At 56.6% G+C, this 125,745-nt stretch overlaps 1 protein-coding gene across 1 annotated transcript; it reads right to left on the bottom strand.

Annotated features, from left to right (window-relative positions):
- Window positions 1-36,588: 36,588 nt before the first annotated feature.
- Window positions 36,589-93,432, bottom strand: RUNX3 (RUNX family transcription factor 3; the record flags this gene model as incomplete). The annotated part of the gene is made up of 6 exons (XM_082494114.1): window positions 36,589-37,720; window positions 49,996-50,160; window positions 68,231-68,335; window positions 73,365-73,521; window positions 74,578-74,822; window positions 93,375-93,432. 6 exons carry the CDS (start codon window positions 93,430-93,432, stop codon window positions 37,197-37,199), a joined length of 1,254 nt encoding a protein of 417 aa, XP_082350240.1. The 3' UTR covers window positions 36,589-37,196.
- Between the last annotated feature and the right edge of the window lie 32,313 nt (window positions 93,433-125,745).

Raw genomic sequence — 125,745 nt, 5'->3', positions numbered from 1 at the left:
CTTGATTTTCTGTGGAATACTAGGTTTTCAGAGTTACACTGTGAAAATTGGTTAAAAAGACATTAAAAAAAAATCTCGTTTGGTTCAACTTGTTTTCTGCTCAGATTATCCGCTAAATAGCCATTTCAAGAGTGGACACTGAATTGATCCCATCTACAGAATTCATGGATTTCAGACTCAGTGCTCTTATTCTGAGTTTCAGCCATGTTTCCTTACTGTCTTTTGCTTTCAAATATGTCTCAACTAGCCACGGTAAACACCGTATGCCCTTTCTTTTAATACAAGTGTGTTAACTAGGTACTAGGTCTTCAGAGCAAAGACCACCAGCCACTAGTGGAAGTTGTCTTCAAAACTTCCTGTGCGTTATCATGTCAATCTCTTTTCTGTCTTGTGAGTGTTTGAGGTGCATCTGGGGTCTGATTTTTTTTGTTTTTGAAAGGAAATTTGTGGAATCCAGAAGACATTCCTGGAGCCTGTAATCTGGGTTGCCATCATTTGAGTTTGAGCATGTGCAGGAAAGTAACAGACGTGCTTGTAGCAGTAGCAAATCCAGCAATTAAACCCTTGGTGTAGGGTTACATATTTGTATCGCTGTATTATTTTCCTGACTGAGGTTTGTGATCAGTTTTGCAATAGGATTTGCTGTCACCTTGTTTGAGTTTGGTCCCGTATTTCCATGAAATGCTGCAGGGTGGAGCAGAAGGTAACGTAACACCCTTTTCATGTGAAGAGCACGCTGAAAGGGTGTAGTGTTGAGCTGTGAAGGTGATGCTCGTCCTGCATGGCAAAGGCAATAGTCTTAGGATATTTCGTATAATTATGATTTGCTTCAAGAGCTGTTTTTAACTAGCTTTAACTTTTATATTTTTTGCTAGGTTTTGTTTTTAAGATAGCTCAGGTGACTACCCAGTCTGGTGTGGACGGTTCCTCCTCAATGTCCTCTCAAGAAAGAGCTGGACTTTGGCTTCAGTGAAAGCTATGGAGCCCACTCCCAACCAGGTCTGTGTAGTTGCTGACAGTTGAGCACTGGAAAGAATTTAAGAGCTTGAGGGGAGCTAGGTGAGGCTGAATGTTTCATGCTTGTTTCTGACCACTGTGTTCTCCCTGTTCTCAGGGACAGCTCTGGTCCGAATAATTTTGAACTTGGTTTGAATCCAGGTTTCATAGCTCTGGTTTACCTCTCCAAAAATGCTGCTATCTTCCCAGGGAAAACTAGTCTCTAGATTGGTAATGAACTCCAGTGGTTTAAAATCTGGACTACCAAAACTGTGATAAGTAGCAATTGTGAAAGCAGTCGGTATCTGTTCACCTCAGTTGCAAGGACAGAGCAGCGCGGTCTGAGAATTGCAAGGATGGCTGTGAAGTGTGTCACCCTTCTCCTGTGTCCTGTCCGCCCCCTACATCGACACACTTTAGCTAGACCCCAGTTATATTTAAATGATTGTTTTCTTTCCGTTTGTATGCTGCCCTGTCCTAAGTGAGCCTAACGACACGCTGGAAATTGCTATCGGTCTCTGGTACCAAGCCAGGGGGAGATCTAGTGATCTTGAGCACTGGCTCACCTTGAGATGTGTTTTTAGTGACACCATCCTTGAAGTTTGGCACCTTGTTTGGAAATACTGTTTTAGATACTCATCAACTTATTTTTGTGACATTTCACTAAGTTGTTCTTAGAAATAAGCTAGCGTTTTGTTAGCCCTGTGTAAAAAATGGAACACTGCTATTGCACACATTTCAGCAGATTGATCTGATTTGTCTTGGTTCATTCCTTTAGCAATTTGCACACTTTACAAGAGCTCCAGTTTACTTATTGCAAAGAGGGTGAAACACACCATTTGCCAACAGCTTCAGTAATATTAATTATGCCTTGGAAATTCCAGAAACAATTTTCTAATTACTTCATCAACTCAGTTTTCCTATAAGCAGCAAAATACAGCAGCTAAAAGGCTGAGGAGACCCTGCAAGTATGTTTCTCGAGTACTCGCTGGTGTAGGAACAAACCAATTTGTCAGAGGGGTAGTCGAGATTTTTATGGAAGGAAAAAGAAACCTGGACAAACCTTTGTATTCAGTGGGATGGAAAAGGAACTCATTTGACGTGGTTGCCTGAGGGCTTTTGGACAGTCATTACAATGAAAGCTAAGTATGAGCTGAATTTTGCTGTCTCTGAAAGTCTCCAGGAGAAAGGGTGGATGTAGTGACTCATTAATCAAGAATACATTTAACTGTAGTGGTTCCCAAACTCCTCTTAGTGGATCACAGGTGGTCCAGGAGGCCAAGGAGAACCTTTGATGGGCTCACATGAAGCAAGGGATAATGTTAGCAGAGGGGGAATGGTCCAGGAGAAGCTGACTGACCTTTTAATCACAAACGTTTTGGAACTGCTGCTCGAGGGCTTTTCTTTCTTCATTGAATTCATTCTGCAAAAGCAAGATTCACCTTGAACTGGCGAACAGTTCACACCCAAATGCTTGGTTTTGTGGTGGTCTCCTGAAGTCAGTAGGCATAGTGGTGAGACTTAAAGCAGTTTAATGAAAAAAATGCAGCAACATTGGGAATAACAAAGCACTTTAGTCTGGGTTAGAATTTTTCCATGACTGCCAAAACCGTGTGGTGGCTGAGCAACTTGGGGTCGTGATCAGTGTTCAAAAGTAACCAGAGATTGGGGGAGGTAAATTAGTCAAGTGTCGTGGGATAATTTCTGAAAAGTGTTGACTTAAGGCGACTTAAAGAGCCTAGCTTTTAACTGTGTCTGAGAAATGCAAAGTCTGGAGGTAAGCAACCCTTCTCCCTGCAGATCCTACTGCACTTGGTCTTGCTAAATTGCTGATGAGCTCTCAAAGTTGATGCTGGATGGTTTCCAGAGCTGGAAAAAGAGAACTCATGATTCTTTGAGTCAAGAGAAGAACTGCTGTGTTCTTACCACTGGACAGAGAGATGAAAACAGTTGCTAAACAAAGATCAAACATGTGAACTTTATAAATAAACAAACAAAATTGATGCTAAGGGACTTCTCAACTCCTTTGCCTACGGCAAAGGGCTTGGCAGGACCTAGGAGAATGACTTTGTCAGTTTGCACATGGAATTCTTATTTTAAAGAGTCTGATTAAAGTGATACTGCTCCTCTTAATGAGTTTGAAGGTTGTGCTTGTTAAAATGGCCTTCTAGGTCCATGTGTTGGTTGAATGCAGGGTAGAGGAGAAATCATTTACGGTGCTGAGCTCTAGGTGTAGAACATGGCAAAATTTTAAATTATGTGTGATTAAAAAAGCTGGTTGTGAGAAGCTCCTGTTAATAGTAAAACACTCAAAGGCAGCAGGTTTGATAGCGTGCGGAAGAGGGAGCTTGGTCAGCTGCGAGAGGTGCCTGCAAGGCAGAGCTCGGCAGCGGGGGGGCTCCTCTGATCTGATGTGAATTTCAAGCCTCCGGTTCCAGTCCTTCCCTCGAGGAAGATGGGACTGTGGGTCACAGAAACGGGTTGGCTCAGTATCTTATAAAAAGTTGGTGGCTGGAGTGGGAGCAGAACCCGGAAGCAGATAGCCATTATTTTAACCTTTTTTTCCTTCTCCTATCCAGTTTGAAGAGTGGCGTGAACTGGGAACAGGAAGCTTGTCGGTCAGACTCTTGCTTGGCATACAGACCTAACAGTCTTGCCTCCCCCTTCCCGTTCCCAGCATTAAGCATCTTCCATCCTCGACAGCTCTTGTTTCTCCTTTGGTTTGATACCTGCTGCAGCCTTTGCTGTGCGATGCTCTGGGTGCGGAGTGCAGCTGCAGCTGGCTCCTGTTTGGAATCCAGAGCAGCCCACTCCAGGCTCCTGGCAAGGCAGCCAGCTTGGTGCCCCGTAGCTACGAACGCAGCCTTCTCCCGGAGGCCCAGCTGCTCTGTATGTGTCGTGCTGGGTGTGCACAGCTTTCTGAGGAGAGCTTAAACTCCTGGGTTCCTGCAGTCATCATAGGATGCCAGGCAAAAGATGAAGACCCCGGTCGTCTTCCTGAACCATTTACTGCCTGAGGCTTGAGTCTTGCTGGACACTTTACTGCCTTTAAGCCTAAAGCGGTAGAGCTGGGCCCTGTGAACAGCCGACAAGTCGAGCTATTACTCTGTAGCTGTGCATGGTCTTTGGATGTTGTTTCTGGGGTGATGTTCTTGTTGGGAAGGGAAGAGTCTAATGAGGAAGAAGAGTGGTCTAGACAATAGCTCCCTGGACTTGATTCTAGGGGCCATGAGTTCATTTCTTCTCTCTGTTGGGCAAGCTGTTTCCGTTTGTAATGTCTCCGTTTTGCTGCCTTAAAAGGGGAATAATTTCCTTTAAAAGATTTTGGTAGTGTTATCCATCTGTAACTACCAAAGAGGAAAAGTAAAGAAGAAAGTATCACGGAAAATCGTCTCCCCTTGAGATCTAAATGAAGACCCTTTGGAGGACGGGGCTCGGGTGATGTCCTCGCTCTCTGGCAGCAGAGCTGGCCTGAGCACACACAGCGCTCCAGACAAGTCACAGCGCTGCTGCACCTCGCCTTGTGTCAGGAGCCTCCTGGGGTGAAGAGAGGAGCTGAGGTTGCTGCAGCGGAGAGGGGTTCTTGAGGACAAGGGCATGTGCCCTAAGGAAATTGGCTTTTATTAGCTCTGCTGGTCACAGTGACTTGTGTTTATCTGCTTTGCTGACTCACTGGGAATGAAGTTACATCGGTGTAACAAAGCTGCGTTAGTGTTCGTACCGACTATGTGGCTTGTAGCTGAATTTTTGCATTTGATCTGGGTGGGTTGATCTGTATCCATGGGCTCCTGTGGATACGTTTGAAACAAACGTGATGAAGCTTGTGTTTTTCTTCTTGTCATTCAGGGCACTCGGACAACTTAAACTGCTGTTTGTGTGCTGGGTGGCATTCCCTGTGACAAACAGGCGCGTGAGGCCGGGATGCACCGTGCAAGGACACGGGGTAGGAAAACACCGAGAGTTTTTACAGCTTCTGCTTGTGTCTGTGGGTTTAAGGTGTAGGCAGGCATATGCTGCTTCAGCTACTTCTGAGTTTTAATTTCCTCAGGCAATATTTCTTATAGGGACTGGGAGTTCCTGTAGTTTGTGATTTTTATTCTTTTTTTTTTTTTTTTTTTAAGGCAGTGGTTGGCTTTTTGTCTTGCTGCACCCACTCGCCTAAGAATCAGGTACACAACAGCACATGCGCATTTACTGCAGGCGTCATGCAAGGGGTTGGTGGGTTTGAAGTGTTCGGTGTGAGATTTCTTCAAGGGGGTCTAACTAATTTCAGAGCGTTTTGTGGACTTTGAGCCAGAATCAGCCAGGCAGTAAAACTCGCCGTGGGAAGGAGCATGAAATAATGCCACTCTTACCGTTGGGTGAATTCTCCTTTGCTAGATTCCTTGAGGAGAGAAATTTAGTGCACTTGCAGGCGACTCCCAGGATGGGAATTGTCCCTGGGGCCCGGCTACCTGCCCTCTGGCCATCATGTGTGACAGACCAGTTCTGTTGGTCTGAGATCCTTTTGTACTAGTGGGCAGCGAAGGATGCACATGAGCAAACTTTCTCACAGTGTGACTAGCCCACGGGGCAGTGCGATCCATAGATATTAGTGTGCAAAATCCCTTCTCAGGCTCATTCTGTCCTTCCCCTCCAGACGAGACTTTCCTTATGGGTAGTTACTCCTTACCGGCAGAACTTGCTCAGCTTTCCCATGAAACTTCCTGCTGCAGACCGGGTTTCGTAGTGGCTATTGCATCGGTCTGAGCCAGTTGGCATTTCGTGGCGTGTTTGGGAGTGAAGGATTTGGGGAAGTGTGGGGTAAGGAGAAAGGGACTGCTGTGTTATGTGCTGTAGGCGATGAGAAACTCGCTGGGAGCAAATGAACAGTGGCTCCTCGGGGCAGAATCCTGCCTGCGAGCCTCGGGAGCTGAGATGCAGGTGCTTGACTGTGGGTCCAAATGGTTAAGCCTCTGCTTAAGGAGGGAGAGGCTCCTGAAAGCGTTGGATGGTTGTAAGAGAAGGATCCTGAGTATCATAACGCGACTCAATGTATTGGAAGTCTTTGAAGTCTTCTCCTGACATCCATCCCGTACCAGCATCTTTCATCCTTCGCCAGCGCTTTCCCAGCTGAAGCTATTAAAGGGAAACTACAGAAGCCATAAATCCTGGCTGTTAACATCTCCAGTGGTGAGATTTCACAATGAGCCCGAGTTGCTGCAAAAGATAAGAGAAGGCCTTGAAACCAAGGCAAGTTGCAACTGGTTCCCAAGAATAGCTGAGCTTCACAGCTTCGTTGGGGGTCCCTCCAGGTTACTCGCTTTTGGGCGCAGTAGCCGGCTCTGCTGCTGACTCTCCGGGTGCCCTTGTGTGAGTCACCCAGTGCGTGTCTACGCCAGGCAGCGCAGCCGGGGGGAGACATCCCCAATGCTGACCTGACCCAAAGGGATGAAGCTCTAGCTGGGGTGCTGCCTGTAGGTTAAACAGCCCGGCTGCGCTGCTGTCCTGCTGTGGTTACGCTGCTTCCAAGGATTGATCTTATCACGTCCGCGGGGAGCTGAGTTTATAAATGCGCCCGTTTCAGTGGGGTGCGGGCACATGTTGGGGCCCCCGCTTGGCATGCAGAGGATGGAGTGCCTCTCACAGGGTTTGCGGAAGGGCCAGGAAGGAATCCAGGAGTCCCGACTCCCCGGGATCCCTGCTTTGGCCGCGCCGTCTGGTTGGAACAGGCAATGAAAGGCGAGGCCTCTTTGTATCTTTACGTTGAGCTAGTAGCCGGAAGGCTCCCGGCTTTATCGGGAGTGTTGGTTCAACAGAGGAGAAAAACGCAGCCTGAATTGCCAGACAGCAAATAGGAGTGATTCCTGGGAATGTTTCCTTGAGTGAATGGGAACGTTGTTAGTGGGCAAACTGGAATCGATGTTACGCTCATAATTTTATTTACACCCTTGCTGTGATCCTGATCTCTGCCCAGCCTGGAGTGCGTATCTGTACAGAGTTCACTTCAGTATAAACACTTGGCTCCACGGAATGTGTCGGTACATCAAATTGTCTGCCAGGCGCCTTCCTGAATGATTCTTTTCATGGGAGACTTTTTTTCTCATGTCTTCTTCACAGCACTAGTCTAGCGAGTCTCCTTTTTCTAGCAGCAGGCCTGGAAGGAGCGATGGGTCTGCGGGGCAAAAAGTCCAGTTACCCACATGAGGGGGCCGGTGGCATTGTGGCCGAATGGTCAGAAGGTCTTTGCCCTCTCCACGTCGGGGGCTGTTTTCCCATCGGTATTGCTTGTTCCCGCAGTGCCCACCCGTAGTGGCAGCGGGAGGGAGAAAACCTGCCTCAGTACGCTGAATGTTGTGCTGTGGATGCTCCTAAGCCCTCCAAAGGAAAGTTGGTACCATCTTGACACAACTTCGGGTAGTTGTGAGGGAACCTGTCACAGCATCAGCGCTGGGACACAGGGTGCAGCAGGACCCCAAGGGCTTGGTCAGGGCATGGGATGGGCCCCGAGGGGAAGCAGTGGGGTGGGGTGGAGGGACACGGAGCAGCTCATGTCACATCTGGCCAACGTCCTCCTATAAACGTGTCTCAGACCTGTGAACCACTCGCTCAGTCCTGCCAGTTTCGTTGGCTTTGCTCTGCTCGCTCTCCTCCTCCGGGCATTAAAATGAGTCTCTGAATAATCCTCCTTTTGATTTTCCTGCTCTGAACTCCTTCCCAGCATCGCCAGCGTACAACTGCCCTTCTGTGGGGAAATTGCCCGCTGCTCCGGCCACGCAGCGCTCCTCGGGGCCACGCTTCTTCCGTTCCCGTCACATGCTGTGCCGTGGGGAAGCTGGTGGGTGCTGGTGTGTGCGGAGGGCAGAGCAGATCCGCTCGGATGCCGGAGAGCTGTTGGATTTGGCGCGAACGCCCAGACAAACCCAAGGCTTTGAGGAGGCAAATGCTGCGTCTAGGAATTCAGATCAGCAGCTGTTAGTGAAAACCTCAGTAAGGCAGGAGGCTTCGGAGCTGCTGTTGCCCTCCGGGAATGACTTTGCTCTTTGTCAGGGCATACGCGTTGCTTGCTCAGACCATCTCGGAAAAGGAAGCCTCGATATCGGCTACACCGATGAAATCTATTTTTTTCTTTTTTAGCTGAAACCCAAATCCTCAGTGTTTGCTGCCCTGCTGATTAACTGGAGATAGGATAAGCCCTTCTGGGCACTGCGATAGTGCAGAGGTGCGCAGTCCCTGCCTATCGCTGCCTCTTCTGAGCAGATGATGCAGATCTCAGGGAACCGGGACTCCTGGGTCTGCTCCCGGCCCTGAAGTACTGCTTTATTCTTCTGTGTGCAAAAGGGGTCCTCAGGGCCCTGGAAAAGGCCCCGTTAGACCAACAGCTTAAAGAATTGCTGTGAACCTTCTATTTCTGCAGCATCCACGTCTCATAACATCTTAATTTCTGGAACCCCATGGCAGGGGGGTGGAACTCGCTGATCTTCAAGATCCCGTCCAACCTAAACCATTCTATGATTCTATGAACAAGGGAAGGCAGCAGGAGGGGACATGCACATGGAGAAGCCTGGGATGAATCTGGAAAGATGGAGAGGAGAAACCAGCCCAGGAGCTGCTGTGTCCTGGGCTGGCAGCTCTCCTGCGGAGCCGTCCATGCTGGGATGCGAACCAGTGGTCCTACATCCCAGAGGTGCCCACTGCTTTGGTACCGCTGGGCTGGTTTTGGTGGGGAAAAGGCCCCGTTTGCATGATTTGGAAATATTTTTCCTGGTGGGGTGGAGCAGCGCAGGGCTGTTATGATCCAGCTGGCCTGTGGAGGTCAGCCTCGGCTCAGGGAACCTCCCCGGGAACAGCGGGGTGGCTCCTGCCCCTCTGCCTCCTGCCCGAGCCGGGGCCATCTCTGAGGATGCACCTTTTTCCCCCCACCCAGGGTTTGGTGGCTCTCACCACCCTCCTGTGACATTCCGCTGCTCCTTCGGAGTGGCCCAGAGTGGGGATACAGTGACACTGGGTGAAGTTCGATTTCTGGAGAGGTAGAGGATGAAGGAAAGGAGACTGCCGTAACACTCTGTTCTGACCCTATTTTAACAGTGCGGGTGCGTTTGGGCTTAATGTAGAGAAACACTCGTCCCCGCGGCTGAGGACCTGTGCCACGTCTCCGGTGTGCTGACCTTCATCTCGCAGCTCTGAGCACGCAGGTCAGAGACGACCACAGATGGACATCAGGACTCTTCTTGGTGTTCTTCTGTGCTTTTTGGTGTTTTTTTTTTTTTTGGATCCCACCTCCTCCAACAAGTGAAGAACACTGGGAATCAATGGGAATTTGTTTGCTGTTGTAGGAGTCCCCGTTCTCAGAATGCCACAAAGCACTAAGCTCCGCAGCCTGGGCAAAGCTCAGCTTTAGGCGTGGGGTAGTTTTTGAAGGACCTTGGGGAGCTGCAGGCCGTGTGATGCGTCTCTCCAAAGCCTGCCAAGCCAGCCAGCGGGACAAGCGCCTCTTATTCCAGCATTTTAAGACCATCTCTTTCCCACAAGGCATTTCCTTGGCCCATCCCTAATGGATCCCCACCGAGGATCCTGAGGCATGGTTGGATACTTGGGTGGTTCCTCTTGCCGTGTGCTGTCTGCCCAGCGCCCAGTGCTAATTAGCAGAGCTAAGTTTAGGATCCTGAAATGACCTCTGCTGCTGCACTCCCGTCCTGCCCACAGGATGTGGATTTTATGCCACTTTAGCCGCTAATGACAGTGATTGCGGGTCATTATGGGAAATTGGGTCGCTGGAGCTCTGAAGCCAAGAAGGTCCCCGTTGCAGGTGTGCAGTGAGGAGAAGAAAAGTACCTCTCACTTCTTGATCTCTCACTTGTTGACCCCTTCTAGGAGGACTGTGCCAGTGAGATCTGAAGGTTTCGTGTCCCTGTTTTTCCAGCAGTAGATGGGATAGGCAGTAAACTCATCTTTCTGGGGTTGGTTCCTGGTGCTGTACTACAAGCCCTTGCTGCCTCCTCCACCTGACAAGGGCCATGTGGGAGCCTCTTTGATGCAGAAATACATTTATTTATTATTTTTTAATGCAGAATTAGCCCTGTCTATGGCAATACAGAATTATCTGACACGGTGAGTTTGGAAAAAACCCCAAGGCAGAGGAGCCTGTGAGGCCTCTCTTAAAATCTGCAGAGCTGCTCAACGCTGGACATTGATGACCTCTAGTGCCATATCACGGGGAATAAGAGCTCGGTTTAGGACACTGATGAAGGTCCTCGCCTTGCTAGCCCGTGCGGCAGTGGTTGCTGCCGATGCCCTTTGCTCCGGCCCCGGTGATGATTTGGGATACCAGGTTTTCCTCCTGGGGTGTGTAGGAAATGCCCATGGTGAAGGTCCAGGAGTTTCCCTGGAGCCGGGCACTTTGGGTGTTACCAAAGCAATAATTCTTCCCATTTCCCACCCAAACAAGTGAGGAGAGCTTAAACGACGTGGACGCCGTTGGTAATCACAGGAGATGCTCGAAGACTCGTTGCTGCTCTCCGACTGGGTAACTGTCTTCACGTCGTGCTCCCCGGGCTCCATCCCAGCCATTAACATGCGGAGAAGTTGGATTCACGTTTTAGACGAGCTCATATTCTTTGCTATTAGCAGGTTTCTATAGATGCCACAGAAAGCATGTTATTAAGGCAGATGAAAGGCCAAGGAGCGAGTTTGCTGTGCTCGTGCGTGCCCATGGGGTAAGCTTTCGGCCCCTCCCCCAGTTTGTGTTTTTTTTTTTTAATTATATCCATCCTGCATCAAAGGTGCTTCCAGAAGCGAGCGAGCTCCCCGGCAAGGCGCTGCCGTGGCGGTAATGCAGCAAAACCACAGAGGGTTTCACTGCCTGTGAAGCGCCAGACCCACGGCCGGGCTGAGCCAAAGCCAACAGGTTGATCTTTTGCTTCCTGCAGCCTGTTGTTCTACCCCCCCCAAAAAAAAACAACAGCCCCCACCACCCCCCCTCCCTTCCCTCCCGGTGACTCCTCCACCTGCCCCGCTCGCTTGCTGACTTGCGCATTCCTCCTTCCACACGTTATAAAGATTAATCGCTCCGGTTGGAGCTCGGTGCGACTGGGCAAGGCGAGACATTCCTCTGTCCACGTTGCTGCTTTCGACGGAGGGAGGCCAGAGGTTTTTGGGTTCGCCCCGGCCGGTTGAGGTGTGGGCAAGCTCCTGGTGGAGTTTGGTGGCCCCTTGTCTGGGGCATGGAGGGAAATGAGCGCCCCCGGCACGCGCGCGGGCCCTGGCTGGGGGCATCGCTCTTCGCAAGGCACATGGCTGCCCGCTGCTGTCCCACGGCTTCGTTCCGGAGGCCGGAGTGATAGGACGAGAGGGAACGGGCACAAACGTGACCATGGGCAGTTCCATCTCAACCTGAGGAGGGACTTCTCTCCTGTGCGGGCGGCAGAGCACTGGCACAGCTGCCCAGAGAGGGGGGGGAGTCTCCCCCTCTGGAGCCATTCCAAACCCGCCTGGAGGTGTCCTGTGCCACTGCTGGAGGTGCCCCTGCTCTGGCGGGGGGTGGCACTGGGGGAGCTCCAGAGCGCCCTTCCAGCTCTCACCAGTCTGAGATGCTGTGTGAAAGGGGCAGCCAGCTCCTGAGCCGGGGGGCAGTGATCTGGGCCGGTTTGGAGATCATACAATAGTTTGGGTTGGAAGGGACCTTTAAAGGTCACCTAGTCCACCCCCGATGTACGTGACTGTGCTCCCAGCCTCAGGAATGGGAAAGCGTTGCCGTGCTATGGCACAGGAGTAGCTGCATTTGGGTGGTGGATAAAGCAACGTCCCTGTAGGACAGCGGGGAGCCTTGGTGGAACCATGGTCGAGGGTCCTGGGGCTGCTGCTGCCATGGTGGCCTCTCCTCCGCGCTGGGTTCTGGTGGCTTTGCGAGTGCGGGAGGCGCTCTGCCCTTGTGCGTCCTTGGTTGGCATCACCGCTGGAGCTCTCAAAGCACCTTCGGTCTTGGAGAGCTTTGGGCTGAATGCACGTTCCCTCTCTCCAGACCCAAACCAATCACACAACCGTACCGCATCTTCCTCCAGACCCATCCGTTAGGATCTCCAGCCCTACAGGGAGGAAGGTGGCTCCTGCCTTGCCCAGCTCAGCTCCAACCGAGGACGGGAAGAGATGGGAGAGGCTGTGCTGGAGCTCGGGGCGAGAGGAGGCTTTCCCCAGGGTCCCCTCCGGCTGCTTCCGCACCACCTCATGCCGTCCTCTCCCGTGCGCGTCTGCCCCGAGCCGGGAAGTCGGGGCTGGAGGCTGTGAGGTCAACCCTCAGAGGTAAGTGGCTATTTCTGGAATTTCACAGAAGAGAGGAGAGATGGGGAGCCCGGAGCAGGGGGCGGGAAGGGAAAGGGCACGTTGTGTGGAGAAACGGGGACCGGGCAGAGGCACGGATCTCCCCGTGCAGGTGGGAGCTGCGGAGGGGAACTGCTGTTGGGCGGGGGGGAGAAACAAAATGTGCGGATTTAGGTTAGATTTTAGGAAAAATCTCCCGTGGTCGGCTGGGCAGGCTGGGGAACCGCCACCACTGGGGGTGAAGGACGTGTTAAAGCGCTCCAGACAGATGTTTGTCTGCGTAAACACCAGCGTGCCTCGGGCCAGGGAACAGGTTCGGCGGCTCCGTGGGCTCCAGTCCTCTTTCCCGGTGGTTTGGATGCACACACTCGCCTGCGAGCGCCTCCGCTCGCCTGTGCGCTCGTCCCACCGTAAACACGCGCTTTGGATCTGGAACAAAAGTTCAAATACATATTGCTTTTGTTGCACTTTGTCATCTATTTCTAGTCTCGTTGGGCGCTGCAAAACAGCTTCGGGGTATGAGAAGGATTATACAAATGAAGCTGTTGTAGGACTGTAATTTCAGAGTTGGGTTTTTTTTTTTCCCCCCCTTACCATTAGGGTTTTTTTTTTCTTTTCTTTCCTTTTTCCTTTACTAAAAAAAATCCTTCTTTTGTGCACTTTGGACCAAGCTTGCCATATTTCTTAGAGTCTCCAGTGACTCCTTCATCCTACAGACTTTCTGGAGTCCTCCTTGTTAGACCAAGAACTGCATGATTCATTGTGTGCTGGAGATTTAATACCGCACGTAAAACATTCCCGGTTCAAATTTGTTTTCTTTCTTCCCCCCCTCACCTCCCCCCCCCCCTTTTTTTTTTCTTTCCTGGCTTCTCACTTACATCCTGGAATTTTTTCATGAGATATAAAATAAATACTTTCCCAAACATGTCCAGTAGGAAACGATCCACTTGGATTTTTCAGCTGCTGTTTTAAGGCCTTAAAACAATTTGGTGCTGTTCAGCTTTCTCCAGGGATGGCGGTGTGTTGGGAAGACCATCTCCCGTCTCTCGTGGCCCTCTGACGACGCACATCACTGCGTGACCAGCTCAGCCTCTGGGTGCAGTGCTTGAAGGCACGCAGTGGTCGAAGACCCACGGGGTTGTTTTTGCCATGGTGAGACATAGATTTTTAGTGCCAAAAGGGACCTTTTTGGTTATTGAACCTGACTGAATCCCATCCTTTAAGGTCAGCATGGCTTTTAGGTGGCATGGCCCATCCTGGCGTTAATCAGCAGGTGCTTCATGTCCGATGTCAGCTGTGACTGAACAACCAGGTTGCCCCGAGAAGCTGTGGCTGCCCCATCCCTGGAGGTGTTCAAGGCCAGGTTGGATGGGGCTGGGAGCACCCTGGGCTGGGGGGAGGTGGCCCTGCCCAGGGCAGGGGGGTGGAAGGGGGTGGTCTTTCAGGTCCCTTCCAACCCAAAGCATTCTATGGCTCTAAGTGATGTCCTGAACCTGGGAAGAATAAGTTGAACCTTTTAATTACAGGTTGCCATATGCTTGCCTGTAGCAAGGTCTGCCTGTCCTGCCCAGGCTCTCCTTCATCTGCATTTTTAAATATATGGTAACGAAATCAAGTCCCTCGTAGCCATGACCTGAGAATCAATTTTTCAGAGGAGCCCAAGGCTGGGTTTCCCGGGACTTGGTCCTGGCAACGGGCTCTTATAGGGGCAATGGGCTCTTTTAGGTGCTCTGGGCCCTTCCCAAAGCACTTGAGGAGTTTGATTTCCGAAGGGACCCCGGCACCCCAGCAGCTTCCATCAGCCTTGCTGTCCAAGGAGCCCGTCCCCGGGGTGCAGCGTGCTTGAAGCAGGGGGGTCCTGCTCACCTCGCTGCCCGGGAACGTGCTGCCCGAAGCACTGCTCGCAGCAGCGATGGAGTCACATCACCTCCAGCCCGGGTGGGTTAGCTTGGGTGTAGCAGCACGTGAAGACATCTCGCCTCCTTGCAGGGCAGGAGCACCTCCTGGTTCCGCACCGTGCCCTGGGGATGCGTTAGCCTGCTGGGTGCTAACGATCTTCTGCTGTTTCCTGGTAGGCGCTTGCCTCTATCCCGTTCGCTTCTTCATGGAGCGCTAGTTTGCATGGCAGCTTCACCTCAGGGTGCAAATCCCATGACTTTTCTCGTTAACGTGGCGATTTGGGCCCATGGTGGAGCTGTTATCTCTGTGCTTGAGCGACTTGAGCAGCTCCTCTGTGTGTGTGAAGATATTTATACAAGCAGGCAGCATTCCTGCTTCCGTGCCTTGTGTAAACACCTCGGAGGGTCTAACGCAATTCCTGGCTGCCATCACTCCTCTGCTCTGCTCGAGGAACTGCCTGGAAAGGCGGCGATAATCGTACGGGTTTTGCTTGACTGATGTGCGCTGGGACAGGCTCGGCTTGGAAACGAGGACCGTTGGTGGCATCTCCTGCTGCGGGCTGGCTCCATCGGCCCCCGCACCAGGCGCCGTCCTGGGACACTCAGCCAGCTGGTGCCCAAAACCGCCTCCACAGAGCTGGATGTAATTTGGGAGCTCTGCTCCTGGCTCTCCTTCTCCAGCTGACCCCAAAGGAGGCCTTCGCAGCACCTCAATCCTGGAGAAGCCCATTCGCAGTCCCTCTCTGAAGGACTTGTAGAGCAGGGTAGGTGGTTGGACTTGATGATCCCAAGGGTCCCGTCCAACCTAGACAATTCTATGATTCTATGACTTCCAGCCGCGCAGTGTAACCCCCCGATACCCCCGTGCTGGGAGGACCCATCTCCTGGTCCCACACCAGGCTACAGACACCCAGGGGAGGGGGGTCCTGCCCGGCGGTGCCATCCCAACCTGCAAAAACTGGGGGAAGGAAGGGAAGGTGGTGAGTGGGGATGTGGTTTGTCCCAGCTCAGTGATGGACCGGAGGCTGTAGGTTCAGTCTCACGACTTTTTCCTTTAGCTCTATATCGGGTCTCAGCTTCTTGTTGGCCAAAGAAAAAGTGATCTCGGGGCTGTGACCCCCCTTTGTACAGTCAAGAGGTCTTTTTTTTTTTTTTTTTTTTAACAAGAGCGGCGGTTCTGCAGGTGCATCAGCTGCATCCCCGCCGGCCTCGTGCTGCCCGGGGGCTGCAAACCCCGCCGGCCGCCGCCGCAATCGGCCAGCCATCGCGCCGTGGAGCCTGTGGGTCCGGCGGTTCCTGGGCTGGCTCGGCGGAGGATCCCAGCGCCGCTTTCATTCACCAGCCTGTAAACACGCGCGGTTCAGGCGTTGCTTCAAGTGCGGTTCAGCCACGGCCGCTGCGGGGGCTGCAGCCTCCCGGCCGGGGTGGGGCGGGCAGCTGGGGGCTGCGATTGCTTCAGCCACCCCACTTTCATCCACCTCTCTTGCTGAGTCAGTGCCCCCAGGGGCTTAACTTAAGAGCTGGGGCTCGCTATATATAGTCAGCGGGGCTGCTAGGAGGCAATTCGGGAACCCGCCCCTCCCCGTTGGCTCCCCGGGTACCGGAGGTTGGGAGAAATACCCCGAGATGGGGAGTTAAGCAAACCTGTTTTCCTTAGCGCTGGGCCCCAGACAAGGAGCCCGTCTGTGGTCAGTCGTTGCAGTTTATCCGTGGCTGAGGCAACTTCTCAAACCACTTGAATTTGCTCTTCAGGCGGCGTCTGACGGCGCTGTCTCGTGGCGCGGAGCTCGCGGGCGGCTCGCCCGCCGGAGCCGGGATTTGTCCTCCCACCCCGGAGGTTCACACTCTGCTTCTGATTCGGGGGGGGTGGAGGGGGATTTGGGCTGCCTGCGCCTCCCCTGTGCCTGCCCCCACGCGGGCTCTTCCCGTGGCCCCGCAGCAGTGCCGGAGTGGGGGACCAGCTGTCCCCATCACCCCATGGCATCTCCCTGGCTCTTCATCCTCTCCTGTTTCCGCTTGCAGAGGGCAAATATTGAGCTCATCTGCCAGCCGTGTCTCCTGCTGAGCCATCGCTGCCCCAGATGCAGCTGCCCTTTAGCGCCGGAGCTCCTGAGCCCCGGCCGAGAGGACCCAAACCTCCACCCCACCGCGGTGACGGAGAAGGTGGCTTTCCAGCGGGGCTTCCTTTGCGCCCAGCTTCGCCCCGCTGGCTCGCACATTTGGCTGATGGCAGCGATGGAGCAACTCCCCAGCACACATGTTAGTGGTTTTGAGGGCTAAATGGGACCTTGAGAATTAGCAGCCTTGTAAGTCAATAACAACATGTCCTAATGAATGCAAGATGTCCCCGGGAAATGAAGGCTCCTTCGCGCGACTGGGATCCTGTGACTGGGAGAGGACCAGTAAACAAGAAGGAATGCTTCAACTGGAGATGAGCAGGAGATACAAAGTCGACATCTAGATATTTCAAACACACCCCGAATGTGGGTGGTGGCGGGGGGGAGTGAGAGCCATTTGCAGTTGTGAAACGCGGCCGTGTCTGCCGCCTGGCCGTCCCCACCGTCTCCCTCGGGCCGCGGGGGGGTCTGGAACCCGGCTGTGAAATGTCCCACTGTCCCTCCGGCCCCTCGCCATCACCGCGTGGCGTGGGACAAGTCCCGCAGCCGTCCCGCTGTGCCCCGGCAGCCCCGCGCAGGGGCTGTGCGTCCCCCTGCCCCTCTCCGGAACCACCCCCCGGTGCCCCGGGCGCATCCCGTGTGTTGCGTGGCCGGGCCGTGCGTGGCAAAGGGGAGAATTTGGGTTTGGGGATGGATGGAGCGGCCGGGTGTGCTGGCGGGAGGTGGAAGGGTGGATCACAGCTGCTGCCGTCTCCCCTCGGCTGCCCCGGTGGCGGAGGAAGGAGCTGTGGGTGAGCTGTGCCGGGGGGGGGGGACAGCCTACAGGTAAGTTTTGGGGGGGGAGCCCAGTGCCATCTCCCCGCTGTGCTGCGGCGTGGGGTCGAGCTCAGCCCTCCCCTCACCGCTCCGCCATCGGGGACAAGAAGCCGCCAGCCGCTGCCTGCAGCCTGCTCGCTGCCAGCGTCCCCGGGAGCGCCTCCGGCCGCGCTCTCAACCTTCCCCCCCTTCAGCCCCGACTCTGCTTTCACCGTTCAGCGGCTCCGCGGGGAAAAAACTCCCCTTCCGCGGGTTTGCAGGCTCACTGCCGGAGCCTCTCGAGCCTCCGCGCTGCTCTCGATTAGGAGATTTTCATCCTCCCGCCGCCTCGACATAAGGTTTGAGCCTTCCCCTCATTGCACGCGACGCGTACACGGGGCTCTGCTGTGCCGAGAAGCGGCAGGAATGTCTGTCCACGGCTCTGGGCCTCGAAGCGTTGGTCGCCGGGCTGCCTGCCGCCGGCACCCCCGCTATAGCGCATCCCAAAGGTGTCCTGCGCGAGGGCCGGCGTGCGGCGATGGCCTTGGGGCAGGATGCTTGCTCGCAGGCACGCCGGGGCTAGCTCGGATTAAAGCCTTGCTTGCAAGCGCAGGTGATGCTCAGGGGTGACCCCATGGCTCGAAGAAATGGGAGTCTGCATTCCTCCCCCGGGCAGTGGGATTTTCGGTGGCCCCAAGGCTGCTCAGCATCGCTGGGGTTCACGCTCTGCACGCGTGGCCTGGGGCAAGCAGGACGCGACGTCCCGGACTGCGCTGCCTCTCCCCGTGTCCTCCCGGGTCGACTGCACCATCCTGCCCATCCCGGCGGCGAAACGGCCACGTGGGGCTCTGCCGGTAAAACCGCTCCAGGAGGAGATCTAGGAAAAGGCCAGCCTGGTTTCACCACCATCTCCTCCTCCTCCTCCCTCTGAAGTCACCGTAGTTTCAGGTGAGTTTAACAGATGATTTGTATTCACCACCCATTAAAGGCAGCGCTGGCCGCTCTCTCCTGCAGGCCGGCCGCCTCACGACGGCAGCACGCCGTGGGGAATTGCTCGCTGACCCCAAGCTTTCCTCTGCCAAATTGTCCCGGTTAGCTGCAGGCAGCCTCCCGAGCGGAGCACGGAGCAGGTGCCGTGGAGGCGCTCGTCCTCCTCCGCTGCCGACCGCCCTCCTGCCGGGAGCGGGGTGCCGGGAGCAGGTCGGCTCTTGGCCGGTACCACCTCATGGTAGCCCCAAAGCCAGTCGGGAAGAAAAAGTCTCAGGTCTCCTAAAGCCCCTCCAGCACTTGTTTTGGTGTATGGCAAACACCGACTGGGTCAGGTGCTGACCCACAGCACCCGGTGCAGAGCGATCCCTGGTCTGGCTCCTGGAGCATCACCGGTGACGTGTCCTCACACCAGCAGATGACTTTCTCCTATGGCTGTTGGCACAAGTGCCTTGTGGTACCTGTGCTGACCGACTGGATGGAGAAAGCAGCTGGACCTCAGTGTTCCCTCCGGGACGTGGGACCTCTTGGGTCTTCTCCCTCAAACCAGGTGTTCTCCCAAAACCCACCAGAGCCTCACACCTTCAAGACCTCACCCAGCTCCACTAAACCTGGAAACGGGCTGAAATTGTCCCGTCATGCCGTGTTTCCCACCCAGATGCCCCGAGATGGACGTGGGGATGAAACCTGGGAGACCCAAGAGCCGGTGGGGGGGTCGGGGTGCTGCCACCGGGCAGCCCGAGAGCACGCGTGCCCGTGGCGGGAGCGGGGAAGGGCACATGGGAACGGCAGCGTTGCCCAATCCACGCGCATGGAAATGAACTGCTTTGTGTGCAAAAAAAGAAAAAAAAAAAAAAAAAAAAAGAAGAAAAAAAAAGAAGTAGTAATGGTTTTGCAGAGGTGCAGGGTGTGTGCGCGTGTGGGTGTTCAGACTCTGCAGAAGCAACCTTGGATGCCTGGAAAAATCTTCTTTGTGCATTTAATTAGCGGTAAATCCGATTTACATGCGAGATGCCTCTTGGTCTGAATCTGCTCGTTGATTAGCAATTGCAGCCAATTTATATTGTGTACTTTGTTTGCCTTAGACCACAACAGCACTACCTGAACGTAACAGATCTTTCTGCCTTTGCATTTCAAAGCTGGGCTGGTACCGGGGTGTTATTGCACAACCCGCTCCCGCTGCCCCGGGGGGGGCCGTGTGCCCGGGGGGGGGGGTTTGGCCCGCACTCCCCCGGCTCTCGTCTCCCACTTTCCCCGCGAGTTGGGGACGGTGCAGCCGCTCGGTGACCCGGCTCAGCTCCCTGATCCAACGGGCGACGGGTCCGGCCAAGGAAAACCAGATCACAGGGCTGCAGAGCGGACAGCACTGATGGGGGACGGTTGGGGACGGTTGGGGACCCCACTGCTGCCCGGCCGCTGGCAGATGTCTCTGCCTGAGCCGGACGGGATGCTGCACCCCGGCGCTCAAACCGGGGAGTGAGTCGGGGCTGCGCCACGTAGGAAAAGCCTGGCTGAATTTCGGTGGGTGCAGAGGGGCCGGCAAAGCACCGTGGCAGCTCTGGCGTTGTGTTTTCCGAGAGGGGAACGGGGACGCCCCATGGCCGGGGACGCGTGGGCACCGCCGAAGCGGTGGGACTGCGCCCGGCGCATCCCTCCTGCCTTCCCCCTGCGCCTTTCCTCACCGGTGCCGCCGGTGCTGCGTCCTCGGCCGCCGGCGGGGCTGTGACCCCCACGGCTTCTGCCCGTCTCCCTGCCCGGTGTGGTGGCCCCGCGGAGGCCGGCAGGGGAGCGCTGCCTGGACGTGTGTGTTATTTCCTGTGGTCAACGCAAACCATTCCCATAAACCAGCAGCGCGTGGGTTTGGTTCCAGTTCCTTTTTTCCTCCTCCAGCGCCTGCGCTAAGAGGCCGGGTCCCCTGCCCAGGCTGCGGCGGGGGGGCACGGGGCGAGACGGGCTGCGCTTTCCTCTTGTCCTGGCAAAGCCCGGCGGGGCGGTGGGGACAGCCGTGTCCGGCCCGGCCGCTCTCCACGCGCCCTGTCCACGTCTGGGTGGTGGGATGGGTTCCTGCGCCGGGAGACAGGGATGGGCAAAGCACGGCTGGTGCGGAGCGGGGTGCGAGCGTGACCCCCCCCAGGTGGCAGCCCCGGGGGTTTGGGGCCCAAAGGGAACCGCTCCAGCCCGCAGCTCCTTGTCCTGCTCCCTGGGAAAGCCGGAGAGGCTCTGCAACAGCTTCTCCATCCCCTTGGAGATGGAGCGAGGAGGGGGCCCACGGTTAGCAAAGGAGAAAAGGAGCTCTGCTTTGATGCCCCAATTTCCCTCCAATGCTGAAAAAAACAGGGGCAGAATCAATTCTGTATTTCTACCCTCTTTTAGAGGGAAGGGTTTTTTTTTTTGGGGGGGGGGGGATGTTCCCGGAGCTGCGCAGTGAGTGGATGTGGTGTGTTGGGATGGCCAAGCCTGGTGGCTGCCGGGTCAAACGGGACCTGGAACAGCTCAGCTTTGGCACCGGCCCTCCGAGGAGCTGAGCACCAGCCCGCGCTCCAGCCCGCTGCCGTCTAAACAAACAAGGAGGAAAGAGGGGAGCGTTTAACCCAGTTTTGCAGAGACGGAGCGAGATGAAAGCAGTCGCCCGAGGTCATTCCATAAATCTGGGGCAGAGCTCGGATCCGAGCGCGCACCTTCCCCATCCTCACCCCAGCACGACCGATCCGGGGCAGGTTTGTGTCTGCTCATCCTCTGCCTTTTGTCTTCTTCATCGCCCCGAAACGCTCTCGGGTGCTTTCATCTGCACCGTGCCGGCTCTCGACGCTCGGGGCCAGCATCTCCTCCGCTCCCGGCAGCCGGGCCGGCAGGCGTGAGCCCTGAGCATCCCGGGAAGGTCCCACCGGGAATGTCCCACCAGCATTTTCCAGCCACGGGAGGGTTCAGCCCCCGCCTGACCCAAATCCTGTGATGCTCTTTTGGAGTGGGTGGCAAAGCCACATCCTTGTCACCTCAATTAAAGAGGTGCCCGAGGTGGGTGGGATGCAGCCGCGGTCCTTTCACTGAGCTGTGGAGCAACGGGGCTTTCTCTAGCGCCTGTGCCCGAGTGCTTTGGGGCAAAGAGGGGGTGAGTCAGGCGCCTCGTTTGGCTCCTGTTAATTACCCCTGCTAGGCTGGAGCGGGGCACGGTGTGTCCCCTCTCTGCCCCGTGTCCTTGTCCCTTGCAGGATGGGGCTGGGTGGGCACCGACGGGGAGATGACGGGCTCCCCCCGAGGGTGGTGATGCTCAGGGTGAGCTCCGTGTCCCCAGTTTCAGCCCAGCGCCAGCAACTGAGCGGCTTCTCCCGTCGCCGGCACAAATCTCACTGGACGTGGGTGCTCCCGTCAGGGGGGGCTCGTGCACGTGGCGAACCCTCGCCCACCTCACCACCGCTCTGCTCGACAGCGACGCTCCGCCGGCCCTCTCCGTGCCAAATCCGTGGGAACGGGCCGCATCCCGCCTGCCTGCCACAGCCAGGTCCCAGCTGGCCCCGCCAGGCAAAACTCTGGCCCCGGTGGGAGAGGAGGCTGGAGCAGGGAGGGAAACCAGCCTTCCTCCCCCGGGAGCTGCAAACCCTGCGGAGATGAGTAATCCCCTCCCTCGCCAGCTGTCCCGGGTCTCCGCAAGCCGGGAAATGGCTTCTCCGCGAGGTTGGTGGCCCTGGAGCCAAGGGGACCAGCAAAGCCGCCGTGGTCCCTGCTGCCCACTCGGCATCCCTGCTGCCTTCGCTTGCGCTCCCATGGGAGGTTTGGATGCGCCTTCTCCTCCTGGAAAGTTGTTTGGACCTCCGTGAGATGCATCCATCCCTCAGCTCCATCCCAGCTGACAGACGCAGATGTCCGGGTCCCGTCAGAGTTTCTGCCCACGTGTTCGAGCGAAGCCAACGCTGCCGTCGGGGCTGGCAGGGGAGAAGCAAAGGCGAAAAGGTCGGACGCAGCCCCGCCGTCCCGGCGCGGATGTGTCCTCCCTGCGCAGCCGAGCTTCTGCACAGCGCAGTTCTCTCCATCTTTCTGGGCACCTTCAGCGTCAGAGCGGAGGCGATGGGGTGTTCCCTCTCCTGCTCGGTCCAGGCGCGAGGTCAGTTCCTGGTACAGGGATGACACTGGTTTGGATTTGGCCCCCACCAAAGGAACAGCGCTGTGACTTTTTTTTTTGGTGTGTGTGTCCCCCCCCTTTTTTCTTTTTTTAAACAGATGTTTGTTTCCCTTGTGGTTTGGCAACTCAAGCGTTATTGTAGCGAGCTCGCCGGAGCCCGGCCGACGCGGGAGGGAGAGGCAAAGCCAAGCGAGCCGCTATCTCCTGGGCATCAGACGGTGGGTTTTTTGGGGCAGGGGCTGAGCCGGTGGCTTGATCCGTCCCCCGCGTGCCGTGGTCCCAAATGCATCCCGACGTGTAACGTGGAAATCAAACACAACTCCCAAGGAGAGACCTCGAATTGAGTGAAAAGACACTGATTTGGGGCTGATGGCAGCGGGGGGGGAACGGGAGCGAGCCTTGACCCTTGCAGAGCTCTTTGTGCTCATGTGAGGTTAGAAAGGCCCTGCCCGGAGCCGAGCTGTGGCACAGCAAAAACCTCATCCTAAAAACCTGCAGCCTAAGCAGAGGGGAAGGAGAGTGCCGCGCGTGGCCGCCTTCGCAGGCCCGGGGAGGGAGAGCTCGGCCAGACCCTGCGGGAGCCGCCTGCGGAGCCGCAGCCTTCGCTGAGGAGCGCACCCAACCCCTGCCCCGTCCTGCCTGCGCTGCGGGAACCGGGCGGCCCCGCGCCTCCGTCGCCCGGTTGCGGTGCAGGAGAAAACCAGAGACCCCCTCAGATTTGCAGCTCCCGCAGTCCCCTTGACGTGAAAGGCTCGGCCGGCATTTTTAATATTTTTTTTTTTTCTTTTAGTTATTATGGTATTTGTGTTTATTTTACTTTGCAGACAAGCTCCGCCGTCGGGGTCGCTGGCGTTGGTAGGCTGCTCTGGTGGCAATTCAACTGGACTCTCAGTGCCCGGCTTTTCCTCGCCGAAGCGCCGGCTCCGGGCAGCAACACGGATTTCCCCCCCCCCCCCCCGACGCCTCCCCTGGGGCTTCGGGCTGCCTTTCCTTCCAGCCGCTCATTTTTCATCTCCAGAGCTGAACCTCTTAGTACTTTTGTTGGCAAATGCAAATGCAAATTAAAAAAAAAAAAAAAAAAAATTAATCCTCTCCTGTAAAAACAGCTGATTCAGATCCGTAGTATCTTGATGGGGCAGAAAGAAATTAGTGCTTGCATGTGGGCTGAGAAAGGCTGTTTGTCCAGGAGAACGGGGGCGGGAACAGCTTCCTTGATTCCTTTCTTTTTTTTTTTTTTTTTTTTTTTAATTTTATTTAAATGATTGAAATCTCCCCGCTCGCCGCATGGGCAGAGGTTGTTTCCTTTAGCAGCGAGTCGGCGCTGGGGAATCGTGCCGGGACAACCACGGCGGCAGCGCCTCCTTCCCCAAAGCATCCTCCCCCCGCTCCCCCCCCCGGCACCCTTGGGTGGGCTGGGGACCCCCCAGCCCCTTCGGTCCGAGAGCTGTTGTTGGTGTCCAACACCAACAGCCCCGGTGGTTTTGGAAGAGCCCCAGCAGCATCCGAGCGGTGGATGGAGAGGAAATAACTAGGAAATAATGGGATTATTTAAAATATATAGAATAATATCATGTAATTGGTCCAAGCCTCGCTCTCCCGCAAGGATGCTGATGGTGGCAGAAGGGAAGGAGGTTCCGGCCAGGCTGGCACCTCGCCGGGCACAACCCGGCTGGGCACAACCCCCCCGGGCCACGTGTCCCAGCCAAAGGTGGGGGACAAGCGCCTGGGACGTGAGCATCTCGCCGAGAGCGCGGCTCTGTCCCGCAGAGAAAGGGCTCAGATGGTTCCGGGGGGAGTTCATCCTGGTCCAAAAGTTGGACCCGGTCTGGTGCAGCTCCGTGGGCGGGTTGGTCCCGTGGCCACCCCGTGCCGTGGGGACGGGACAGGACGGAGCACTGCCCACAGAGGACCACCGGCACTGGCGGGTGCCTCCCCGTCCCTGGGCTTGGGAGAGGTTCAAGTCCGGCATCCCATAAATTATTATTATTACCCTTTTTTTTGTTGGGATTTTTTTTTTTTTTTTTAAAAACCAAGAATAAAAATTCCTTTGCAATTGTGAAGCGAGAGCCTCGCAGGGTGTCTGCAAATGGGCTTTAAACTGACTCCGGCTGCTGGCAGCGGCGAGCGGCCGTTTCACGGATGGGCAAACCAAGTCACCCGGTGAAGCACGGAGCCTCCGTCCCCTCCGTCCCGCTCGTCCTCAGGGTTTCAGCAGCGCCGGCAGCGGGCAGCTGGAGTTGAGCCTGATTTCCAGCCCTTTGCTTTGGGCCCAATTCCTATTTTTCTCTCAGCCCGTCCTGAGCATCTCCCCGTGCTGCCGGAGCGGAGATTTGGTCCCCAGCGGGGAACGTCGGTGCCTTCTGGAGCAGCCCTGAGCTCTGCGTTAGACCGGCGGCTCTCCGACTGGGAGGGTGAGGTTGGGAAGCAAAGAGTTAAAATTTATTCCATCCACCTGTATATTTTCACAAGCCTTCAGATAGCAATCAAGAATGCAGGAAACGGTGTATTTAAGGGGTCTGAATTTGCCAAAACCGTGCCACGAGTCAAACTTTTAAAGCAAAGTTTATTTGTAAAGTTACAGAAGGCCGAAGTATCTCCTGTGAAGGGGTAAGTGTCTTTAAAGCCATCTTTTTTTTTTCTTCCACCTCTGCCTTTTAAAATGATTTGGCTCAGGAAGAGGGAGAGGATTCATGGAGAGGGGCTGAGGTTTAATCTAATAAGCGTTTTTTTTCCCCATAGGCAAAGGCTGGAGCTCATCACGGCACAGATCAGCCCTGCGCCCGGTTTGACATTTACATTGAATAATTTCAGCTTGTTTGGAGCCACGCGAGGGACCCGATGGGGCTCAGCGATGCCCCAGCCGTGCCCCCCCCCCCAGCTCTGGGGGGGCTCAGCACCCCCCAAATCGGCACCCGCCAGCGGCCGGTGGGACGCTGCGACGGTGCGAGGTCTTGGGCGATCAACCCTGCCCACCCCTGCGTGCTAATTAACGGGGATCCCCGGATCCGTAAAGGCTCCGCGGGGGTGTTTTACAACCTCTTGACACGCGGTGTTGAAGTGACAGCCGCAGAGGCGGTAACTGGACTCCTAGCGCGAGGGTAGCACATTAAAAGTTCATTATATATATATATATATATATATATATATATATAATTAATCATGTTTTTATTTCTTGTGGTAGGTAGGAGCTGGCTTTGAGTCGGCTGTTGCTGCTCCTGGGCTCGGGGGGGGGGGGCAGGGAGGGGGCCGTAAGCCGAGGAGCAGCCACATCTCCTTCCGCCGATGCCTTTGGCTGCCGGCCGCTGCCCGGGGAATGGGCTGGAGAAGAGGCAGCCGAGGTCGGCGGCACCTCCTGCCTACGTGAGCTGCGGCAGGCAGGCAGGCAGGCAGGCAGGCAGGCAGGCAGGCAGGCAGGCACGCCGGAGCCCGGCTCTCCCCCACCGCCGGCAGCCTCGGCACCCGCGGCACGGCGCTGGCACGGCCACCAGCCCCCCCCGGGGACACCCCCCGGCAGGGTGAAGGTGAAGCCTTAACTCCACGATGCTTCCCAGCCCTGTGGTACACCGCAGCTGCCGCAGACGGGCGGGCAGGCGAAGCCCCCCTTGGCCGGCCGTGTCACCAGCCAACCCCCCCCCTCGGGCCACTGCCGCTCGGCCGGACCCCACCGTCCTGCAGGGACCTCCACTCGGGGAGCAGCTACACAACCCCCCGGCGGTGGCTTTCCCGAGGGCGTGGGGTCAGCGCGGCAGCGCCGGAGCTACGGCATCCTCGGGGTTTGGCACCCATCGGCACCGCGGCGGCGTGCGCCCGGCTCCCTTGGGTTTATTCAAATCCCTCGGCTGCCTCTAATCCCCCGGGAAGGAATGGCTGATGAGCCCGAACTGGGAGCGCCGCAGGTCATCCCTCCTGGGCGCGGGGCAGCGGCGGCACCCGGGCACCCGCGGTGGCACCTTGCCACCCGCAGACTGGGTGGCCCTTTCTCGGGCGGTGACTAATGACTCTTGTAATTGAGATGAGGCTTTAATATCCACCAGCAGGTGAGCTGACGGAAGGGAGGGGGTGGGGGTGGGGAGGAAAGAAGCAGAGATAGGGGTGAACACGGCGTGTCTGGGTGAAACGGGCGCTGCTCCGCCAGCCTGACCGGTTGAACCGGCCGGTGCCGGGGCGCTGCATTTTGGCACAAGCCACCCGGGGCTGGGCTCGCACCTCCTCCCCGCCGCCGCGTGCCCTAACGCCGCACCGAGATGCCAAAGTGCATGAAAGGGGTTTTTTTTTTGTTGTTGCTGTTGTCGTATTTTTCTTTTTTTCCTTGCAAGAGAAAACACCAAGTCGCCCGACACGCCAGCTCGGTCGGGGTTTGCGTGGGGAAGGTGAGCGCCGGCGGCCGGCGAGGTCCAGAGGGCGATGCTGGGGGTGTGATCATGCCACATCAGGGCCGGAAAAAAAGCTCTTTGCCGAGAACAATGTGGGCAGTCGGGCCCCAGGGACGCCCGGCACAATGGGGCCGTGCTCGGCGGGGACGAGCCCTGGCTCCGGAGGGGACACGTGCAGGGACGAGCCCTGGCTCCAGAGGGGGGACACGGCCGTCCCAGCACCGGAGCAGAAGCGCGGCACCACGGGGCTCCTCGGGCATCGCCGGTATCCGCCGGAGCGGAGGGGGGTGCGATGGGAAAGGGCGTTTTCCCCCACATCTCTCCGAGCCCTTTAAACCTCACCTTCAAAAACGCGAAGGCCAGAAACCTATTTACAGCCACTAAACAAATGAAAATAAAATAGAAGGCTGATGCCATGTAAAGGGGTGTTTGGAAAAGCCCCCGGCTGCTGCATCCAGGAGCAGTGATGTAACACGGCAATTAACCTCTTGAGACGAAGACGACGATCGCCACGAAGGCAGCGATGACTGAGAGGACTGGAAATGCCTCTCTGCTCCGTGACGACGGTGCTCAGGGAGGTGCGCGGGTGCTGCAAGTGCTGCGTGACCCCGCTCTCACTCAATGAAAAAAAAAAAAAATCCAAGAAATAAAATAAAATAAAAAAAAATCCCCCTTTAAGAAAATTCCTGCAGCTTTTTCCACACATTTCTTTTCCTCCCCACGTGGATTATCTCCTCTGGTTCCAAAGCCACAAGAAAATATCGTCGTATTTTTAAAACGAAACCTCAAGGTAAATAAAGGCAAAGGTTTGGCATCTGCATTCAGCGTTCGCCACTTCTATCGCCCGGGCGGGGGAACGCCAGTGCAGTTCGGGGCCGATATAAGATAGAAAGGTGGAGAACATTTTTTAAATGTTCTGAAAACATTCCATCATCTATAGGAATCAAAGCCCCATTGAAAGCTACAGAACCCCTCACATTCGAGGTTTTTAATGAAAACCAAATTTTTTTTCATGCCGCGTGTTTTTCTTTGCGAGGATTTCCAGGGGAATACAACCGGAGCGGGGGGCGGACACGGGGAACTTGGCTGGAGTTTCTCCTGGCCCAATAGGGCTTTCACTGTGGGGTTTGATTTTTTTTTTCTTTTTTTTTTAAATGGTTTAAAGATAATATGGCCCTCGTATTTTTGGACTTGTCAAAGTGCTCTCTCTTTGCCCTGGATCAGTGTGGGGTTATTTTTCACTGGAAAATAACTGATGGAGGCGGGGAGGTGGGGTGATGGGGGTCTGGGTCGCTCGCCGGGAGAGGAGAGTCCCCGGGGTCGGGCTGGGAGGAGGAAAGCAAAGACCAAAATTTGGGCTTAATATTTACGGGCGCTGAGCTGGGCGAGTCCTGCCAGGGCGAGAGGGGCCGGGCGCCAGCGCCGGCCTTCCGTACCTGCGGAAAACATCCCACGTGCCGCAAACCGCCCGGCCCTGGGAGCGGAGACCTCTGCGCGCCCTCCCCGGGAAGCAGCCGGGTTTTATGTCCCCCCCCTGAAAAAATCTGGGTAGAAAACCGGTTGGTTCGGGTCAGCTGAAAGGCTATTGTTAACAAACACCTTCTTTTTGCTTTGGTGGTTTTTTTCCTCCCCCCATTTGCTTTTAGTCTGACTCCACGCGGAAGCCACCCAGCGTCGTGACGAGGATGCTGGCTCCTGCGGGGGCATCGCGACGGCCCCGTCCCGTCCCAGCGCCTTCTCCCGGCTCTCTCCCTTCGGCCGCCAGTGCCCCGACAGCCCCCCGGTGCCGCTCTGTGCCCGGCGGGGTCCCCGGTGGGACGCAGGGAAGGTGAGCGGGCGAACCACGGCCACCCACCCAGGCGGGGACAGCGGTGGCTCGGCCGGGGGCCGCGGGTGCGGGACCACACAGCTCCGAGACGGCGCGAGGGAGGGGTGCGGGGAGCCCTAAAAGCACCCGGCGGGCTGGGGCGGGGGGGGGACGGGACCCCCAGGTTTTGCAGGAACATTTAATCCCCTCGTTAACGTCCCCCATTAGAACAATTCATTCTTTCACTCTGGCTTAAACACCCGACTTTACTTTACAGCTCATTTCATTTATGACTGAGAAATGAAATTACTGTATCGATTTCATGGCAGACAGCGAAAAAACCTGGGTGTTCCCGGCCGCAATAAACCCGCCGGCTGCAAAGACAAACAGCAAAACCTGCCGGGGGTTGGGGGGGGGGACCCCGGGTGGCTGCGGCCACCCCTGGGGACAGCACCGGGGACGGCACCTCCGGGTCCCCTCTCTGCAGCCACACTCAGCTCTGCTACGGGTTTTGGGTTGTTTTTTCCTCCCCATCTTAAAAAATTCGCTGTATGTGTTTGCAGGGACGTGGGGGGGGGGCTTTGCAAGGTGCTGGAATGGAAAGGCAATACGCTGCCTGGTAGCGCTGGTGTGAAATATCCCTCCTGGAGCTGAGGCAGAGCCCCGCCGGTGGCTGGAGAAGGGGTTGACCGGAGCACCGGAGGGGCATCACCACGGCTCTGCGCTGGCGGAGAGCCCGACATCGTCCTCGGCCCGGTTGGCCAGAGCGCCCATCACAGCGCGGGCAGAGCCAGGATTTGGGTAATCCGGCCCAAAAAGGTGGTTTCTTGTCCCTCCCGCTTTGCTGCGTGGTGGGGCTGTGGGCACCCCGCTGCTTTCACCGCTCCCCGCCTCTCCCAGTGCCCCCCCAGTATCGGTTTGGTTGCCCACCCGAGAGACCGGTGGGATTTCCATCCCTGTGCGCCGCCCGGCAGCATCCCCGCGGCAGCGGCACATCCCGGCGGGGACCCGACCGGCTGGTGGTACCCGAGCGGGGCTGGCGGGAGGTGGCGGGTGCCGCCGGCGGGCGCGCGTCCCCCCGCCACGCGGACATGCCCCGTCACGCGTGTGCGCTCTGCCCACGCGGGCAGGTGCACGCCCCGGGGGTGCTCACCTGGGGGGTGCGCCGAAACGGCACCGCGTGCACACACACACATACACACACACGGCCCCGCCGGGATGCAGCCTCGTCTCCCCGGCCCGCCTCGGCTGGCCTAATTAAAGCCCGCTATCGCCCCATCTAACGCGATGCCAAGGTTAATGAGCCCTCGCTCTCCATCCTCCCCTGCCCTTTGAAGTCGAGCCGCTTTCATTGCCCGGTGTCTGATGGCGGCGGGAGGCGCTCGGCGGAGCGAGCCGGGATGCCAGCGCCGCGTCGCTAACATCGTTTTTAGCCTCTGCGGGTTAAGCCAAGAAATAAAGACGCACAGGGCACGAGCCTGTTTTAATTGAGACTCGTCCGATCTCCCGGCCCAGCCCAAGCCCTGCGCAAGAAAACCCCTTCCCCGCATCTCGGCCTGCTGCCGGCGGGGAAGCGACAGTTATTCGGGGCACTCGGTTTGCATGGCATAAATAAAAAATAGCGTGTGTTATTAAATTACAGCCCTGGCGCAGAACGGCACGTTAAGGTGCTTCGGGGGAAGTTCGAGATGTGGCTGCTGCTCTTGGCGGGCGCTGGTGCCACCCGAGTGGCGCAGCCGGTGGCGGGCGTGCGGGTCCAGGGGCCATCGGTGACACGGCCCCGCTTGGTGACGTCCCTGCGGGGCAGGAGGGATGCGAGGAGGCTGATGGGGATCCAGGGAACTGGGTTTAATCTGGCACCGGGAAAGACGCCTGAGCTGTGCAAAATGTATTTGGGTGCTTAATTCCCACCGGCTTGGGATCAAGTGCAGCCGTCATCCCAAACTGACTTTAGGGAGAGATTTCCAAGGCGGGTACCTGGGATGGCATTGTAGAAGTGCTCCAGACCCACTAGAAATGAACCCAAAACGTTCCAACAGGACCACTGCCCACCCGGGAGAGCCACGGTGCACCCCGGGGGGATATTAGCCCTTGGAGCCCCGGGGCAGCCCTGGCCTCGGCTGCCCCCTCCTCCCCGCGATCCGGTGTCGGAGGTGCCGCAGGGACAGCTGTGACATAGAGCCGTGGCTGCAGGTGGGCTGTGCTGTCCCAGCCCGGTCCGAGCAGGCGCCGGGGAAAAGGGGCGTCCTGGCACGAGCCGAGCGGTGAGGATTTGGGATTTGTTGTTGGAGCCCTATTTATGGGAAAACACAGCCTGCTTTTTTTTTTTTTTTTTTTTTTTTTTTTTTAAATCAGGGACTCTCCTCTGCAATACCTGGAAAGATTTGGGGTTGATTTTAGCTGAACAAGCCGTGGTTCGGAGCTGGATGGTGGCGTCGGGACTGGCCGAAGCCGGGGAGAAAGAGCTCGGCAGAGGACTGGGAAACCAAACATCCCTCTGCCTCCGCACAAAGCGGCTCTCGTGAGCCTGGAACGACGTTTTTATCGGGTTGTTTTTGTATTGCACCAAACTTGAGAAATTCTGAGTGATCAGGAATGAAGGTTTGGGGGGGGGGGGAGGGGGCGTTTGGGGGTTTTTTATAGTTTGGGCATTGAACCAGCCCTCCAACCCCCTGCTCTCCTCCCGGCTCCCCTCCTCGCCAGGGCAGTCGCCAGCCAGCGCCGGAGGAGCAGCCAGCCGGGGCCGGTTGCCAGCAGGTCCTGGCACGGCTACCTGCTCGCCCTTTACGGCCCTTGGGTTAACAGCTCCTGCCTTTTTCCAAGCGGGTGGGAACGGCCCCGGTCACCCGGCAGAGACGCTGAGCATCGGGGCTGGCCCCGGCGAGGTGGGACGGGGACAGAGCCCAGCGAAGGGGGCAGCGCCGCTTCGGGGGGGGTGAGTTTTGAAGAGCCTGTGAGAAGCGAAAGGGCTCGTTTTTTGTGCCTGTCTGGGAATCGGATGGAGAGGAAAAAAAAAAACAAACCAAAAAACAACCCAACCCATATATATAAAATATATATATATATATAAAAATATATATCTCCCCCAAGGCGCGAGGTCCCGCTGAGTAAGTAGATGTGAATGACGTGTAACCTAACACTTTCCCAGACACCCTAATGAATTTTCCATGTTTTCCACCATTTAGCTTCTAAATAGGCAGTATTCAAAGAAAAAAAAAAACAACCCAACCCCAACCCAACCCAACCCCAACAAAGCCCCCATCCTTCCCAGCCGGACGGCCCTGCAGCAGGATTAACCCCCCGTGGATGCCCACGGAGACGATGCCAAAGTGGGAGCCGGTGGCTCCGGTTCACACCGGTCCAGGGGATGAGCATCCACGGGGGTGTGGGGGGGGCGATGGTTATGGGTTCAGGGGGTCCCCGGGGGGGCGGGAAGGGTGCCGGGCACCTCGAAGGGCCATTTGGCCCCATTATTTCAGAGGAATGGGATAATGCCTTAATTGCTCGTTGGTGCGAGGGTCGTTAAGGGCTTGTGGGGGGGAAAGGGGATGGCGTGGGAAGGCGAGACCCCGCGGCACAAGGCCGGCTCCTTCCCCTCGGTCCTGCAGAGCCCAGAAACTTTTTGCAAGTTAAAAGTTTATTTACCGAGGCCGGCAGTTTGGAGACAGCACAGTCATTAAAATAGAGGCTGGGGTTTAGAGTTTGGTCTGGAAAGAGAATATAATAAGATTTTTTTTTTTTTTTTTTTTTTTTTGCTGAGACTTTTGTTAGCTTTGTCCTCAAAGGAAATATTCTTCATTTTTCCTGGGAGATTTTCTAGCCCAAACTGCACTCAATTTACTCTCTGAATGTTCAAAAAAAAAAGTCATCCAAGCTTCAGTGATTTTTTTTTTTTTTTTTTTTTTTTTGGTCCCCTTTCAGTTTTCATTTGCAAAAGAAAAACCACACATTTCAGCTCTGGCTGCCCCACACTATTGCTTTCTACCCTGTTTTTTTCAGCGTCCCCCTGGAACAGCAGGAGCCCGCGGGTGCTCTGGCAGCCCGGAGCCCCATCCGCGGCCGCTCTTGGCTCTCAAAGGGCCTTTGGGAGAGACTGGTGCACCCCACGTCCCGCGTTGCCACGCTGGGGTCCGTCTTCCCATTTAAATTCATTAAATTCGTGCAAGACCTGCCTAGAAGCAAAATGCAGCGGCCGCAGCACGCTGGGTCCCGTGCTTGGTAGGTGGCCCGTATCAAAATAACACCCGTATGAAAATAACGCCCATATAAAACTAACGCCCGTATAAAAATAACGCCCATCTGGCCCTCAGGTGTTGGGGTACATTTAACACCGTCGGCCGGCGGAGCTGCCCGGGCCTCCCAGCCCTATTTCAGCTGCTGCCGTGTCCTCCCCGCGCTGGCAGGGTCCAGCAGCGTCCCCGAGGGCAGCGCCTGATGCGGCCGCAGCCTCACACCCCCCCCCAGACCGGCATCACCCCATGGGCACCACCACCAAAACCACTTCGCAGAGGGGCTGCACCCCTCGAAAGCCCCTTTTCCACGGGTGGCCCAGTGCACGTCGGTACGACAAAGCCCTTTTTATTCGTCCTCTTTTTCTTTCCCCCTTTCCTCCTCCTTCTCTCTTTTCATCGCAGCTTTAAACGAGGCCGCGAGTGAAGCGCGGATCAATTTGGAATGGAAAGTTCCTGTAAATAATAGCTGCACCTCGGGGTGTTGCTCTCCCAGTAGCTGTGAAGAAAAGGCGGGTACGTCGAGGGTTTGACTTGAAACACATTTCCGCTGGCCAGGGCTGCGGGGCCAGTTCTCGCCCATATTAGCATTTATTGTGGTTTTGTACCAACTTTTCCTATTTTTTTTCTTGCCTTTCTGGTTTCTTTTTTTATTCTTTCTGTGCAAACACCGCTAAGGGCTACGCTTACGGAGCTGCTGCAAAGGAGAGGCAGCGTATCGGCTCCGGCACGGCCGCCCCGAGCGCTGCTCGATGGGCAAAGCGTTGGCATCGCCCCGGCACGCCGCGGCCGCCGCCTTCGCCGGGCTCATGAATAACGCTTGCGTTGAGTGCCTTGGCTCCTCGGGAGCCCCCAGCCTACAGCGCCTTGGCACCGGACGCTATTGTAGGCTGGGATTTTTTTTAATTTTATTTTTATTTTTGCTTTTCAGCTGTCATTTGGGTTCTGGAGGCGAGTGGTGAGTGCTAAGGGGTTTGGGCTTGGACCGCCTGGGAATGTGGGTCCTGTTTAGGATTTGTGCCGGAGCTTTTGTGTCTCAGGAAGCGATGACAGGCGGCGGTCGGGGCGCGGGATGCTTGGCTGGGGATGCAGAGATCACCTGCCAGGTCTAGTTTAGTGCAGCGCGAGTGGTCCAGACCCACCTTGGAGAAGCCTAAAGGGGTTTGCTCAGAGCTCGGAGCCCAGTGGGTCCCCCCCCACTGCACCCCTAGGAAGGCACCCGCCTGCCCTCCTCCCCGGACACCCTTGCAACGCCTGCTCGTGCCAAACTGTGGAGCAGTGGGGGACTGTGAGCAGCCGCGAGTCCCCCCCGACACCGGATCCGGGCACTGGGATGCTCAGAGAGGTGCCAAAATGAGACCCTGGAGGAAGAGCAGCGTGACGAACCTTCCTCTGCACCGGGGCACAGAACTGCTCCCCCCGGAGAGAAGTGAGCAGGTGGAAGGCACCGGGGAGACTTGTAACCATACGTTTATTATTCCACATGGAAAGTCATTAAAATGATTACACGGAGGCCTGACAATATAATCACGTACATTGGATAAGAACATCGACACCGATAACAGAAAAGCAGAACTGACCACTTTTGCTATGGCTTCGTACCAAGGCGGTTTCCACCCGCTCGCGAAGGAGCCCGGCTCTGTTCTCACCGAAGCCAGCGCCGCAGAGAGGTCTCCAGCGACAGCTTCTTCCAATGACTTCAACCGGAGCAGACCCTCCTCTTCCTCTTCCTCTCCCTCCCTCCCCGCCTCCCCCCTCCCCAGTGACAAGTGCTACAGGTTAAAAAGACGGGCTACATATTAAATATAGGGCATTACCTTCAAGTAGGGCTGGTATATTACACAAATAACCACATTATTTGGTATCACTAGCATTTTTTTTAATGTCCATTGTAAGACACCATTAAAAAACCCAACAACTTTAGCCTTCTTTATCTACAAAGCTCTTTTTGTTCTCATCTCCTTAGTCGTTTGTTGCTATTTTACCCTGCACATACAAGTATTAGAAGCATTATTAAGAATTGAATCCTTCAACACATTTAAGAATTATATTATTATAACAAATAAGACCAAAAATTAGATTTTATAGTTAAATATTCTGTGAGCCAGACAAAGGGGTTTTACTGTACAAGCAATTGTGCATTTTTTAAAAAAAGCAAATTATAGTGCAAAGCAAAAATCGTTGGCCTGTCTTGTGACCATTTGCATACAATAGAGGTGCATATATTTACACCTTCACATGACAATATGTCATAAAAACATCGTTGCCATTCTTTTTTATTATTTTATTCTTTAAATTCGCTACGAACAGTCTTAAATTAACCTAGTACTACGAATGCCTTGTTTTCTTTGTGCTTTCAATCAGTGGCGCGATCGGATGATAAACGTAAATGCATCAAAACACAGGCTGCCGTGGTCCAGTTTCTACAGCTGGCAAGCACCGGAGAGGTGCTCGCTGTCGCTAAGGCAAGTGAAGGTTGCAGTTTTGCTGGGGTAGGGCTTTTTTTTTTATATTATTATTATTATTATTATTATTATTTAAAAGAGTTGTTCTTCTTGTTGCTTATTTAACTTGTGAGTGGTCATCGCAGCTTTCCAACGAAGCCAGGATGTCTTGCTCCAGTCTTGACGTGGTAGTGCAATTACAACGCTCTGTACCTCAACCGAGGGCTGACAAGCTGCCAACTGAGATTTGGTGACAGGCGGCGTGGCTGTAATGCTGTAACTTAGACAGAGGGGCCGGGAGAGCAATGTGGGGTTTCGATTTTCCTATGCTTATGCAAAAAAAAAAAAAAAAAGTGTTGGTTACTGGTGGCACTGGGATCTGGGACTGTCCCTGTCCCCTTGCTGCAGGGAAAGCTGCGGAGGGCAGTGGGTACCACGGTTACGTGCTCCCTGGGAACCTGCCCACACACCCTCAGCCCTGCCGGCATGAGGAATCCCAAATCCAGCCCGAATTCCCATGCCAGCAGCAAGCACAGCTGGCTCACGGGAGGCGATGTAACCCTGCGGCATGCGTCAGAGCCAGGCCACTGACCTGGCCGTGGGGGAGCCCCTGCTGCCCCTCTGGCTGCCTCCCATCACCGTCCCGTACGGGCGGCAACCTCTTTGGTTGGGCACCACAAGGGTGTGCGGTGCCCAGGAGACCCGGTTACTCCAAATGCCACGTGAGGCAACCAGCTACCGACAGCCAGAGGTACCTTTCCTGCCCCTTCTTCAGCTTATTCATCTGCAGCAAGATCCCCGTGCTCTGGGTCACTTGGGGGAAAGGAAAGGAGGATGAGGGGACGGAAAATGCCAGATAACATTGCTTCGCAATATTCCCACCACCAAGGGACTGAGTAGAAATTGCTCCTTTCTCCAAATCTCAGTTAGAGCTTTCAGTATGAACTAAGTCGTTTCTTAATAAAAAAAAATAGTCATCGTGTGTCAATCCGCTCTGGGTGAAAACATGGGAAAGAATCATAAGAGACATATGATGCTTTGCCACCAGCTGCATGTGTCGCCACTCAGAGAGGATGAAAGGAAGACCCAGAGACCGGTGGCAGGGTCATGCCAAAGGCTCCTGAGTCCCTTTTGCAGCTAACGCGCTTAGAAGTGCATGTCATACATCTGGGATTGTCCTGAACGCCGCCTTCGCTTCAGCCACCATCACTGAGATTTGCTAAGAGGAGCAAAGAATTGAATGGTGAGGTCAGGACAAAAGAGCAAACAAAACAAAACAAAACACGTCTCATAAAAAGTACATCTCATATGTAAACATACAGGAAAGGGGGGGGTCTGTCAGGCACGGGATCAGCCACGTTACTGTTTTAAAAATGACGACAATGACAAAAATGAACAATACAACCTCTGTCGTCAACAACAAATAATAATAATCACATCACAGCTCTTGTTCACATGGCTGACGCCGGCCGACCCGCGAGGAGTGCGCAGTCCCCCCGCGTGCCCAAGTCCCCGCGGTTGTGCTGTAAACCAGACTCTCACGTGCCATGCGCGGTGCTGGCGTCGTCCTGGAGCTCTTTGGTGGTCAAGGGCCCTACACTGGTGGGGAGGGAAGGAAAGGAGACAACGGGGGTTTTTTCTTTTTTTTTTTTTTTCTTTTTTATTTTCAGTTCAGTCTTCCAGCATTGGCAGAGAGATGGCTTGGATGACTCCCTGGTCTTTTCTCTTCTCTGAAACATTTCGCAGAAGAAGGGTGAGCTTTTCGTAACTTTTGAATGCTTTGTGTGGGGAAGAGGTGCGCGTGAGATGACTGAGAAGTATTCTGCAAGAAACAAACATCTGATTCCACGTGTCCTTTTTTTTCCCCCTATGTACAATCCACATACATACAAAAGGAACCACATCAAGCAACAAATTCAAGCCTTGTGGATGTTCATCTTGAAATGTAACGTAGGTCTTGGTCCGTCTTTGCTTGATGTTTGCCCATGCTTGCACGCAGAAGATCCCAGTTTGCTTTTGGTTTGGGAGACTTTGGTTTACCCTTTCCCTAGGCATCATTTTGCTCTATTCACTACCAAAAGGAGTAACGTAACGGTGGCTGTTTAAGTTAAAGCTATCGGTGCCCAGTTGAGTTCCTCTTAGTAGGGTCTCCAGACGGACTCATCCATCCTCCCAGTAGTCGTCATGGTCGTCGGCGAGTTACTGTGGCTCCCATCTGCATCCACCCCGTCGTTCTGACTACCCAGGTTGGGATTCATTAAGTTGTTCCCCGCTGAGGCACTTGTACAAGAAGAGAGCATCCGGGTGGGGGAGCGCTCACCGCCCGCCACCATGGAGAACTGGTAGGAGCCCGAAGACGTGCCGTAGTACAAATGGTAGGGAGAGGGGTTGGCCTGGAAGGGTCCACTTTGGTTTTGTGTGGAGCCGGGGTAGGGGGGTGGCAGGTAAGTGTGGTGGAAACGCGTTGTGGTGGGCATGCTGGTCATGCTGATGCCCCCGATGCCGGTGGCGGAGGGCGTTGCGGTGTAAGGGAAGGCAGCGGACATGGCGCCGGGGTAATGCATCCGCGGGTCGGAGAACCTGGTCTCGGTGAGAGCCGGCAGCGTTGGGAAGGAGCGATCGAACTGCCGGGGGTCAGAGAAGGGGCTCAGATCTGATGTGCCTGTTGAGGTGGAGGAAGAAAGCGGGTGGTTAGAGCATTATCCTTGAGGCTTGTAGAGTTTGTCCCACCTCCTGCCCAAGGAATTAAAGTCAGAGGAAGAAGCATCTCCTGGATCTGTCAGGGCAGACAGAGCTGAGGAACTTAAAGTATAAAAACCCTAAACCCGTTTGTTTAAGTTGTTCCCATTTCCTGTCCTAAAATTTGTTGTTTCCTATCCAAGAAGGGACACAACTAAGCTGACTTCTCTAAGGGTCGATTCATCTCTGGCAGATTAAAAAAACACACCCCATAAACACAGAAAAAAACTGTTTAGCCATTACATCAGCTGTGTAGTAAATAAATGGATGCAGGCCCCAGACGGCCGGTCCCTGAGATGGTCGGTGGTGTATATACACACACACGGAGATGGAGAGGAAAAGCTGGAGTCCAGACCAGCCTGCTAAGCCTTCTTGTGGGTGGCCTGTTCGTGCTGATACCATCAGGGGATGGAGCTGATAAACACACAGCTGAAAACTCCCAAGCTAGGAGCCACAATATCCCTCTGCTTGATTTCTCTGTGTATTTTGCTCCTTCCAAGAGGATAAAGAGAGTGAGAAATTCAGGCTTTCTTCTTGCTGGGGGAAGGGAGACTTGGGGCAGCATGGTGGGGACGTTACCCAGCTCTCGGATGCTGAAGCCCCCAGCGCCTTTTCTTGGGGGAGCTGAACCCAAATAGGGTCGCAGCCAGCTTGTAACTGGAGAGAGACCTCTGCCCAGTGCCACTGGGTCCCATCCTCCTGTGGGAAGCCAAGGTTACAGATTGGAACCCAGAATAGCAGATCCTTTGAGGACCTCAAGGCTTTTCTGTGGCTCTCAGCTGTCCCAAGGCTGGTGCCATTTCCTTACAGAGCCCAGCACACCCCCGGCCATGGCACACCTGAGACAGAGAGAAACTAGTTTTGCTCTCCGAGGAGAGACACGAAACCCCTGTCCTTGAGTGCCAAGCTCTGGCACTGGTTATGCAGGAAGACATGGCTAGAAATGTTGTGACTGCGCCTTTCTCACCCTTTTAACACCCCTCATGAGACGACAATCTCTAGAAAGAGCAGTTCTAGCCCAAAGCGCTTGGCTGGGACTCTGAGCTCAAAGCCTTGGCCAGCTGGAGGTGGCTCTTCATCCTTTCTGTTTGCCCCCAAGTCCCCCGTTTTTCCCTTGTTAAAAGCAGAGGCATCACACCTTTCTTTGGTAGTGGAATGTCATCTGGCTGCAGTGATTTTTTTTGGTCACATCGGCTGGATTTTGAATCAACTCTGAGCAAGAAAATGTCTGAAGCAAGTACAATAAACGTGCTTGTTGGTTTTAGATATGCATATGTATAATAGACACACATTCATATGATTGTGTGTTTGCTATGCACGCATAGGTATGTGTGTTTTATATGTATTTATTATGATGAAGCATTTTTAACTTCTCAGGGCTGGTGTTCCAGGCCCTGCAGCATTCCCCCAGGAAAAAATACTCGAGCTACTCCCTTCCAGCTAACTAGTGGCACGGGCTTGCTCTGGAGGGGCAGAAGATAGGGAGGGGATTTGATCTGAACCTTCTTTCTCATCCCAGGTGAGTCCTTCAGCCATCGGCCGCGGGAAGGAGAAGTAGAGGAGAGGTTCCTCCCTCCCCTCTGGCCGTTTTGCGGGCGATCGGCAGCGCCTGCCTTCCCACGCAGGCTCCACCGAGGAGAAAGGCGGGGGAGCACCTGGTTTGTGAACGTGGCTGCGGCTTTGGTGCCAGATAAGAGAGGAGCAGCTCAAAGCTGTCATGAACCGCACCGCTCTGCACACACCCGGGGCTGAATGCAGCCGAGCCCTGCGTGGAAGCGGCTGCCTGGCCGCAAGGGCTGTCCCTCTTGCATGCCACGCGGAGGGGTAGTGTGCTTGGGCTGGCTGGAAAAGCACTACGCTGCGAAAAAACGCTCACAACTGACCAAACCAACCTGATTTCACCTCCCAGCCTGCCAGCAGGACGCTCTGCCCCATCCCAAAGCCACGTTGCTGCCAAAGCAGCACCAAAACTGCTGTCAGGCGGTGCGAGCTGAGGTTTGGAGACCAGCTCTGCAAGAAGCAGCTTGACCAGAGCCTGTAGCTTTAGCAATCCAGCAGTATCACAGGATAAGGGGACAAAAATCCTGGCTGAACTTGGACTGGAGAGAAAAAGTGTTATTTTCTCAATGTTTCCGCCTCACACACACACGCAGCCTGGCCACTGCGGTCCAGGTAGCTGGACTGTTTTGCCATACACTGAGAGAAAGCAGCCTCGAAATCGTCCCCCAGCCCCCCAAAAACCCAGACTGCCGCACACTGCCTTCCCCAGAGCAGATGACAATCTCTAGCGACCAGACCGCGCTCCTTCATTAAGCTTTCACATGACCATAAATAATATTCCATAAAATGCAAATCGAAATAAAACCTAAGTGCTCAGGGCACATTTCCCTTTTCCTCTATAACACACTCAAAAGGTGGTGGGTTTTTTTTTAAAAAAGCTATGTTTTATTGGCCTGAACTTGCAACGTTTGGCAATGGGTCCTTGCTACTAATTTAAAGGCAAGCGTGTAAGAGTGTTAATTGCAGGCACTGCGTGTGACGAGCAAAGCACAGCAAGACCGCCAGGTCTCGACACACTCCAGCCATTGCCTGCAGAGCACCGGCGGGCAGCGGGTGAGCTCTCCGGGCGCCGGGCTTTGAATCCCCCCGGTTTTGGACAGGCGGCACTTTGGGCCTCTGTAAATCTGAGGGTGTGAGGGTGTGAATCCCTCAGAAACCAAATCATTTGGGTCTGCCGAGGAAAACCCACGGCGCCACGGAGTGAGTGGGGCATACAAGCGGCCATGACCAACTTGCTTTCATCTTCGCCGGGCTTTGGGCATTAAGTCTGGGCCAGAATAAAGCTCCATCTTTCCCCGACCAGTCTGAGGCTTAAAAAAACCCCACCCAAATAACCCAAAAAACCAAAAACCACTTGTGTATTTTGTCTCTGTGTTATCGGGTGGGTGGGTTCGGCCTTCTCAGGCTGTGGCAACCAGACACCAGGCTGCTCCGCTGTGTAATGTCGGTCTCTCTTTTGCTGTGGCTCCCCCGGGGAGGTGAAGCCCGTCCATCCCCACCGGGACACCCGGGACATCCCCACCATCAACAGGCAGGAGAGCCGCCCGGGACGCACAGGGCTGAAGCGGCCATCGCCGGGCCGAGGCACGGAGCTGCCTGGTGGAGAGCGGCCTCCCCGTTAACCACCGCCACGGCGGCCTCGGCCCGGCCCGCCGCGGGGCTCGGCGGCGGCGACCCCAGCTCCCCGCAGGGCCCGGGGCGGAGGGAGGCGGCCGCCGGCTGAGGGGAAGCCCGTTCCGCCGCCAGCAGGGGGCAATGGCCGCCGGGCCCGCGGCGGGAGGCGGCCGCCAGAGGGAGCCGCGGCCGCGCCGGCCTCGCCGCCGCCCGGGCTCGGCGGGGGGAGCCGCCAGGCGGGGACCGGCACCCGGCGGGGCGGGAGCGGGCCCGGGCCGCCAGCGCGGCGGGGAGCACTGCGCCGTGCCAGCGCTCTCTCGGCGGGGTCCCTCCTCCGCCTCAGCCCCCTCACCTCAGGGCTGCCCCTCCATCTCACTCTTTGCCTCAGGGCTGCCCCTCCATCCTGTCTCCTTCACCTCAGGGGCTGCCCCTCCATCATCTCTCCTTCACCTCAGGGCTGCCCTTCCATCATCTCTCCTTCACCTCAGGGCTGCCCCTCCATCATCTCTCCTTCACCTCAGGGCTGCCCCTCCATTCTGTGTCTTTCACTTCAGGGCTGCCCCTCCATCTCGGTCTTCACCTCAGGGCTGCCCCTCCATCCCAGCTCTATCGTCTCAGGGCTGCCCCTCCATTCTGTCTCCTTCACCTCACGGCTGCCCCTCCATATCAGTCTTCACCTTAAGGCTGCCCCTCCATCTCAGCTCCTTCGCCTCAGAGCTGCCCTTCCACCTCACGATTGAACAAGTCAGAGCCACACAGCCCCATGCCGCCATCCTGGCCGGGGGCATTGGCCCTCCTGCTCTGCACCTGAGAAGATCCTCGCTGAAACCGCCCCAGCAAGGTCCAAATAAAACATCACCATTAATACCCTCCATAACCACCTAACTCAACAGCAAAGCAACCCTCCGTCACGCTCAGCCAGCCATCAACCGGCAACCCCAGAGCAAGCACCGTGCTCAGCAAACGCCAGGGAAAGAGGAGGGGGGCGAAGTTGTACCCTCGGGCTCCGGTTTCCCTGGGAAATCACAGCCGCCGCGGGGCTTTAAACACCCGCATCCCACCATCCCCTTCCCAGCACAAGCAGAGCCCAGCGCGTCGCACGCGCGCGTGTGCTGCGACGGTCTGCGTGGAAGCCCTGCCTGGCGGGATTTACTACGGCTCGCCTCACTCGCCGGCCAGCCCCCGTTTCGCTTTTTTGGACCCTGGCAATCCGAGCTTGAGTATTTCAGTTGTCCAGTTGCCAATCAAAATATTTGAAGGAAATGTTTATTTTCTTCTCGAAATCACACCAGCTGCTGCACTAACTGAATAAGCCCATTTAGCTGTAAGAATTTAACCATTGTAAGAGTGAACCGAGTCCCCCAACTACTCCAAAATCTGACCCAATCTATCAGCGGAAATGTCAATGTTTTGGATGGGAGTTTGGGGAAGTGTGGAATGTGTATTAAATAAAAGCCATGTAAAGGTCAAAGCCCTGATTAGTAATGCCACTGTCTCCTCGTTAGGGCTGTGCTGCCCAGGGGACCGCCGAGGCCGGGACACACCCCGTTATTTAATTGTGCAGCTGCAATTTGCACCTTTTGAGGACCCCCCCGAGTCTCCCCCCGCACGCGGAGCCGGATAGAAACAGGCTTTCAAAGCTGCTCACCCCCTTTCCAGATAAAACAACCGCCCTCGAGTGACACAGCAGCTTTCTTTTCGCCGTGGAGACAATATGGGTCTTTTCTTGGGTGCATGGCAAGGAGATAAACGCAAAGAGCTGCCCCTGATGGGAGCCGAACTTCGTCCGGCTCGCGGCAGGGTGGCGAGGGCTGGCGGTGAGCGCGGAGGTGGGGAGGCAGGTTCGGGAGGCTGCCGACCACAGAGGTTTCTCTGGGTGTGTTCAGCCGGGTTTGGGAGCTGCCTTGGATGGACTGAAACTGGTCCCCGCGCCCGGGTCGGGACCGGTGGATCTGCTCGAGAGTTCCCCGAAAGCCTTTGCGGAGCTGAGGCGATGGACCCTGCGAGAGGTTTTAGGGACTGACGGCACTGATGTGCATCTGTCCCAGCGAAGCGGTGGGGGCTTCCACCGCCTCCTGACCCAGGAAAAGATGTGTTCTGCCCAGGGAGAGGAAAGGGCAGCAAAAGCAATGTCAGGACCTCTTCAGTGCTGCAGGGCTCAATGTACAGCAGTTGGAAGAGATCATCTAGGGCTGTGCAGTGACGTACAGAACCTGAGCAATTCCACAGCACCCCAAGATACCACCCTCTGGTCCCCATATTTTAGAGATGTGGGGAACATGCAATGGCTCATTGAATAAAGTCAGCAATAAACCTAAGCATGCGTGTACATTACACAACGCACACAAATACTCATAGTGCGGGGTACACACAGAGAGAATATAGGGAATTTAAGGGGAACTTGATAGCGTGGCACTCTCCAAGTGTATAGAATATATAAATATCTTCAGTCTGGCCGTATATCACCGTTTTATTTATATGCATCTACATGCCTTGCAAAATTGTCATGAAAAATATAGCCCGGGGAGAAAAAAACCTCCTTTCCTGTCTTATGCCACGATGATTGACGACAATATAAACACTAATGATACTTTATGCTTCTGTATATAATACACATGCATGTGTGAGACGGAGCCTGGACAGAAAATCTCTCTCTCTGTATATACCTTTGGCTATTTTTTCTCTACTAGTTTCTGTGATGCTTGGACCTCCATGTTGTCTTTCGGCATTTTTCTGACCTCTCTTCCTCTCTGCTTCCTTCCCCTGATCATAACGGCTCCATCTGGGAGCACGGAGAAGGCAGGTTGCCAAAGATGGAGAGAATCTCCTCTGTACAGGAAGGTGCAGGAGATGCATTTGATCTCTGAAGACCCAGCTCATCTCTAGAGAAGGCGCCGCTCTCCTCCCCACCCACGCACGCAGGCACGCTCTCACGCCTCTGTCACATATGTGAACAAGTTCATTCGTTTCCAAGTCAGAGCCAACTAAAAAAGAAAATGGCCCCCTTCCTCCCACCCCACGAAAAATAGAGCAGAATTTATTTTGGGGGAGGAGGGGAGGTGTTGAAAAAAAATGAGGGTGTGAACAGCATCCGTTGTTACACGCCCATGGAGCAATTGTTCTGTATCTGATATAACCAGCTCACGAACTGGGTGCAAGTACTTCCTCTGCAGAGTTTGAAAAAAAAAAAAAAAACCCAACAAAAAAAACACCCAACCAACCCCAAACCAAAACACAACAACACACATGTCGCTTATCACTGCATCGCCAGGCACCACCTCAAGACTGCCGAGCACGTTTGCTGCTCACTTTTCTAATTCTCTCCCCGTACCATGTGCTGCCGTGCAGACGCACGCTCAGCTCCCAAACCTACCCCGCTGAGCATCACAAGCCTTAATGCCACTCTCCCGGGTCCTCTCCCGGTACTTTCAATCGGACTCCAAACATGCTGGGCAATAGCCTCCCGGTCTATACAGGCGGGCAGGACAGCGAGGCAGGGAAATTCCCAAGTATTCCCGGCTCAGTGAATCACACACCGCATCTCAACCTCCTCTGCAAAGTCTTCAAGCTCCACTGGGATGCTCCCAGTTGGACCCTTCTGGGGAGGACCTTGCTTCTAACATCCAGTCCGGATTTATTCAGGGCCAGTTCAGCCCCATCTCCTGTGCCAGCACTGTCCTTCATAGCTTACATTAGCTCCTCTCTCTCCCTGATGTTTACCCCCTGGATATATTTATACAGAGCAATCAGCTCCGCTCCCAGCCTGCCTTTTGCTAGACTAAACAAGCCAGGCTCTCCCAGCTCCCTCTCCCACCACAGCCGCTCTCCTTCCCTCGCCGTCCCTCTGCCCGCATCCCCCTGCCCGGCACGCACCGCGTCCGGCTCGATCCCCGCCGCTCCATCCCGCAAAGCTAATGAATAAACTAACGGTGCTAATTGGAGCGGGTGGGTGGGCTGAACGGGAAGCGCTCCCGTGATTGCAGGCACTCCCTCTGGCCTGCCCGCGCTTTGCTCTTTACCTGTATTCAAAGGGTATTAAAAAAAATTAACAAGCCCTGACTACATAAAAGGAAGTTGCTGAATTTACAACCCAGCCTGCAGCTAGACCACCTTGCCTGCCGAGCAGGTTTGGGCCAGGCCAAGTCTGCCATGGGAAACCCACTGCGGAGCGGCGGGCTGATAGGGGAGGCCGACGGGGCGAGAGGAGACGGGGCTCCAGCCCCGCTCTGCCGCTCCTGGGCTGCACCGCAGCCACGCACAGCCCGGCAGTGCCCTCCCCGCAGCGGGACCCCCGGGCTGGAGGCGCTCCCCACGGGCAGGCTGAATCCGGCAGCATGGAGCCCAGCGCATTCGAAAATCCCATGTCAAAGGCAGGATGGCATCCCTGGAGCCCGAGGCGAATCCAGCCGGGCTCGCTGCAAGTTCATCTGTTATTTCGCTCGCCTGCTGTTTCGTTGGACGGGCAGCACTTCGGCACCCTGAGCTGTGGCTGGGGGGCGGAGGCGGCTGCACGGCAGTGGCAAAAGCCGCGGTCGCGGGTGCTTGGACTGTCTCTCGGGGGATGCTCCCGTCCGGCACTGGCCCGTGGTTCATCTTTGACCGTTACATGCCAAATTCATTTAAGGGACATCCACTGGGCAGCGGGCAAACGCAACTGAGAGGAGCGGAGAAGCAGTTTAAAGATAGGCACAGAAGCCCGCGGAGCTGAAAGCAGGCAGGAAACCCATCTTCAGCGTGTTCCTTCCTCTGAGGCTGAAGCCGAATCCCACAATATGTTTTCTTCCCACTAATGCTCGCCTAGCTTCCTTTGGAAACAATTTAGTCTCTGCCCGTGGTAGAATGTTTTTATCCATTAAGAAACGGATATTTTAAAGAAACCATAAGTCAATCTGGACAGGGATTAGGAAGCAGCAATTCAGTGCATTTGCTGGGCCCATAATTCAGGACTTAACCTCAGAGCAGCCACGTTGCATTTCGGAAACAATAGGGCACTCGCTGCTTATGCCAAGAGGCTTCTTAAAAGTAATGTAATACTTTAAAAATGTATATTTAAAAAGAAAAAGAGAGAGATATTTTACTTTAAATGCATATGGTGAGGCACTCTGCTGATGACTGGCCCACGTTAAACACATCGCACTGGCTTTAAGTAACGGATTGGAAATCAAGCTGGTTAAAGCTGAGCAGTTTCCAGATCAGGAGATCTGAAAGCTCTTCACCAGCAAAGACGACGTCTCCCAAACCATTCAGCAGACATTAAGGCAGGGAGAGGCAGGACGGAGTTTGCGAAAGGATCCAGCGCTTACTGCTCTCCCCGAGAAGTCAAGGGCATTCGGTTTCGCTGGAGCAATACGAAGAGTGTGCAAGGGGATTTTAAGTGCATTAATCAAAACAGCTTGCTCCGTTACTGAGTAGATCAAATTTAAAATCACTTTGCAATTGTCCCCGTGTACGCAAGGCCCCTACATGCTGCCGGACAATGCACACAATTGCTTTTGAGTGGTTGAAGATGTTTCCACCACAAAGCTAGAACACAGGAGCCGGCTGCGTGGGCGGTCCTCCTCTGTTGCAATGGGAATAAAACGGTTCAGCATGAACCACTGCTGAAACACGGGCAAGGGCAAAGCTTCGCGCGGAGAATGGGGGGCTGCTGGGACCATCCCGGTTCTCCCCAGGAGGACATACGTCTGTCACCATCCCACTTCCCCAGAGCAAGGGGGCCCCAAGAAGTAGCCGAAGGCGGGCAGAAGCAAGTTCCTTTAACATCTTGCTTCACTTTTGAGAGCTACTTGATTTTTTTTTTTTTTTTTTTTTTTTTTTAAGAAGACAAAACTCGAAATGAAGCAAGCACGCAAGGCTCTGGCTTCGCGTGCCCCGTAATAAGGAACCATTTCAAGCCATCCTAATGACAGCTTGCTGTCTCGCTGCGGAGACGGGAGAGCCGGGATTTCAAAACCTCAGATTTTCCAGACCTCACTGGAGAAGTATTGGGCCAAATCCTCAACGGGGGCAAATGGTTCTGTGCTACTGAAGCCAGGGAAGCAGCACCAGGGATGCTGAGGGTCTGCCCTGCCTGGCTACTGGGCCTGGCTCTCATGACAGATAAGCTGGGTGAACTCAGAATTACCCTATTTTCCCCCCAAAGCAGTGGAAACGGGAATGAAATCTGGTCTGTGGAGGGATGCAAACGCCTGTCCCGTTCGCAGACAGGCGTGGGAAGGGATTGATTCGCTGCCCCTCTGCTCGGGGTAAAGTAAGACTGAAGCCACTGAAATACACTGACACGGGGCAGTGGGAAACCGGCGCGAGAGCAGGATCTGACCCGCTCGGCCGCGGTGCTGAGCACGCTCTCCTCCCATGTTTCCTGGCATGCCCTTCAGAAACGATCGGTTTTCTCTTACCGGGAGGTTTTTGGTTTGAGACCATTTAACCTCAGGATGATCATTTTACATGGGGGCTATTTATAACCTCCGGGGGCTGCTTTACTGAAAGTCTCCTGCAAAATGGCCGAGGGCCAGATTCGTCTCCCATTTACACCAGCATCCTTGCCGTGATCTCCACTGCGGCCACAGCCTTCGCTCCCGGGAAGGAAAGACAGTACTGGGCCAGAGCAAACACATCTCCAAAGGACCCCGATTCCTCCCGAAGATCAACACTGTCTCCCACACGTCTGTCTGCTTCAAAGCCCGAACCCCACGTGCTGCGTTCGGGGATTTGAGGTGCCCGAATCCCCCCCCCCCTCGGTGACCGAGGCTGTTTCTGAGCATCTCGCCTCCCCAGCCTGGTTTTGCCAGAAGCGGATTAGGAAGCGTTTGTGCAAACTGCTCGGTCAGCAGAAGCGGGAGGCCAACCACCTCCGGCGCGCGAGCGAGCGGAGGGCTGCTGGGCGTAGGTGCTCGCGGAGGGAAAACCTTCCTCGCCCCCCTCCCCGGCCCCCTTCTCGCCCGGGAACGGGGATGCAAAGATGCTCAAAACATTAAGGTTGGGAAACACCCAGGTAAAGGATCGCAGGGGCCGCGTGAACTCCTGCCTGCCCTTTTCGTCCCTCCTAACCGGTATCTCGTTATGCTTTTTGCTAATCGGCTTCTTGTGTGTGTTACCTAAGAACGTGCCAAGTCGTGAGAATTACAGGCCTGTTAACTCCTGTGTTGTTCTTGGCACGGGCCGGGCTCCACTTGCTTGGGTAAAAATTACGATCTTTGTGAATAAGCTGTGTGTGTGTGAGAGAGAGGGTTTTTTATTATTATTATTATTTTTATTATGATTGGTTGCAGTCAGCGTCGTGTCAAAAGGACGGGGCTGAGATTAAAATTACTGAGCTGATTCTGCTCCCAGTTACGCTGGTAAGAACCCGCAGTCATTTTAAGACGGTTCCTCCAACTTGGGAAGAAGGGAGCCAAGAGCAGAGCGTGCACGAACTGCCTATTGCAGCATTCCTGGTACTCTGGATTCACGCCACGGGAACGATTTGAGATGGCTAATTTTGTGTGTCTCCACTCCTGCTGTCACTTGACATTTGGGAATTTGGCACGGACAGTAGCTTGTGGCCAGTTTCATTTTTTGCTTGTTGAATTTGTGTCATCACCTGATTCTTTGCTCCAAACGACGCTCTTTGGGTTTCTGGCACTACGGGGGATTGGGCTAATTTAAAATACGCATCTTTTTTTTTCTCTTCCCCCAAGAATCTCTTTCTTTATTATGCGGCCGCTGGGATGAGCCTATAAAGCTCTTTCTCTCTCTCCCTCTCGCTTTTTTTAACAAAAATCAAATGATAATCCTACACAAAATGCCCGGGTTCTTCTCATATACTCTGCTAATATCAATGAAAATTCCAAGCATAAAGATTTGCATTTCAATGAGAAATAAATTAAATTTTCACTGTAATTTGGGGCTGGGAGGAGCGGGGCAGCTTTTACAGTTTAGGTAACGTTTTCAAACATGTTTTTGCGCCAGAGACACCCTCTTTGCCAATGACACCGAGGTTTTCAAACATCTACATCACTTCTGAAAACGCAGCGTAAAGGCTTTTGAAACTTTTCAGTCTGAAACCTTCCGATTGCCAAAACTCAAAGTGAAACCAGCTTAAATACTATCCCTTAGATCCCGTTGGGATTGCTGCTGATTCCCAAAGGCAAACACCACCAAGATGAAAAATGCATGGAAAAAGAGCGCGTTTCAGGTGCGGACAGGAGGACGGTCTCTCTTAATACGGGGGGGGGGGGGTTGTGTGTGTCCGGCCGTGCCGAGACGTGCGGCGAGCCGGGAGCGGGAGGGCAGCCGGGCATTTTCAACTGCAACGCGTAGTCGCGGGGCTGAAATTCAGGCGCACGGGAATTAGCAGCCCGACCTCTCTCGGGTAACTCCGGTGGCAATTCCTACCTCTTTCCTGGCAACAGGCTACCCTGCAGATTGGCGGGGAACGCCCGAGGGCGCCGCTACGCTGACGGCAAATACGGGAAGAGCAAAGCCTCTGTACGTGTGTGTGTGCGCGCGCGCACGCGTGCGCCCATGCAGGTGTGCATACGTGTGGGGAATTATGCTGGAGCCGGGTGATGGATCACCAGACTTGGCATAAACGCAACGCAACAAGATAAGAAACCATTCGGATTAGCATGTAAAGTATAATACACCCTTTCTAGTTGATGCTTAACTGTCTGCGCGGGCGCCTTCATGTCAAAGAAGCTGCTGGATTCAAAGCACGTTGCTCTGATCTCCCCTGCGTTCCTGCTGAAACTGCTTGGTTTTTCCTATACCTAATGGCACAGGGAGAGAAATCGCCCGGGTTTACGATTCAGCGAGGCACCTGCTGATTTAATGGGTGCAAAAAGGCTTCCAGGGTCAAGGAATCCACCCAACCCCCTCCCTGGGCCGTCCCTGCAGCGGGACTCCTTACTCAGGGCAGAGCTGGACTCCAGCCCTAAAGCGCCATCCGCCGGGAGGTGGGGACGGCTCCGCTCCCTGCCCGGCCGTGTCGGGAGCACGAAGGTTTCGGGGTGCGACGCCGGGCTGGGGCACCCAGCCAGTTACCTTGTATTGGAGTTTGAGCCTGGGACCCAAAGTGGCTCGGGGTGCTGAGGGATCCGCGGGGGTTGGGTGTTGTTGGGGTGACTCTCATGGACTGGCGCAGCCGTTCCAGCTCCCCGTAGCGGTCGGTGAAGGGTTTGGCTTGGTCTTCTAGCTTTTGTCTGTGCCCTGGAACATGATAAGAGAGTCTGATATCTAATCGGTTACCCTTTGGCTCCAGCACCCCGGTTAAACACAAACTCAGCGCAGTCTCCATCTTTGTGGTTCGCTGTTCTTCACATGGGGGTGATGCGTGGCGGCCCCGGCGGAGACCGGCTCTCCGGGGGCTTTGCACGGCACACGCACACGGGAAGACCTCGCAGTTCAGACAGATGAAACCTGCTGGAGAAGGGACACAGACCGACCCACGCAGGAGGCCCCACATCACCCGGCAAGTCAGCGTCGGACCGAGGAGCAGGATGTGGGCGCCAGGGTCAGGATGCCCCGTGCCATGCCTACACCAGCCCTCGCTGGCTCTGAACCAGGAGAGGAGACACCTGCAAGGCAGGAGGAACCCCATCTCCTGGCAGGGCGGCAACCGGGGAAGCAGCAAAGGAAATATTGAATTTAAAGCATTTTCGGCAGCGTTTGCTCAGTCCACAAAGAATAAACTCTCATCTTACTCCGGCTCAGCCCCCAGCTCTGCCCACCCAACGGGGCCGGAGCCGAGCAGGGCAGGAGGAGGCGCGGGAGGAGGGATGGGAGCAGCCCGTCCCGTCCCACACCTTGGCCATCTCACTTTGCTTCTCTCTGTTCCTCTTCTCCTACCCGTAAAACGGGGAGACTATTCACCCGCCTGCCCCGGGCAGGGCAGCAACTAATGAGCATTTGTAAAGCACTCCCAGCTCCTTAGGTAGCAGCTGCTGGAACAGGGCAATAATTATTAAATTTATGCTAATTGTCCCGAGGCAAGAGGCGCATGAAATACACTTGATACATAACTTTCGCATTTTACTATATTAATCATCGCCGAACGGCTTCACTCTCTCTGGGCCGGATTCCAGTCTCAGTTACACCCGCACAAAGCTGGAGGGACTCCAGAGAAGCCGGAGCTGCTTCAGTTTTACATCGGTGCCGGGTTCAGACTTTGGATTCTCCTTGTTCTTTACCTGCCGCAGCCAGACGGCCCTGCAACACCCCCAGCTCGTTGCACCTGCCATGAAAGGACCTTTCCCAAGGTGGCAAACGCCTTATCCCGGCGTCATCGAGAGCAGAGCTCGGGGGCACTGGAGGTGTGCGGGCACGCCGGGGCGGTGGGAGAGGAGCTGGGAAGAAACCCTTCCGCAGCTCTTCTGAGAGCTGAGCCTTATCAGATCCAGCCCTCCGGCCCAACATCCACCAAGACAAGCTCAGTTCTCGGTGGCTTTTAAGAAGAAAAGCGACGCATCTGAAAAGCGCAAAATGCAGCCACCTCTTGCTCGCACCCCCCCTTCCCTCCCCCCCTCACATCTGCGCAGCCTGAGCTCGGTGTCCATTTATAGCAAACTCACAGAAAGTCCCCAGACTTCCCCCTCTTTAAATCTGATGTCTGATATCTTCTGATCTCGCGCTTGCTTGGCTCCTCGAGCTCCGGCTGCCCTTGCCAGGCTGTCTGCGGAGACGCCGGACGGCCCGGGTGGGAGAGGAGAGCATCGACTCCGGAGGGGATCCCGCGCTCCCAGCTGAGCTCCCAGTCACACCGTCGTGCCACGGGTATCCCAACAGCAAACCGCCCCCGCCACGGTTTTTGAGGGGTTCTGACCCCCCCCGGGAGCTCTGCATCCAGGTGAGCCCCACCGTCCCCTCCAAACTCTACAAGCCCCAGGCTCCCGGGCGTGTAAAAGTCCAAGCGGAATGAAAACACGGTGACACCAGAGAACAAAACTTGGTCAGGACAACTGCCCAGCAGAAAGCAAAAGCCAGCGGCACTTTGAAAACGTATTTTCCCTGCTCTGTGAAGTAAACCAAGGAAACCTCAAATCAACACCCTAAACTATCTCTTCTAATCTCTGCGCGCCCCTGGACCTCGGGCATCTCTGCGTTATCTGAGGGCCTTCGGAGACGTGAGCAGCATCTGCCACACGGCGTTTGTGCCTTCCCCAAGGGGGAACGCGTGTGCAGCGAGGTGTCTTGTTTTGGTCCGCATTTTATTATTTCAGTATGCATTTGGGCACAGAAGAAGAAAAGTAGGTTTGCGTTTTTACCTTTAACGCATTTCCTCAGACAGAGCTTAGCAGAGAAGCCAAAAGGACTTCAAAGACCGAGTTCCACAGAAATTTAATGGAAACGAAATTCTCTGCCTCTGTCTCAGCTGAAACCCTATCCTGCAGTAGTATCTGGCATGCGACGGAGAAAATCCTGAAAAATAAATCAAGTGATCTCTACGCTGATAATGTTTTTAAAGATTATTCAGCCGTACGACTTAACCGAGGGCTTCATGTGGCTGCATCACGGTGCGCTGTGGTTGCTCCGGTCCCCGTGCTGCCTGAACGCAAACGCAGCCCCGTGGGGATTTTAAGCCTCAAGTAAATAGCGGTGCTGTACTTACACCTTCTAAAAGGGGCTGGTTTGCGGGGAGACCCAGCAATTACCAGGAAAAAAACCCCAAACCTAAAACTATCCTGATAAAAAGAAAGTAGAAAACTTGACGCCAATAGAAGTCAAGGCAAACACTCGTTTAGGAGTGAAAACCCAGAGGAGAGCTGTGGTGGGATCAGGACCCTCCCCGGCTCTCCGAGACCCTCTCTGGTTCGTATCTCACCCCGTCTCCACGGGCAGCGCTAAACCATACAAAACCAGGCAGCGAATGAGTTAAAACCCACCAGTTTGGACTGCCAACCCCCTTTGGTACAGGCTGTCTCCCCAGGACTTCCTGCCGCTTGTCACTTCGAGTGAGGGACGTCAGACTTTGTCACGCAAGAGAGAATCGCTATTAATGGGTTTCTTTCATCAGAACAACCTGAGCTTTTTAATTTCTGCAGCGGTTGGCTTCATTAAAAGCCCTTCCCCATCTACCCACAGCTGTCACGGAGAGGAAACCAATGCCGTCAAGCGAACAATAGCTCATACCTTAGAGAAGAGGAAGGTGGTTTCTAGCTTAACCCAAGGACTGAGTCAAAGCCTCCCGAAGTCCGTGGGCGGATTTTCAATCGACTTCGAACCGCTCCAGACCTCATCCCAAGAACTCTGTCTGAGAAGTCTTACTCACCCCGACCTGTGAATTTTTGGGGCGTGAAACCTGCTGTTGGGTTGGAGCTTTTGCCCTTTTGCGTTTCCAGCCGGGCCAGCACCGGCTTGCAGGTCAATATTTATGGAAACAACAGTCCTCAGCGCTATAAAATGATGGCAGCTACTGACCTTAGGCACTTCTTGTCAACAGCGCGAGGGTTTTAACGCTGGATTGGGTTTCCGAATCAGTTAACTCCGATATTGAATATGACATGATGTAAACATTGACAGATCACCTACGATCCTGATGTAATAACAAGATCTGTATCAGCATATCAAACAAACGATCCCATTGAACACTTCCACAGCTGGAAGAGCCGATGTGAATTTGACACTTTAGGCCAGTAATAAGAAGCATACTGGAAGTTTTGGGTGTTTCCTTGGAATGCAGACAGCGAAACAGTGTGCGCCGTGCTGCAGCTCAGACCCTCAAAGCGATGATTGAAAGACATGCTTTCTGCATTAAAACATCTCAAAGACCAAACAGATCCTGCTCTTCCTTCTAGGAGCGCGCAACCTGACGCGGCTTCCGACGCTGGGACCCGGATGGGGTTTCCAGGCGATGGGGGGGCTGTCCACGGTGTTTGCCATGAGCAGCTTACTTCCCCAGGTGATGGAGATGCGGAATACAAAGCTGATCAAAGGCAGAAAGGGGCTCCAGGAACTTCATGGCTTGAGTGATACCAAAAGCTCAGAGCTGGCAGGTTTGATTTGAACCCCCCCGTCTGGGGTGCCTGGGGGTCCCGGTCCCCAGTTCATCTGTGTTTAGATGGGGTTACAGTTGGGAGAGAAGAGGAGCAGCACAGCCCGCTCTCTGCCCTCGGCGGGTTCGGATGCGGGTGTCACGTTTGTCCCCGTCCCCCGCCGTAGCTCTGTGCTACCAAAGGACGGGAGAGCAGATGGTGGGAAGTGGCTTGGCCCTCCCCAGACGTCTTGCTGCGAAACGCTGGCGGCAAGCTGGAGCGAAGGAAACGCGGAGCGTTTCAGCTCGGGGGGGGGATGTTCATTAACACACACACATTTGCAGATCATTTCCTTAGATCCGCTGAGGAGGAGACAAGAACCAGGAGATGGTGGCGTAGGCTGGGGCAGCAGCTCGAGCTGAGCCATCAGCGGCCACAGAGGCCCCCGCTCGTCCACCGTCAAAGCAAGGCTGCAAGGATGCCACCGGCAAGCTCCCACCATCCTCCACCCAAGGCTCTACTCAGATACGAACAGCCCAACTCCGCGGCTCAGCCAAAAAGGAGCTCACCAGCAGCGGCTCGCGCAGCCGCGCCGCGCACAACCCGGTGGCTTCGTCTCTACACGTCCGTGAGAACGCACCACAAGAAAGCAATCAGCAGCGGATACAACTCTGTCTCGATGTGCAAAACACCTTTCAAATCCCTCCTGTAGCCCTCAAAACAGGCACTTCAGAGAGACACGGCAATGCTCTACAGAGGGTTGAATTTTTTCCCAGTCTGAGTCTCGGCTAGACTATCAAGTCCCAGCATGTGCTCCAGAAACAAGCCACATGTGAAACGCCTGTGTTATGGGAACAGCAGGCCTGTCCCTTACAGCAGATGTTGGGGTGGTTTCATCTTTGCACACCTATAACACAAGACGTGAACAGCCCTCAGGTTTTCCCTGGAAACCCACCTCCGGCTCGAGACTCACCATGGGAAATTCCCGGCCGAGAAGAATTTGGTGGAGCCAGCGGAAAGAGGGAAGGGAGGACAGCACGGAGACGAGAACCGGGCTGCCGGGCAGCTGGAAGGGACTCAAACGGGACATCTCCATGGAGGATGATGAAGATCTCCACTGAGCTCCGGTGAGCGGCAGCGGCCGGCAAGTGCCGACGCTACTTCAGCCCGCTTCTAAAAGCCGAAGCCCAGAAGTTCACAGGAGGAAAACGTTAGAAGGAACTGTCCCTTCTGCTGCCGAACAAAGTCAAGCACAGATAACTCATTATTCACATGTTTGAAGTTGGCCTGCTTACGCCATTTGGAAAGAGAATCAGTCACGGCGAGGCTTTGCTTTGGTTTCCTCTGGCTTTCGTGAGACACTACCGCTACTGTCTTTCTCCGGCTCGGAGAGAAAGGGGAGTGTGTCGCAATGCGCCTCGGCTCGCATGTCCTGGCAGAGGATTTACACCGACTCGAACAACGAAAGGAAAATAATATTTAAGGGGGTGGGGGAGAGAATTAGAGAGGGGAAAAAGAAAAAAAAAAAAAAAAAAAAAAAGCTGCTAATTTATAAAGCTTTTTTAGCTGGTGGTGGTCCGAGATGAATTGGCTGCCTCTAAAAGGATGAAAATAAATATCCCTCTTTTTGAAGGAAATAGGCTGGCTCCCGGCCAGCTGGCAGGAAGCATAGAGATATGTTGCACTTACAGTAGGGGTTTTTTTTTGGTTTTTTTTTTTTTTTTTACTGTCTGAAGCTCCAGCAGCGGGAGAGATGTTCGTTCTAGGCGGGCTGGTATTGATTAGCCGGCTTTGCGAGCCCCCGGTCTCCTCTGGCTTACGGCTTAGTCCCTCGGCTTTGCCTCTGCCTCTCTCCCTGCCCGCCCTGCGCCGGGAGGCTTCTGCTAAACCCCCCGGTGGCCTTTTATCGCCCTGGGAGACCCCAAAACTAAGCCCTCTGGAAGGAAAACAAAGCAGGGCATTAATTCCGATTATTTAAACAGAAATCTCAGGTAGCATTTCCAAAACCTCCCGGGATGCGAGAGCCGTGGCCCGTGTTGAAATCAAAAGGAACATCACACCCAAACTTCCATGCAACTTCAGCACAGATCCCTGAAGGACGCGGGCTCCCCATTCCCGGGGTTTCAGCGGGGGGACTGAGTCCTTCTGGATTTGCAGAAGTATTTAAAGCACTTCAGAGCGCAGGTAAAGCTGGGGGCATTCTCAGCGGCAGACCGGGTAAATTCATCAGGTTTGAGCATTTAGCCCACTCACGCTTTGCTGCAGATCCCCGCAAGTGCTTTCCCGCATCTTTCCATCCTTAAAGACCTCCGAAAATCCAACTCTGAGACTGCAGAGTGAATTAGGTGGTTCTTAAAAGTTTTGATTTCTGGATCTGAAAATTGCACCCCGCGTATCACAAGGCAGCAGATGGGCACACGTCTGCGGGAAACGCAGCAGCTTTCGTAACAGGGTGCGAAACCCACCGGCCTCGCTGACTTCTTTGCCGTTGCTCCCATTCCCAGGAAGGCAAAATTCATTTATGGGCCGCGATCCAGTTCTCATGGAATTAGGTAAAACCCCCGATTCAAAGGTTGCAAAGCTGGGTGCTTGGAGGGAAGCAGACAGCCCTCGAGTACCTCCAGCTGGTGCTGCCTCAGTCACGTCTGAGATCAGATTTTCAACTGCGCAGAGGAGCTGTCGCTACGCACATCAGTGGAGCGATGCCAATTTACAGTGAGTTCATGCCTGCTATCTAACAACCCGAAATGGGACCTGCGTGGTACCAGTACAGCTGGTTTTTCCCAGTTAATAACCTGTTCCATTAGGGCAAGCGCATCAAATTCCTTTGGGTGACACTGGTTAAGCACACTCTGCCCAGCACGGGGAGGACCATCTGCTGGGTCCAGACCTGTGCAAGGAACGTGCCGTGGTACAGCTAATGGATACGGGATGTCTCTGACGCCGCGGGGACAGGCGGCAGCCCGCTGGCCATCGCAGCGTCTCGCCAGCCGGTCCTGCGCTCTCGGTAACACAGCGCAACCCGGATCGGCCCCAAAACTTTCCCAAGGTTTGAGGATGCTGAGCGCTGGGTTTCCCCTTTGCCCCAGGACAGAGCTGGAGCCGAGCCCCGACATTTGAATGTTAATATCCCCCGATCCCAGGATTGAGCTCCAAGCTCCATCTCCAGAGACTGGCTGGTATGTCGGATAATTACAGCTCCTGCCGAGCTTTGCCAGCACACAACAACGCAACGCTATAAGCAAGAGCCCCAGAGCAACGCTACCTGCACAGCACCCTTAATCCTCTCTGCAACGCTGCTCCTCCAAAGCCAAAAAAGCAGAGCCGTGCACGGGCGAACTGCAGGCGGAGGGGCTGCGCCCGGCTCCGTGGCCGCGGGCAGCATGGCGATGGGATGTGCTCGGCCGGGAACCTCCGTGCGGGGCAGCACAGTGGCACAGGGCTCGGCTGCTCGGCACCTTCCCGCTGCCCTGGTCCTCGCTGTGAGGGCTCGGAGGCGGGACGGGCCCCGCGGATGCTCTGCGCTTGCGGGGTCCCCTCTTTGTCCCTCCCCTCTCTCCCCCCTCTCCCACTACAGCGTGAAGATTCACTGGAAAGAGCAAGATAACATAATGCAAAATCATGTCTAAGCACCTTCCGCTGCAGGATATGATTTATCTCTGGCTGACTGCAGAACAGGTGACTGGTCTCCGGCAGCGGAAGAGAAGGGTCTTAGGAACTAAATTTCATCTCGCTCTGAGTCAAATCCTCTTCCTCCCTCCACCACATCATTAAAGTGATTGGTTGCGCCGATAAGCCCTTTCGAGGGGGGGAAACGAGATGTGTCCTGCCCTGACATCTGATGTGATCTTGTGGTTTTGTTTGACAGTTCTGGTCCTTCAGCTGTTGTCTTCCTTGAAATGAAACTTGCCTTTTAGCATCGACTCCCCCCTCCCCTTCTTTTCCAACCCGTGACCCTTCGCACCGTCCTCCTGAGCCCGCAAACCCCGCGGGGCTGCGCCGCGTTCGTAACCCCGCGACACGCAGCCCCAGCTACGGCGCGGTAACTCCTCGCCGCCGACAGCCTCCACGTACGTGCAACGCTCCCGCATCACCCGCAGCCCTGCAGGTTATTAGACCCACTTTACAAATGGGTAAACTGAGGCACTGAGGCAAAACACTGCCCCTTTGCAAAGCTCACCAACATCCTTCCCGCAATGCTCCCAACTGCTCCTTCTGAGTGCCGGCACGTCCCGTCACCTGCATCCCGCGCCAGCCCGCTTGGCCCTCTGCACATCTCCCTCCGGGCCGTGCCGCTGGACCCCGCGGGAATTTCTTTTGCTATTTATTCGTACAGCACCTGGCACAGCTCACCCCCGCGCCCGGCATCGAAACACCGCCGACATCCTTCTGGAAGAAGCCTTCGACAAAACTTAATTCTCCAAACATCCCCCATCCACCAGAGGATCCTTTTGCTCCGGTTTCATCTCTTCCAAAAGACACTATATCAATACCCACTTCTCTGATTCTGCTGTATTTTGAAAGCCAGAGCAGGAGCAGGTATGCTTCTTCCACCCCAGCTGAGAAGCGTGCACGGGGGTTTTCCCCGAAGCTTTCAAAAGCAGGAGGTGCTGCAACCAATTTCAACAAAGATCTCTTTGTACAATGCAACCAAAATAATTTCCCCGTTCTGACTCCCAATACTGCGTCGCTTCGAAAATACTGGTCATTTTTAAGTGAAATGGTTTTTGAAGTTATTATGCGCCAGGGGATTACAGAAGGAGAATCCACTATATGTGGCAAATTAAACAATTAGAAGAGTGAATTTACTGGAGCCCATATAATTTCGGTTGCTCTATTAATTAATAATTAATTAATAATACTTCTTTCGAGGCCGGGATTACAGCCCAGGCGATGCAAACCCCTGGCTTTGAGCACGGTCGGGCAACCTTTGTCCCCACTCTGCTCTCCCCCGGGGAAACGGTCCTCAAGCCCCCGACACCGGGCGTCCCCTGGGGCGTCCCCGTGGGTGTCCCCTGGGGCGTCCCCGTGCCCTGCCGAGGGGCGAGCGGGTCCCGCGTGGGGCTTTGGGGAGGGAGGGGAGGGGGGGTGTCTCGCACAGCCTGACCCACAGAAACCCAGTGCCGGGCTGCTTTTCTCCCCGTGGGATTTCTATCCACCCACCCCGCCCAGAGCTGAGCCCCGACCCCCCCTCGCCTCGTCTTTGCAGGATTGGACCCCGAAGGGGTTAACTGGATAGCAGTGCCTATAAGAAATGAGAGGAGGAGGTAGTTTAACATAATTGCTTGCGATGCATGTATCAACAGCGGTCCCGAACTGCCTCTGCAAGAAAACAATGCCCTGGACGGTCTCGGCAGATACCAAAGGGTGCAAATTTCCCCGCTGGGATCAAAACACATTAGCGATGGGAATACAAACAGAGAAACCCTCCTTCGCAGCAAGTACCGATTTGCAAGGGCTCCTGCGTGAACTCGGGAGCCCCGAGCCTCGCGCCGGCGTCTCCTCATCCCTCCCCACCGCCCGCGGGTCTCCTCCGTGCTCCCAGGGATGCGGGTTCAGCCTCCTCCTTTGCCTCCCGCCCCGCCGCTCGCTGCAAAGGCCCCGCTTAACGGGGCGTTCGGCAGGTTTTTAAGGGATCTGGTGGATGGAGGGGGAGAGCGGGGGGGTACGTCGTGCCCTGCTCGAGCTGCCTGCTGGGGCGTGCAGCGATGGCACCGACGGCTCCCAGCCCCTCACCCCCGGCTGGCCTTTGCTTGTCATTTGTCCCCATCCAAAAAGCAAACGGGACAGGGGAGGGTGGGATGGGGCTGGGCGGTCGGGGTGGCGGGGGCTCTCCAGCACCGTCCGTGCCACTGCCCCATCCCAGGCACCACCAAGCCCAACGGCAGCCGGAGGCACAGCGGAGAAAACGCCGATAAAACTAAAATACTACAATACCTCGCGTGCCCACTGAGGATTTCCCACGCCTGCCTTGTGCCAGGACACCCCAAAAAGCCTACACCCCATCCAAAGCCCTTTCACACCTCCAGGTAGGAGCCTCCGCAGGGCTGGATCAGCGCGGGGAGAAGCGGAGACCCACGAGCTCTACACAGGCTCCGACCAGCCGAACCGGAGGCTGGAGCGCAGCCGGGATGAGCCTGATGGCCCCGGGCAGCATCAGCCCAAGGGCCACCGCGAGGAAGCCCCACCGCAGGTCCCCCACCAGCGAGAGCGATGCCGAAGCTCCCGGGCGGTCCTACGGAGCCCGCGGGGGTTTCTTTAAACATCCGTCTCAAGCGGCTGCAGCGCGTCCAGAGCAGAGCGTTAATAAGGAAGCGAGAAAGCGTCCCTCCGGATTTCCTCCTCTTCCTCCCCGGGGAAGGGGAGAGGTCTCGAGAAGTGGGAAATTGACATTATTTTAAGCACCGCATTTTAAACTAGAACAAATTATAGCAATTTTACGTTGACAAATGATTGTCCGGGAAGCGGTGAGGTCATTTATTTATTTAAATGATCATGCTGGTTTGATTGATTTAGTTGTTTGGGGTTTTTTTTTTTTTCCTTATTTCCCCCCCTCCCCCTTTTTTTTTTTTTTTTTTCCCTCCCCTAATTCCCGGACAGACTGGGAAATGTCTGTGTATTTATATCTAGCTAAGGGCAAGCAGGGGAATAAAACAAAAGACCCTAATAATACCCCAAACTATCACCCCACGGGAGCACTTCAGCACCGAGCCTGCTTTTAATTACAGAAACATCTCGAGTTCAAGTTTTAGGCATCCCCACGAGGGCGCCTTTTTGCCAAGATAAAGATCTGAAGCCGTACAATGCTGGCACGGCGCAGCCCCCGGCCTGGGTCTCCATCCCGGCTTCCGAAAAGCGCCAAGACCCTCGAATAATTCATTATCTCTTCGCCCGGCGCTTGCCAAAGCCGTATCAAACCTCCGAGGGTAAACGGCGCAGCAAAGACGGGGTGGCACCGCCCCGGGCACACTGCACACTGGGGGGGTCCCAAAACTGCCCGTAGGAATATGGCAAGAGGGGGTCGTTCTGCCCTCGCTCCTCTTTGGCTCCCATTCCCCCAACCCCCTCCAACTGCCCCTCTTCCTCATCCTCCGCTGTTTTAGGCTGTCCCTCGCTGACCTGCGCCCACGGCCGCTATTCCGTAGGTCCCCATTTCCCCACGTGCCGGGAATGGGAGCGCTATACATTTTATTTCACCACCCAGCATCACGGAGCTGCCGCGCCGGAGGGCCACGACGCATCGCCCCGAGCCGCGTCCGAGTCCCGCAGAGCTCCTCCAGGTCCCCACGTTCTCTCAAAATTGCTTTGAATCATATCAAAACCGCGAGACCACCTTTTCTCCCCACGTGCGGAGGGAGCACACTGGGGATTTACACAACCCCCTCCCCCCCCCGCCGCCGCACGGGTCCACGGGACAAAGCATCCCGAGAGCGGACAGCCAAAATCCCCGCCGGGCTGGGGGGCAAATGGCAGCATTGCCGGGGGGTTCCCGGCATCGGCTCCACTCCCTGCCTTTCCCAAAGGTGCCGGCGGTTTCCCTTCCGTGAAGCGGAGTGTCCGGCAGGGCCGGGATGTGATGGGTGAATTCATGGATCAGCCACTTTTCCCAAAGGTAAGGGGGAACCTTCCTGCTTTGCCTTTCTCTCTTTTCCTCCCCCCCAAACCGGTGCAAACGAGGGAAGCCTTAACGAGATGCTCTTCGTTACAAGCAATCACCAAGGAGTCGGAAATCTCGCCAGAAACCAGAAATCAATGCTTTTAAAGAGGCGACAACCCAAAAGTTTAGCAAGGACATAACCAACTCCGCGATACGTTAAACACACCGTTTTGTACTTCTGATGCCATTTCAGCCGTTAAGGCACGAAAATACGACACTGCTGAAGGCACCGAGTTTGCTGTACGCCAGGAAAACCTGCAAGGTCGTGCCACGGGGAAGCCCCCAACGCCGAACCCCCCCCAAAACCGAGCGCGAGGGGCTGACTCAGCTCTTCGGCCTCGGCTCTGGGCGAGCTGCCTTCAAATAAACACTCGGGGGCACAGAGGCGGTTTGGGGTCTGAGCCCGGTGCTGAGCCGAGAGGGTGGCGGGGAGGGACATGGCTGCGGGGACACGCACGGACCGTCTCCGCGTGTGGCACCGTCCCAATTAAAGCACCGCAGCTTCCCACCGCAGTGCGTGGCAAACGCAATTCCCACGTGCTCGGCCTTCCACCCCCCCCACCCCCTGCCCAAAATCTGCAGGTCCAGTTGGGCAGGATGGGAGGCTCCAATTAGGGCAGCACCAGCTTATAGGGGAGGCCCGGCGATTCCCAGTTGTTAGCATCATATCGGGGTCCCTACGGAGCTTATTCTGATTAATGGGGCGGAATATTGCACCGCTTCCCTCTTCCCTGAAAAAAACGGGTTGTGAGTTTTGCTATTCCTGGTAGTAAATCTCAGGCTCATCGGCAGCCACGAGGGATGAGGAAAGGTGCGGGGGGATGGCTCGCCTTGCTAGCACAGTCCCGCGCATCCTTTTTCTCCCTGGCCTCAAGCTGGAGCATCCACTAGGAATAAAAGGAAAAAAAAAAAAACAAAACAAAACAAAAAACCAAACCCACAGCACAGACTTCTCTGAACTCAAGAAAAATGGATTCAGATGCACCTTAAATAAAAAAAAAAAAAAAAAAAACAAAAAAAACAACCAACCGAAAGTGAGAAAGGCTTTTTCCGGGTGGTTTGCGGAGGCGCCGGGGTCGGGGGAGCCGGGGCGGCGCTGGGCGTGGGATGGGAACGGAGATGGAGGTGAGATATGGGGTGTGGGCAGCGGGGCCGAGGTGTGTCCGGGCTGGACGGGGTGGTTCAGGGCGCTGCTTTTATCGGCAGGGCTTCGAGATGGATAGGGAAGCCGCAGCGAGGTATGTGTCATCCCCGGGAAGTGCTGATACAACCCCTTCTCCTCCCCGGCCGCCACCGGGGCGGCGCAAGCGCGGGGCTGGGGGCACCCTCCTCCGCGGCCGCCCCGATATTAACAGCAGCAAAGCTCTCTCCAGGCTGGATTTACAGACAGGATTTTCCCCTTTACAGCAAATCTTTCTCCCAGTTTGGTTTGTGTGGGGTTTTTTTTTTTTTTTTTTGTCTTTTTTACCCCCTATTTGAAGGCGTGAGCCCCCCTCCCCCCCAGCGCACGGGATGCTCGAGGGCAGCCAGCACCCAAACCGCAGCCTTGCGCCCACTGACCGCCGGCACCTCGGGGACACGGATGCCACTAACCCCTTGCGCAGGTGGGGACGAGGGGGTTTCCACCCTCCGCAGATCCCAAACCCATCGTTTCCCGGCCGGGCCGCGGCTCGGGCGCGGGGGGCAGGCGGGGAGGGAAACCCTCACCCAGCTGAAGCTCTCAAAAAACACGAAAGCAAAAAAGCGGCGGTTCTTGGAACCGACTCAGAGCCGTGGGAGGTGAGAAGCCGTTCCACCCGCCGGCTCTGTGCCGCGCGAGGCGGGAGACGGATCGGCGGACACTGGGCTGTCCCCTCTGGGGTGGCACCGCTCCCGGCGCGGCCCCATCGCTCCCTCCCCGGGGACACGGCCAGAAGGAGCCTTTTGGGGGGGGGAAGAGCAGCCACAGAGGGGGATTTGTGCCCGTGCAGGATGGGGCCCAGCCAAAAAAAAGCCCTGCAGGGACACGATGGAGAGCATGGGGACACGCTGCCGGCACGGACTGCGGTCACACCAAGGGGGGACACGACCGAAGGCACCGAATCTCTGACGCGCACACCCAAAACGAGCAGAGTGGGAGACACCGACCACCGTCACCGGCGCCTCCGCCAACGTTCCCACCTCCCCGGCACCATCGGCACAAACGGGGGCTCTGGGCACACTCACAGCCAGAGGGATGGTTTTAACCCCGCGTGAGCACAGCTGGGTACAGATGTGCTTCCCAACAAGGCTTACGGCGGGTGATCGCGTCCTCTTGGTCCCCCTCTCCTCCTCGCCACGGTGGCCGGGACAGCGGGGATGGGGTGGAAATCAGAAACACGGGGTTAAAGGGCAAAGGGGGTTTATAAAGGTTAAGGAAGACTGAACGGCAGCTGAGAAAAAGTCACAAGGGAGGAAGAAAAGGCATTTAAAGGAAAAAAAAAAAAAATAAAGAAAAAGACTTTACACGAGTTCCCAGGAGATGGGCGAGAAGTGCTGCCAGGGGGAGTCGGGAGGAGGAGGGCAGAAGCATCAGCAGAGAGGAGGGGAAGGGACGGGGACGGGGATGGGGACAGGGATGGAGATGGGGACGGGGACGGGGATGGCAGCCAGCAGGTGGGTGGGATGGGGGAGGCCCTGGAGATGCTCCCGTCTTCCCAGGAACAGCATCCCGTAGAGCTTCCCGCTATCCGTTTTTTCCACTTTCTGCTGCTTGTGGATTATTCGGCAAGCAGGCGGGGACAGGAGAGGGCTCTGCAGCAGGGCTGCAGCTCGGGCGAGTCGGGCTCCTGCTAAATAAATTGCTACAGAGAGAGGGGGGAAAAAGAAAAAAAAAAAAGAAGGAAATTCCACAGGAAGTTCAAATATTTTATTACTTCCTGTTTGCACAAAGTATGTCAACACTTGGCACCCGCTGCGCCATTTGTTTAGAGCTAAGGTGTCAACTTGAAAAAAAAAAAAAAAAAAAAAAAAAAAAAAGTCCTTTTTCGCTCCAGATCTGACCCAGAAAGAGCCTGAGCGCAAGGAAAAAAATAAAAAAAAAATAAAAAAAAAAAATCAAAACTCTTGGTGTGAGCGGGGCGCTCGGGAGGGAGCCCTGCAGGGGGTTCCCAGGGACCACGGCGCGGCAGCCCGGACGGTGCCTCGGCCAAAGCCATCGCCGTTATCGGCCCCTGGAGCCGCCCCTCGCTCGGCTGAGGGTCCTTCGAAGGAGGGCGCTCGGGGGTCCCCATCCCCGCGGTGCAGCTCTGCTGGGTCCCCCCACCGCCCCGCGGGGGGCTCCGCCTGTCACCCCCTCCCTCCCCCCCCCCTGCGATTTCTCCCCCAACTCAGCTTGATTCCAAACTCCTCAGAAGTTTTTGGGTTTTGGTTGTTTTTTTTTTTTTTTTTTCCTGGGCGCAGCTTTAGTTAAAAGACTTGCTCAAGGGCTGAGATGAAGCGATGGGACAGGGGTGGAAAATTAATGGGATGCTCAGAGGTGGGGCATGGAGCCCAGCCGTGTTTCTGACCAAAAAAAAAAAAAAAAAAAAAAAAAAAAAAGAAACAAACAAAAAAAACCCCAAACCTCCACGAGAACGTTTTGCTTGGAGGAATTTCGCCGCATCTGAGAAGACGATGCCCAGGGCTTTCCCAGGATACCAAGACAAATGGCCAATTCTTTCCACGTTAAGGGCGAAGGGCGCTTTTCGGCCCGCTCGCGCCGGCCCCACAGCAGCCTCCGGCGCGGGTCCCGCGCAACGGCGCCCAACGCGCACCGCGTCCCACTCATTGCCAACGCCACGGCCAAGAAAGGGGAAAAAAACCCCAAACATCTATTTTTACGTGCGCACCCATATATATGCGCATACATACACATATACGTACTTACATATATATATGTTAAAAAGTATATATAATATACGTACACACACATAAAAATTGCAATTCCTGCTGGCAGCTCTCCCCTCCCAAAGCCAAGCAGGGGAAGGCAGCGCCAGCCAGCGCCTTTGGCCCACGGCGGTGATTACCGGGGCTTTACCGGCTCCAGTTGCCGGCCGGTGAGCCCGGCGGGTGCCGGAGAGCCACCCAGTGGCAGGTTAACCGGGAAAACCACTTTGGGTTTCCACGCGCGAGTCCGGATGGTTTTGCAGCCGGTATTTCCACACCGAGAGTTTCTGCAGAAGAGTGCGGGGAGGGAAGGGCAAAGGGCACGACTTAAATTTTTTTTTGTTTGTTTTTCATCCCAGGTTCATTACAAAATGCCAACCAGTGCGGCAAAGATGGGGTTTTGTTCTTTCCCCCCCCCCCCGATGCAAGACACTGGGTTTTCACCAAACATGAATTGAAGCGCCAGGGTCAAACCGGGCATCGAAGTAGGACCTCTACTGCCAACAAATCTATGATCATCCGAAAAAAAAAAATCCCCGAAAGCCACAACTTGGGGCTGAACTCCTTCGATCAGCAATTTACGGGCTGTGGGGGTGCAGGGATGGAGGAGAGATGGCCCTTTGGGGTCCACACGAGGTGAGGGCATAAGCGGTGAATCAACACCGCACAGACCTCCTTAAGGAGCTGCACCTCCGGCACAAATGTTTTGAAGTCCACAAATCATGAAAACAAAAAACAAAAAAAAAAAAAAAAAAAAAGAAAAAAAAAAAAAGGAGAAAACTGCTGACCTTGCAGCCCGGACGGCGTCCCGGGGAGGGCATCCCTCGGGCACACCGAGCCAGAGCCAGGCCAAGCCGCTCCATCCTCCGGTTTTGTCTAATTACGCCAAACGAAGGCACGGCCCCAACCCAACCAGCGCAGGGCGCGCGTGCCCACGGCTCAGCCCCCCCTCCTCCCCCCCCCCCCCCCCAGCTCCCCGCCGGGCTACAAAGCCTTCGCCTCCCTATCAGAAAATTTAAATTAAAGATGGGGAGCGATGGGCTGAGATGTTGAAATTCCGGAGGAGCGGGTGTGATTCAGCGGGGGTTCGGCCAGCGCCGGCTATCGCTGGAGTCAGAGCAAACCAAACGCTAAGAGTAGTAACTATCTCGCCTCGTATTATTATTTATGTATTCCTGATGATTATTATTATTATTATTAGAAAGGCGATCTGATGCGGCGGATAAGGGGCTGAGCCAGGAGTCAGGAGACCTGATTTCTATTCCTGACCTGGAAGAGTTGTGAAATTCCCTGCCCAAAACCTTGCCCGCTTTCCCCTCCCGGCGCCGGCGCAGCCCGTTCCCACCGCGCCCCGCGGCTGCTTGCCGCAGCCCCACGGCAGCCACCTGCCTGCTCTTTCGGGCTTAAAAGATGATGAGGGGGGTGGTGGGGTTGGGGGGGTGGTGGAAAAAAAAACCCAACCCAAAACCCAACAACCAACAAACCGAGAGCGCTGCATCGCCTGGATGCCGGCTTTGCAAATCCAGCCTGGCAGCTCGACAGGCTGCCGTAAAGCCTCTCCCGCTGCGAAATAAAAAAAAAAAAAATAAAAATATCAAGTTGGGGGGGTGGTGGGGGGGGGTGGTAATGGGGGGAAGAAAATCCAACAAACCCCTCCGCGAAGCAAAAAACCCCCCTCCCCCTGGCCCCACCTCAAGGGGGGGGCGCCGATGGCCCGACGACAGCGTCCACAGAAAATATTTTCGAAAGCGTATTTAGAAGGATCAAACTGTTTCCCTTCAATTTGGGCACTGACAGCTTTACACGCAAAGGGGAACAAACTCGGCTTTATAGTCCCCGGGGTGGCGCGGAGCGAGCGGGAAGGTGAAGCCGGAGCAACAAAGCCGGAGACGGAGGCCCTGGGGACGAGATCCCACCCCACGGAGGCAAATAATTCCTGATGGAAAGAGGAAACTCCTCCGGCCGCGAGCGCCGGAGCGCTTCCCCGCGCTCCTCCGCTCCCGGGAGATGCCAAGGTGAGCTCAAACCGCCCCCCCAGCCCAGAGGCAGCGTCCCGCAGCCAGCGGAGCCCACGCCACCAAAACAGAACGACGTTTCTGCGGTCGAATCGTCTCTTTGGTTTCTCTCGCGCAGCGCAGCCCCCGGCCGCGGGCGCTGCCAGCCGGAGCCTTTGACGACCCGAAAGCGAAACCTCCGCTAACCAAAAGGGGAAGGTGCTCTCCGAGCTCTCCTGGGCCCGTGCGGACAGACAGGCAAATAAAAGCAGGGCGCGGAGGAAACCTGCGAACGTTTTTAGTTTAATAATTGGCGAGGCGGCCACCGGAGGTGGGCACAGCATCTCTGGTTTGGTACCCGCCCCCCTCCCCCCCCCCCCCCCCCCCCAAACACCCCGTGCGCCGCCGGATTTGAATCCTCTGTATTTTTGCCTTCGAAGCCCAAAGCGTTCTCCCTCCATCCCAACCACCAGGAGGGCTGGAGCTACAAAACCCTCCTTCCGCGACGGGATACGGAGCGCGGCGCGAGCGGGCAGCCCGCAGGGACACGCGCCGTGCCGAGAAAATAAAAGCAGCCGAGCCGTGGCCGCCACCGCGCGCGCGCTCCGCCATGCCGCCGCCAGCTCGTTAGCTCTGCGCCCTGACAACGGTGCCTGTCCCCGGCTGGCCTCGCCCGGCCGCAGGAGCATCCCGCATCCTTCGGCCACGGAGATCCCTCCATCCCCCTCCCCGCCGCGCTTCGCAGGGGCGGCCAAATAAAAGACATCACTTACTTCGTGGCTCCCGGGGTCCGTCCACAGTCACTTTAATGGCTCGGTGATAGGTGGCCACTTGGGTGGGGTTGGTGAACACGGTGATGGTCAGGGTGAAGCTTTTTCCTAAGGAAGGCGGAGGGGGAAGAGAAATGAGGATATTCGCGTGGGCTCAGCTCTCGTGGGAGCGCAAGGCTCCTGCCGCAGCAAGCTCAAACGCAAATCTCCCCGTCCAGCAAATTACGGCACACACATCATTTAATTTTATGAGACATCACTGCCGGGACACAAAGCTCGGCCGGGACACAAAGCTCGGCCGGCCCCCGCTGGGGTTCCGCCGGCCGCGGCAGAGGGAGGCTTGGACCCGGTTCAGGGCGGGAGACAGGACCTTCTGGGATGCAAAAGTCACTTATGTCCCCCCCTGTCCCCATATCGACCCCTCCACCCACAGCAGCTTCCCGGTGCCCTCCCGCTCGGATGCTTCCCCTTTTTCCCATGGGAATCCAGCCCTGCAACACAGCGCCCAACGCAGGACACCCTCTGCGAGGGATGGATTTGGGTCCATCCCATGGGATGCTCCTGCGGGAACAAGCTGGGGAGATGGCATCAGTCTGTAGGCAACAGGTGCTGCCATTTGCTGGGGACACCCGGTGGCTTTGGCCCCACGGACGCACCTACACGGGGACGTTTGGAAGGGAGCTGCGCCGGGCTCTCGGCCGTACGGGCACCCCCGGCACCCGCAGCCCACACACGGGGGTCGGGGCCAGAAATTGGAAACTGGACGATGGGGACTGAATCCAGTCAGCTTCGGCCACCAGAAGCGGCCACCAGACAGGTGGCCCCACCGGCCGCGGGGACTGTCCCCTTCTCCCAGCCCTGACCAGACAGCAGGAACCCGCTGCTGGGAAAAGGTTCGGATATCATCACAGGGGCGGTTCAGAGATGCTTTTGAAGCACCGGGCTTGTCACCTTTTTTTTTTTTTTTTTAATTAAACAAACAAATAAATAAATAAAAAGAATTGGGGGGATAAAGCAGTGAAAACCTCTTGGGAGGGCAACGTGGCGGGAACGCAACAGCGACCCCTCGCTCCAGCGGAGCCAGCTTTCCATGCACAGCCCCGCAACCGCTTTCGTCACCACGGAGGGGGTCACCACCCCCGCACCCACGTGCCACCCCGCTCTCCCCTGATCCCAAAGCCCTCCCCCCCCCCCCCCCCCGCAGCCTTGGCATCCTCACCCCGGACCCTCGGCCCTCTCCTTGCCCCAGCCTGGTTGCCATCACCCACTGGATGTCCAGCTGACGGGGAGGCCGTGGGAGGGCGGAGGCCCCGGATTCAGGAGCCCCTCGGGTAGAAGGATGGAGGCTGCACACACAAGGGAGAAAACCACTCTAACCAACCCCCCAAGAGAAACCGCTGTGGGATTTCGAAGGTATCGAGTATTTCCGAGGTATAAACCCCAGCAGGAATCAGGCTGGAAATGCCCACGCGATAGCTCCTCCAGCCTCTACTTCACGAATAAACGCGGTAAGAAACCACCTCCTTTCCCTTCTCCCCCCCCCCCTACACCTTAAAGGAATTAAGGGTTTTCAGATCCCGACCACCATCTGTCTACAGGGTTGGCCCCGAGAGTATCCTCAGCAAAACGAAACAGCACTTATACGGCTAGAAGGAAAAAAGAATAAATGGGAAAAAAAAAATGAAATTATGTCCTCCGGAGAAGATCCTGCAGTTATCCCAGGTGGGCGAGTGTCTCTACGGGAGCAGCGGGGGGGTGGAACCGCCGGCTTTAAAGCAGCCGCCATCAATCCCTGCCCTGCCTCCGCTTTCAGAACAGGACTAAACGCAAAGCTTCAGCTCATTTTCTGCACAAAAAAAAGGAATTTTTTTTTTTTTTTTTTTTTTAAACCCTCCCAAATACAGTTTGAATCCCCGGGGAAGCGGTCGCGCTGACAACCTGCGGGGAAGAGCGGTGCTGCCGCAGCCTGCGGAGCACGGAGGCTCCCGGGCGCCTGCATGGCCACATAAAAAAACCAACCAACACCGAGTATTTGTTGGCAAAAAAAGGTTGGTAGAACGGGAGCGTGGGGATGAGGATTATGAGGAGCAATTATTTCGGAAATTCCAAGGGGGAGGGAGCCTCTTGCTTCGCCTGCGTCCGGCTTGAGACGCACACAACCCTCCCGCGGGGCCGAGGAGCTGAGCCCAGCTCCGCGCTCGGCTCCCCTACTTCCCTACTCGCTGATTTTTTAATTTTATTTGATTTTTAATTTTTTATTCTCCATATGAAATAACTTCCCTGCATTTCAGCACCTCCCCCCCGCCCCCCCAACTCGCTGCAGATACGAATATCTCCGGGGAGGACGGCCGCAGCACGGAGCCGGCCGGGCCATTTTTACGTCTCTTAGCAGCTCTCAAAAATCCTCCCATGAATCGAAAATGACAATTATTACTCAGCATCATTTTTACTCATTTCCCGCCTTCTCAGGAAGCCGGGCTGAGGTTATTCATTCCCACCGCGCCCCGGCCCCAGCCGCGCTTCACCGGCTGCGTGGGGCAGGATCGCAGCTCCCGGGGGGGGGGTTTGGGAGCACCCACAGCTCCGGGAGATGCTCCGGGGGATGATATTCCAGCCGGGAGAGCAGGCGGTGGGGTGCAGCAGACACCGCAGCACCCCGCTGGCCTCAGCTCTCATTTCAGACAGTGCAATCTGAGCAGAAAAGGTTGGGGTTTGTTGGGGTTTTTTGTTTGTTTGTTTGTTATTTAGGGGAATTTTTAAAATTTTTTTATTTTATTTTTTTTTTTTAGAGCAAAGCATAAGGGGAAACCGGTCCTTCCCCCCTCCCTTTGTCTCACACGTGGAGACGGTAATTTTGGAGAGCTGCTTTTCCCAGCTCACAGTGCCGGGGAACCGTCCCAGACACGTTAAGACTAAAAATGCCCAATTCTAAACCGTTTCAGCTCCCGTTTTCCAAATGAGAACTTTGCTGCTCCTGATTTCGCAGGGCTCCCGCGGCGCGGGCACACGGAGGGAACGCGCAGGGAGGCAGACGGTGCCTGTTTACAGATCCACGCGTCCGCACTTCGGATTTACACAAACATTTATCCACACGCAGAGCTCCGCTCCAACAAACTGTCTTGCAACGAATCCAAATTTCTGCCAGAATAAACGAAACCAGCACCAGGCTTTCGGAGATGAAGCCAAACAAGGGAAAGCGAGTGTGACACCCAGAATATAAAAATCAACAGAAACGATTTTTCACACTAACTAGGTCTAAAGGAGCCCCTTGCCGGGAAAGCACGGCCGTACACGGGGAACTAAGCTCACGCTTCACGCTGCAAGAAAACCCCACCGTGCCGCCTCCACGCCAGCCCCGGGGAGCCCCGATGGGGTTATTTCTCTGCAAATATTACAAAGCCTCATCCCGCAAGACTATATTAACAATAAAAATCAGCTCCCCGCTCCGAAGCCCGTTAAGAGGCGGCGGAGGTGTTTCCACTGCTGTAATGAGTATTTGCCAGGACTCTGCCGGAGGAAAGGTGACTATTCACCCAAGTGCTTTCTGAAACTGTAAACTACTGTTAATTCAGAGCTTGGGACTGCAGAGGAGGAAAGTTAATAATGAATTCAAGAGTCAAGCTGAGATTGGGTTGCATTCAGTTTGGAAATTTGTGTAAGGAGGATGAAAAAAAACCAACAACCCCGACAGAAAGAAAAGAGCCTAAGAGAATAATTGATTACAGAAATGAAAGCTTAATTCATAAAAGAAAAACATTTTCCATCCATCAACCTGCAACCAGTTAAGTAGAGAGTTTTAAAGAAACTGCAACACGGAGAAGGAGCCAACAGGAAAAAGGAAATGTATGAAAGAATGTAAACTATTCAAGTTTCATAAAGAGGAACAAGTAAACAGTTATTACATGCAAATAATTCCTAACATCACTGCTTTTAATTAATGCAGAGAAGTCAAAATATATCTGACATTGTGTGTACACATCCGAAGCCTTTGAGAACATGCCGCCACACAGCCGTTAAAATCCAATATTCTTATTTTTGTTTAGATGACCGATTAAGTAGGCTTCGATCTGCAGCGTTTATTGGTGCTGAAATGCTGAAATTCTCGTTTTGCTCTCTGCCATGGGGCAGAGCGCGGCTGCCAGGCGGGGGGGGGGGGGGGGGCTCTGCCCCCGGCACCCACCGCCCCTCGGCATTTCCAGGGGATTTCTTCCCCTCTCCTCGTAGGGCGCAGCCCCATTTCCTTACCGGTTTTGTTTTGAGAAAGCCGGCAGCGGGAATCCGATTAAAGCTAAACGACAGAGCCAACCTCTCCGGCCAGAAAAAAAAAAAAAAAAAAAAAAAAAGAAAATTTCGCTCCCGCTTTACCACGCAACAAACGTGGAGAAAACGAGCGAAACTGCCCCCCCCCAAAAAAAAAACAAAAACCCAGCACCCGCATCTCCCCATTGAGAGGAGCCTTTGGGCACCCCCTTATGCCGAGCGCTGCCTTATTATTTTACTTTAAACACTCGCTTTTCCCCGGTTGCCAAACGAGCCGGCGGGGGGTGGGGGTGGGGGTGGGGTGGGGGGGTGGTACTGCCCCTCAGCGCATTCACCTGCGGAGGGGACGCACCGACCCACCGCGCACATCCCCACATCCCGTCGGGGAGAGAAACTGGGGAGGGTTTGGGCTGGGGCCGGGCCAGCCCCACACCTGAGAGGGCTTCACCCCGCGGGGGGTTTACAACCAGGGTTTGGGGTTTTTTTGGTGTTTTGGTTTTGTTTTTTTTTTTTTTTTTTTTCCTGCTCCGTCCTTTCCCGACACCTGGGCAGAGGGGGAAAAAAAAATAAATAACCCCGGGAGGAGCGGGGCAGAGCCGGCGGGAGCTGCTCCAGCATCCCTGCTCCCGCATCCCTGCTCCCGCATCCCTCCCATCGCCCGCTCGGGAACCGCTTTGGGGCTGGGGGGAGCTAATCTCTGCGTGAACAAGCCCAGCCCGCAGCAACGAAACCACGAGAAATACTCCGTTAAAATAAAACAAAACAAAAAAACCCACCGATTTTCCCCCCTCCTCTTTTTTTTTTCCCCTCTTTTTTTTTTTTTTCTCTCTCTAAAAAGCCAAATTAAAAAGCCAACCATTCCCTGGCCGGTACCTACCCCTGCCGCTTCTCCCAACAAATCTGAGGTCGTTAAATCTCGCTACTTGGTTTTTCATGACGGCGGAGGCGTTGCGGAGCTCTGCCGAGTAGTTTTCGTCGTTCCCCGCCATCACCGTCACCACCGTCCCATCGGGCACATCTCCGAGGGCTACGACCTGCGGCAGGACGAGAGGATTTTAGGCTAAAATTAACCGCCCTCGGGAGCTAAACCTGCTCTACGGTCCCCCCCCCCCTACAAAACCAAAGCAAAACTAAAAGCAATTCGAAGGCGGCTGGAAAATCGGAGGGGGAAGGGGGAAATGAGCTTAAAAAAGGGGGTTAAAAGGAGCGGGGGGCTTCCACGGGGTGGGGAGGGGGGGGTCAGCCCGCCCTCGGCCCCGCTGGGGGGAACTGGGCTGTTATTTTGTTTGATTCGGGGGAAAAAAAAAAAAAATAACAAAAGAAGCGTTGCCGAACGCGGGGGCCCGGAGCTCCGCGCCCGACCCGGGGAGCGCAACCGCGGAGGGGGACGCGGAACCTGCGCCCGGCAGGCGGGGAAGGGCCCCCCCTGCCCGGGGAGCAGCGTCCCGAGCTCCCGGTACCGGGACGGCCGCGGGAACCCGGTTTGCAACACACACACACAACCCCCCCCCCGCTCCCCGCCGGGCTCCCCGGGACTCCGTTGCCGTCCTGCCCGGTCCCCCCCTCTCCGCGATTTTTTGGCTTTTCTGCCCTCAGCCCCGTTGCCCCGAGCCCCAGCCGCGGGGGCTGAGCGGGGATGCCCGGCCCGGGGGTGCCCCGTCGGGTCGCTCCGTCCCGCGGGAGCGGAGCCGGGCGGCCGCGGGGAGCCCGGGCAGCGCAGCCCCGGAGCCGCCGCTTCAGCTCTTCGCTTTCTTTTTGCAGATTAGATCTCCCTTCCCTGCCTCTCTCTCCCTCTCCCAGGAAGGTAATTAACCTCCACTCTCATTAAACTTCAAAGTCGCCTGAGAGCTCCTAACTGTACAGAATATCTAAGATGCTGTGACCGCGGGGCAATGCGGAGACTTGATTAAAAATAATAAACCGGGCTCGCTTGAAGGTGATGTCAAGAGCGAGTTAAAGTGAAAGGGGCGGAGGGAAAGAGGCGAGTGGGTCGGGGCGGAGGGCAAGCCCGGAGCCCAGCCGGTCCCTCCGAGCCGCCGGGGCTACCTGCCCGGTCGCAGCCCTCCCCCCCCCGGGAGCTCCCGGCTTACCTTGAAGGCGACGGGCAGCGTCTTGTTGCACCTCCAGTGGGACGGCAGCACCGAGCACAAGAAGTTGGGGCTGTCGGTGCGCACCAGCTCGCCGGCGTGGTCGGCCAGTACATCCACGACGGAGCGGACCTCGGGTCGAGCCCGGGCGCCCGGTGCGGGGGCCCCCAGCGCCCCGCTGTTCTCGCCCATCTTACCGCAGGGGAAGGCCGTGGAGGGGGGTGTGAAGCGCCTGCTGGTGCTCGGGTCTACGGGAATACGCATCACAACGGCGGGCGTCAGGGAGCCGCCGCGACCGGGGGGTACGAGGAGGGGCCCGGCGGGACCCGGCGCCCACCGCTCGGCTGCGGCGGGGCTCGGCGGTGGGGCGCGGCGGGGGCAGCGGCGGCCGGGCCCCGCGCTGCCTCGCTCCGTCCCGGCAGATCGCCGTCCTCGGCGGGGAAAGCGGTACGGGTTATCCGCTCCCGCCCGGCTGCGGGGTCGCTCCCCGGTGGTTTCGCTACGGTTCCCTCCGGCCCCGCCCGGGGAAAGGCGGCGCGGAGCCCCGGCAGAGCCACGTCGCGGCCGGGCGCCCTCGGTTGCAGGCGGGTCCCCTCCGCCGGGCGGCCCCGAAAGCAGCTCCCAAGTGTCAGCCGCGCCGCCCGGTACCGTATTTACTGCCGGCCCCGGGGGGGGCGGGCCGCGCCCTGACGGACGGGGCGCCGCGCCAATGGGACGGCCGCGGGGGGTCCTTCCCCCCGCCCCCCGTCCGGCTCCTGCGGGCCGAGGGGGCGTGGCCACAACCGAAAGGGGCGGGGGTAAGGGCGAAAGAGGCGTGGTTTAGCCTGAGAAGGCGTGGCCGTGGGGAGCCACGCCCCCGCGGGGTTGGCCCGGCGGGGCGGGCGGCACGTCGGGGCCCCGGTGGCTTCTGGCCGCCGCCGCCGCCGGAGGGTTTTGGGGCGCGGTGGGGCCGGTTTGGGGTCGGAGCCGCCGCCGTGCAGAGCGGCTGGGAATGCAGCACGTCCCCCGCCGCGGAACGCTCCCGCTGCCGCCCCCCGCGGTGGCGTGGCCGTGGCGGGAGCGGCGGACGCGGGGCAGCCGCTGGGGACCACCGGCACACGCGTGTCCCCGACGGGGGCGGCTCTCCCCGCGGCCTCCGCCGAAAACCGCTGCTCCCCAGCCTCCCACTTCTGTCTTCCCCTCCTCCCCCCAAAAAAATGAAAACCGCCTCCATCTGCGGCGGTCCCGGGGCGCCCGCAGCCCCCGGCGCCCCCGGCCGCTCCCCCGGAGCTGCGGCTGCGGGCAGAGCCGGCGGCTCCGGCCGGAATCGTTGGCGAGAAAATTCGTGGCGAAGCCACCGGTTCTGCGGGAACACAACGAAGGCGGCGGTTCGCTCCGCGGCTGCCCGCGGAAAGAGCGAACCGCGGGGCGGGCGGGGGGCAGAAGCGGGGGCCGAGACGGAGGTTTCTCTGCCCGCGCCGCCCGGTTGGTCCCCGGTGGGGCTCAGCTCCGCCCGGGCGCTGCTCGATGGTGTTTAGGGACCGGCACCGGGACGGCCCGTCGGAGCGGAGCCGGCCGGGCCGCAACTCTTCCCGGCTCCACGCTGCGCGGTGTGAAACGCAATTTTCCTTAAAACAAAACAAAACAAAATAAAAAAAAACCAACAACAACAACAAAAAAAACCAACACCCCCAAATTTTTTCTCCTTTTCCTGACTGCCCTCCGCACACTTAATTTTTCTCCGCAAGCCGCGGGGCGAGCCCGGGCCCAGCTCCGCACCCCGCTGCTCGCAAGAGCCAGAAAAACCCCGTGTTTGCCCAAAAGAAAAAAAAAATAGTTGTTTTGGTTTTTATTTTTTTTTGTTTTGTTTTGTTTGGGTTTTTTTTTTAATGAGGAGGAGCGGAGGTTCCCTGGCTGCAGCGGCCGGGACCGGCGCGGGTGGCTGCACCGGCCCCCCGGGGAGCCGCGCCGGGAGAGGCGGCTCCGTCGAGCCGGTGCCGGGGGCAGCTCCGAGCGCAACCGGCGGCGGGGGGCGGCGGGGCCCGGGGGGGCGGGCGGCAGCCCCGCGAGTGGGGCCGTCTCCCGCAGTTACCGGCGCTACAATCCTGCCCTTTTTAGGTGAAAGCGGCCGCCGGGATTAGTTCTATTTTCCACCCCCCGTTCAGCAGCGGGGGGGACCCACGCAAACCCCGGAGCTGCGGGTGGGGAGGACCCGCCGCGGCCCCACGCCGGGGTTTGCCGGGGGCTCCCGGGACCCCCTTTCCCTCCCCGGGGATGGCGGGGGGGGGGGGGGGGGGGGGGAGGTGGGCACGGAGGGGATGGAGAGGGTCACACCGCGCATGCGCTGCAGGGCGGCGGCGCGGCCGGTAGTTGGCGCCGAGGCTCCGCCGTGGCGGCTCCGCGACGGGGCGGGCGCGACGGGGCGGCCCGGCCCGCTGACCCCCCCCCATCCCTCCCCGCCCGCCGCCTGCCCCGGCCCACTGCAAGGCGGTGCGGCTTCTGCTTCTTCCCGCTGCCGAACCCCCCCCCCCCCCCCCCTCCCCCGGGGTCACCCCGCCTTTGCCCCCGGCCACCTGCCTGCGCAGCCCCGGGGGTGTCACCCCGTCACCCCCCTTCCCCCCGGAGCTGCGCCTCCGGAGCCGTGCAGGGAGGGGGAGCCCCGTCGTGGCTGCCCACCCCCACCTGCAACCCCCCCACTGGGTGATTTTGGGGTCGGTCCCGGCAGGACAGAGTTACGTCCCTGCAGCAGGATGCTTGTTTCCAGCTTTATATTCCCAGCCTTTCCCAGTTTGGTTGCTTTGTCCATCCAGTGTCCGCTCACAGCCCTGCCATCCGCAAATTTCTCTAATCCCTTTTTACGCTGTTGGAAAGTGCACCTAATTACATCACCTTGGTGTCCTCAGAGTCTCCCCAAAATATCCCGAATCAGTTGCCGATGTGTTCCCAGGTGCGCAGGGTACCACGTCCTGCTCCCTCCCCAAAAGCCGCTCTCTCCGGCACCCTCTGCGCCCTGACTTGTTCTTGACTTCAGGGCGAGGGGATGCAGACCCACCCCCATAACCCATCGCGTGGCCCTGCGCTTCGCCGCCGCGTAGGTGCAAAGCCAGTCGCCCACTTGCAGCAATATAAAACGAGACCGAAAACACAGGGCAGCGTCAAACTGGGCTCCCCGCAACCCCAAACTGGCTGGTGACCCCTGGAGGCGCAGAGCCCAGCAAAGCGACCCAGTGGCCGCTTCTGCAGAGAGGTGTTCGAGCGAGCAAAGCCATCCCAGGGCTACGGGGACCTGCGGCACCGTGCCCCGGCGGGAAACGTCTTTCATTTCAATTATCCTTTTCAGCACAGCAGGATTCAGAGTCTCAAACAGGGCACAAACCTCACACTGCTCACGTCCTCCACAGACCAGGAGGCATCGGCACGTGGGGATTATTCCCCCGCCACCCTCCCTGCGCTCCAGAGGAGGTTAATAGTGTGTAAGACCCAGGATTTGCACGGGCCTCTTTTCAAATACTTAAAAGCTACTGTTCACATCGCAGGGAGGTCAGCGGCTCTTTAAATCATGACTCGCTGGGATTACTTCCCTTACAGGCTCCTCTGCAGTTTGTAATTCATTTGAGCTGCTGTTTAGCAGCAGAGCCGCTCGTTCCGACGGCAAGGAAGCGAGCGCAGAGGCTTATAGGAAGCTTTCTATTAAAAATTCATCGCAAACTCTGCCTCAGACCTCTCAGGAGCACGGCGCGCAGTAGGGCCATGCGGGTGTCTGGATCTATTTTGTAGTTAAGGGAAGGGGATCTGAGAGCAGCATGCAGGGAGGGAGCGTGCTATTCATTCATAAATCAAACAACAGATGCTGGGTCCAATGGGGTGCACGATGGTGACAATTTTTAACCCCTGAGTGTCACCGCTAAAACGGGCTCCCCCGGGGCAATTACGGGCGCTGCAGGCAGAGGTTCCTGCGGGAGGAAGCCGCGGGGCTCAGGGGAAGAAATAAGGGGAAACTGCGGGGCGGGAGGGGGGAGAAAAGGCAGCGGCTGCCCCCCGCCATAAATCAGGGGGAAGGCTGCGCTTGGGCGAGGGACCAGCTGCGAGATCGGCCTGTTGACGACTCCAGCAGTGCTGCACCGGGCTCTGCGCGGCGGCCGCTGCGCCCCAGGGTTGGGCGATACCCGCAGAGGGGGAAGCCCTGCTCAGCGCCCGCTTCCAGGGCCAGGGCTGCAGCTCGCCACCAACTCCTGAGCCGGGACGTCCCTTAACCCCACGGCAGCCGCGGCTGCTCAAATTCGTCTTGCCGTCTACGTACGCAGCCCCAGCGCCCGGCGCCCGGGATCCTTGCTTGGGGCGGCCGGAGGAGGAGGAGGAAGACTTCGGCAAGAGTTTCAGATCCTGGCGTGAAATGCTCTCACCAGGGAAAATCAAGATGAGATTCCCCCCTGGTTACCCGGCGCCAGGTTTCATTCATCATCCTTTGAATGATTAGAAAAGACCACGGCTGGCGAAGTGGTCGTTGACTCCTTACAGCTTTGGGGCTTGCCTGTCCTCCCAATTCTCCCCATTTTAGACCAGCGCATTTTATTACCAATCCTCATTTCAATCGGCATCCCCAGGGAGATGCTCCACACGCGTGCGCACCCGCACGGGCATCCTCGGCCACCGGGGGACCAGAGCGGTGACCCCCAAGCGCACGCGCCGGGGTGAATCGGGAGGGACGCCGCGGCTGTTGGGGCAGCTCTCGTCTCTCTAAAGAGCGCGCGAGGGGAGCGGGGACCCACCGCCCCCCCCGGCACCAGCCCTTGGCGGGCACCCTGCGCTCCGGGCGTAGCGCAGATACTCGAGCGCCGACGGGATGAGACGGGGTTTTCAAAAGCTGCGAAGTGACTTAGGAGCACGAGTGCGATTGACGTGAATCCTGCGGTTCTGAAGTCACGAAAGTGCCATTCTTCATTGTTCGGGACCGCGATTCTCCTCTCCCCACAACGGCCCGACAATGAGGAGCATGTTCAGGGCTCACATCCTCTGTGCTATTGATAGCACCGCCGAGCTTTTTGGAGCGTGGGTCCCATCTGCCACTTCCACTCCTTTTTAAAAGATCCTAATGACTGTCAGATCCTTTTAGTTCTTAATTAATTTCAGAGTTCAACTGCAAATAGGAAACAAGGCAGCTTTTGCCCTTACGCATATGAATATTACTGTTCCATTTAATGTGGTTACGGGTGGAATGCTGTTATTCATTCCTGCCTGCAATAAAAGCCACATGTTTTTAAAACTTTGCACTTGAAAAAACTTTTAGGAAAGAAATCAAGTATGTTTTGTATGCATGGCATGAGATAAAAACTAGTCATAAATATTCAAAGAACAGTTAGAGCTTTATGCTTGATTTAAACAAGTGAACAGAGAAGTACGACGGTTGAAGTAAGTGGAGAATGAAAGCCCAATGCTCCTTTAAGAATGTGCTTATGCAGAGAAAAAGAACTATTCATGCAAAGGTTACGGAGCACCTAAGGACATCCCATCTCCTCCAAAAATGCCCAAAGGTGGATAACACAACTGGAAACATTGGGCTTTGTTCAGAACTATTCAAGTTCATGGGAGTTTCTCTCTCTTTGGGGGTTTCGGAGGAGATTTCGAGGGGTGCGATGCCTCGTGCCAGACCCTCTGGGGCACGAGGACTCTTCTCGCAGGGAGACATCTCCAATGCGTCCGTTCCCCAGGCTGGAAGGCAGGTGGATGAAGCCGTGCTGAGCGTTTCATGGGACACATGGGACCTCCCTGGAGCCCCCGGAGCCCGGCGCAGCCGAAACCCCGAGGGAAGGGACTGAGCGCCGGGTCCCCAGGCAGCGCCTGTCCCACGGAGCCCGGGGCGGTGCCGAGCCCTTCACAACCCAAAACGCGACAGGGGGAGAAACAAAAAAAATTCCAAAGGAAAGAAAAAGGGGAAACGTCTGGATGGTGGAAAGAGGAACCGAAAAACACATGATGACGAGAAAAGTACACGGGGTGGATGCAGAAAAAACACGATATGATTTCTAATTTCGAGGAGAGGCGCTCGGAGGAGCTGCTCTCACGGAAGGGCTCCCAGGCAGCGCGCCGGGGCGCAGGGAAATCCTCCTGCACGTGCTGAGCGAAGCACTCTTGCAACACCGTAAGGCTGCAGAAAGCCATTTCTTGCCTCCGAAAATAGCCGTGCATTGGCAACACCGCCCCATCGCTCGTCCCCATCCCTGTCGGGGTGGGAAAAATCGACCTCCTGTCCCCGTACGGCGGGTGAGGGTGCGATGGGGTTTCCTAAAGAGTATTTTTCCCTGCTGTTCCCGACAGCCTGACCCGGAATGTTGGGGTGATGCTGGGTATGAAACGGGTGCTCGGTGCTCCTGCGCCGTGCCGAGGTTTGCGGTACTGGAGCCCTGGCGGGGTGAAGCAGGGCTGCGCGGGGCTCCGGCCGCCCAGCGATCCCTTTGGGGAAGTCAGACGTGAAAAGAGAGAAAGTGAACGCTGGGAACCGCTCACATTCCTGCGCACTCGCCTGCCTCCCCGGCGAAGGGCCGTCGGCGAACCTCGGCCAAAGCTTTAGCTGCCTCAGGGCTGCGATGTCTGCAAATACCCCTCGGCTGTGGGGGCAGAACTGGGTGGTTCCCCCCCCCCCCCGCTGCCCAGGAGGGCAGGAGGGGGCAGGCAGCTGCCTGCGACAGGCGCTGGTGTCAGACAGGGAACTCCGATTTCCCTTTTGGTTGGGGTCTGGTAGAGCATCTCAGGCTCACGTCTCAGCAAAAGCAGCTTTACAGGCAAATGCAAACGCACCAGAAATGTTTGATTTCCCTGCGGGAAATCAGCACGGCAAAGGGAACCCAGCCCCGTCACCCCGAGGGCACCCCGTAGATTCGAGAGCCCCGGCACGCCGTGGTGGCCGGCGGTGACACCGGCGTGGACGTCCCCTCCCCCTCCCGCCTCAGCCCCGATGCGTTCCCCATCTTCCCCCCGAGGTGGTTACTGGGTTTCTCGTGCCCGGGCTGAGCCCTGGCGGAGGCAGAGCCGGCGGGTTGGGAGGGAGGCAGATCACAGGAGGTGCTTTACTTTATAAACGCGTGGTTTATAAATGTGCCTAATCCCGCAGCTTTCATCCGCGCGAGGGTTTTCCCCACCTGTCTGCGGGCAGATGAGCTTTGCAGAGCAGTGCCAGCGCGGGGTGGCCGATAGCAGTTCTCCGGCAAGAGGACGGTTTGGAAAAGTCGTCCCAAACTGGTATTTAAAGGGAGGGGTCAGGAGTGGGAAGAACGGGACCTACTGGAGCAACGGAGCCCAAAAAAGCTGCACCAAGCGGCACCGCGTACGGCTGGAGAAACGCGCACGGGAGGCCGGCGGTGCGTTTCTCCAGCCCGTCGCGATGCTGCTTGGCCCGGAGCGGGAGCGAACGGTCGGCGACGCACAGCTTGCCCGCAGGCAGCTGCCTGCTCAGCCCCGCGGGCAGGTCCTGCACCTCTGCGCTCAGTCGCCACCCCAGGTCCACCTTACTGGGGTTGCTCCTCAAGCAGGTTGCCCATGAAATCGTTGGCGCGCGCAGCTCGTTAGCTCTGCCTTGTAGCTCAAGGCAGAAGGCAGAGGGGGGCTCGGGCCGGCAGGCAGCCCTTTAGCCATGCCAGCGCCGGGATCGGACCCCAAACGTTTCTGTCAATGCAACACATTGGCCCTTTTCCACAAAAAAAAAATGAGGTGCCGGGCAAGGACCAGCTCTTGCCACGAGTGGTGTTTATCATCCCTACGTGATCAATCCCTGAGTTCTGCCACCTCCGCCAGACTTCGTGGCAACCCGCAGGAGGAACAGTGAAGATCCTCCAGCAGCGACATGGAGCAACCTCAAACTCTGCCGCCAACGGCTCTCCTCCAGCAAAGTCATTCTGAGAAAACCAGCCTCTGGCTCCGGGTGCTCATTGTCCTGCAGGCCCACACCACTTTTTTTCCAAGGTTCTTTTGCCTTTCGCAATTATTCACTACTTTCACTTCTACGAATAACTGCGGGCGATGCTGTTTTGCGGCGGGGCTGTGGTTGGGCCGCTTTGACGAGATGGGCTCTGGGTTGCGTTGCTTCTGCCCCTTCCTGGGATTGTTTTATTCTGCTGCAAACGTTTGCTTTCGTATTTGCCCTTCCGTAAAGACACTCGTCGATGCGAGTTTGCCCAACATCCCCCACCGATAAGTCTGGTGGTTGAAGAGTATCTCCAGAAAACACCCCCCCGAGGGGGCTCAGCCTGCGAATTCACCCGGCACTTACGCGTCCCTTCAAGCACAGAACAAACCCCCCACTCGGAGGAATTAGTCACAGGCTAAAAACGACGCAGAAGGTACTTTTCTGGTTTCTGGCTACGAACGCAGACAAATCAAACGCGATGTTATTTAGGAACCACTGTTAAGTCACTGTTTGCTCCTCATCCATCTCCAGTGGCTTGGAAGGGGAACCGTGCCTGCTCGCCTCCACCAAACCCCCCGCCCTGCGCTCATCAGCGAGAGCTTCTTTTTTAATTTTTTTTTTTTTTTTTTTTTTTTTTTTTTGCAGAAGTTTCTTCTAAAAGTTCGTCTGGGAGCAGGAGGTGCCTGTCTGCGGGGGTCGGCCGGCTGACACCACGAGCGGGCTCCTCGCCCCGGCCCAGACGGCAGCCCGGGAAGTTGGAGCGGTTCAGCAGCAGGTTGGGGCTGGAGACGAGAGAAATGGAGAACTTGCCCAGACAAAACGGTGGCGGCTTTCGGTCTCGCACGAGCAGCCAGCTCTGCGGGGAGAGAGGGGATCTTATCTGCGAAACGCAACCTCAGCCGCGTCCCGGGCTCTGAGCCGCTCCGCACCTGCCTGACCCTCCAAAACTGGTGGTTTCGGAGAATGTTTTTAGGTTTCCTCCGCCGGCCGAGCGGCGGGCCCTCGCTGGCAGGAAGCACGGGCTGCAGGCGAAGGCATTGGCGAGGCGAGCAAGACGACCGGGTTCAATCCGCAGCTCCGCCGCAGCCTTCCCCAAGGACCCCGAGAGGACGAGAGGAAATGGGTTCAGGTTATGGCAGGCGAGGCTGAGACTGGATATTAGGAAAAGTTTTTTCACCGAAAGGGTTATTTAAACACTGGAAGAGGCTGCCCGGGGAGGGGGTGGATTCGCCATCCCTGGAGGTGTTTAAAAAAAGGGTACATGTGGTACTTGGGGACGTGGTTTAGCAGTGGTTGTGTCAGGGGAGGGTAATGGTTGGACCTGATGATCTTCAAGGTCCCTTCCAACCTCAGCGACTCTATGATTCTATGAGCCCGGCCACACGTGGGGGCTCTCCGGCAAGGTTCCCCCATCTCCCACCCCTCGGCCACAGCAAACCCCTCACACCAGACCCCGTCATGCAACACGGATCCCAGTACCACGTGCGCATCCCACCTCCAGCACTGAGGACCCTCCGATTTCGAGGAGCCCCTGATTTCAACCAGCGGGATGAACTCAGCTCAGGACCAAGCTGCGCCGGCCCGGCTCCCAGCAGTGCCGAGGTCCCACCAGCGCCAGCTCCACCGCGAAACGCCTCCGCAATCCCCCCCCCAAACTCAACCTGTCCTACAACTGACCAAAAGTCCCCAAAACAACAAGAGAAAGCCAATGGAGATGGATTTCCGCAGCCCAAGAGCGGGTCAAGCCCCTGCTTGCAATCGCAGGGCTGCCACGCTTGGTGGGAAAGGAGTGCTACCAGGGAGCAGAAACGGGATATTTGGGGGAAAAAACCAAGCGAAGTGAAGCTCTGTGCCCACCTCGAGGCGCAAAAGCAAACGCGCGGCACTAACACGGAGGAAATTTGGGTCTGAAAGGCTTTGGTGCTTAAAGGTCCCTATTAGCGGCAGAGGGAGGGGAGGTTTAAAGCATGTTTGTGGGATCCGACGGGGCCGAGACACCGGTGGGTGTCCCACCGCCCTGCCGAGGGCCGAGGAGCCGGGGCTGGGACCGCTCCTCCCAGCCTGGCAGTTCTGCTGAGTTTTATGGGAAAAAAAAAAAAAAAAAAAAAAAAAAAGCAAAAAAAGCGGTGGGCTCGCTCATGCAGCGAGATTTTCCAAACCCACCCAGGGCTAATAAAAAAAGGTGTTTAATTACAGGGTTCAAGGTAATTGGGCACAAAAGTGGCCAGTAAAATGCAGCGTGGTTGCAAAGGAGCTGCAGAACGAGGGCGTAATTTTGGAACAGCACATCAGATTTATTCTTTACGTTCCCTGCCCGGCACTTTCTCTCTCCTAATGAGGGAAATCGGCACAGTCTGTCGCAAATCCCCGCGAAGCACTTTATTCCCGACTTCAAGTCGCTGAAATCACGGCACCGTGCTCTGTCCTTAAATTATCTCCATGCCTACGCTTCCAGTTTAAAGGGAAACGGCGCAGCCCGTGTCTGGCATTACATGCCTGCCAGGCTGTGAAGAAACAGCCTCCCCGGCTTTTCCACGCACCCTGCGGAGCCGCGGCCCCTCTCCCGGCTCCCGCATCTTCTTCCCGCTCGCTTGCACCCGCCGCTGCCGAGCGTGGCACGCGGGGAGCGGTATTCCTTTAAATATTTTGTAAGCGATTCAAAGAGGAATGGAAGTCGGCATTTTTAGCAGCAGTTTTTAGTATTTGTAATTGAGTGTAGCTTCCTCCCCAGCTTTTTGGCTTCCCGTTGGGAGAGAAATCGAGCTACAGCTGGGGATATTCCTGTAACAGCCCCGCCAGCGGCAGCGGCCGGACGGGAGGCGTGCGCGGGCTGCCTTGCTGGTTAGGAAACGTGCCGCTCCCGGGAATAGCCCACGTGCTCGCCCCGGAGATCACAAAGCCACCGCTCCAGTCGCTCGCTGAGGTTTTTTTCCTCCAAAAAAACCTCCCCTTCACTGCAAAGTCAATGTCAATGCACGAACCTCCAGCTGCTGTTTAAGCAGCCCCCATCTAACGGACGCACGGACCCCGGGGCTGTCGGCTCCGTTCGGCACGGCAGAAAACCTCTAACGAAGCCCCAGTCGAGGTTCATTAACATAACGAGCATCTGAGCGTCTTTTAACAACCAGCTCACCCCATCCCGAAATCACGGGCACCGGCGTACTCTCCCTCGGCGCGCAGAGAGTTTGCGACACCCTTTGTCTGTCTGTCTGTCCCCGTGCCAGACTGAGCCCTGGCCGGGGCCCAGGAGGCGCGGAGGGTGCGAGAAGCCGGGGCAGACTTCGGTCCAGGGTTGTGCCGCTAACATCATTCCTGCCATTTTGTTTTGATTTTTTTTAGAAGCTATTTTAACAAAAACCATGCCGCCCTGTGAAATCACATCCCATTTTAGCTGCCATAAACACACACACACACACACACACACAGAGCGACTGAAAAAACCCAATGCATCCCCAAAACCCTAAATCCCATCATTACCGGGAGAAAGGACCCTTGGAAGGCGCCTCCTCCCGGCCGGGTTCCCCGTGGCTTCCCCCCACCGACAGCTCGTGGTTACGAGGTGAAACCCCACCACGATGCCAAAAGCACCGGGGAAACCTCAGCGAGGGCGGTGGGTGCCCCAGACCCCGGCGGGTCGGGCTGGAGGGGACGCATTGCCGGTGCTGGCGGCGATTTGGGGCACCGCTAGCACATCCCTCGCCAACCGCTGCCCCGAATCGCGGTCACAAAGCTGGTGGCACCTTGGGGACATGAACCCCTTGTGGGACGCTCCTTGCCGGGGTGATGGGACCATCCAGGGTGGCGGGAGGTCCCGTCCCAGTCGTCACGGGGGGAGCTGCATCTCCCCAAGTGGAAATACAAATCCGGGAGGCCCTTACCCCTCCATCCAGGCTCCGGCCGTGCCGGAGGCAAAGGTCAGCTCTCTACAGGGCCCCGCTACACGACAGAGATTGTTGAAAAAAAAGCCCATTTTTTAGCGTCTCCCTTCCCAACTGAGGCCTTTTTTTTTTTTTTTCTAAAATCTATCCCTTCTCCTCCTATTTTGGTTGTTTTTATATTTTATTTTACAATAGCTTGAGTAATACGTTCCTCATGTTCCAAACGCACTCGCCGCTTCCAGTGGGAATGGAAAATCATTGTTTCTTTTTATTTTCCCTTTTCTTTTTCTTTTTAATATGTTTATGTTATGGAAAATACCCCCAGATTGCAGACGCGTCGGCTGTCCCACTTTCTTGAAAAAAAAAAAAAAAAAAAAGAAGAAGAAAAAAAATAAAATTAAAGCATTTTTAGAAAGGCAAGAGCCGAGGAGGAGGAGGATAATGCTGCGGTCAAAGGCTGTGCCTGGCACCCCGCAGACCGCTGTCGTGGCCGGCTTGGGTGTTGCTTTAGGCTGTCGGTGCGTCGCGGCGTCACGACGGTCCGTACAGCGCCTGGCGCGCTGGGGCCGCATCCTGCCCTCTCAGAAGCGGCCGAGGCGGGATGTGGGCGCCCTGTGGGGGAGGTGGGTGCCCCCTCTCCCCCATCCCCACGCGCCCTCCTCCGACAGAGGGGTGTCCAGGAGGGGGCTGCATCCCCGGGGGATGCTTCTGCGAAGAGCTTTGCCGTCCCCGCCGGCCGGGAAACCACATCCGCCGCCGGCATGGCGAGGCCAGGGTGGCAAAGGGAAGAGGCAGAAATGGGGAGAATTAGAGTGAAATTTTACTGGACAAGGCGGGGAGCAGCAGCAGGTCCGGAGGGTGGAGGAGGGTTTGTGTTTGCAACCAAAAAGGCTGAAGCATCCGCGGTTTCAGCCGGCACTAACACCAGGGATGCTCCCCGTGACCCAGCAAACGTCCGTAGCATCTATATAACCGGGGGGACCGAATCTGGTGCACCCCAACACCCCTAACACCACAGGGCACATCCCCACCCTGAAAAGAAGCTCCTCCTTCGCCTGCCCGCGCCCCCCACCTTCCCCTGCAGCACCGCGACTCCCCGTCCAGCAAGAGGGGCACCCTCGGTTGTGGAGCGGTGTCGGCAGGAGCCGGCTGGCGGCAGCGGGGGGGGGATGTCTCACCTCCCCCACGCTCATGGTGGGCTCCGCAGAGAGCCCACGGCATCGCTTTGGTTACAGCGGTGGCAGGGCAAGGGCAGGAACTGAAGGTAAAGGCCGTGGGATCTCTGGGATGAAAGGGACGGGAGTGCGGATTCAGCCCCAGCCTTCGCCCCCGCTCCGTCCCCGGCACGTCGGGGGTGCCGCCCCAGAGCCAAGGGAAACGAAAGTGCGATGGGACGTCCTGGGACAGAGCTCAGCCCTCTGGATCCACACCTAATGCACATCACCCCACAGCGACATCTTCCCCCCCCCACCGGGACATAACCAGGAGGAGAATCGGGTGCAGCGGCAGCCGGAGGGAGAGGGGAGGCGCATCCCCCGGGCTGAGCCCCTCTTGGTAGCCCCGGGGCCACTGGAGACCTCCGGGCAGGTTTTGCCAGGCTCTCCTCTCCCTTCCCTCGCTCAGCCGCGTTCGGGGTGTATTTACGGCGTGGCCCGTGGCTCGGGCTCGTCGCTTCGGATGGGAAGTCGCATTCTTGCTCCTAATGCCGACCATGTGTGGATCTGAGCCTGCAAACATACGGCTCATTCTTTGTTTCCCAAACCGTACGCGGCCAAAACAGTGGACCGCAAACACTGACGACATATCGGAGGAGATCAAGTCAAAGAAATCATCATGAATTAAAGTGCTCAGCAAAGGGGAACGCCACTGTCTCTCTACCCCTATTAGATCATAACAAGGTGATGAGAGACAATGGATTTATACTCGTTCCCACACACACACACACAAATATATTTAAAAAAAAAAAAAAAAAGAAAAAAGAAAAAAAAAAGACATGCCACCAGTCAGCAGGGTGCCCTTGGAAAAGGCAAAGCCACTGACAGTCAATCAGGAGCCGCTGAGCTCCGAGCGCAGAAGCCTTCCCCGGGAGGGGAGGAGGGATGGAGGCAAACCAGATTTCGTGGCCACGTGGTGCCGCGCACCAGAGCCCCGGCACGCGGGCTGGGGCGGCGCTGGGGCTCCCCGTGCCCCCCCCCCCCCGGGGAGCTGGAGGGGGGGAGCAGAGGGAGGGTTTGCACAGGGGCAGGGGGGCGCGGGGGCTCGGGGTGAGCCGGGACTGCAGGGGAGCTGCCGGGGGTGCAGCGCTCCCGGGCGTGCAAACCGCTGCGGGTACGGCAGTGCTCGTAGGTGTGCGAACGTTCATGGAGACTGCAATGCTCGTGGGCACGTGGACATCTCCGGGGATGTCCCTCCTCTCCCCAGCAATCAGGCTCTGCCGTGCTTCGCCCATCGGCAGACAGATAACGTGCCCGGCTGCGGGCAGGGATGGTCCCTGTGCCTCCCACCACCGGTGCCGGAGCACCGCAGACCCCGGTGCGATGTACCGTCGTCACGCTGGCAGGGAGCCGAGGTTGGAGGTTGCCCATATTAAAAAAAAAAAAAAAAAAAAAGAAAAAATTAAAAAAAAAAATCACCTTGGATGTTACAGGATGAGACAAAGCATCTGCCTTCAGGGAAACACAATGGCAAAGGTCGGTGACACCGTTAGAGGTGCGCGGTGTGACCCGGCGCCTGCCCGCCCTGCCTCCGCCGGAGGCATCGCCCAGAGCACGGCGTGGCAGGAGGAGGAGAAAACGACCCGAAGCACTGTCAGGGTTACAGTTTTCTGTGGTCAGGAAGAAACACAGAAATCCATTAAAAGGAAGTTTTCTGAGCGGGAATCCTGCGGTGGCCAGTTACGGGAAGGGCGGAAAAAGAAACCTGTGCTTGGGGTGAGCCGGGGCCGTCACCTCCGCTCCGGCAGGCGAGGAAAGCCGCCGGTGACATGGGGGTGCAGCACAGAGAGACACCATGCCGGGGCACCGCCGGAGCACCCGGACAGCTTCTCCGCACCGTGGGACACACCAGCTCCGGCGGCAGCCTCAGCCCACAGCCCCCAACGCAGCAATTGCGAAACTCTGACTAATCCACGCTGGCGGCAAACTGGGGAAAAGCACGGACTCAGCGACCTTCCAGAGAAGAAATAACGGCCGCCCGCCACACCAGGGCAGTTGGCATCACCCACTTTCAGAAGCCAAAGGCAACCGGCACCGCCTGTGCCACCGCAGGGTTTCCTCCTGCTCCTCCTCCAGCACCTACCGAGGCAGGGCTGGGACCAGGAGGAGTCAGTTTGTCCATCCGAGCACCGTGTTTTGGGGACGGGGTGGGTTCCCCGCGGGACCACGGCTCATTTCTTCCCCTTACGGGGTGGATGATGTTCTCAGGGGGATTTCGGACCCCCCTGGCAAAGCTGCCCTGGATGGGACCACAACCCCACTGCCTTCCCTGGGGGCAGAGCAGCTCCACAGGGACCCTCCAAGCCCCCGAGCTCCCCTCTTTAGGCAAAACCCCACCTGTTCGTTAGGCTAATGAGGCTGTGAAGGGCCAGCAGGGACCCTCAGGCTCCCTGCGGTCGCACGGACCACCCGATCCCTTTAGCAAAACGGAGAAGGTGGCGCAGAGACAGGAGGAAATTTGCTCCAATCAACCGGAGGCGAGGACCCGGAGAGCCCGGGAGAAGCGGCAAAGCAGGGACCAAACCCCAGGATGAGTCCCAGGCCCCTTAGAGCAGCGCTGAGCACCGCATCACGGCCAAACAGGGCGGAGAGTGGGCCCACATTCGTGCAGTTGCAAAACAAACGGTAAAATGCCCTCCTTGGACGCCAGGCCCGAGGCGGTGGGGCGAGGGCAGCCGCCCAAGAGGACACCGCCGTGATGGAGAAAGAGGCCAAAAAAAAAAAAAAAAAAAAAAAAAGGCGATATAACACCGTTTCGTTTTCACTGGGGGGAGGATGGGTGGACAGCGACGGTTGACGAGCTGTTCCTGCGTGGTTGTAGATTTACAAAAACCAAGGGAAAAATGGCAAACAAACATCAGCAGTCCGAGCTAGGAAGAGCTGAACAAGGCCATCACGAACACCCCGAGCAGAGGAGCCAGCCCGTGCCACCAGTAAGCCTTCGCAGGGCTCCCCCCGAGGCAAAACAACCCCCAACCCTCAGGCGAAAGGGCTGAGAGCATCCGAGCCACCGGCACCTTGCTCCTCCCTCGGTGTCCCCACGGAGCATCGCACCCCGCGGCCATCCCTGCAGGTTTCCGCTCAAGGCGCAGCGGTGGCTGATGAGAAACCGGTCCCTGTGGCTGAGGCGTCCCCGTCCCGATAGCCATCGGTAACAAAGAACTGACTCACGGATGTGACATTTGTGGTTTGATGACTTACAGGCCACCGGCTGCCACCAGGACGGCGGCTCCGGAGGCGCCAGGAGGACACAGGCAGAGCCAGGAGCTGAGCCGTGAGGTGCTCGGGTGGAGCAGAAAAAGACGCGTATTTTTCTTTTTCCTTGCAGAAAAAAAAAAAAAAGGGACAGAAAAGTGTTTTGCAGCATTGCAGAGGAGTGCGGCCGCGGCTCGGTCGGGTCCCACGTGCTGCGCTGGGAGCCGGGGCTGGGACCCATGGTGGGGTTCGGCCGGTGGGAGCTGCAGGGAAGAGTCCCCCCAGTTCAGCCCAGTTTGTCTTACAACTTCTGGCTGGTCTCCAGGAGAAGCGAGGAGACGCAAAGGCAGCCCCCAGGGCCAAGCCGGCGCTGGCCACCAAAAATGGGGTTTATATCCCCAAAACCATCGGCTGGAGGCAAATTTATTTCAGTCCCCACCAGATAATTTACTGGGTTGTGAATCCGGCGCCTGCGAGCGGGGATTGGTGCCGCTCTCCCACGTGGGGCTCCTTCGCCCGCCCCATTGGAAAGGCAAAAAATCTCTTTTCTATATTAAAAAAAAAAAAAAAAAAAAGGCATTTCCAGACTAACTAGTGAATACCTTCGGGATTTTTCGTTTCATTCCTTAAATATTTGCGCAAACAAACACCCATTTTCATGGATGTGCCCAGAAAAGCAAACAAAAACTATGAATGCGGTCGAATCCCCCAAAGCCATGAGGAATTTAAATGAATGTTCATGAATGTTTTGCAGCACTCACCCAAATCTAGCCGGGCAGGAGAAGACACAAGACACAGTGAGCTCCTTAAAGAAAACAAGGATTTCTTGTCCTAATACTAACCAAATGTTTCACCATTTGGCCATTTTCCATCCTTGGTGCAATCATTTAATTCTCCCCCATTTAATAAAAAATTATGTCTGAAACAAAGATGTTTATTGCTTTTATGAGTTCCTATTTGTATGGAAATTGCATACAAGACGTGATATTTCTGTTTCTCGCTCTCTTTTTATTTTTAAATGAGCAAGCCCAGTTAAACCCCGGCATTTCTTCATCTGGCTTGCGGAGGGAGAAGTATAGATTAAAAAGAACCATGCAAATGTTTTTTATAAACTTCTCTTATTTCCTTGCCATGGGACTGCCTTTAATTAGCTGCACGGAGTACAAAGGACACATTTATAATGCCACCATCTCCCGAGCGGAGGGCGTCGAGATGAACGTGGCTATTTTGCCTATTCTCCCTGTGCTCCGGCACGGCGTACCCACGACGGGGCCGGGGAAGCCAGTGCGAATTCAGCCCCCATCCCTACCTGCATCCCCATCCCCATTTCCATCCCTGCCCCCTTCTGCTGCCTCTCCAGCAGCCTCTGCTCAGAAGATGACTGGAAGCCCAAGGAGATGTGGTGGCGGCGGCGCAGGTTGACACCACCGATCCGCCTCAAAAGGACACGTAACCTTTTGCCTTCGCGAAAATAGGCCAAAATCTGGTCGGCAGTGACGCGTTTCTGGATGACCTGCTGCATTTCGCTCGCTGGGTAGGGATTTGTAATCACCCTCCCCTGACCTGCCGGGGCTCAGTGCGACGCGCCGAGCCACCGCTCAGGACCTGGGCCCTGGAGACCATGACCAGCTCAAGCTTTTCCTCCTGAATCACGGTGACAAACAGGGGAAGGGCAAAAGCAAGAGGCTGCAGAGCTCTGCCCGAGGCGTTAGCAAGGCCCCGGCGTCTCCCCAAAAAGATCCGGGCACACGCTGGGGAGCCACGGTCCCGGCAGCTCCAGCCCGGTTCATCCCCGGCAGCAGAGGAGTCGCGACGAGAAGATGGCGGTTGTGAAATGAAGGTGGGTTCAATTTTGGGGACACTCGAGCCTGCTGGGAGCTGGGACCGAGCGGAGGAGGAATTTGGGGAGGAGCCATCCCCTCTCGCGGGCGGTTTGGCCATCCCAAGGCGGCCGGGAGGGACGAGAGCGTCGTGTCCCGGGGTGTGCGGAGGGGCCGGGAGGAGCGGGGTGAGCAAATGCATCACCCAACGGAGTTATAGATTTAGCAAAGCGCTATACGCAGTCACCGCGGGTTTTCACATTTAGACTATCGCACCTCTGGTTTTTATGGTTGGGATTGATGATCTTAAAGGTCCCTTCCAACCCCAACAATTCTATGATTCTATATAAAATTATAAGCTCGAACGCAGCCCTCATCTCCCGCAGCCCTCCTCCCCGTGCAAACTGGTTTCTCTTTAGAAGAAATTTCCATTTCTGCAGATTTTTGCTCCCCCCGCACAGCACCTCGAGCTGCACCCGCCCAGCGCCCGGCTAACGGCGCGGACAAACGCATCCCACCGACCCCAGCGCCGCTCAGCCCCGACCCTTTCCCAGCGCTGCAACCAAAATATACGGCCAAAATAAATGGCAGCAAACCACCCACCAAACCCAAACCCCCGCAGCAGCCAGGAGCATCGCAGAAAAACCCCGGCGGGCAGCGGCAAGGAGCGAGGTGCCAGCAAAGCCGCATCGGAACCCACTGCCACTTTGCTTCCTTGCAAAAAAAAAAAAAAAAAAATTAATAAATGAAATAAATACAAAACCTGACGCTGTTTCCTGCCACCAAGGAACAAAAGAGCCGGGGCTGTACTCACCGCGCAGGAAAGCGGAGGAGTAGGTGGCGAAGGAGTCGAAGATGCTGTTGGAAGCCATCCCCCTCGTCCTGTATCCCGGCTCTGCTGGAGGAGGAGGAGGAGGGATGGGAGAGGCAGCAGCGAGGGGGAGGAAGAGGAAAACCCCGCCGGTAGCCCAGGTAGCCCCGGCTGGCTGGTGGTTCTGTGGTCGGCACGGCAGAGCCGCCGGCTCGGCATCCGCTGGGTGGGAGAGCGGCGTCACCTGATCCGTGGCGTCAACGGGCCGGCGATATCGCTGCGGCGTCGGGGTGCTGGGGTTGGGTTGTTGGGTTTTTTTTTTTTCTCCCCCCCTCCCCCCTATATTTTTTTTACTAATAACTTCATGGTTTGTAGTTGGTGGTTCATGGGAGGCTCACTCGGACTCGCCGCTGAGTGACAGACGGGAGCGGAGGAGACATTGCTCTTTAATTAATTATATTGTTGCCTTAGAAGAGACGAAGAAGAGAGCCCATAGATTCCTAATTGGGTGATTGAAGTAATAACCCATTTACATGCCGTGGTTTTCTCCTTTTAACTGCCTTTTCTCCCACATTCACCACTTGTCTGTATCCTAATTTTGAGCTGTACACGGCTTTCCGACTCCCAGCTGGGTACGGGGACTGCGTGCCGAGACTGTTTCCATATGTGTAGATGGGTGGTTCTTCTTCACAGGGATTTTATGTGAATTAGTATTAAGCAAAAATATGAAGCACATGCAGCAGAATAAACAGCGCCAGTTGCGAAGGGGGGACCGGGGAAGGTGGAGAGGGCTGGCGAGGAGGAGGAGGAGGAGGAGGAGGAAGGCGGCGGTGGGGACAGCTGACATCCTGCTTTGCCCAAATAACAGCAGATAATTTTTGTAGATTTTTTTTTTTTTTTAAATTAACAAAGTGAATACAGGCACGGGAAGTTTGCAGGAGCACCTAAAGATGCCGTTTCTGCTGGACCACAGACAGACCAGCACCCAAGGGGTGCCCACGCCTGGAGCAGGAGCCGCCGTCAGACACTGCCTCGCCTGGGGCTGATGGGTTTTCTCATAGAAAATTGCCATTATCACCCTCCGAGATGAATTTTCCCTAAATGGGAAGAAACGTCGAGTTGAAACATGAGATGGTATTTGTCCTTTCCTTTTCTCTCCTCATAAGAAAAAGCAAAGGCAGCTCTCTGATGGAGTAAAACATATGCAACCTAAGCCTGAGTGACCGAAATCCGCAGGCAAATAGGACCCAAGGCAGAAGACGCTGGCTATGAGGGCACACAAGTACGATTTCAAAGGATTTGGAGAGTTTGGTGTTCATCACGCCTTGCTGCTCACCCCGGTCATTCTCCACTGAGTTTTTCAGCCGTTGGATGTTCACGGTCGGACGTATCCGGATGTTATCAGCTGAGAAGTTACAGATTCCTGCAGCATTATTAGAGGTTCAGGAATTAGGAAAAAAAGAAAAAAGAAGAAAAAAAAAAAAAAAAGAGAGAGAGAGAGGAAAAAGAGCTGCTCATATTTACTGCAGCTGAAAACTGCTTGTTTGCTGCTTTTTAGCAAAGCGGAGCGGGGGGGGGGGGAGGGGGGAAAGTGGTTTCAGAGCGGTGAAAGGGGCAGAGGTTGCGCTAACGCCGGCACAAAAGGAAAGGGAAAAGCCACCCAGCCTGGAAAACACCCGCTGCTGCACAGAGCGGGTCTGTGGCGCTGAACAGCATCGCCTTGTCTCGCCTGCCGGGCACCCACCGCAGCCGCAGCTCCGGCCCCGCGACGGGGGGCTACGGGCAGCGAAGCCCTTTCTACCGGAGCGGTGGCATCACTCCCCGCCAGCTCCCCAGCACCGGGGGGGACACGGTCCCCCGGCCCCCGCCGTGGCCCCGAGGGGAGCGGGGTGGCTCAGCCCAGCGGCATCCCGCTTGCCAGCCCCGTCTGCCTCAGCCTTACAAACCTCTTGGCTCGCACGTGCCTCCGCTTGGGCAATATTCAGAATTTTTAGGCTATTTTTGGGGGGGAGGGGGAGGGTTGCAGCTCCTTCCCTGCAGAAGGGCAGTGGGAGTCTCAGCCCCCACCTGCCTTGGGTTCCGCGGGGGCTGAAGGGGAGAAAAATTGGGATGAAGAAGAGGAGGAAGAGGAGGGGAAGGTGTTTTTAAGGTATCTTCCCACTCCCCACATCGTTAGGTACCAGATGGGAGCTCTGATTCAGCTGTGCTGATTTACACACTGACCAAACACCTTTCAGCAGCACTAATGGCTCGGGACGGGGTTTTTCTTCTCCATCACCCTCCCACCACCCCCTCTTCCCTAAATTGAGGCTGTACCACCCAGGGAGATAGTCCTGAGCCCCTTCGGCACAGCCAGGGCTTCTGGTCCTGGTCATCCTCAGGTGATCCGCAGAATCAACCTTTGTCAGAAAATTTCTCCTCCTGTCGCTTCAAATCATGGGTTTTTTTTTTTTTTCCCTCATGTGGGGCTTTAAATCAAAATTATCTCAATTGCTTCTGCGTTACGGGGCTCCAACCTGTGGGGTATTCCGTACGGAGTCCTGGCACGGTACCTGCGTGGCACTGGGAGATTAACAACCAGCGCAGGCAACGCACTTAATTACACACATTTATTTGCATCTGGGTGAGAGCCACGGACATCCCCAACAATTCAGAGTTCACCGGTATTCGCGGAGATCCGAAATTCCTCCCCAAAGCCCCACAAGGCCGCTGAGCGATTTGAGGACCAAACCCACGTTAAATTCCTGCCCTTTTACATCCCTTTACAAAAATGGGTCCTTTTTCGTTAGCGGTGCCACCGCAGGAGCTGCAAAATAGAGCCGGGATGAGGTGAAACACCCACCCTGTAGAAAGAAAAAGGGAATATAAACTGACCGAGGGAGTTTCTGGGATTAAAGCCGCTGTTCCCTTTGTACTTGCAAAGCGTGGCTCGGGAATGGGAATGGTTTAAATATAACTGATTATCAGCTCTCATGCAATTAATCCACCTCTGGGATGGTCCCCCCGTTCAGAGCCCAGCGCACAGCTCTCTCCCGCAGCCGCGGTGGGGGGTTGGCTCTCGGGTGGGTTTAATCCCTGCGTGTCCGGGGAGAGCTCCGTGCCGGCCGGAGGCAAGCGGGCACATCGCAGCGGATGGCTATTTCCCGCTAATAATAAAACTGACAGAAGAAAAAAAAAATATCAGCCACCCCAGCCCCAAACCTTCCCCCTTGCTCTCACCACCCCGCATCTTCGTGGCCATCTCAAACCCCCCACCCCCCAAAAAAAAAAGCCGCCGAGCCTTAATGCTGCCCCTGCAAATGCTGTCCCGGGTTGGAGCCAGCCCGGCTGCAGCGGCACGCTCCCAACCGCGGCGCGGGGATGGCAGCAGCGCCTGCGCCCTCGCCGCCCGCCAGCCGCACACCCACCCAGCCCGTTCTGGTTTAGCCAACCATGGGTTCCCCCCCCAGCCCCAGCTTCTGAGAAAGCCGTGACGGTCCCCGCGGCGAGCGGGTGGCTGTACGTGCCGGTGGCGCCGTGGGTTGGCGCGGCAGAGGGGCTTCGTGGCTCAGCCCCTTCCTTCGCCGCGCAGCCGAAACCGCAGTGGGACGCAGCCGTCCGTCTCCCCCCATGCCACCAGTTCACAGACTGGTGGGGGCTGGAAGGGCCCCCCGGAGCTCCCCCAGTGCCACCCCCCGCCAGAGCGGGGGCACCTCCAGCAGTGGCACAGGACACCTCCAGGCGGGTTTGGGATGGCTCCAGAGGGGGAGACTCCCCCCCTCTCTGGGCAGCTGTGCCAGTGCTCTGCCGCCCGCACAGGAGAGACGTCCCTCCTCGGGGTGAGATGGGACTGCCCATGGTCACGTTTGTGCCCGTTCCCTCCTGTCCTGTCACTGGGCACCACTGAACACAGACTGTCCCCACCCCCCGGCACCCGCCCTTTGGGGACTGATAAGCGTTGATGAGATCCCCCTCAGCCTTCTCTTCTCCAGACTGAACAGAAAAAGTTCTTGCCTCCGGGAATGGGGTGGCCAAACTCAGCTCCTGAGGGTGCAGGCAGTGGGTCCGGCAGTGCCACACACACACCCCCCCACCCCCCCTCCCCACGCAGCCCGGGCGCCGGCACCCCCCCACCGGGGAAATGCGAGAATTAAGGGCTTTAGCACCCGCAGGTCTGCTCCGTGCGCGGTGCTTCCCGAACAGCGTCACCGTGTGCAAGGCGGGATGGGGCTTTCCCTTCGGAGATGGGAAACTGAGGCACGGGGCGATGGGGACCAAAATATGCGTCCGTTTGGGGAGATGACCAAAAGTGGGGAAGTCCTGCCCTTAACAGCGCACGGCCCGGCACGGCTGCCATGCGCCGCATCATTTCGGCACGTGGCATTTTAGCCAACCCAGCCGCCAGCATCTCGCCCAGCCAGCCCAAAACAGAAGGGTCGCTCGTGACCCTCTCCAACAGCCCGGGCTGACGGCGGTGCCCAGCTGAGCCCGGCCGGGGCAGGACACGCTTGCCAGAGCCATGAGGCCACCACGGCGCATCCCTGCTCCACCGCCAATCCCGGCACCCAGCCCCGCGCTGGCCCTGCCCGGAGCCATGGGAAAGGAGGCATGTGATCGGCTCCACAAAAACTATCCTGACCCGGGAACAACCCGTGGTTGTGTCTGAGCTTCACCCCAGCCCTTCCTCACCGGCGCCAGGGCGCTGCGGGAATGCCCACGGCCGGTGCTCAGCAGCCGGTCGCACGGAGCCGCGGGCACGTGTGTGCGGCGAGCGGCACAATGCCGGCGTTGTAACCCCGACGCCGGCGGACCGATGCCTCCTGACCCCGGAGCAGGGACGGGCCACGGGATCTCTCCCGTGTCAGCTGCCTTGTTGTCCCTACGGACCATCCCAGGGGGTGTGAGGGAAAGCACCCGAGCCTGGGAGCTGCGGACACCGCTGCGGTGGTCCAGGGCCGCGGTGCCGAGCTGCTGGTGGTGCTGGAGGCAGGGAGCGGTTGAAGCCGGTGCTGTGGAACCGACGGTCCGGCGGAGCTGCCGACCAGTGCCGGCAAGAGCAGCCGGGGGGAACTGGCAGAGGGATGCTGCGGTGGGATTGTCCGCAGAGGTGACCACAGCCCTGGGATGAGGCGGGAAAAAAAAGAGAAAAATGAATAAAGCGGATCGAGGAGGAGATCAAGTGTTTGAGGCAACTCGGTGGTGCCGTTGGGTGCAGACGCGGCGCCTGAGGGGACATCTCCAGCGCCCAGAGGGGCTTTGGGGACAGAGGTGTCGGCAGGCTGAGAGGGACGGGAGAGGCTGGCCGTGCCCCTTCCCGCTCCCGTGGGACCCCGAGGCTGCCAGGGAGGGGGTGCAATGCCAGCCGGACCCGCGGGACGATGAGCAGCTCCTTGGAGCGGTTCGCAACCCCCATCGGCACCGTGCACCAGCTGAGCCGTTGGCGACCCTCTGCCACCGCACCGCGGGCACCCCAGGGGCTCCTGGGGCGCTTGATGGGGTGAGGGACGCGCGGCCCCCCGGGGGGTAACAGCCGTGCAGAGACATTTCAGCGGCGAGCAGGGGCAGAGCCACAGGGAGAACCCGGCACGGGCCGGGGTTGCGCCATCGCCGGGTCACGCCGCAGTCACACGCCGGCAGAGCGCGGTCGCGCCAGCGCCCTTCGCATGACCCTGGGGGTCACAGGCAGGCGCCGGGGAGGGCTGGTGGCGCCCTGCGTGTCGCGGTTTAGGCCAAATCGGCCACCGGGGATGTGGGGTGACAGCCCCATCCCACCGTACGGCCCGTCCCGGTGAGCCCCGGTCCCGCTCTGCCACCAACGCTAAGGAGGTTTGTTGCGTTTCCAAGTGGGATGAGGGACAAAGTGGTGGGGGCAGCAGGTCCCCACGGGGCTGAAGCCACTTCGCATCCAGCCCTGCGGAGAGAAAGTCTAAAAATCCCCCAAACCTCAGTTCATCCACGGAGCATGAGGAAATTCTCTTTCCTTTTTTTGGGTTTAAATACATCTGCCCGTTCTGAAATACCCAGGGGATGGCACAGCCATCGCCCACCCATTCTAACAGCCGCTCTCGCAAACGGCGATGCAAAAACAAACAACGATTAATGGCAAAGAACGCGAATTTTTGTGTCTGGTCTGTGGTCTCGGAGCGTACGTTCTCCGAGAAGAGTTTCCTACAGAAGCCAAGGAAGCCGAAACGGTCACTGGTGGGTTCTCGCTTGACTTGACATCTCCCATCGGGGATGAGCACGCCAGAAGTCAATCCCAGTTGATCAGCACGGAGGAGATCGGGAGGCCCATTCCCCACCAGGCCCAGTGCTACGGCCCCACCACAGCTTGCACCGAGAGCAGGGGGCTCCTGCAGCAGGGGCCGTGGAGGGGGGCTCCAGGCACTTCTTTTTAAGAGCTTGTTTTGCGAGATTGGGCATTAATAAGGAAAAAACCATCACCTGGAGAGCTTGGGGCAAAGCGCCGTCACCCTCCAGCTCTCGTTTCCCTCTCCCAGAGACAATGTTGGATTTGCTTTATTAACCAGAAGCAATAATTCACGTTTCAAGGGGCGCCCGGGAAGCCCGTTTCAAGGGAGGTTGGGGCTCAGCCGGGGCGCGTTTTGGGGTGGGGCTGAAGAGGAGGGCTCCCAGGAGGGTCAGGATCCCGGCTTTGCCCCCGCTGCCCTCGGTAGGACGCGCCAGGTTCGCGTTTGGCAGCCGGCCGCCGCCTCTCTCTGCGAGCGCACGCGTGGGCCGCGGCTCGTTATCGGGGAGCTTTTGAAGTGGTGAGAAAAATGAGTGTTATCCCCACAGCCTGTGGGCAGAGGTGGGTTTGGAGACGTTTTCCACCTTGAAGTAACAAAAAAGGAAAGAGAAACCAAACCAAGAGGCGGAGACGATGCCACCCCCGGCGGAGGCCGGCAGAGCTGTTGGGCTGGCGCGGCCTCGGTGGGTACCGAGCGCCCATCCACGGGCGGTGGAAACCCTCCCGCACGCCCCGCGCTGCTTGGAGAGAGGAGGACTCGTGTGAAATCCTAGAATAATTAGTCTGGGCTTCAGAGGAAAGGTGGAAATTGCAACCCCTGAACACTAAATCAAGGAGACAGCGGAGGGGGGACCCTTAAACAGCCATACATATATGTATATACGTTTGTCCCAGTCCCCCCCCAGCTCCCGCTTTAAGGATCTGCTCTATCGGGTTCGTCGTTCTTTCCAATTTTAAAATACACAACCAAATCAATGTGCTGGAAAATTTTTTGATATAAGGTCACAAAATAGTAGAAAATAACTGATATATGAATACAGTGATGGAGCTGCGGAAGAGAGACCTCGAGGAGTCACCCAGCCCCTTCTTACAGTGCATATATACACCCACAGGCATCCATCCATCCATCCATCCATCCATCCATCCATCCATCCGTCCATCCATCCATCCATCCGTCCATCCGTCCATCCATCCATCCATCCATCCATCCATCCATCTCTCTCTCTCTATATATATATATCTCCATCTCTCTATCTCTATCTGTATGTTTGAATTTCCACAGGATTTGTAAGTGATCCGATTGGAATTATTACCTGGCATTTATAGAGCGGTTCAGAAGGAAGGTGTCTCCATAAATAAGAATCACATCTTTTTTCATGCAAAACTTTCAGCTGAAAATGGCTCATTTAAAAAAAAAAAAAAAAAAAGCAAGCACAGGTTGTAGTTTGGCTGAGATTTGGGTTTTTTTCCACAAAAACCTCATTCCCCCCCCCCCCCATTTCTTTCACTTTTGAGTAGAAAGTTTCACCTTTGCTTTTAAACTGAAATCTGAAGTTATTTCGGTTGGTCTGTTTAAGAAAGCCAATTAGCTATTGCTCAAGTCATTAAAAACATGAAGCCCCCCCTGAAGGAGGAGCCCCCCGCTGGCTGCGGACGCCGTCCCCCAGCCCGGCAGCCGCTGCCTTCCCCATTTGCAACCTCCATCCAAGCCGGAGGCGTTGCGGAGCCCGCGGCTCCCCGAGCCGGAGGGGGGGACAGGTACAAATCCGGCTATTTCAGTAAACCCGACAAGCAGACCTGCCCGGGGACGAGGTGCTTTGGAGGGGAGGGCAGAGCTCTCCCCCTGCTCGGGGAAACCTCTCCTTCCCCCCGGCGCCCGCGTGAGCCCCCCTCAAGTTTTCAGACAACAAAAAATTGCTCCTGAGTATTTTTTTGTGTGTGATGGGAAAGACCCGGGAGCAGAAACATCTGAGTGCACGGAAGAGGCACAGCCGGGAGATGTTGTCCGTTGCTGTCCGTTGCTCTCCACTGGGAGATGGGGACCAGGATGGGGTCACAGCCCTCAGTCCCGGGAGGGTTTGACTGTCACCAGTTCCGAAATCCCAACAGGAGCCTCCAGCACAGCAACTGGCTCTGCCGAGTGAAGGAAAGGACCCCGGTGCCTCCTGGGTGGGGGTAAAAGCTCCTGTAATGCCAATAATACGCATAATTTATTACCAGCCGGTCACCGATTCTCTCCTGCCATCCATATTGCAGTACTATGTTTTATTTCAGAGACAAAAATCTTTATTAGGATTACTACCGAGTTCCCTTCTTCTCTCTGCTTTCCTCCAGAGAGAAGAGATTCAAACCAGAAGAGCTAATGGCTTAAAGACCGGGGGTGAATTTAAAAGGATTCAACCCGTGGTGTTCCGTTCCCATTCACGCAACGCCCCTTTTGCTAAACAAAATAACATTGCCTCCGTTTCTTACTTTTTTCCCTTTTCTTGTCTTCCCCCCCCCCCCCATAGGCAGCTGTTTCTCTTGATCACATCTGTAGCAAATCTGCACTTAATCCCCCACTGACAGCGCAGAAGAGGGTGGAAAACTGGAAGGGCTGATCCCAGCGCCCGGGATGCGGCAGGGAGGGAGGGAAGGGCTGGAACGGGAGCGGGATGCTCCGGCGGGGGCGAGGTCCCGGGAGCGATCCCTGCTCCGGACCTCATCCCCACACCCCATCCCGCCGTGACTGCCAATGTGCGGAGCCGCAGGATCCAGCTCCACCTGCCCGGGGCGGCTGCAAGCGCCGAGAGATGCAGCTTGGGGTTGGGACTCATTGCTTTCATCGCTTCATTTTCCTTTATCCCACCTACGGTGGTCGGAGCCCTCGGGTGCTTTGCCGCAGAGGTTCCCCTGCATCACTTCACCCCACGGTTTAGTGGTAACCAGCGCTGGGTTAACGGTCGGACTGGATGACCTTAAAGGTCTCTTCCAACCAAACAGATCCGATGACTCTACGCGAGACGGGAGGTGATGTTTCGAAGAGGATGGAGAGCTGCCGCCCGCACGGGGAAGGCAGCGCCGGGGTGACCCACGCTGCTCCCCGGCCCTCCTTCCCCCGGGAGGCCAGGGCAACACGGGGCGGCCCCACGTCCCGCCGCTTCGAGGTTAACAGCACATCACCTCGGGCAGGTTTCAGTTTGAATGGGGCACTTTGGGCGGGTGACCTGGCCGCGGTCCGGGTGGAGCGGGGAGCGGTGGGCAGGGAGTTCCCGGGTGCTGCTCGATGGGCGGCTTCTGCAGAGACTCCTTCGCTTGGCACCGGGAATCAACAGCCGAACCCGCCGTCCCCGCGCCCTGACGCAAAGCAGCACTGATGCCGCTGAAGGCGATGGAGACCCACCAACATGGGTGAGAGGTGACCCAAACCCGAGGAGCATCCTTCACCTGCAAGAACAAAGTCATTGAGGAGCAAACCCGGCTGCCCGGGGGATGCCAAAGCCGTGCCCGGCCGGGGAGAGGAGCGGCAGTGGCCACAGCCCCCGCCGGGTGCCGGGACGGCGGGATTTGGGCCGGCTCCTGCCAACCCCCAGGGATGAGCCCAGAGCAAGGAGCATCCCTGCCAGGGAGCAGCCGGGACACGGCAATGCCGGGAGCGGAGACCTATGTGCAGCAGGATGGGGACACTTTGCCACCATCGGCCAAATTCGGCAAAATTTCACCCCCTGTAAATACAAATAAGCTAATTTTTGGCCTAAATTGTGATGATTGATGATGATGATGATGATGATGATTGGCATCTCACCGTAGACAGCATGGGAAGGTTTAGCACTTAAGCTGCAGCATCCCAAAACGTGAGCGCAGGTGATAACACCCCGAGACCCCCCCCCCAGCCCTTCCCCAAGAGAATCGGGGTTTCGCATCCGCCCCACAGCGCGTGGGACAAAGGGCCCCGCGAGGGACCCGGGGAGGGCTGGGGCATCCCTGGGACGGGCTGGGGGTCCCCACAAATATCTGGGGGTCCCCTGGTCCTACTGGGGGACGGCGCTGAGGGCACGTCCGAATTTTACCTTTCATGCTCAAAGTGCTTCGCAAGAAGAAACAGCAAGGGGGGGTGGTGGTGGGGATGCTCATGTGCAGAGGGGGGCACAGCCACCCCCACCTCCCGTCACTTGATTTCCCCACCGCTGCGACTGCTTTCACAGAAACCCTCCAGCCCCCGGGTGCCCCCCTCCGCCTCCCCCAGCGCCACGGGCTTCTCAGAAGGGCCCATCGCCCCCCCTGCGCTCGCCGCGTCTCGCTTACTGGAAAGAGGTGCGGAGAGGGCCCCTGGCACGCTCTTTCCTTTCTCACCGCTATTTTGTCTTGCTTTCTTTTTTTTTTTTTTTTTCTTTTTTTTTTTTCTTTTTTTTTTTTTTTTTTGAAACTTTTCTCGAGCAAGAGCTCAGAGCGGCGGCGTCACGAGTGAGCCCCGGGCGGAAGCGGCAACGCGGGACGCTTGTCACGAAGGTGGTGGCAGGTGACGGGGACGGAGGCAGCGCCGCAGGCAGGATTTGGCAGGGGATGGCTGCGAAGCACCCGGGGCTCGGCCACCAGCCTGGCCGGGCAACCTCTGGGCAGCACCGCGGGGTCACCGGGGGGCGGGGGGGGGGGGGGGGGGGGGGGCGGATTTCAGGGCACCCCTGAGCCTTTTTGGGGTGAAGCGGTGGTGGGTTCACGCTGGGAAAAATTTCCCCCCGTGGAGTGTTTTGGGGGTGATGGGGGGAAAGGGGAAGGCGTGCGGGAGAGGAAGAGGATGGGGGAAGCGATGCTCGAGCACCGGCGTGGTCCAGCCACGGCTCACGGCAGCTATTTAAAGAGCAGACCGTGGGAAACTTCTTCAGACGTGCGGTTTCTCTAAACGGAGGGACTTGTGTCTTCGCTGCCGCCGGGTGAGTCACAGTCAGAGCAAGAGAGAAAGGGAGGGGGGGGGGGGGGGGGGCGAAAAAAGAAACCAAAAAAAAAAAAAAAAAAAAAAGCCCACTCCCAGCCCCCAGCAGAGGCAATTAGTGCCGCTGCCTCCCCGGACCCACAGCGCTGTTATCTCCCGCGCAGGAGATCAGGGTCAGATCTGGTAAGAGGAGGAAGCTCCAAAGAGGGGCTTTTTTTTTTTTCCCTCTTCAAACAGGAAAACTGTCCCCTGCCTCAAAAAACACAAAGAAAGAAACGCCAAACCTCTTATCTGAAATTATATCGCAGGGGAGGGGGTGGGGGGTGGCAGGAGAGATGCTAAGGGCTCCTCTGACCCGGAGGGGACCCTCGAGGGGACCCTGGGTGGCTCTGGGACCTCAGGCAGCTGCGGAGGTCGCGCATCCCCAGCCCTGTCCCCGAGGAAGGACCCTGGAGGTCTCGGCCACCAGCGTGGGTCTGGGTCACCCCCCCGAGCCAGGAGGGCCCCAGGTGTCCCCAGAGGAGCCCCGCTCTGCCCCTGACCCCATGGGGGGAGTCTTGGGGGGGGGGGGGGAAGGGGAACACCCCCCCAGGATTTCTAAAGGCCTTTATCTCTTTCCTTCAGAAGTCGTACACCTCCTGCAGAGGGTTCCAGCGCCGCCTTAGCTATAAGGGAAACTGAGGCACAACCCAACGTGCGCCCCCAGTTCATCGTGGGTTAGCAGCATCTTTAGAAACCGGGGGGGGGGGCCTAAGCTGGAGCGACCCGAGCTGCTGAAGTGGCCTTTTTCTGGGTGACAAATACACATTTCTAGTTCCCCCGATGCCATCCGGTGTGCGCGATGTGAGATCCTTCGAGCTCCGGAGCCCGGGAGTGTCCCCAAGCAGGTGGCTTCAACCAGCGTGGAGCCACAGCGGGAGCTGGGAGGTGGCTCTGCCCGGGGACAACGTCAGTGCGGTGACACCCGTGGGGTCACGGGGGCTTCAGCGGATGCTGCTGACGCACACGGGGGCACAGGCAGTGACGGGGGGGGGGGGTGTCACACCTCCCCACAGGCATCGCCGGGTCTCCTCCTGAACCGAAACCGCTCTGAGATCGAAGTTTTGAATTCTTGTAATTTGCTCTGAATCATTTTGGAACGGCCTCTGCAGGTGACTCAACCTGGGGGAAAAAGAAAACTAAAAATAAATGGCAAAGTCACTTTTCATTCACGTTTGGGAGGTACTGGGGGGGGGAAGGTCAGGGCACGCGCGGCATCGTGCTGCCGACGGCGGCGGGGGGGGGACGCCAGCGCCGAGCCGGGGCAGCAAAGAGGCGCTGCCTTTTGCCCAGCTGCTCGGGGTGCACGAATCCACCCCAAATATAGGGTTTTTTTCCCAGTTCCTGAGCAATTTCGAGAACCACAGGAGAAAATAGCGAGGGTCCAAACCCAACAGAGCAGATCAGAAATGGGGGAAAAAATTGCAGCGAGGTTTGCACCGGGCTTGGGAGGAAACGCTTCGCCTCAGGCACCGATTTTCCTAAGGTTTTAATTTAGAAAGGAACAACTTTTAGGACTGAAGCTATTTCCCCCGGGGCCGAAGGGAATCCAGACCCTTTGCTGCAAGCCCTCGGGGCTCGACCTGCACGTCCCCCCGGGGCTGAGCAGCCGAACCGCCCCGGGGTGCCATGGGGTGCCGTGGGGGGGACGCTGGAGCGAGGTGCCGCGCTGGGACGGCGGCTCCGGCTCAGCCCCGCTCAGAAGGATTCGAAACCCATTTGGCCGCAGACGCTGCTGAACTTCGCGGGAACCCTGCGGTGACACAGAGACGTGGGCCGAGAGTCACCTTATCTGTGACCCAGATAACTGATGTGAAACCAGCCCGGCGCAGGGGCCGGCCGGGAGCCGGCGAGCCCCGAGATGCGATCCGGCCCCCCCGGCTGCAGCCACGGTCCCTGCGATAGAAAAGGGCTGCGGGACGCCCCAGCCCCTCCGCTCCGGGGTGTCCCTCCAGGGTGACACCGGCGCAGGAGAACCAGAGCGGCGTGGATATGGCTTTGCACCATTTCTGCCCCGAAACCGCTGGGGGTTTGGCTGTGGGGACCACAGAGAGGGGGGTTGAAGGGGATGGGGGGGGGGCCCAGGCTGCACGCCGGACCCCAGGGCTGAGCATCCCCCTGCCCCGAGTGCCCCCCGCTCCCTCACCCGCCCTCCCCGCGGCCTGAAGGAAGCGGAGGAGGGTGTTTTTCCACCCCCACCCCCCCCCCCCAGCAGACAGAGCCCGCTGCAAGAAATCATGAAATCGCCTTTTTTTTTTTTTTCTTTTTTTCTTTTTTTTTTTTTTTCTTTTTCTCAGCGATGCAGCAGACACAACATGCAGCGGCTTCCGGCGCCGGGGGGGCCGCGGCGCAGCGGCTCACGCACCCCCGGCCGCCCGCCGCGCTCCCCAAGCAGAAGTCTGCATGGCGCTGGGGAAGTCGCCGGTGGCCGATGGCCCCCGGGGGTGGTTTGTAGCCCCCAACACGCCGCGGCGGCCGCGTGGGAGAGGATGCTGCCGGGGGGAAGAGGGGGGGGGAGGCGGCGGGAGGGAAGGAGACGTGGCTTCCAGTGACCCCCCCCCCTCCACCTGCAGCTCTCTGGGGCTTGAAGAAAAAGCCAATGTTGCAAACCCCACTGGGGATTTTTTCTTTCCAGCGAGGATTTATGCCGAATTACCGTCTTTTAGCACTTTGCTTCTCTCTTTCCCAGCGTGCGGTGGGGGCCAGTGGTTGCGGGGAGGGGGGACGCCAGCCCAGTGCTTTGCCCTCGCTGGCCAGGTGGACGCGGTACTGGCCCCTCGTGCCACTTGGGGTGGCCCTTGCTGACCACCGCAGGGTCCCAAAACCACAGGGAGAGGGTGTCGGGGCGGCCTGGGTGCAGAGAGGGAGGAACGAACCCCAGACCGGCACTGGCTTTGGAGGAAAAAGCAAAGGAAACAACATTGTAAAATTAAAAAAAAACAACAACACACCCCCCCAAAGCAACAAAACAACAACAAAAGCCCCTCCAAAACAAAGTAAAATAAGTGTTTTTGAAGTTTTCCAAACCTGAGAGGCACGCCAAGCCTGCGCTCTCTGCTCCTCCCGTGCTACCCGCGAGCATCCCGCTGCCGCATCCCCCTCCCCGGAGCTCATGGGGGACAGGGACGGGGCGCTCGGGGTGCCTCCGCTGCCAGCCCCCCCCCCTCGCCCCCCCCCCCAGCCCCGCCGGGGGCAGCCGTGCCGCGACAGCGAGGACAAAACCGCAGCGCTCTCAGCCCAAAGCACGGCAGATCCCCGGCACGAAGCGCCAGGCTGCCTCCCCGGCCGGCCCCGGTCCCCAGCTCCCCTCTGGGGATGGGTCCCGCTCGGGCGATGCGGATGGGGGGGTGAGGAGGGTTCTCCCCTCGGCACAAGGAGCCGCCCCGGCCCGACCCCGAGCGACGGCCGCCGCCGCAGCGGCACACGAACGCCGCAGGAATAATTCAGCGAGAATCTCATAAACACTTGTAACCGCGGCCAGTGCATTTCCTTGATTACCAGCCCCAAACTTTTCATTAGAAATTATTTATTAAAGAGGGATCTAACCTTTCTCCGGGGCTGGCAGTGGATAACGAGTGTTTTATTAAGTCGTCAGGAGCGAGCGGCAGCTAATGCAAGCTGCATCCGCTGCATCCGCGGGGCTCTGTACTTCATTAGCCGCGGATTATTATGCCATTTATAATTAAACGTTCAATGCTTTAAAATACGGCGCGGCAAAGGCGGTAGTCACCGATCAGGCAGAAGGGATCGGGAAAGGCTCCTGTAAGGGCTGCGCGCCGTGCTGCTGAAAACACCTCCCCGGGGTTTTGGCTACTGGGCTATTTCACCAATTCTCCGGTTTTTCCAGCTCTCCTTCAGTGGTCGGGGAGTCTCCAGACGTAACGCCCACGGGCTTCTCCAAAGACCACGGCCACGAACTCAGCGGCACCATCCATCCGCCGGGCGCCGCGGCAGCGAGCGGGGCGATGGCGGGGAGCACCGCCGCCGCTTTCCTCACCCGCCGTGCCCGGCGTCTTCGCGGATGAACCCCACGGAGCAGCCGCTCTCCGGCAGCACCCGTGTCCGTAACGCGGCCGTTTCACAGCAGCACCACAGTCCGCAGCAGCCTGATGGTTCCGCTTGGTTTTGACCCAAAAGAAATGTCTCATTTCTGATCGAATTGGAAGCATTTTTTTTTTTTTTTTTTCCCAGGGAAAAAAAAGACAAACTTTACGGATGAGCGGACAGCTTGTCCCCTCCACTCCGCATTTCGCCGAGCCCCCGCGCTGTTATTTTGACCTAGAAGTAACTCGGTGCTGGTGCCCGTCCCAGGGATGCCGCCGAGGGCGAAGACGGCCCTACGCGAAACACAACGTTTCCCTTGACGTGGGTTCCCTGCTGCCCGGGAAAGGACCCTGCCAGGCTCAGCTTTTGGGCTGAAAGCTGCATGCGGACCAACATTCGCAAACCCAAGGGCGTTCCCGAGCAGCAGGCAGAGCAGCGACGGCCCCGCGCACGGTCCCAGCGCCTGCGAGAGCCGCGGCAGCTTAAGAAGAAACAGTCAGGATGGGGAATTGGGATGGGCAACAGGCTGAGCTTTTCTCTTGCCTGGGAATAATCCCATAAATTTCAGCTGAGTGAATTAAGTGCAAATTGATGCTCAATTTGTTAGGCAGCCCCGATATTTCAGTCTTGTCAAGAAAGAGGATATACGAGAACAGAGGGGTTTTCGTGACGCGTTTTAGGGCAGGGAAGGGAACGAACGCTTCCCTGACGGAAACTGAGCCGCAGCACGTGGGCGCTCGCCGTGGTGCGGAGACAAACCCGGACCGAACCCAAACTTGTCCCAGTGCATCCCGGACCGGGGCAAAACCTCCCAAAGCAGCCGCTCGCCCCGAAGGAAGAAACCTCGAACGGAAAGACTAATTAACAGAAGACTTTATCCCTGCATCCAACGCCAGTAATTTAAACCTGAGGAGCGAGGAAAGAAAAACCACACTGCCATTATTTCAGCCTCGCTAAGTTTGGTCAGTTGGGCTGTGCTTTTTCATTAGGCGCTCTCTTGCAATAAGTAATTTTCCTTAATGCCTCGAATCACTCTTGATACCACTGTGGCGTGCCTGTGGCCAACGTGAAGTATGAGGAGGTCACAGCTGATGTGTCTTCGTCGGGATGGGGTTTCGTTAAATGTGAGTGACCACAGAATGTAACGGTGGAGCCCAGCAACACTGCCCACTAATTGCTTTAGCGTGCTTCTGGTACCACCACAATTTCCCCTCCTCGGTATTGGGATTTGTCTGCTTAATCCAACGCCCTTCGTCAGGATTGTAGGGAGATGTGGCCTCGTTATTTAAATACGGCTTTTCCCGAGTCTTCGGTATTTCTTCAGCGTTGAGAAGAGGGAGACTGCCCTGTGCAGGAAACATCTCGGCGCCAGGGGAGCATCGGTGCCTGGAGGACCTCCAGCTCCGTTCCCCACTGCTGGGAAGTGACCTGCTGGTGACACCGCTCAACAGCATAACCCATCGCAAAGTGTTACTGAGCCCATTTCACAGATGGGGAAACCGAGGCACTGGCAGGGAATTGCCCAAGGTCATTCTGCAGCCTGATGCACGCCTGGGAAAAGGCAAAAGCCATGAAAGCGCACCGAAAATTGAGGCATTTCCTGTGTGCTCACAGCACTTGCAAAAAAGCAGATGCCTTTACGGCGAGTGGAGGCGTCCCTCCGAAGCAGCGGGTAAACGAAGCTAAGCCCCATCGCAGCTGGGAAAAGGGGTGGCCAAACCAGGGACCCAAGCTGGTCCCCGGCCCCGTGTCCCCAGTGGCTTCAGCCCTGCTGGAGGCTGCACCGAGTCGTCTCTGTTGAGCGGCGTTACGGCTTGTTTTGCTTTAACTAAGTAAAATCCATCTGCTCTATTGTGCTATTTCTATTCCTAAATCTTGCATTACATTGAAAGTCTTTTAAACCGTCTGCACAAGAGGACTCTATGCGGTTTCCAGGGCATTTTCTGTTTAACTTGCATTAAAGTGTACCAAAGAGTTACAAGTGCATTAGCGGTCCTGCTCCCGAATTGCTGTTACAACCTTTGCCCCCAGCCAATCAATCTTGCTGACACCCATTAAAATGAGCTCATGGTGCCGTTTTTATGGCCGGATTAAGTGGTATATCTGTAGCTCAGGCGGTTCGGTAAGGGCGTCACACTGCTAATGATTTCTTTATTGATCTTTAATGATTTCCTACATTAGTACAAGCAACATTAGCCTCAACAACATGCTCCGGGACAGATTGACTAAATAATTCACTGCAGCAAACTGTGATCACATAACTGCACATTCCTCCTTTGTGTTAAGAAACAGGGGTGGAAAATGCATAATTATATTCCCCGGTAGAAGACAAAAAGCCGTTGCCTCCCCCCAGATCTCTCCCGGCCACCACCCCCCCCCCTTCCCGGCAGCACCGACCCACCGTGAGAAGGAACTTTCCCATCAGGGGCCGGTGATCGGCCCTAAATTACTCACCGGGAAAAGAAACACGTCGGCGTGGTCGAGGCTTCGCTCCGCTTCTGCCCGAGGAAAGGCAGTGCTTGGGGGGCCGAGGGGTCGGGAGGAGCCGGGCTCCGGCGGGTCTCGGCATCTGTAGGCTCAGAGGGGACGTCACTCGCGTAAGGAGCCGCCACTTCCCCGGCCGTACCCCTCCCCGTGCATGGCTGGTGGCTAATGGGCGACTGGTGTTTAATCTTAAATACGAAGACCTCAAACCCCAGGGCTTGGTTTGCAGCCCTTGCGGGTACCCGGAGGTTTGGGGAAATGTCACACCACGGCTGCCTGCGAGGGGGCTGAAGGCTGCCGGACCCCGCAGAGCCAGACCGGTCCCAGCTCGCTCTGCCTCACCTCCAATTTTCCCGGGAGCAGCAAAGGAGAAATGAGAGGTGCCACTGTCCTCAGTGGGCTGAAATGAATTCCATTTGCTTCCATTGCTACCTTTGAGCATGGATGGATGGGTGGGTGGGTGGGTGGGTGGGTGGATGGATGGATGGATAGGTGGATATATGGATGGATGGATGGATAGGTGGATATATGGATGGGTGGATGGATGGATGGATGGATGGATGGATGGATGGATATATGGATGGATGGGTGGATGGATGGATGGATGAGTGGACAGACAGATGGGTAGGTGGATATATGAGTGGAGGGATGGATAGGTAGGTAGATGGAAAGGTGGATGGATGGATGGTTGGAGGTGTCCCCGTACCACCAGCCCACTCAGGGTGGATGGGGTGGTTTAAAGGAAACCTCTCACCGAACCCAGCTGTAGAGGAACACTGGGGCCACCGCCAGCACGGTTGTCCCTGCAGGCAGAAGTGCTCTGCCACACAGGTGGTAGCAAGAGCAGTGCCAGGTCCATGGCAGGTCCTGGGCAGTGGGGGATGAGTGGAGCTGCCGCGGGGCTGGGAGCTGCACAGCACCAGCCATGCTCCTCTCCATCCACCTTCCAGCCACCAAACCCCAGAGAAGCCTTTCAAAAGCCAATTTTGCAGCATCACTTCATTATTTCATTAGTTCAACCTACCCGGGAGCTCCTTCCGTTGACGGCACGCTGAGGACCGAGGCCAGGATGGGGACGGCTGCTCCCCTCCAGCCACCAGCCACAAAACCATCCCACCCGGCCACACGGCTCAGGATGCTTCAGGGGTCTCAGATGCCGTGAGAAGCCTGGCTGCGACCTACAGCCTTCCTGCCGGGAGGTAAGGGGAAGCGCTGGTCCCGCCACCGCGCCGTTTAATTGGGGAAAGCACTCAGTGGCATGGGTCAAATTCTCCACGGGTGCTGGCACGGAGCCAGATGAGGCTGGGCATGCCACAGTCTTCATTAGCGTAACTGGTTGCAAACCACAGCTCTTGACCTGCAAATAGAAATGATTTCTTCATTAATGGAGATGCCAACAGTGGGGAACCTGTGGTTTCTAATGACACAGCCATTTTCATCAAGTGTACCAACAAACTATTCAGAAAACAGAAAAGCGGAGCCTTCTCCCCTCTCCCCCAACTCAGCGCCAGGCTTTTTTCCTTGAAACGCGAGGTGCTGCTTCCGAGGTCCCGCAGCGAAGGAGCTGTCTCCCGCAGAGTGGTTGAGTTGAGCATCACCGTGACTTACTCATGTTGGCAAGAAACCCCCTCCCTGGGGTTACCACCGGCGCATCAGCGATGGGAAAGGCTTCGGGACGGCACCTGTGGATGTCACAGCTTGGTGGTCCTGTAGGACAAGGCTAGAGGGACACGAAGACACGGAGTGGTCAATAGGGGCTGCTTTGGGAACCGTGGCTGTGACTAATGAGATGTCTTAATGATGCTCCTCTCCCCACCGCCCAGATAGGTGCTGGGGGGAACTGCCCGTGTGTGCCACAGCCTGTGCCCTCCCTGGCCAGCACTCGCCCGGCACCGACCCGCGGGAGCTGACGGCTTCGCTGGGTGATCTCAGTGCCCAGGAAAATCCTCCAAAAATAAGACTTTGTTCAAGCCCTGGTACAGATGGGCCGTCTAAACAAATGAGGCTGCTCGGATGAGTCCAAATTAGAAGCCAGAAAAAGACAGACCGTGGCTCTAAACAAATAAACAAACTAAAGCAGGAGCTCGTTTGCATCCCTCAGCCCTCAAACAAACCACAGAGGATATTCTCGGCTGAAACGCAGCGACAGCATCTTAACACCTGGACCGAACCCTGCCGTCAGCCGCCGCTTCAAAACCCTTCCCAGAAAAACTTGCCGAGGGCCATTTCCACCTCTCCCGCCTGGATGCCGCGGCACGGAGGACGTGCTCGTTGCTCTAATTATTATTTGCAGGAGCGAAGCACCGCCGGCAGCGTTTGCTTTGCGCCGTGCCAAGCAGAGCCGCTGCAGCCCAGTGCCGCAGTCGGCGGAGCGGGATTGTGCCGCGGCCCCGTAGCAGAGCATCACCTGAGCATCCCAACAGCGGTTCAGAAATGCGAGCCAGTTTCTGGCCTTGTGGTTGTGGGCAAAGAGTGGAAAAAAGGAAGGGAAAAGCCTCAGCCGTGCTAAGCAGAACAGCCTCTGCTTATTTTACTTATTTTTCTGGGGGATTTTTTTTTTTTTCCTTAAGGCCACCCTGAGTGCCTGAGCGTGCGGGGTGGCAACGCTGCGGCCTCAGGAAGAGAAAGTGGGTTTTCTACAGAGCAGAAATAGAGCAAAAAGCAAGAAAACAAACAAAACAACCCCACTCAGACGGGGTACTCGGGTGGGACAGGCTCAGACCGAATCCGGCACTGCCAGTGGAAAAACAGCTTTCAGCCCCGAAAAGATTTACGCGGAGAGGTTGGAGCAGAGACGCGGGGCGCAGAGATGGGGTGCGGCTCCCGCCCTCCCCGTGCAGATGTCCCGTGTCCCTCTGGGAACCTTTTCCCGATGGCAAAATCCCCCACGGATGAGAGAAAGCAGCTCCCCAGAGCCGGCTCCGCTCCTTCCCAGCCCGAAACACCCGCACAGCCCCGTGGTGTCTCGCAGTGGACATCCCCGCAGACTCCGCTCACCCCTCGGAGATGCTGTAAAACACCGCCCCAGTGAACTCGTCAGCGGGAAGATGAGGAGGAGGAGGAGGAATCGGCGCCGCTCTCCTTGAAGCCCAAGAAAGTGACGTCCAATGTTACTTGCTGAAGCTCTGAATTTACACTCGTGTTTGGGGGTACCCGGAGCGTTGAGGTTGGAAACACCACCTCCCTGAGTAACTTCTAGTTTAGGGTCTTGGGTTTTTTTTTTGGTTTGTTTTTGTCTTTGCAGGAGGGGGAGCATAAAGAATAAATAAATAAAATTGCATTTAATCACGCGATCTATATGGGAGCAAACCAAGCGCCGGGTAGGTGGGCGGCCTCACTGCGCCGGAGGGAGGTGATGGGTGGAGATGGATTTACAGCAAAAAAATCATCTATTTTTGTTCTCATCTGTAGCCGTTACATTTATTCGGAATAAAACACACTCCGGAAAAAGAGCATCCCCTTGGCAGAGCAGTCATAAACCATCACTCGGGGACAACCTCCTGCCAAGGGACTGCCTCTCTCGTGGGCCGAGCAGAAACCCAATCCCGCGGGTTTTCAGCCCGTTAGGCCCCAGGAAAACCTCATTGGAGTGCGGGCAGGACAGGCAGGGATCCATGGCCTGGGGGAGAGAGGATGGGGCTGGCGGCTGCGGGAGCCCTGACCACGCTTCCCATGTGGCTTTGGAGCCTCGAGATGCCGCCGGCCGTGGCCGGTGGTTCTGACGGCAAAGCCACAGACGGCCCCGTCTCCCGGCCCCTAATGCCGATCGACCGGGGACCCCGCGGGGTGCCGCCGCGGTTGGGGACATCGATCGCCGTCGCAGCGGAGCAGCCGCCAAGGCCACACGGGGCGGCACGGGGAGCACAGCCCGGGCCCCAGCACCACGCGGGAAAGCCGCGTGCCATCACGCGTCCTGCCAAGGGACCGCGGCGGCGGGCGCCACCCCATCCACCGACCCCGAGGGTGTGAACGGGCCGGGCTGAGCTCACCCACAAATCCGGAGCTGAGCCCCCGAGGAGCTCCCGGCCCCCCACAGGAGCATCCTCGGTGCGTTGGGCTGACCCTGTGCTGGGAGAAGCCCCGGCAGCGCTCGCCACGCGTCCGCGGTGGCCGGACTTGGGTCCCCATCCCATGGGACGCCCAGTCCCACCGCGCACCCCGCACCCAGCGGCGGAGCGTGGGGCTTTGTCTCCCTCTAGTGCACATGGCTCCGGAGCAGCTTGGTGATGGGGCACACCGGCCGGGGCACCCCTGGACGCGGCCGGAGCCCCATGGGGGGCCGACACACCGGCTGCCCACCGCACCCCGCGCTGGCTGCGCCCCACGGCAGCGCCGCTTCCCCGGAGCAAACCTTGCGGCATCGTAGCGGCAGCAGTCGCGGCGTGTCCGGCGCGTGCTGATAGACGGGAAGGGGTCCGAGCAGAGGCCGCTGTCCTCTTAAGGCACAGTTTGGACACAGGACCCCAAGAAACCGCCCGCCTGAAGGGGCGCCTGCAATTTGTCTCCTGCCGTGACGGGACCGGGGGAGCTTTATTATGTCCCCACACGCCTTCTCTATTGACTTTCTCAGTTTGTCCTGTTAAACAAATATTCTGGCAGAGGCACAGGGTGGCTTATTATCCCTGCATTGCAATATCTAATTCACTGATATATCTATTATTCATTTATTTTTCTATTATTCATTTATTCACTGGGAATTTAGAGGCAATCAAAAAGGCACTCTTGGTCATTTTGCTATAAAAGCATTTTTGATCCTCCTCTCTGCCAACGCGAACTTGTCTCTCTCGCTTAAAATACATTAATGACCCATTACAGGGATGGGATCTGATGCCCTGCTTATATATAGGAGCGTCTTCGGAGATTTTGAAATTGATATAAATAAACAGGGGGCTTGTTGTTAATGCGCTCATTAAGCAAGGGGTGGGCTGGGATGAGGAACACAATATTTTCCACTCTGGGCTCCCCGGGGGGCTCTGCGATCGTCGATGTTAATGCCTAAAACCAAGCGACAAGCCGGGCTCTGCTGCCCCGCTCCAGCAGCCAGGAGGACCCGAACAGCGCCGGGGAACACCACAAGCCCTTCACCCACCCTAAATCGCCAGGAATCGCGCACCAAGTGGTCGGTATCCAGCGGGTTTGGAAGACGAGGTGATCACCCAAGGGAGCGGGTAGGTCCAATCCTGCCGCTGCCCCGTCCATCTGAGACCGAGAGGCTGCGGCGGTGCTGCGGCTCAACTTTCAGGTGCATAATTGCAATTTTAATACAGATAACCTTGCAAGAGATGCTGGCCGGGGAGGCAAAACCTTACTTACCAAAAAAAAAAAAAAAAAAGAAATAAAAAGCCCATATTCACACGGTAAAACTAACAACCAGTGATGATTTAGCCAGTGCGGCGCTGCATCGCGGCGCCGAGCGCTGCGCCATGCTGGAACCCTGCTTGATTTTACTGGGACCAGTACCTTATGCCGGGATGGCTGATGGAGGAGACGCTGTGGCTTCGCGGGGTGCAGACTGGCACTGGCGCCTCCGTCCCGCAGCCTCGACGCCGTGAGCGAGCGGGGTCGAAGTCGCACTCGTGACGAGGGAACGTGTCCTTCAGCACGCCGGGAAGCAGACTGCGGCCACGTGGGAAGGTAGAGGAGCATCTAATGAAGAACCAGCTGCAATATTATTCTAAGGACGGGGTGATATTGTATGAAACACGGCGGGGTGCGTGCATCAGGCTGTTTGTATGGGCTGAGAACTGCCCTTATTCACCGGCAACAAGAACACATCCCTCCAGGGTCCACATCGTACCCTTCTCCCAGGATCAAGAGACCCTTTCTGTTAATTAGGGGTTGGATGTGAAACGGCATCTCCTGTCACCGCGCCGATGCCCATCTGCGGAGGGCAGGGCTGGGGTCACATCGTCACCTCCGCTCGGCACGGGGTTTGGAGTCGCAAGGACTTGCAGGGGAAGCGTCGCCCAAGAAAAACCAGCGGCAACAGGAGGAGCGAAGAGGAAGAAAAGAATTAGACAAGGGCTATCTCTGCCTCTGCGCCACCGCTCCCATCGCCTGTCCCCAACAGCGCAGGGACAGGGAGGTCCCTTCCCCAGGGCCAGAAGTCCCCAGGATCACTGAGCCAGGCCAAATGCTGCCCGTGGCCGCCGGAAACCCCGGGAAAGCGAGTCAGTGCCCACCGGGCGCAGACGCAGCCCTCGCCATCGTGCCGCTCCCAGCACAGGCTCTCCCCAACCCTCCACCCCCTTCGCTGGAGCGGGGAAAGCACCGGCGCAGGGAGCGGGTCCCGGCAGACTTCCCAGCTGTGTGACAGCCCCTCGCTTCTGTTTTCCTGTTCCCAGCAGCGGTCACCCCGCGGGGTGGCCTTTCCTCACTTCTCCCTTTGCTCCTGGCCCGAGATGACGCCGGTCCCCAGCTCCGCAGGTGCCACGACCCGATGGCTTCCCCGCTCCCAGCAGCAACTTTTGCAGGGGTGAAGGGCGAGCGCAACCGGTTGGGCACCCTCTGCAGAGGGCTCCTCTTCTCCCTCGCCCAGGGGAACCAGCCCCAAGCATCACCCGAGGCTGCTCAGCAGGGCAAAGGCGCTACGGGGCCACAGTGAACCCAAACCCCATCCTCGACCACCAACGCGACTTCCCTCGGCTCCGCCGGCTGAGCACACAGCGTACAGGGACACCCTCGCCCGCCACAGAGCTGCTTCTCAGGGTTGCGCTTTGAGACGAAGCCAGATGAGGTGGTTTGCCGACATCTTACTTCTTCTTTAGCGTCTCAGCTCTTCTCCCACTTCCATCAGCAGCATCCTCTCTGCTCGTGGAAGGAACGGGCTCAGCAAATGCCTCGACCCATCTTCTGGTCCATCTTCCAGGAGAGCAGGTCACCTCTGAGCATCCCCCGTCCGGGAGGAGCCCCTCACCCAGGAGGAAAAATGAAAGCGGGGAACAGGCTGGAAATGAGGGTTTGACCCAAGCCTTGATGTCAGCCGGAGATTTTCTGTCTCTTCCAAAGGGCGCTGGATCAGGCGTCCCCACGCGATTGCCATCGCCCGGTCACAAGCTCCAGCGGTACTGTGCCGGCAGCAGAGCCGAGAGCGGCTGAGGGCGCCGTGCCGGCGGACAGCCCAGGTTGCATGTCCTCCCCCGGGCCCGCGGGCTTCGGAGATGAAAAGAAGCAATAAAATCCCAACGAGAGAAGAAGCGGTCGTGTGAGAGCTGCGACGTGAGCAGCTCCCTCTCATCCCGGCCGTTAAATGGTTGCGGAGCCCCTGCAAAGGGCAAAGTCCTTCGCGGCACAAAGGGCCCAATATGGATCGGGGACGGGTCCCCGCGCGGGCGGTTGACCATAAAGGCTTCCCAGGGACACCGCGCTGTCCCCAGGCGCCGCACGCCAACCCCAGCCCAGTCCTGCTCTGCCCCGGCTGCACATGGAGCATCCCCGCGGAGCATCCCCATGGGCCACCCACGGCACAGACCCCTTTCGGCGCTTCGATAGCAGCTCCCAGCAGTTGCAGACCCCAAAACACCCAACGTCTTTACTCTGCCCTCCAAATACCCATTTATCATCCTCCCCCGAGGCCGCTGCAGGGCACCGAGGCTGCCGCAGCGCACCCCCACGGTGGGCACGAAGCCTCTGGGTCACAGTCAGGGCCAGGCAGAAGATGTTAATGATTACATTAGTGAAACACATTGAAAAGAAAGCCAACAACAACAACAAAAAAACACCACCAAAAACCCCTCCACCAAAAATGAAAACAATCCCAAACCCCCACCGAACAAATGGCACCAGCATTATGGAAAAAAAAACTCAAGTTATTACGGGCTGCAAACGTTCAGGCTCCTGAGCAAGGTCTTTCATAGGTAATTTCTGTTGTAATTAACATCTCTGGGGTTAATGGATCTGAGTTTCAGGGGATAAAGAGCCGCATTGTTAACAGCCCGCGCTCCTGGCTGTGTCCGTCCAGGCTGGGGCTGGACCGAGCGGGAAATCTCCGCTTTCATCTGCCATTAGCGTCAACCCAGCTGTTATGCCCAGGAAATTAAAACTATTCACTGCAGTAAAGTTTTAACGTCCGCGGTTTTATTTGACGTCCCGTGACTTATAGGCTGGACTGGATCCCCCTGCTCTGATCTCTTGGATTTATGAGTTTGAAAAAGGCACTGAGCGACGGCCCCTGGCACCCAACCGCTGGGCAGAGAGCGACACACGGCCCCGAACTGCCCGGTTCCCTCCGCCAGTGCCCGGCGCGGCCAACGCCGGCAAACACGTGGCAAAACTCAATTTGCAGCTCAGCAGCTCCTGCGCTGCCTCTGTCCTCAGGAAACCGCTGCCGGCTGCGTGCTGGCCCCGGCGACGCTTGGTTTTTACATCCATCAACGCTCCTTGGCGGGGCGGCCGGCACAGAGCATCACGGGGACGCCCAGGAGAAGGGACGGGGACGCCCAGGAGAAGGGATGGGGACTCCCAGGAGAAGGGATGGGGACGCCCAGGAGAAGGGATGGGGACTCCCAGGAGAAGGGATGGGGACGCCCAGGAGAAGGGATGGGGACTCCCAGGAGAAGGGATGGGGACGCCCAGGAGAAGGGAGGGGTCCTCCAGCATCACCAACACTGGAGGTGGGGACAGCCTGCTGCAGAAGGGAATAAAACTCATTGCGCAGCTCATCCCTGTCTCAAACTGTCCCGTGTGTTTATAGCCTCCCAGCCACCCGTATCTCCCTGCAAATGTCCGTGCTGCTCCGTCCGTCAGCGGTTTGTGCATTTGGGAACGAAGGGAGGAGGCAGGACCCTGCACCAGCCTCCACCCATGAGTTTTCCCCGGGGGCAAAGCCAGCAAATCAGTACCGCAGCCGAAACCTGAGGGAGAATTAGGCTCAGTACCCCCTCTCCCCCCGCAGGGACGAGGAGCTGCGGGAGGGGAACAGGCAGTTGGGGAGAGCCGGAGCGGGTGCTCGGTGTCCCTGGCCGTGCCGGGAGCCTGGAGCTACTGCAGCAGCATCCTGGATTTCAGCAGGCAAAGAAATGCTTAACGGATGGATTTTGCATCCATCCTTGTGGCTCCTAGAATATCTTCATAAGCCACAACGTGCCCTTAATCCCACAACAAAATCAAGTCAAAGAGCAATTAATATTCTGATACCTGTGGCTAGCTGAAGTGATATAGAGCTGAAGATTTCTTTTTCCATTTCACTCCAACTGTGGTTTTGTTTTTTTCCAGCCATTCTCTGGTCAGTGGTTTTAGGGGCACCAAGGTTCACTTTTGTGGGTAACCTCCACTGTTAGCTGTTGATTTAATTAACTCAGGCTCCTCTGCCTTCTTGACCATACCAACCCCGGCAGGGCCGGATTTCAAGCACAAGCCATGAGGATTTCTCGGGGCTTAAAAAAAAAGCCCTGAGAAATTAAAAAAGACGACTCCGAACGACTGGGCTCTGCAGCTCCGGGGTAGCGATGGTGGCGGCTTAGTCCGAAACCCGATTAGCGACAAGCGTTTGTGACTTGTTCAGCCTAAACTTAAACCGAGTGTTAACAAACGTGTCCAAGAGCTGAAAGTCAAGGCACGACCACGGGGATGCTCGTGGCACCTCCCGGAGGCAGCACCGAACGGCAGCTCCTGCTGCTTTGCAGAGACCTCTGATGGCACCCCCCCCCCAAAAAAAAATGGGCAGATGAGAGTTTCTGGGCAGGTCAGGCGGAGGGACAACCCCGGAGCCCAGGGAAGGGCCCCGTGTTGCCCCAGCACAGCCCCACAACCGTCGCCCCCATGGGCAGCATCTGCGGGTCCACGTCCAGGTGGGGTTTGGAGGAGGAGAAGCCTCCGGGTCCTCTGCGTTAGGAGCAGCGGGAAAACAACTGTTACCGACAGCGGCGCTTATCGAAGCAGTCGCCAACCCGGACCCCAGCGAGAAACGTGGTCCCCCGCCTCCGGGGAGGGGTCGGCACCAAGAAGAGCCCAGCGAGACCCGAGGACGTCCTCCGTCCCCTGCTGAACCTCCCCGACCTTCGCCGGCAGCCGAAAGCCCGGCCGAGCGATTGGCCCGGGCAGGTGCTGCCTTGTTTTTAGCAACCTCGTTCAAATTTTAATTGATTTGTTATTTATCCAACTGACAACAAAGAGAGAAAAAAAAAGTCCTAACACTGTGCGCTGGGGAGATTGGATTCCTGTATCACTGTCAGCTGCATTAACTTACTTCCTGGACCTAAATTCAATTAGGGCAGCATTCCCTAGCATTAATAAATCAATACCAATGCCATTTTGATATATTTTGAATGTCTTTCATTATATATTTCAGGGCAGGGTTTAGTGCTGAATTCGAAGTTAATGGGACGTGACAAGGCAAATCAAGTTGGGGAGGTAAAGCCTTCGAGCCCTTCGTTTGCTGTAATTGCTTTCTGTTGCAAAAGATTGCAGCGGCAAAACAAAGAGCTGCTGAACTTCTCTTGTCGGGGAGTAATCCCAGCCAGGGACTGTCTCTCCCCGCGAGGGGGACGAGGAGTTAAACACCAGCAGAAAGTCTCCGGAGGGTTTGTGCCCGCCTTGCGATAGGGGTAGGGCGTCGGGTCCCCTCCTGAGCAGCTCTTGGGATGGATTCGCACCACGAGGGCTCCGGCGTCCCCGGCTGCCCGCACCCGAGGGGGGGGGGTTATATTGAAGGATGGTGGGCACACTGAGCTGGTTTGGAGGCTCAGTTAATACGGGTGAGACAACGGCGCCGCAGTGAAGAATTTGTCCCCCGGCCGCTCCGAAGCAGTCTTTTGAAAACCAACGTGAAAATCCAGCAGCCCCGGCACCAGCCGTTGGGTCCGCACGGACACCCCGAGCCCTCGTCTCAGCCCCGGCATTTCTCACGGCAACGGGGCAGTCAAAATGCAAATAATTTCTACTGCAAATACTCCTTGCAAAGCAAAGGGGAGTTTGTGGAGGTGACGGAAAAGCCTTTACTGGGGCGAGGAGAGGTTACGGGCAACAGGTATGCAGAGCGGTGCCACCGGCCCAGCTAAAGACACGGTAGAGCATCCTTGATATTGGCACTATTAAACCTAGATATAAAAGGCAAAAATCCAGATTCTCAGCTGGGATTAACCTCACCGACTCCCGCAGACGCCCCAGCCCCGGTTTTGGCTGCTCTGGGCAATAATCCCTCGATAGCCGCCGCAGCAAAGGTACGTCTCCGCATCTCCTCCTCGCTGCCTCTCAAATTGATCAGGACAGTCCAGATATTGCAGATTAAGTGACCGGCTATCGGGGACTTGAATCCTGTCCATCAATCACTCAGTTCGGTCCCTTGCAAAACATTAGCGAAGTAATTTCTCAGAGCGACTCTTTCAGACAATAACGCCGGCACCTTGCAAAATGGAGCGCGCCACCGTTAAAGGTCTTAAAAGCATTTGCCGATTATGAATGGCCTGAAGGGAGCCATTCCTGCTGCATCTGGGGATGAATAAAGACGGAAAATAATAGTATATCAATGGTGTTGCGACTTTGCTGTAATAATCTTTTAAGAATTAAAGTTGCTCGGCCCTTCAAAACAGGAGTGGCACGAGATACCTCTGGATTTCGGTGCATTCAAAGTGGGAAAACGCGTAGTTTGGGACAACTTTTCTGACCCGTCCCCACCGAGTTTGTTGTGTCCCTGAAAAGTTGATGTAACCTGCAGAGGGGACAGAGACACACGGGGAAGGGCTCCGTCCCCTCTGCCAAAACCCTTCCTCCTCCGCCAAAACCCTTCCTGAACCCCAACTTCAAAGCGCCGGGAAAGCCCGGTGTTTCCTTTGCCAAGCAAGAGAGCCCCCAAGTCGCGTTATCCTGTCCATAAAATCAAAATATGCTATTAAGAGCAATTAAGAGTCAGGATTGCCCTTTGAAACCAGGTGTTTTCACTTTCAGGGGCACCATAAGCTGCAAGAATAGGGGATTTATATAGATTTTTCCATAGTTGACTTGGGAAAAAAAAAAAATAAATAAATGGAAGGAGCCCACTAAAGCGTAGCCCCAAGAAGGCGGGTACAGTCGCATCCTTTTGCAATTCATTAGATCCTTCCTCCTCCGGAGGCAGGTACCGATCTCACCCGCGGGTCGGCCAAGGGAAGGGGGCATAAAAACAAAAAAGCCTCATTGTTGATTAAAACCATTTAGCCCCGACAAAAAAAAAAAAACAAAAACCCAAGTAGCTCTTTCCCCAAGTGGGCTCCAAAGTCCCATAAAAGGCACCAAAAGCGAAATGACCTTATAAACCTCAGCCCCGGGTGCCTTTGGGGGCGGTTCAGCTCCGACCGCGCCATCCAACGAGGTACCCAAAACGGCTTTGCCCCTAAAAGAGAGCGATTCCCACCCTCCAGATGATGCCAAAAGCCAGATCAGGCTTAACCCCAGCAGGGGACGCGGGTCCGGAGGCAGGATCTGACCCCCCCGGGCAGTTTCCCCAACGCGGCCGTCGGGGTGGGCTCCCCTGAGGATGGGGGCGGGGGGTGGGGGGGAGGTCTGGCTCAGCAAAAAGCCTAAACAGAGACGTTTTGGCCACATCCGCGGCTTGCCCAATTAAACGGGGCATTTTCTGCCCACTTCTGAGCGACTGTAACGCGGGTTTCTCACTCCTGGAGGGGGCGGAGGGTGGGCCACCCCCGGCTTTTATTTCACTGGGCTGTGGAGACTGAAAAAAAAAAAAAAACCAAAATAGATATTCAATTAACACAAGGATCGGCGAGGATTTTTCCGCCTCGGTCACAGGCAGCGCATCCCCCCTGGAGGGGTTCCACTCCTCACTTCGATGGTAGCAACTAAATCCGGACAAAACAGACCCAAAATAAGGTCCAGGCGTTTCTAGCATCGCATCCCGGGCTTCCCAGTGAGGAGAGCCGAGCGGGGGGCGGGTGAGGTGCCACCCTCGCCCGTGGCCACCCGACGGTGCCCGTGCGCCGACGGGTTGTCCTCATCTCTCCGCGGTGTCCCTACAGCACTCCCCTCGAAGCCCGCCGGCGTGCTGTGGGCTGTGCCCTCCCTTTAACAGGCAGCTGAGCTCCGTCCCGCACAAAGCGACACCCAAACCATCCCGCAGCTCCGGGCAGCCGCTCCCCAGTGCGCGAAAGGGATTTATTTCCACCCCCACGGCCCCGCCAGCCTTCAACTTTTAATTTTCAGGCTCAGAACCTTTCACATCCACATGTGAAAAACATATTTTGAAATATGTTGTGAACAATTTTTTTTTTTTTTTTTTTTTTTTTTTTGACCGAACAAGAGGGAATGGCTCCAAGCCCCACCAGGGTAGGTTTAGACTGAACATGAGGAAAGAATTTTTCACAGAAAGGGTGGTGGGGCACTGGAACAGACTGCCCAGGGAGGCGGTTGAGTCACCATCCCCGGATGTGTTTAAGAGACGTTTGGATGTGGTGTTGGGGGATACGGTGTAGGGGGAGAGCTTTGTCGAGTGGGGTGGATGGTTGGGCTCGATGACCCCAAGGGTCTCTTCCGACCCAGCCAATTCCATGATTCTCTGAGTCACCTAACAAGCAGCTCCCGGCACTCGCGCAGCCCCGGCCCGGCGCTACCTGCCTCCCCCGTGTTCGTGCCAGGTGAGACCCCAAAACCCAACCACCATCTGGGCTGGTTCCCCCCCCTCCTTCCTCCGCCCCTCCCCGACTTCCTCCTCTCACCCGAGCGCTTAACCCGCTGCGGGGAGAAGAAGAAGAAGAAGAATCAAGAATGGCTTTGCCCAGAGGCGTTGCACAACCTTTAGAAAAGCAGAAGCCTTCACTTGCCAAGAAACCTGCTTTGGGCAGCCCAGACGAGCCCCAAACCTCTCTGCCCGCAATCTTGAGCAATAATTTATCCCAGCCGCGGTGGGGATCTTCCCTGCCCACGCCGCAGCGAGCTGGGGGCAGCCCGGCCCCCGGGAAGGCTGGGGCTTTGCTCCTGCGTCCCGCTGCTCAAAGGTCTAATTAAGAGAGTCGTCATCCTGCGAACGGGGCACGGTGCTGCCGGCTCGCTCCTAACCCCGGGGAACGAAGGGGGAGACGCAGAACGGGGGTCGGAAAGCTGGAAGACCCCACATCTGCCTAAGGGATGTTTGGTTTCTCCTATTTTTAATTAATTACAGATGTAAAGCGAACGGCAAAGAGAGCCGGGGCTGCCGAGATTCGGAGATGGTACAAAATCCCACATACTAATGTGAAAATTAGACAAGGTGTTCGATGACCTGAGGGGGTGGGGAGGGGGAAATAAAGAAAAAAAAAAAAAAAAAGACAATATTTCAAACATTCCAGAAATAACACAGGCGGTTCCTGAATTACCACCGCCTTAATGGAGGCTGCTCCGCTGGCAAGCCACCGAAATCTGCCGTAATCCCACAAAAATCAATGCAGCGAGAGCGCTGCCAGCCTGCCACGACGGCGGCATCTTCCCGGGCTCCCGAGCGACGTTCCTTCGAGGATGCTCCGGTAGAGCAGCGACGGGGCTGCGGCGCAGGCGCAGCCTCAGCCCTCAGCCCACCACCCCGCCGAGAGACGCGTACAGTCCGGATGAGAGACGACCGCATCAAACCTCGGCAGATCCTGGAATGCAGCGGGGGGTGGGGGGAAAAATCACACAACCTGCCGTCCGCCCGCTAACTCTCCTTTTTTTCCCCCCAAACGAAGCTCTTCTTTCCCTCCCTGGAGAAATTTTTGAGCATCCCTTTC

The sequence above is a fragment of the Vanellus vanellus genome (genome assembly GCF_965231255.1).
Source record: "Vanellus vanellus genome assembly, chromosome: 22".
NCBI lineage: Eukaryota > Metazoa > Chordata > Aves > Charadriiformes > Charadriidae > Vanellus > Vanellus vanellus.
Note: the sequence above shows the minus strand (reverse complement) of the source record. Positions and strands in the feature narration are given on the sequence as shown.